The 143,701-nt window shown below is 41.3% G+C and overlaps 5 protein-coding genes and 1 pseudogene across 7 annotated transcripts; 2 read left to right on the top strand and 4 right to left on the bottom strand.

Annotated features, from left to right (window-relative positions):
- Positions 1 to 42,418: 42,418 nt before the first annotated feature.
- PPARA (peroxisome proliferator activated receptor alpha) lies at positions 42,419 to 54,992 on the top strand. 3 transcript variants are annotated; one of them, XM_086610501.1, is made up of 6 exons: positions 42,419 to 42,626; positions 45,267 to 45,427; positions 46,791 to 46,929; positions 49,490 to 49,692; positions 52,577 to 53,024; positions 54,745 to 54,992. In XM_086610501.1, the coding sequence occupies exons 1-6, from the start codon at positions 42,419 to 42,421 to the stop codon at positions 54,990 to 54,992; spliced, it is 1,407 nt and encodes a 468-aa protein (XP_086466627.1). The 3 variants fall into 3 exon arrangements, with proteins under 3 accessions (XP_086466627.1, XP_086466630.1, XP_086466629.1); XM_086610504.1 differs by lacking the exons at positions 49,490 to 49,692; positions 52,577 to 53,024; XM_086610503.1 differs by lacking the exons at positions 42,419 to 42,626; positions 45,267 to 45,427; positions 49,490 to 49,692 and having other exon boundaries at positions 46,828 to 46,929.
- A 10,215-nt stretch (positions 54,993 to 65,207) lies between these two features.
- Positions 65,208 to 85,498, bottom strand: CDPF1 (cysteine rich DPF motif domain containing 1). The gene is made up of 4 exons (XM_086610500.1): positions 85,378 to 85,498; positions 74,897 to 75,020; positions 72,556 to 72,667; positions 65,208 to 66,610 (listed from the first exon to the last, which is right to left on the bottom strand). The coding sequence occupies exons 2-4, from the start codon at positions 75,007 to 75,009 to the stop codon at positions 66,461 to 66,463; spliced, it is 375 nt and encodes a 124-aa protein (XP_086466626.1). The 5' UTR covers positions 75,010 to 75,020; positions 85,378 to 85,498; the 3' UTR covers positions 65,208 to 66,460.
- Positions 85,499 to 88,111: 2,613 nt separating this feature from the next.
- Positions 88,112 to 96,082, bottom strand: LOC147528918 (polycystin family receptor for egg jelly-like). The gene has a single exon (XM_086610762.1). The coding sequence runs from the start codon at positions 96,080 to 96,082 to the stop codon at positions 88,112 to 88,114; it is 7,971 nt and encodes a 2,656-aa protein (XP_086466888.1).
- Positions 96,083 to 96,498: 416 nt separating this feature from the next.
- Positions 96,499 to 119,186, top strand: TTC38 (tetratricopeptide repeat domain 38). The gene is given in 16 exon segments (XM_086610499.1): positions 96,499 to 96,552; positions 99,932 to 100,009; positions 100,462 to 100,543; positions 100,896 to 101,067; positions 102,049 to 102,222; positions 104,413 to 104,488; positions 105,656 to 105,775; positions 110,965 to 111,024; positions 112,154 to 112,192; positions 113,047 to 113,128; positions 114,064 to 114,203; positions 114,205 to 114,230; positions 116,988 to 117,147; positions 117,423 to 117,496; positions 119,092 to 119,134; positions 119,136 to 119,186. Coding segments are annotated over 16 exon segments (1,401 nt in total). The 5' UTR covers positions 96,499 to 96,528.
- Positions 119,187 to 122,822: 3,636 nt separating this feature from the next.
- Positions 122,823 to 126,352, bottom strand: LOC147528916 (protein mono-ADP-ribosyltransferase PARP12-like). The gene is made up of 4 exons (XM_086610761.1): positions 126,318 to 126,352; positions 124,802 to 124,953; positions 124,022 to 124,250; positions 122,823 to 122,901 (listed from the first exon to the last, which is right to left on the bottom strand). Exons 1-4 carry the CDS (start codon positions 126,350 to 126,352, stop codon positions 122,823 to 122,825), a joined length of 495 nt encoding a protein of 164 aa, XP_086466887.1.
- A 1,372-nt stretch (positions 126,353 to 127,724) lies between these two features.
- LOC147528915 (polycystin family receptor for egg jelly-like) lies at positions 127,725 to 135,678 on the bottom strand (annotated as a pseudogene).
- Between the last annotated feature and the right edge of the window lie 8,023 nt (positions 135,679 to 143,701).

Below are 143,701 nucleotides of genomic sequence, written 5' to 3'. Positions count from 1 at the left end.
GAAGAGCTTCTATATTTTTAGCCCAATAGGAATGAAAGCTTTGAAGTACAGAGTGCTGATAGTGAAGTAAGTATTTTCACTGGGGAAATGTTACGTGTCAGTTGAGGAGAAAGAATGAAGTCTAATGAGAATCCTAATGTGCTTGTTGAATAACCGTGTGTGCACGGAGGGGAAACAACCAAAGTGACAAACTTACCAAAAACTTCCTATATGAAGATATAAAACCTGTTAGAATATTGCTGTATTTCTTTTGAAAAAGCTCTTTTTGGAAGACCACGCACAAGCTTCTTAAACACAGTAAAAACTCTGCAGATTCAAGAATAAAAGTTCCGGAAGCAAAAATATTCTGAATTCTAAACTGGGATCTTGATAGACAAGGTAATTAAACAAAAACTAACAAAGCAACTAATGAAAGTTCAGGCTCCACTTCACAATTCCAGCTTACTCCTTAACTATTATTCTTTTTCCCCCCTTGCCAACTCTCTCACTTCTTCCACACCAAGTATGCTTTACAGTTATTCATGAGAAAGCTGCCACTAGAGGTCAGATGTTTATCACTCTCTTTAGTGTCATTAATAACCATTAGCACTGTACGGTTTGAAAATAACATCGCTGCAAACTGCCTGAAATTATTCTCTTTCTTATTTATTTATGTGTAGATATAAGTACAAATTAGAAATCAGAGCAAAGATTAATGGTGAATTTACACTGAGCTTCTGTGTTCTTTAGAAATCAGAACACTTGAAGTTTAGTTAGAATTTCATTTATGAAATTTGCAGGTTTTAGTGTGCTGTGTACTGAGATGAAATTTCCCAACAATCAAAGAAACATTCATTGATTTGAGCTACTGCTGTACCAAAAATAATAGAGACGCTGCAGTCTGCACATTAGTAATGGTGATGAAAATAATTGTTAGATGCAGGATTTGGACTTTTTGAATCATGTACAGCAGTGGTTTTTTACAGTAACTTGTACCAGCCCAAAGCAGATGAATATGCTTCTCATTTGGTGACAGATACTCCTGTCACTTGCATTTAGACTGGGTTCTGGTAGGTAAACAGTGAGATGATGCGGACCAAGGGACGTAGACCCCACAGCCTGACTTAAACCAAAATTGCCAGAGGGATATTAGATTTAAAGAAATCAAGTCCTCTCAAATGATGTAAAAATTGGCAACTGAATAGTCAAAAGCAACACAGATTAGTGTTTGCCTAGCAATGCAGTCTCTTACCACTGCGAAAGTGAGTAGCCAGCTGGGCAGGCAGCACGAGCGTAGGAACAAACCAGCTACTTCGCCCCAAAATGAGGGATGCTGGAGAAGTACCGTTCAGTATAGGGCTGAAAACAGAGGACAAGGAGCTAAAGGAACTAGGGGAGAGGAGGTGACCAGCTGATCCTGGAGAAATCAGGCTTTGTTTGTTTTCTGGCACTCATACAATGTGTGTATATATTTAGAAATAATTCTACTAAAGTAAGTCCTTAATTTTTCCTGCTTGTTCCCAAGCGCTCTGTTAACTATGCAATTGGTAATACTACCTTGTATAAAAATATGAAGAATGTAAAAAGTTTATTGGGTTTGGTCTTTCCCAATGAATGCAGTGAATATTCATACAGACTGACACAAATAGAACAATCATTCCAGGTCCAAATATATAATCTTATCACAGATCATGAATACATATATATTTTTATACAGGATCATAACATAATGATTTGCTGAGCAAGGTTCCAAAGTGCCTAAGGAAAATCAAGAACTTAATTCATTAAAATAAGATATTATTTAAATCAATTAACTAAAACAGTGCAAGGAGGTGACATCATTGCAATTGTATCTTGCTCTGCAGAACTCCACCTATGCTATTGCATTCCCAACACCAGGTTTCCATAGGGATACTCATTAAATGATGCTATGGTGATGCCATTGGTAGGCCAATGGTATGTGATAGCCTGTGCAACAGGTATTTAGTAAGCAGCCTTACAGTCACTTGGAAACACATGCAGACTACATCCAACCGATTAATAGTGTTTCTTAAAGGACCAAAACAGCTCAGCAAAAGGAAGGAAGCTCCTCACTTAATTTTCTGTCATGAAACTATTCTCATGATGGGCCCCTGTTCCACAGATCTAAGCAAGAACAGGTTTTTTTACTTTTTATAGAAGAGATAAAGAACCATCTTTGCTATCTTTACCTTGTTAAACAAAATAGTTGGGTTCAATATTTTGTCAGAAAACGTTCAGTAGTAAAAAAAGAGCTCTAGGCTATCTGAATGTAGCCCTTTGGATGTGTGCTAATCAGCCCCAAGCATCATTGCCATTCCAGCACTCTAAACTTTTGATTTTGCTAGCTTTTCACTGGAGACACTTTTCCCCAGGGAAATCTGGAGAGAACCTAGCTTCTCTTTAAAATGTATTCCACCTGATATGCAGAATATCACATGTAAACTGCACAGAGATGATCTCCAAAGCTTAGGCTTCCCTTCACTGCCTCTTTCAGAATGCAGTAAATTCTCTTACAAAGATGACTGTGAGGGGGAACAGCAATCGTTATACATGTCCTGGAGCACAGCCTTTCATTCATCATCATCACTATGTTTTAAAAATATTTTTCAGGTGTGTTTGAAATACATAACTTAAATCTGTGATTTAATCCATACCTCCACCCAAAATTGCAAGGGACCTTCAGTGCAATGTTTTAGAATCCTGCCAGGTTGAGGGATGATCACTGAAAAACTCAAAGCATGCGGATCTCGAATTTTGGAGAGATTCAACTTTTTTACCCATTAGATAAACACAATAACTGATTAAACACCTGACAGCCAACTTTTAAAGGGCCTTACTCTCTTCTCAAGGCGGTTTCCTCCTTCTCTTTCCTAGACTTTCTCCTAACCTGTGTTCATTTTGATCAATACAGAATCAAGCTCCAGAACAACGAAAGACATAGGCCATAAATTAAAACAAACCTTTAACCATTTTCAAGACCATAATTCCAAAAATTGCACTTTTCTTCTCAGAAATGCAGGCCATTTCAGAATCTATTTGTAAACCCATTACATATATATATATATATATATTTTATTTTTTTAAAAAAACCCTTTGTCACAGCACCTGACTAACCTCAGGGCTGCTCTAGAGCTCAGGAGAGCTCTGTGACAGATCATTCAGATTACCAGCAGTTAAAAGGTAAACCTGTAAACGTGCTGTTAGCTGTCGTGATACAAGGGAAGGTACAGAAGAAGTCCATTTCCCTTGATTGCTCAAGTCTCTTCTAAGTTACTTGATTATATTTTAAAACTTGCTTTTCACTCAGCAAAAGAATTCCTGTAGCTTCATTAGTGTTTTACACAGAGGAAAAAAGGTGTTATAAGAGCATGGCTTTGCAAAAATATAAGGTCCACCGTGCTTATTTGATTGAATATGGCATCTGTAAGAAAGTCTGGCTTTTCTTTTTGAACTTTACATGGAACTACACATTTAAAAGAATTAAAACAGTGAATATTCGGACAGCCTAGATATTCACCAAATCTCTGCAGTGAGCTTTAAAGACAGCTGTGAAATCAACCATATTCACAGCTGAATTGTGAATTTTGTTAGAGATTTTAAGCTTTTTTCATTTTCATGTGGTGCAGTTTTTTTGGTAGTACGACAAAGTCTTTTTGTCCTTGTTCAAAGGAAAAATGGATATTCTTATAAGCAGCAGAATGGAAAAATGGCGCAAGTAGGTTTATGTCCATTTTTTTTCTAGTTTCTCCACCTTGTTTTCAACATGGCTTGATGCAACGTAATCACTGGTACCAAAGTCCACAGTTACTCAATGTCCATTTACTTCATGCAAATATTTTTGTTATGATAGAATCATTATTTTAGAGGATGGCATACTTGTCCTGTTACTATTTTAAACCGCCTGCTGGTAATATGAAACTATTCACAGAGTATGGCAGAATACTACTATGGTTTGCTAAAACTGGATTTAGGGTTTACTTTAGTGGTTTTGATGGCTAAATTGCTCAGATTCTGCTGTCTGTGCCATAAAGCTTTGTCTACTTTTGAGAACGTCCTCAGAAGACAGTCTACAGTGTTTTGATCCTATCAAAGGGTAATTTAAACAGAAAATGTTTCTTTTTTATATTTAAATGATTCCCACAGAAGGTATTCTTTGTTATTTTTGAGACAAAATTTTATTAGGAATAAAAAAACATTAGTTTAAGGGCAATCACCTATTTGTGTTCTTGTAATACTGTAAGAAAAATGCAAGAAGTATTTTTAAATGAGAGAAAACTTATTCTATTAAATCTGAAAGCCATGGTGTGTTTTCCAGCAAATCTGAATATAATTTTGATAGGTAGGCACTCATCTTCATTTCATGCGGATGGTGCTTGCAGAAGAGTCCTGTAAATATGTTTAATGTTAAAAAAATCATTCTCAAATACCACCTGTTATATCAAATTCCCCCTAGTTTGTCATCAGGCCTGAAATCTCTACAGTACATGCTGTGCATGGTTTTAATTTTTTTTAAAAATAGTAAATTTTCCTAGCTTCAGAAGCACCTTGGTATATCCTGAACTGTTACAGCAAGAAATGCTTTTCCTCATGGACAGCTTTTCCATTTGTTCCTTAGCAGTACAAACACTTTCTCTGTATCCAAGTAGAAGAGCAGTACAGAAAAGAAAGTCACTTCTCTTTCTGTACTATGAACTCGGCAAAAAGCCACCTCATTTATGGTGCCAGGCCAAGGAAAACAGTAACAACACAGAGAAGAATATGAAAGAACTGCGGTTGTTACGCCGCAGTTAAACCCAGTCTGTGCCATAGATAAGCGCGACAAATGCAACTGGAAAGAGGCATCCCTAAAAGTTGTCAGCTTCCAAAAAGCAGCAGAAGGTAAAGCCTGGTGAATATCAGGTAAAGAGGAGCATTCATAGCTCCTACGTGTGCAGCTGCTCGGCGCTGTGCACAGTACGCCCGTGTGCTTACAGCAGTATGTCACCAGGCGGTTTTTCGGTGCGCTGTACATTTAATTTCCATTCGTGCTGTAGGGCTGAAAAAGGTGTACATACAGACCCACTCAGGCTCCAGTGTGCACCGGCTCATGTGGGGTCTGAGGATGTGTTTTGCCCAAGGTAAATACAAAAGTTTTTTTTGGCTAATAGGAAGAATAACTTTGTTACCACAAGATGATTCAGCCTGGAGAAGAGAAGGCTTGGGGGTGATCTTATAGCAGCTTTCCAGTACCTAAAGGGGGCCTAGAGGAAAGCTGGAGAGGGACGTGTAGTGATAGGACAAGGGGCAATGGATTTAAACTGAAAGAGGGCAGATTTAGATTAGATATAAGGAAGAAATTTTTTAGATTGAGGGTGGTGAGGCACTGGAACGGGTTGCCCAGAGAAGTTGTAGATGCCCCATCCCTGGAAGTGTTCAAGGCCAGGTTGGATGAGGCTTTGGGCAACCTGGTGTAGTGGAGGATTTCTCTGCCCATGGCAGGGGGGTTGGAACTAGATGATCTTTAAGGTCCCTTCCAACCCTAACTATTCTATGATTCTATGATTGCACTCAGTAAAGTTAAGCCACTACAGATAGTTATCTTTTTTTTTTTTTTTTTTTTTTTTTGTCTGAAAAGCAACGTATTCTCAGCTTCTGCCTTTATCTGTAAGTTCTGGCACAGTTTTTTGGAGGCATGTCAGTAAAAGGTGAATGTATACAAGAAATACATACATTCATATACGTTATCTCTGAGAGAGGAATTACAACTTTGTCGTTGTTAGGCAGTCTGCATGAGGACTGACATCCCATCAGTTGTCTTATAGGCTGTAGTTTTGCTGTGTTGACCACTGATACTTTTTGGTACTGATAACAGAGGAAGATGAGAATGTAATTTTGCTGTTTGTTGGGTGTTTTTTAAATAACTTTCGGGTTTTGTCTCTCTTCCGCACCGGTGAATCTGGCAAGGCAAAAATAATCACAACGCTTTTATCTCACAGAACTGCTGAAGAAAGAGATAAAACCTAGTCATTTTGCCCAAGTGCTCACAGGATATGGGATGGATAGGTTGCACGGTACTAATAGAAACTAAAGGGCAGAAATGTCCATAGCCATCCTGCCTGTAGGCTCCACTGAAAGTTCTTTGCTGTCAACAAAGTACAATTTGAAGGTGTCCGTTTCTTTCTTCCACCATGTCTCTGCATCGGGTGCATCTCAGGAGAACATTATTTTCCTTTTTCTTATACCAGCTTCCCACTCCCGAGCCTCAATCTGAATACCAGCCATAAAAATCAATAACGTATGCTAAGTCCAAAGTGACGTTAACAAAACACACGCACCACGTCAAGCTTTCATCATGACCTTTATTGTGACCTCTGTGTTCTCCCGCTCTTCCTGGGTGTTATTCCCTGCTGTAGCATAAGCTCCTCTGGGAGAAGCTGTCCCTTTATTTGCTGTAAAGCACTCTGCTCTCCCGTGATGAATAAAAAATAACAACGGTGGGTTACAGTATGCACGGCATGAAGGACGTGGCTGCCAAGAATGAAGGCTTGATCCTCGCGTTCCACAAAAAGAACGGCTCAGTGTATTTAGCACATTGCTCCAAGTCATTAATCCAGTGAATAAAGATGGTGTTTCTTTCCTAAGGCACATGAATAATTTTTAAAAGTAATTTTTAATTCTGCTGGAGAAACAAAGCCTTAGAATTGAATAACCTAATTTTTATGAGCCCTATGATGACTCGTGATCAGGAATGGAAAAACAATATAAAATAGTAGACTACTCTATCAAACATATTTGCTCAATAATCTTTTTGGTATCCAGGAGCTTATCAGAAACCTCGTATCTGGTACAGGCTGCTCTGGGCACAGCCTGTTGTTTCTCGCTGGAACGGTATCTAGCTCAGCTATCCAAATTCAGAAAGCTGCAAACAGATGTATATTGTATATATTGTATAGTTTTTCATACGTTTATATTATCAAACTTCTCTTTTAATGTAGAGTTTGTCCCTTCACTATGGAGTAACTCTACCTGGAGGCTATTTAGTGAGCAGCCTAACTGGACTCAGGCCCATTGGACACTATTTAACATTGTTTACAGAAGAGAAAAGCAGGGCCACCTGATAAGCAACCAAATCTAAAAACAATTTCAAAGTACATTCTCCGGTAGTACAATATACATCTTTCAAATGTATGGACATGAGTGGATATCTGAGAAAAACAAGAAATCAACCATAATTTATCCAAAACCAGACTGATTTTCATGAACCACAGGGACAAATAAAATGTGAATACCTTCCAGAAGAAAATATTGTAGCTAGGTCTCAAAGGTAGCTAAAATCTGACTAGATTAATTTAACATCTGTAGGTATACTTCTAAATCAGAGCATCATTAGTGTAATATATATACCAGCTGTTTCTGGAGTGAAAAAAAAAACACAACGTGAGAGCTAGAAACAAAAATAATGAAAATGTTTTTCCAACTGGGCTCTTCTAGTAATTACAGAGGGTTTTTTTTTTAAATCAGCATTGTATTAATATTTTATTTTTAATCAGAGATTAATTGGGTTTGGATTAAGTACATTTTGATTCCAGTATTCCACTCTGATTTTTTAAAAATGTATAGTTCACCTTTATTTATTTAATAATACATATTTTCCTATATATAGTTCGTGAGATTGATAGTGGGATAATGACTGATTCAAGTCTTTGTCTTTTCTCCAAAAGAACAATTGTTAAATTGTGTTAGAACTTCAGCTATGGATGGGCAAAGAGCACTCTACAAAATTAAGTGAAATCATCAAATTTCGCCCCCAAAAACCTGAATACTCAGGTAAATAAGAGCAAGAATTCTAGTGTAATTGTGTTGATAGCAGTCAATGAAGAGCTGACTAATTAAAAAAAAAAAAAGTTTGCAAAAGAAATAGGGCTTTAAGGACTGATATAAAGACGACAGGAAAGGACAGTGGGTGCTTGTTAAGAGGGACATTGCCTCAACCAAGGAGTTTGAAGATAGGGAGGAAGAAAAGTGGAATAGAACTAATACTGGTGCAATGGGAAACCAAACGACGCAATAGTGATTTCAACCACTCCTTGATCTACTTTCAAATATCCAAAGTGAGTGGACTTTACGACCTTCTTCCAAGGTGTGGTTTAACAAACAACTGAACTGATGTAATACCTTACAGCTGCAAGGGGGAAGATCTCATTTCCTCCTCCCCTCTTCTGAGGTTCTCTCCTTGCCCTTGTGCCTGCTCTGGTGTTCAGTGCCTCCCAGCTGAGTTGAGTCAACTCACCTCACCTTACCTCACTAACCTACAGAAAACTATCCAGTCTCTTTGGCAGGTGAGTGAGTAAAATTTTGACTCACTAAGAGGTTTGAAAAATCCTGAAGCCCAAACAAGGCAAATGATGGAGCCCATGTCTGAAAGAAGGGGTGTGTAGAGGGAATGGCATTTTCTGTTTTCAGCAATGCTGAGTGGCTACATAGACGTTAACCCAAAAGACTACTCTGCTGCCAGAACATCATAAAATATAGTTCTGTAGCCTGCGACATCTCAGTTTGGGAATTTCTTCCTGACTCAGTTTCCAGTCCTACAATTAGCCTATGGTATTACCTTGAACAAGAAAAAAAAAAAAAAAAAGATGCTTTTTCACTTTGTGTTGTAATTAGAGCTTTACTGGATCGAAAAAAAAAAAGGCTTGAGGTTGTTTTTACTTGCACTGAAGCACTTGTCTTATATATGTATAACTTATATAATAGTTAATCTAACTGTAAAATCTGAAATAGAGAGACAGCACTTGTAATTCTACCACCAGATAATTAGATGATGTCAGCACACTCACACCCTTGGTTAATCTAGCCTCATTTACCCTGTAATAACATAACAGTGCCTTGCCTTCACCCCATTTGTTCAGTGGCACAAGTAGCTCACTCTATGGATGTTGCATTAAAGGCTTTTTGAGTCTGTGCGCGTGTGTGACTGACGTGTGTCGTCACCTGCCGACATGCAGGAGAGTGACAGGGCACTTTATCTTTTACATAGCTTCAACAGGTAGACTCCCAGAATGTAAACATTTCAAGACGAGATATATAGGATAGGTATACAGACAAGATTTTTTTTCTTCTTTCCAGATTAAATAGAAATAATTGGAGGTATACTGAGCTATAGGATATATTTGAAAATCCCAGTCTGGACATTAACAAACATTTTTGTAATGCTGAACCCCAGGATAAACAGCAAATATTTTGAGTTCTTTAGTAAATATTTGTAGAGTTGCACACAGATGAATTAGGTAATCAAAGAAACTGGAATCAGGTAGCATGACTCAAAATGGATGCAAACCTCTATGATATAGTTGTAATTATAAACACTCTCGTATGATGTTTCTTGTACTTATCTTCTTCTGGAACGATATCAGTGATCCACCTGCTGCCTTTGCCTGTCCTGTTGTCAGCATCTCCCAGGGACCTGGGAACCTTTTGGGTCACCAGCTACGGCTGTAGAACCAGGGAACCCAGACAAGTGTGTGCGAACCCTCAGAAGCGGGCAGCTGGCAGGACACTAGCTTTGAGTATTTGCTGCTTTATGTTCAAACATCATGAATTTTGTCTGCCAGTCTCTAGAGCCAAACGTACCTCAAGCCATAAACAGCAGATAAAAAGGGAGAAAGGGAGAGAGTTATATTAATATACGTAAAAGTTAATAACATTTGTTTTAAAAAATGGAGGAAGCCCTTTAAAATAACTCAGTTAAAAACTAAACATCTGGTGATATTAGTAGGCAGAAAAGCAGACTTCAAAGGCCTGCTGCTTATAGAAGTCCTTGCTGTTGCCTTTTTTAAACCATATATCCAGATTTTTATTCTGGCTCTTGCTGCATTTGGAGTGAGTGAAATGGTCTGAGAAAAGAAGGTTTCTTTGTGTGGTTTCTTTTTTAATTGGCAAGACATTAGCTCAGGGATTATTATGAGGGAAAAAAACCTGTTTGGAAAATACGCTGAATATTGCAAATATTATAGGAAAGCTTTGGAAAACATGCTGGATTTGCATCCAGCTCTGAACGCAACAATTTTTATTATTTCTTGCAGGTTCAGTATCAAATTATTTCCATGAGGTTTCCAGAAGTGAATGGAGGATTTCAGGCACAGTTTCACTAAAGAGAGACAGGGCTAGCTGCACAAGGATCTGTCATGTGCGGTTTTGTTTACTTCTGCCTGTTTGCTAATCTCCAACTTCAGTGAGTCACGGTATTTTTACTACCATGCTATCCATTCCATAGGCTTTAACACACTCCTCCACTTAATTATTAACAAAGTCCAAAGGTATCCACCCCTCTCCCACACAGATCTTCCAGCTAAACACCGCTCTGAAACCTCTCCTTATTTAAAATTGTCCTTTACGGTTTGGATAAATACAGTGGTAGTAGTTGATGCTTTCGTGTTGCTGAAATGACATCCTTCCCCAGTTCTCCAAGCTCAGAAGGCTTCCAGTGATATGGCTCCTGCCACTGCTGACATTCCTCATGTCCAAACAACCATGACTTGCCTGCGCGCCAGTCCTACAGACATCTTCTGGCTTTGCTCCCCACGATCCAGTTGAAAATCACCTCCTTTCCAGGGTTTCCTATTGCCACCTTCTAACTCAAATAAGCCCTCTACTCTCTTTCCTTATCGCCCAGATCACCCGCTACAGCCATCTTCTCTGTGTCTTTGGTCAGGCTTGATGGTGGTTTGATGCCAGGCTGATTTCAGAGGTACTGCAGATGGAAGGAATTCAGCCAGTGCTCCTTCATCACAGCATGCCACCTCTCCAGGACATGGTGCGTGTGCCATGAATTAGATCAGGAAATAATTTTTATTTCCTGCTGCTCTTTTTTATTATTTTTCAGTGGAACAGGTCCCCTGATTTGGTTCACAGCACGGCCCTGCAAAGAGCTGGAGTTGGAAAAGTTGAGGAGTGGTGCAGTATTGCACGAGGACAAAAAAGGTGAAACTGGGTGGTGTTGGGATGTTTCTGAGGCCACAGGATCAGAAAATTGTGGCCTTTCTGCAACCGGCCTGAGATGAGTCCTTCCCTCAATTTCTAGCAAGTAACAAGCTTGTTAATATGTCTTATTGGACAGTAAATCTGCATGTATTTTCAAATCTCACCTGATCTCCCTCTTCTGTTTACTTTCTGTGTTATTTAATGTCTCATTAGCAAATTATTTTATCAAACACTTCCAACAGTTTTCAAAGTACAATCTTGCTTTTAAAAAAATCTATTTAGGACTTAGTTATGAGCAGTTCCTACTCACTCAGCAAGGCTGACCAGTGTGAAGAATAGTGAGAAATACTTGAACGAGAACATGGACAGTCAAAGTGTGAAGGAGAAACTGGTACCTGCAAAGCATCAACATCCAACTATATGTGTGTTGCTTTTGTTTAAAAATCTGACTTCTAGATATGCAATGATTGAGCAAAGAGCCCAGAAATGAAATATATGATTGTTCTTCATACAAAGCAGTTCTAGCATATGCTTAGTATATCAGTTTTGAATGCTGTAAAAGACTGGGTGTAGCACAGTGAGAGTTAGTCATGGCCTGGAAATGGTAGGAAAACAATTTAAACTGAATAGTTACTCAGCTAATTGCTTCGAGTAAGTCTCAGATTTTCACACCCTACAACCCAAACTCAAAATTTTTACTTGATAGTATGAGACAAATACTTGCCCTATCTCCAGGTGGGGAGAAAAATCTTAGGGGATTTCTAAAACTGCATTTGCAGTAGTGCAAGCGAACAGGAAAAGAAACTGCTTGCATTAAGAATTTTGGAGGACTGCAAAACTCTGATTAGATGACCTCTAGAAAATGCACCGGAGTGAATACAAAGTACCAGTCCTGCCTGGTGCATATTCGACCTGCTTGCCATGTGCTACCATGCTGAAAGCAGCAAGCAACTTGTACTTTCCCTTTAAATTGCCTCAGTAAAAAAAAAAAAAAAAAAAGGAAAAAAACCCAACAACAAAAAAACAGCTTAGCTTTAAACTCACCTTCAAAAGCCACGGGACTTTGCACCAAAACAAATACACATGCACGTGATTCACACTGACTCTCCTCCAGGTGCTTTGGCAATAACACAACTTTTAAAATCACTGCATCTGCTTGCTAAATAAACGTGTTACTCCTTTGGTGCATGAGGAACTTGGTCTGAAGTGTACATACTTAGTATGGAAGCAAACATAAGTTCCAACTTCAGTTTTAATTTCTGCACTTGCACTGAATTATTTACAAAGAGATGAGATCATGGCATGCTGACATTTACATGGTAATTCCTTCCTGAAATCTGCATAAAACATGAGCAAAGGCACAGAAACTAATGAAGCTTAGATGAAGGCTACAACTAAAGCCAGACAAGAATAAGTAAGTATTGATCAAAGTATGCTGGGAGAATTCACCAGTTAAAGTGTAAGCTAATCTAGGCATGCAAGGGAGTACATAAGCACTGCAGAAGTATATAGAAGGGCACGTTTTAAAGAAAACCAAGCAGAAGTTGCTAATAATTGCATTAAGAAACACGTTCCACCATACATTCTTTCTTGCTTTTTTTGTGCTAGTATGTCTTGCTAATATACAAGCTTTTCAGGGAATTCAGATTTTCTGCATGATTATTAAAGGACAGGAGGGAGAGCACAGGGTATTACAGGAAAGAAGGGTTGGGAACTGGAAGCAGATGTTAGAGAGGAGTATGGAGTTGATGTAAAGAGACTTGAGCGGGACAGTAAAAGATGGGTTGAGCTGGAGAGGGGGGAAGAAAGGAGGCCAGAAAAGATGTTGCAATAGTCAGCTAATGAATAAGATATGAATCACAGTTCTGGTGGTGATGACAGGGAGAGATTTTAAAGATGTCGCCCAAGAAGAGAATCTCAGTGAGACAGATGAAACACTGAGTGTGAAACTGAGATTGGGGAAAAAGGGGCAACAAAGACTTCATTGAGTCAACAGAGCAAAAGTAGGAAGAAGTGAGAAGCCTGGGTAAGAAAAGAAACTCTTTCTTTGAAACAGAAAACTTTCAAAGAATATTCAGGAGAAACAGTATTTCAGTGAAAACAGTATTTCAATAGAAATATAGGGATGAATAAATTAAAATGCATTAAGCAATTAAATCAAGAAATAAATAAATTAACAGTACATCCATTTCCAAGGATAACAGGGAAAAAAATACATATGGGAGGAAACTTGTTACCCCTTCAGTGACACATCGTGGCACCATGTGCATCACAGGAGGAAGCAAAAAACTCCACTAACAAAATAACAAAACTTCCCTCTAGTTCAAGATGCTGAGCAGTGATTTGTTTTCTAAAATTGTGTAATTTTATTATACTAAGTCTAACTGATTTTTTAGCAGTTCTCAGAGACAGCAAAACCATAAATAATTCTGCTAATCCTGCTGAATCCACTAATACAGTGTCCAGTAAAGAAAGAAATATATAGAAAAGAAATCTTACCCTGGAGGAAGAAACAATTCAGATGAGAAGGTAGAGGGAATTTGGAAAACAACAGCACAGTTGAGTTTTAAGAGTAATTGCTTACTCCCATAAACTGTTCTCAAGTCGATAAGGTCCCCTATGGTTCCTTCACGTCGTGCAGAAGGCTCAAGTGTGGGCTTCCCCTCAGAAAAAGCTTGGGGGCAGGGTACTGTTTTCCCCCTCTTTCAGTTCACCCTTGATGTGTGCACCCTGTATTACTATAAGAAAGGTGCTTGCTCACTGCTAATAGTTCTTCTTTAATGAAGAACTTTTTTATTAAAATAGAGAAATGAAACACTGATATTAATAACGAGGGGAGAGAGAGAACAGTAACACTGAAAAAATGTTAATTCAACAATTGTCAACAGTGCTGCCAATAGTACAGCTATCCATAGCGATGATGACAGCACCAGCATAACAAGACTATTGGTAATTAGAGAAATTCTAAACATTTGATGTTAAGAAAAGTTAATTGATAAGTTTAAAGCACCATCATCTCACATGCAACTGTTACTAGTCTTTTTGACACAGTAAGAGGCCTACGGGCATTGGAAATGTTTGATCTTGACACTGACAAACAATGAATTATTTCACTAGTAAGTAAAGAGTAATGAGCAAAGTCACTTTCAAATATGGACAGAAGATATCTAAATAACCGAGTCCATACCTTAGATTGATAGGATGGCATGGTAAATATCTCTAACCCGTATTAAATATAAGTAACAACTTTAATTGCTTATTTAAAATCCCAGCTTAGATAAAAAACAAACAAATAAACAAAACAAAACAAAACAGACAAAAAAAAACAGCCCAGTGTCTAAATAGTTTTGTAGAACGTTAGACTTGTGTAAACCTGTAACCCGCATCCTGGTTCCATCTAAAACCTGTCATATTAAAATGAGGCAGATGAGCCTCATACAGTTTATCTTAAAACATTTTCATTTATCATCTTTAGTCTTAGAGCTTTGTTCTAACCCAGCAGAGAGACGTGCATCTAAAAACAACCAACCCTCAAAACAAACCTGCCCTAAACCCAACAACAAAGCAAAGTAGCACAGACATTTCCATAACAAGACTGCTGCGCTGGGACAGGGCTTCATAAGGAAAGGTCAGGACAGATAAACCTCACAGGTGTCCTCTGTTTCACCAGTTGTTTGCTTGGTTGTTCCTTTTTTTTAAGGGGGTTGATTTGGTGAGACAGAACTGCTCTTTTAACAACAATTTGCATACTGTGCATGCACGTGACCCACGTATTAAATAAATAATATGTAATCATCTCCTGTTCATTATCACATGAGACTTTTGGCTTCAACTTATTTTGACCAGGCACAAATGGGCAGGATTCAGCATGCACAAAATTATAGGCACAAAGTCTCAAATTACACTCAAATAGTTTTCTGTACTTATGTTAGGTTGCCTCTGTTTGTAGAACTTGTTGCCTTGTGACACTCCAGCCACTTCTATTCTTTTAAGAAGAGTAATTCAATAATATTAAAATAATTTTCATTTAGTACATGTTCAGTAAAACTTCAGTAGTTGCACAAAGAGAAACAGAACCATAAGTATGCTATTTCAGCTTATAAAACGCTGGCTACAATGTTTGGTCTCTTCAGTTCCTAATTCAAATAAATACCTAAATGGGAAGGCTCTATTTTACTTATTATATTGACGTTGTCAGGAAAGTCTTTCACGATGACCCAGCAAAAACGAGGCACATTGTCTGTTAAAATCTCTATCATCACATCAGCAAGAGAAACCACAGCAAATATTTGAGCATGGGGTCAGCCCACTTCCTGCGTTTTACCCGTAGTTGGATGAGGTGGCGAAGGCGCTGCCAATTTTTGCTGGTATAGTCCGTTTCCCAAACTTCTGAATGAGTCTGGCTTGAATCTGCTCATCTGCTTCCACAGAATTGTTACAGGAGACTCGTATCTGGCCTTTAAATAAACTGAAAGGCGTTTTTGTTTTGCAAATGAAAACATTTTGTGACAGAAATGCTGCGCATGACTCTGGAGACCTGACAAAACCAGCTGGCTACTGGAAAGATGGAAAATCAACGACTGCACAAGTCTGGCTGCTTGTTTCACAACCGTTGAGCTGTTAGGCAATAGTAATATGGTTATTGTGTATTAATAGAATATAACTCTAATTAAAGCTTATTCCAGCTAAAAGCCTAGTAAATAATCTAATTTCTGATTTCTAAAAGCTTGCACATTTAAATAGCTAATGGATGTTTATGATATTTAGTGTGTTATTAAGATTCGAACTGCAATACAAATTCATGCAACCCAATCAGTAATCTACACTTAAAAAGCACTTTTAGTACAAAAGGAATCAGTATGGTCTCCTGGGTAAATACTCTAAATGCAGGATACATTCTCCTCCTTCACTACAGATGTCTTCTGCAACACCAGACATTTTATGGACAAAATGTGTGCAACTTCTTTAGAAGAAAACACTTCCAAAATAGGGATTAAGAGAGCTCTTCTCAATGTTTGGGATAACACAGTCCTCTTCGCTGACGACACTGTAGACAGAGGTTGCTACGAGTTTGGTTATCAGTGAGTGTGGGATGGGGAGCCCACAGCTCATAAACAGGAAACAGCCCACAACTCATTTTAAATTCCAATAAATATTTTGTGGTTTTACTGCCTTTGGGACAGCGTTAGTGTGTGAGTCAGGACAAGATGTATGCAACGTCTGTTTGCCCCTCAGAAAAGCTAGCTGAGCTTGACAGCTAGGAGAAAGCCCAGACAGCCTGGCATGTCTCTCACTGGCAGCAGCAAAGCCCTGATATGGTGAATCCCCCAAAATATGTAAATTACCAAGGCCAAAGCCTGCAACCATACCAAGATCTTACTTTTGAGAGTTGTACCATGTCAACACAGAGACCAGCACTACAAGTACGCATGCAAACAGACCTCCTAGATCCAGTCTGAACGTTCAGTATGGCAACTCAAACCCAAGTGGCCTCACTCTCCACAGCTTCCTTGAGAAGCAAGAAGGGAAACAGTTTTAAGAGCTGATCATACACCTGAAGAAAACCAATACATATCTGTAACTGCACAGAAGCTTATTCTGTTCCGGTATATTTCAGGGGGGGGAAAAAGAAAGAAAAGAAAGAAGGAAAGAAGGAAAGAAGGAAGGAAGGAAGGAAGGAAGGAAGGAAGGAAGGAAGGAAGGAAGGAAGGAAGGAAGGAAGGAAGGAAGGAAAGAAAGAAAGAAAGAAAGAAAGAAAGAAAGAAAGAAGAAAGAAAGAAAGAAAGAAAGAAAGAAAGAAAGAAAGAAAGAAAGAAAGAGAAAGAAAGAAAGAAAGAAAGAAAGAAAGAAGAAAACTGAATGAAAAGCTGGTCTGCTCAGATAACATCTTTTATGGAAATAGTCCCTGATCCTTGTTATCAACTGAGCTCTTGTTATGCACAGGCTGTAGGGAAATACGTAGGTGTTAAAATTGGGAATTAACTTTCTAAATCAGCTGATTCTTGCAGCACTGGGTGTTGGCCTGGCTTGGGACAGACCTCGGAGCAGCACTACTGATTGAGAAGTCAGGCTGTGACTGGAACTGGCTTGAAATAGTCTAAAAAAGCCTTAAATTACTTTAAATGCGAGGGCTTTTGCTAGCTTCTGTTTTCTGCTGTTAATACTGCCTTTCATTGGTTCACATTGAGGCATGCTTCCTGGTGGTTTTTCAGCCTCTGCCATTACTTTTGTTCCTGTATAGAGTGCTCTGGTGTCCAGGTCCGTGTGCTTAATTAACCCAAAGGTTGAGAAATGTATGGAGTTCAGCATGGTGCTGACTGCAGTAGGGGCAGAGCCTCCAGGAAAGCGCTCTCCTCCCTTCTCTTCAGGACCTGTGTTTCTATTTTCTGAACTGCCACAAACTATGTTTCCATCGAGTAAAAATAAGCAGAAGCTGCGCGTGTGCTTGTGCTTGGAACGTGTAAAAGAACATCTGAAATAGGTCGCGGTGGTTTCTCTTCCTGGCACCTGTGTTGTTGACTACTCAGGTCAGGCAAAAAGTGCTTCCCCTCCTCCCCCCAACAGAGTGAGAACATGAAAGTGAAAACGCAATTATATGATTTTAAAAAAGCTAGTGATATTTTTTTGTATAGTGATGACCACAATCACGAGGGTCATATAGAAATGTAATATACGTGAAGAAGCCAAAGCGCAGGAATCGAGGCTCGGGGCGGGAAGCTGACCCCCTTTGAAAAGCGCTGTATTTCTGCTTCTGGTTCACTCTCCAAGATTTAAGAGCCTCAGGAAGCCGAAGCCCGTTACAAAGCCTTGTCCAAGGGTTTTCCGGATTTCGCTCAAGCTTTCGGGCTTTGCTTTATAGCCGTGACCCGCGATAACTTTCTGAACACGACGAGGCTTCTCCTTAGCGGGCCGCGCCGGAGGCGCAGCCGTCGGGGCGCGGGCCCGGCCGGCGCCGGGCAGACGAGCGCAGACCGTGCCCCGCAGCCACCGGCGCGCCCCTCCGCCCGGCGGGGCTTTAGCCCGCCAAGTCTCGGCGCCTCCGCCCCGCCCCACTCTCCCCTCCGCGCGCCCCGGCGGATTAACGGCGACGCGCGCGGCGGGACCGCGAGGCGGCAGATGGAGGAGGAGAAGGAGGAGGAGGAGGAGGGGGAGGAGTGCGCTTGCCCCCGCGCGTGCCAATCGCGCGCGGCCATTGCGGGAGGTGTGTGCCACGACCTCATTTCCGGTACCTGTCACTCCGCCGGGCAGAGTCTGTCGGGCTCGGGACAGGGGTACTTCTGCCCTCCTCCTCTTCCTCCTCATCCTCCTCCTTCCCCTCCCCTCCCCTCCCCCCCTCCCCTCCCTCACCGAACCCCCCCGGCCCCGCCGGGGGGCTGTTGCCCGTGGCCGGCGGCCAGAGGGTGCTCGCGCGCAGGCAGCGGCGGTCGGGAGGCGCTGGGCGCGCGGGTGCCAAGAGCCGCGCTCCCCGGGACCGACGGCGGATCGCGGCCGGGAACGCGGCGGTGCCCGCCCGCCCCGACCCCCGCCCGGCCTCAGCCCGCTGCGCCCATGGGCGCTGAGCGGCCGCGGGCGGCCGCGCCTCTCCGCCCGCCCGCGGGCCGGCGGTAGCGCACGGTATTGCCTTAGGGGCGGCCCCGCTCCCCGCGGGGCAGCGGCTGCCCGTATCCCGGCTGGGGCTCCGGCGGCCGAGCGGGGCGCGGGGAGGGGGCGGAGGCGGCAGGAGCTGGGTGTCAAGCTAACGCGGTGACGCTTGTGCTAACGACCTGTCCTTTTTTTCTCTTCCCTCTCTCTCTCTGTTATGTATCTATCTCGTCGCGGCGATGTGAAGCCTCTGCAAGCCCGGCGGTGGCAAAGGGAGCAGAAGGAGGCGGCTGGCCTGGGGAGATGCTTTAACTGTTTCTGCCGCCGCGCTCGCTCGGGCTTCGCGCCAGCTGCCCACCGGGCGGAGACCGCGGCGGGCGGCAGCCCGGGGTCGGGGAGCGGGGGGCTAAGGACGAGCAGGAGGCGGCCCTGGCATAGGCTGGCGTTCGTAGGTAAAGAACGATCTTGGCGACTTGGTGAGGAGGCTTCAGGGGGTGGAGAACAGGGGAGAAGACAATGTCCTGTCATATAAGGTGCTGTTTTGCAACTGCTGTGTCTTTTAAATGCAGCATAATTGAATTGTCCTTAACCTGGTTTGAGAAATGAACTTGGGCACTAGTGAGAAAACGCGTGCTTGGAAGGGAGCCTTTATTGGCTTGGCTTGGTCAGGCGGGTTGTGCTTTTACCAGAGGAGAGTCTGATATCCTTGGAGTGAGGAATGGGTCACTGGGAGCTCCCTCGGTATTTGTTTTTGTGGTGTGATGAGAAAAATATGTTCTTGATTGTCCCTGCAAGGCTGTATACTTGCTCTCTGAAAGGCAAATGAAAAGATAGGATTCAAAAAGTAATGGAAAGGAGCGTCGAAAGGTATTGCCTTGGATTCATATTAAGATTAGCACAGCCTCAGTGACACAAGTGGCTGTTCCTAAGCTCTCTGATGGAAGAAGTATGAGTACACGGTTCGTCAGACAGGATTATCTGAAATAATGATGTTTGGCACTTTGATGGCATTGGATGTCGTAGTAGTACTGCAAGAATAAAGAAGTTGTGTATGTTTTGTTGGAAAGGAAAGTTTCAATGAAAGTGTACTTGTGTTACAGAACATGCATGGACTTTTATTGGCATCTAACACAGATTACTGGGTTGAAATTCACACGGTCTTTGCAGGTGGCAAAACTGATAAGCTATAAAAAGTGTTTCCTTTATAAATTCTGAATCACTGAGTTAATACTGAGGCTACCTGGTCTCATGCTGAAACTGACGACAGTTGTGGTTCATGTGATGTGGTCACAAGTCTACTCAAAGATAAACCAGTATCATAACCTTTTGTTGTTTGGCATGAGCTATCAAGCAGCCATTGGCTCTTGGTTACTTCTAGTGACAACTTTTTGGATTTTAAGTAGCACAATGTAGTGTTTCAGAAGGATGAGAGCGAGCACAGACCTGATCAGAGGTTTGTAGAACTGTGTAGCCAGCACGCTCCTTTTCGTTTCCCATGTTTGGAAGGAACGCTTGGCGTAGTCCAAAAAAGAGTTCTTATCAATCTGCTGATGCCTGTCATTGCGTATTGCCTATTGCATATTGACTGTCATCCTCTGCAGTCAGGTGGCTTAGGGAGTTTTGGCTACCTGTTGCAAACCCGTACGTCCTGAAAACCTGGTGGTCTTCTCACTTGCTTTTCAGTAGTTCTTTAATGCCTTCATTTTCTGTTCATACCCCTCAATACTGTAGTCTTCCTAAAGGGGGTTATGAATTTTAAATCGTGGAGAAAGGGCTGCACTTCAGTTGTGATTTTGTATCATTATGCTTTTAATATTTTATGTGTTGGTTGTTATAAAAATATTAGAGAAGGTAATGTCCTACAGGAGGGTAGGATACATGGCCTAAGATATCCATCTTGTTCTAGAAAATAGACTGTAATGCTCGCTATTGACCCAAAGTAGTCAGGGAGGGCAATGTAAATTTTCTTCGTATTTTTTAGAAGAAGTTCTTGCTTCAGAATTGCAAATAGCACTTTTTTATCTTTGCTTTGCTTTAGCTTATCTGCTGAGATTTGAGTACTGAGTTCTGTTTCTCTTGCACCTAGCATATTTGTTGCAAGGAGAAAAAAGAGAAACCATACTTGTCCTGGAAAGTGAATGAAGTTGAATTCATACTTATTATAAATACAAACATATTTTCTCACAGCATTTTGAAATTTTGACATTTTTAACTTAATCTGACTGCTTTTGCAAAATTTCCTTGAGTCTTTGTTTGTTTTTTAGTTGAGTGGACAGGGGAGTCAATTTAATCAAATAATTTATTTTTATAGCTATGTATGCTTTTTTTTTTGTAATTTTTTTAACAGGCCTTATAAACTATATAAAAGCAAAATCTCTACCTTTGGAGTGTAAATGGTGCCTAAAAGGCCAAGTGCAAAGGCATTTTGTGGAACAAGTGTATGTGTGCACCTCAGAAATCATGACTACTCTGACAGTTTGTCCATATATTTTGTGAGAATGCTCTTTATGAGTAAAAGATATTTATTTATTTATAACAGATAATTAAAATAGCACAAGGCTTTCACTGTAGTGATCTTAGTTGAGTGCTTTTGAATTTTTCTAGTGTGAAGAAAGAAGATCAGAGTGATAATGTGATATACCAGTCATATACCCAGTTAGCTAGATGTCAGTGTAGTTCTGCTGTAAAATGAGGTATTGTATTAAAAGCCTCAGTCATTTAAAAAATACAAAGTGAAATGACAGTGTTTTTTTCTGAAGAAGCATAAAGAAATATTAAAAAGCATTATATTACATGATATCAATATAAAATTAGAATGGTAAACTTTGGGAAATTTTGTTGACTGTTTTATTTTATTTTGTTTTTTAAGAAAGAATGTCAGCAGCTTTTTATTAATGAAGAACCACTTGTTATCACCAATGTGCACTTGAAATGGAAAGGGAACAGGTTCTGAAAAACAACTTCTGTTTCAACCTTGCAAGATGCTGCATGAAGTGGTGAGTACATCTGTGGACTGGGAGCTATCTTGGCATTATTTTTGAACAACTAGAGAAAAAGAACTTTTGAGGTAGAATCTCTGTAAAGAGTAATTAATGTATAGTCAACTGTCAAGGAAAGAAATCTGAGCAAGCGATGCAAACGGTTGATAAATGGAAAGAGTAGTAGCACAATCAGGAGAACAGAGTAAGTAAAATTTCCTTCTGTTCCAGTATCTATTGCTGTGTTAGACTTCTATGTCAAAATTGTATAAAGATGTTATCCAGCAACATTCTCAATTCATTATATTTTAGAAGTAGAATGCTCAGCATTTCACAGGATCAGGTTAAAATACTGAACGACTTCTTGTGAAGCTGAATGCTGAATATTCACTGAATGAAAAAGTACTTAACTCGTAAGGAAGGTTAGGCTCTCAATCGTCACTATCCTCAAAATAAAACTAAGATCTCTCAATCTCAACGAGTATGATATTTGGCATGTTTTAAAAACATTACATTCATAAGAGCAGATTGTTGTGTGACCAGATTGCATATGGCATTGAGATGTTGCCAAACCCGATTCCACTTCCTCATACTAGTTCCAATAATTTCTGCTTATGAAACAATATTTATTTCTAAGTGCATTGCTTGTGTCTTTTAAGTATCTAGGAAGTATAATTTCTGTGTCCAGTGAAGGGCTTCTCGTGCACAGATTAATATAAATTATAAAATACAGTTCATTGGTGTTCTAATGCTGATTTAGGCTTAAGTTGTTACATGATTAGTTTGTGTGGTTGTTTGTTGTGTTTTAAAATGCTATAAGCATAAGCTGTAGAAACTTTTTTTACTTTGTGGATTGAAAGATGAGAGCTACTAAACAGGCACAGTTTGTTCTGTTGTACTATATTCCTCTAAATTTATTAAGTTCAAGTTGTCTCATGCCTGTGGAAACACTAACAGTATGAGATAAATTTGCAAGCATTTGGAAAATTACCTATCCTTTCTAGAAATGCTGATATACTATCATGTTTTTTTTTTTTAAAAATTTATAAACTAAGAGATTATTCACTTAATCTTTCCAAATAGTAAAAGAAACTTGTTGGTAAGCGTGTCTGCCTTGAGGAACTCAGAGTAGTTAGCAGCTGCTGAAATTGTAAGATTCTTTGGCATTTGATTCCAGGTAGCTGAAATACATGTGAAAGCGAGTTAGTTGAATATTTTTTGTATTTTGTGTTTCGTATCTCATTAGTCCATTTTCAGCTGTTGATAAGTACGTAAAAGGAAACCAGAGCTGCTGTTCAATGTGCAAATTAACTGCTGGTTGAGTAACTTCTTACTCATCTATGAGTGTATAAAATCCTGGAGCTGAGGGCATTTATCAATGTGAATAGTTTAGAGTTTGATATGTTTTGCATGGAAAAATGATACCACAATCTGTCCTAATGTAATTTAGATTTAACAACAGAAACAGATCATTTGTAACTATTGTACAGGCTGTGATTAAGGTTTGGAGGCAGGGTTTACTGGCTTCTTGTGTCCATGCATCCAGCACAGTTACGCTGTCTGAGTAGGTTCTATTATCTGCATATAGGCTTGTATTGCCATTCATTTTTTTTGTTACACCAATAAGAGTACTACATGCCTGTTTTGTTTTAAATAATTATTTCCTGGAGCTAGATGATCTTTGAGGTCCCTTCCAACCCTAACCATTCTATGGTTCCATGAAATGACTGATACAACAATTCACAGAAAGCACTGAGTTTAAACCAGAATGTGAGTGTTCAGATGGTAAGAAGAACTTTTGCTATTTCCAAAATATATGTGAAAGTGAAGACTTGAGTTAGTGTAGACGTTTCCTAGCCTTCTGTTAGTGTTACTGCTTCAGCAAGAATGCTATAAAGTACATGGCATTGGAGTTGTGGTGCAGGCTTGTATTAAAAAACCCCAAACCTTCTCACGTCTTTGTTCAACGCTTATGGAAAATGTTCCCTGCAGTAGTAAGGCTGCAAAATATAATATGGAACCATTTGGATTTCAATGGGAGGAGGAGAGAGAAGGTGGGTGTTGTGTCAAGAGACTGCTTTGGAGACTCCTGGATGTATTAGCAGGCACTGCTTGATGGTGTTCTTTACAATAGGGCTGATGAGTGCTCCATTACAATGGTCGATGAATGATGTTAAAATAAAATAAAATAAAATAGATTGCAGCCCGCAGGTTGTAATGAATATTGTTGGCTGTTGGCAATTTTCAGGGGAAGATTACAAGAACTATGCATTGCTAGTATAAAAATTATGTTTCTAATGGAGGTTAGGACTAGATTCTTGATGAAGGTTAGGAGTCCTAAGAATAATTTTAAAAACTAGCCAATGCAGGTGTGCACAAAATATTGGACACTGAAGTTTATGCAGGAAAGTTGAAAATGGTTAAGAGAGGTTTTTCAAATCTTAGTCTGTAGATAAACATTCAGATTGGAGTAAGTGAGGGGGTTTTGGGTGGGGGTTTTGTCAATGTAACATGCTGTATGGATACAGTTTCACTGTAAGAGAGCTGTGTAAACAGGAGAATGTTGGTCTGTGGTCATTTCTGAGGATTTGGTTGTTGGAAGTTTTGCTCTGTAAGTGTGAGGTAGTCTTATGTCGTTATGCTGTATATATGTGAAATTTAAAAACAGTGTAATGTGTTTATTTATACTCCATGTACAAGCTCTTCTCTGTGGGCAGCTAAGAAATTTGAACTTCCTTTTACCTCTGAAATTAGTTCTTATATATATGTAAAATTTATTTATTCTTATCTACCTCAGGACAAAAGACTGCTGTGTGCAGTTAAACAGGCCGGTCTGATTAGAAGCAAATCAGTATATATGTAACTAAGAGACAAGCAGCACAGGATACTGCTTTTGAAAAAAGCAGCAGCTGGACATTTTGTGTACTGTGCTTCCGTAGAGATGTAACTGTACATAAATAGGACAATATTTTCAAACAGCTGTCAAATGTTCAATTCGTATGTATGTTTTGGGCACCTGATTTTCAGCATACTGAGCTACCAGTTCTAACCAAATTTACAAGGAGTTGCATTTTCTCAATTAGAAATCCTGTGGAAATGTAATAGTGATCATCCTTTAAGAATATAGAATTGTTGAGTTTGCAGCTATCATTCATTTTATTTCTCTTCTGTGTGGTATGCATGTATACATGCTTGTGTTTGTATATCCATCTATTTGTATGAACACATAAATATGAACAAAAAAAAAAAGGAGAATAGGATGACTCCTCTCTGTGTTTCTGATAGCCCTGCAAATGTAAGGCTTACAGCGAGAGGTGCGGTCCCACAGCGCAGCCTGATCTGACTTAGCAACTGTTGTTAAAGATCAGTCAGTTCATGCTTCTTTCATGTGTTTCTGTCCTTCCTTTTTGCTGCCCCTTACTGACTCTGTTCAGCTCTCTCTAGCTATTTATGTTTTTCCTGTGTTACCTTTCTACTGCCATAATGAGCTGAATTGTTTCGCTGAGGCTGTGTCTACACTAGGGGATAAAATATGCCAGGGACTGTTCTCTGGACCCGGAGCAAAGTGGCAAAATTGCACGCAGGCTTCCTCCTGAAACAGCATGGTTGCATCCAGACTGCCAGTGGAGAGCAGTTTGCTGTGCTGTATTTGCTGTCCCCTTAACCGTGCCTGGGCATTTGTCTGGGAGAGCGCCAGGTTGGTATGGGCCAAACTGGCGTCAGAGAGGACACTAACAGCATGTCTCGTGCCTGTTCTCTGGCCCTGGTTTATTTACTATTATAGATGTGGCCAGAGAGGTGAGAGCCAGCACAGGCGGGATGGAGCGCTGCGGCTGGAAACGCAGAAGGGAGAGGGAAGGTGTAGGGCTGACAGTGTCAGCTATGGAAGGGGTATCCTTTGATGTCAGGGAGCTGTTACATAAGCTGGCTTGTCTAACTGTACCCTTAACGTAACTTTATTTTGCAACGATGACTTCAGTCTGGCTCTGCAGAGGGCTGTGAGTGCCACATCCCTATAACTCCTTTTTCAAAGTCCGATTCCGTCAGCTAAAACGCTTTACAAAGTGAATTAAAACTTGTATACTCGACTATATGACTTTTTAAACAGGTTTTCCTATCCTGGCTGTTTCAATGCACTGTTGTTTTCCTTCCACCTTTCTGTAATTCGGGTGCTTGCTTAGTGAAAAAAGTGGGGAGGAGAAATGGGGTGCAGGCAGGCAGCAATGGTGATGCTATTGTTAATGTGGGGCTGTTAAGCCAGTAAGTAAGTCACCCTTCATGCCATAATAAGGATGAGCAGAGAGCCCAGATGTCAGGAAAATAATTGGTTGTATTTTGGCATTTTTTTGATTGGGCAGGAGTGCGAGGCTTGTGATCTCTATACCGTAGCAAGTGACCTGATTTAGAACTGTGAAGTCATGTGTCCCAAGTATATCCTCTATCTGACGTGTCAGTAGCTTGGAAGTACAAGTACTTGATGTCCATTTGCCAAAAAATGTAGATTCATTGCATTCATACCTGTTGCCAAGACTCCTGTCAGCAATACCAATTCAGTGTAAACATTTTTTGTGTGTGATACATTTATCACAAAGAATAACTTTTTTAGGTAGGAATTTGTAAATTACCAGTACAAAACTGAGGGCCTTTTTCTTAACAAAAACACTCAACAACAACAACAAGTGAAGGAATTTTGTTTCACATTCCACCCTGAGTACTCTGAGTTGTGGCATGCCATTAAATCAAAGTTAGTTTATTTTTAGCAGTTTTTATTTATTTATTTATGTAAGTGGAATAGCTGAGCAACAGGAGCTTGTAAAAACACTTGAAGGAATGAATAAAATTGTAGTACACTGAACAACAAGTGAACTATGCAACTCCAGGTACTGTTTATAAAAGATACTAGATTTTGTCTACTGGTAGAAAAATATGAAAACTAACCCATTGGGATTACTCAATTAATTTTCGAAAGACACAAGCAGAAGAAGCCTAAATCTGTAATATCTTGTCTGAGGGTCATTCTCTTTTATAGGATATAGATCCTTCTGTTAAGCTGAATTTAGGTTATCAAATATGTCTTGATACTGTGTCTGGGCAAGGGAATAAAGTTTATCAGTGAAATAAAACCGCTGAAAATACACAGTGGTGGTGTTCTCTGCTAAGAAGGCGAATTCAGGCTTCTTGAATCTTTTCCAGAAACAGATGTAAATTCCACTGTAGCTTTCAAATAGTGAATAATCATGGTCTGTTATGTTTGGTGATGAATCATGCAAGGGGCTGCAGATGGTGAGAAGAGTGCAGCTGTGCAGATACTGGAGAGGCGGAGATAGAAGACTAGAGGACCTGAGGAGATGAAGGAGGTGGTTTGAGGATGGGTTGAAATGGCTTATGAAAGAGAGGGATAAGCCAGCTGAAAGAGTATTAAAGCTGAGTGTGCCCGGGTAAAGCCAAAACTGAAACCTGAGATTTGGGGATGGGGGAGAGTGCTGGAGGCTGAAAAGTAGGTATACTTGAGGTGCTTTTTGTTGTTGTTGATCTTTGAAGCAAAAATTGCAGATCGGATGCCAAAGTAACTGGACTTTTGTCCCAAGCCAAAACAAGGAGACCGAGCTTAGATGGAAGTTTAAGGTGTAAGTGAAAAGAGAAGGCTACAAGGCTTCATGTTCCTTTTAAAGGAATGCTGGTCGTAAGTAGGAGAGCTATTGTGGTAACAGATACAGACGCAAAGTTGTGCAGTTTTTTAATTTCAATTGTTCTGAGCAGGACCTGTGTAATGAGATCAGGATGGCAAAATTTGGGAGTTTGCCAGGTGGAAAAGTTGTGACTGACTGGGCGTTCTGAAAAAGGAGAATTGCAAGGCCTAGACTATGTTTGAAGGGCAGGTAACATTCAAGTGAAGCTTTTAATGATCTCGAATCAATATGCTGAGAAGTCCAAACTATCTTTCAACTTATTGCATTAAGTAATTTTAATTTAAGATTCTTTTTCTTTTTTTCCTCTCTTTTTACGTAAAGAGTTATTGCTTTGGAACAATACTTTTAATTCAGGAAGAATATTGCCATTAAGATGTCTAAGAACCAGTATCTTTTGCCCACAGGTCAGAAATCCTCATCCAAAGTGAATATTTAACCTCTATTTCAAGGATAACCAATTATCTTTTTCCTAATAAAGTATGCAATTAGGAGTCAAAGTGAGGGGCCCTGGGAAATTGTAAAATACTTCTAGTACTGCCATAACTTCAGGCACCATTGTACTGTTTGTGTGTTCTACAAACTTTAGTAAATATAGAAAAAACACTGAAAGCGAACTAAAAAAAAAAAAAGGCAGAGGGGGGCAAAAGTCCAGATCTGTCTTGGAAGGGAGTTATGCTCCAAAACTGCTATACCAAAAACTGTTTTCAGGATTGTTTTCTCATCTCTTTCAGTCCAGCTACCTCAGAAAGTCAGGTATATGCAGTGTGGTGTGCTGTCCTCTCCCTTCACCGATAACTTTGGATCTGCAAGTCTTGTCAAATTTGAAAGAGGAGTAGTGGTTGCCAAAGGCATTAAAGTTCTGTAATTTTTCTGAAAGTTGGTAACTGGAAAGAAGAAAGGAAAACACGTTATTGACCCTGCGGAGGAAATGATGCAATATGCATTCAGCAATTATCTGTTCTGTTTGGCCTGTCAATTGCCGATCAGCATAGGAGCACTAGGGAGCCAGTTGCAACACGTAGCTCCGAACCAGCTACAGCATGTTTGCTGTTTACATAGTCAGTAGTTCAGGGACGATGCCTGCGGAGGGGAAGCTGTTAAGAGAAGTGAGAACGGGAAAGAGCAGGAATACATGATAGGACAATGTGAGGTGACAATGGTACGAAAATTTTGTGTCTCTGGGGGCAACTCAATAGAAATTAAAGTTTTTATTTATTTATTCTCCCCAAACTTGCCCTTTTCTGTGTTTTAATGCTGGTAATAGTAAATATCAATATGAATTCTACCCTTCGAATTTGTGTACTGTCACAATTTAATGTTCTCAAGCTTTTATCATGTTGTTTAAACTCACAAAATTATATGCTACTTCAAAAATTTCATTACCAGTCAACAAACTCAAAATTATTTGGTATCTGTAAAATATTAGATTATGTGGCAGAATAATAATATACTATTGTTATATATAACATGTGGCCTTGAATTAGGTTGTATTCAGTTGAAGTATTTGGCTGGGGAGGGACATTTACAAGAGTGTCCACTGATAGGACAAGGGGAAATGGGTTTAAGTTGAAGGAGAACAGATTTAGGTTAGATCTTAGGAAGAAATTCTTCAGTACGAGGGTGGTAAGACTTTGGAATAGATTGCCCAGAGAGGCTGTGGATGTCCCCTCCCTGGAGGTGTTCAAGGCCAGGTTGGACGGAGCCTTGAGTAGCCTGGTCTAGTTGAGAGGCGTCCCTGCCCATGACAGGGAGGATGGATTAGGTGATCTCTAAGGTCCCTCCCAGCCTGTGCCATTCTATGATTCTATGATTTGTGTCATAGGAACATTTCTTTGCTTCTCTGTCAAAGAGTAAGCAAGGTTGAAATCATACAGGAATAATAAATATGCTCACAGAACAGAAGATTATTTAATTATTTCTTATCTTTCATTTTGTTATAAATTTAAACTTAAGGCAGGTATTTTTATTTATAACACAGCAAGGATTCTAAGTTCTAAAGGGTATGTTACTACCAGTCCTGCCAACAAGGGATTATTGACAACGTATACCAAGTGCTATCACACATGAAGGTCTGTGGATATAAAACAAAAGCGATTCTTGTATCTGAAGTTATAAGAACACATTTTAAGGTATCCGTACATATACGTGAATCTTAAAGATTATCAGTTTTAGAAAGTGCATCAAAGTCTTTGCTTGACTCTAAGTTAGTGACAATTGGTTTTTATTACTTTTCATCAATATAGTGTATCTAAAATTTCACATTTGTTAGTAAGAGTTACTAGGCAGGTTTGCTTTTAAAAGTTATTATGTCTTTCTGGATAGAACAGTCATATATGTTGGTTGTTTCATTTGGTTTGTTTTTTTTTTTTAATCAAGCACGTGAGCAAGCAAAACTTCTGAGTTACAGAGGTTTACGTAATAGCACAGTCAATATGTTTATTGGAAAACGGCCAAAAATTTTGCCTGGCACTGCCTCTATGTGTATTGGATTATAATTTTAATTGACAATTTTAGTTGCACATATGTCTTTAATTTGTTACCCTCTGAAGTTTATTTTTACCATATGTAGTGAAAACATACTCTGCAGGAGACTTAGCAAGGGGCTTACATTTTATTTACTTCAAAAATTGATTATATTGGAGATAATCGTTTAGTCATCACACTAAAATGCAATTTGTATTTGCCTTTTACCCTCAGATATCTTTATCCTTCAACAAATGAACTCTCTGTAGAATATCAGTGTATAGTCAGAAAATTGTTGAGAAGCCACTTTGCATAATCTGATATGCCGTAATCACATGTGTAAGGAAACAATTGCAACATTCCAATTTAGTTTTAAGGATCTAGTTTCTAGGGAGCAGCATGTTAGGACAGATGTATAGGCTGTTTGTAAATTCTGTACATGTTGGAATCAACTTTGACTTCACCGCTCAAACTTATTTTTAGATATTATTTTTATAAAAAATATAGATAGTGTTTTAGGACATCTAATACGTGCATGCAGTTCATAAGACGTAGGTTTTGTGGGATTTTTGGTTTGTTCCTTTTTTAAAAATTCTCTTAATTCTGGGCATACCATGCAACCAAATTTAGCTTCAATCTGAGCACTGATTTCTGAAGTTGAGGTATCCCTAACTTAATAAATTCAAAATTTCAGCCTATGTAATTAGCTTGTCACACATTTGTAGAATATTGCAAAACTTAGAAAAAACAGATGACTTCCAAAAAAATGGGTAAGTTGTTTTGGGATGCATGGAGAAAGTAAGAGAACTTGAGTTCATTAACATGGTAATAAAAATATGGCAAATAGTCAGATGACACATTTGTGTAAACATAATCTTGGATCTTGCATCAAATAGCAAATACATAAATGTCATATTTGTCCGAATGTGACCTTGCATTGGTCCAAATATCAATCATAATTCAAATCCTAGTTTGTAATGTACGTGTAAAGAAAACAGCCTCTTAAATAATGCATCAAATCTCTGTTTCTCAGTAGTTGTGGTCTTCACATGTAAGTGTTCAGCAAACACGCAGAGCATCCATGTGCTAAACACTGCCTGTTTTTAGCTTCATTGCCTGCAAGATGTTGTCATGAGTGGTTTAAAATCTGTAAAAGTTTGAAGCACAAATTGCGATGGCTGCTATGATTAATGTGTAATTATGTGAATCTTGCTCAAGTGTGGAGTAATTGTAGTGGAATATTACAGTGACTTGAAGATATTGACATTGAAATGCATTGGATAAAGAGCAAAACCTGGAAATTCTTTGGAGAGAGGAAAATAGGGAGTGTGTTGCAAACATAAAGGTATATATAACAATGTGGTCGGGTTTTTATTAGAAACTGTGGTGAGCTGTGAGTAGTACTTGTGGAACTGTGTTTGAACTTGAAAGAGAGCACATATCAGAGAACAGAGAGTACTCTACAACATAGTGGTTACTAAGATTTTTGCCATGGCTTAGTTTCTCGCAGAAAAAAAATCCTACTGTACTTTTGAATCTCTTGTTAATAAAAAATACTTGCTTCAATGGTCGTGCCTCAAGAATACTGGATATTATTAACTCCAATCTGAATATTTGCTTTACATGCATCAATAACTAACATAGTAAGTTGAATAAACTTCCTTCATAGTGTTGTCCAGGCTAATCATTTTTTTTTTAAATGTTATGTTAATAATAGTATGTTTATTCTATAGATTAGGCTTGTAGTCAATTCTCAACCATGTGTCAGAGCTCATTATTTACTATAAAAGTGGAAACAGAGATAGGATGAACAGAGAAAGAAAGAAAAATTACAAATTGCCCATTTGAGTCTTTGACAGTTCTTGCTTGGTTTAGTGTCAAGAATCATCTAGACATCATAATGTAGTTAAACAAACCAGAACCTCAGAAAAACCAAACCAACTGAAAAAAACCCAACAAAGAAAAGACCCCATCAAAAGCACTTCTTGAAGAAATTAGTAAAGTGAAGGAGAACATTATAGGTCACCAGTAACTGTAAAATAATATTATATGGTTTATTAACTAGTATTACTATTGACTAATACTGAAGTCCTGACTAGTCAGCTCTTCCAAGAATTTAAAGAATTCCGTAGACATAGACTTAAGAGAGATTCGAAAGCTTTATTTTGACATACAGCTACTTCTGACTTTAGTCTCAGTTCAGCTTTCGCTAGAAAGAAAAGTCAGGTCTTCCTATTCTAAATTACAGAAGCCACTAAAGTACTCACTTTTTGGAAAACTCACATTTAGAGGAGAAAAGAATAGATAGATGGAAACTGGAGGTGATAGACCTGTAAGTCTTGTCTCTGGAGCCTGAAGGCAAAGGTTGCAAAACCTTTATGTCGCATTGCTGATTAAGTCAGATGTGGCTCCTGTTGTTCAAAGGATTAGCAGTGGCTAATTTAAAGATGGGCTTCAGATCTCATTGTACTGATAACCTAGAAATGTGGTATTTATATCTTAAGTTGAGCTCTGTCTGCTAGAGGTTGACTAGTCTAATGCTGTGGATCAAATATGATGAAATATGTTTTCTGGTCTAATATAAAGTGAGTGTAAAAGTCATGTATGTAAATCTAAAGTGTTCTCAACTGACTTCCTAGTTACCGAGTTCTTGAGGGACTTGTTGAACTTAAAATTTCCCATTAGAAAGCCATTCGATGCTGAGATGTTGTTTTATTCTTTACCAGCAGCTGAAGTATTTTTTTGAGCTAGATGCTACTCTCTGCTCGAATTTTCAGCCTTGGAATTATTATTTTATTTTACTTATTTATTGGAGCATGTTGTTTCAACTCAGAGTAAACACCTGTATCTTCAGTCTACTGGATTTCTGTGAGAGTTTTACTACTGGAAGTATGATGAATAACTGGGATGTGCATGGTTTCCGCAGCCTATATGACAGTTCCATGGCCCCGTCGAAAGATGATACTGCTTAATCTAATGGAAATGCTGTCTGAGCTGTAGAGCAGTTTTCAGAGATCTCATCAGAGACTTAAGAGGCATGACTGCTTTACTTCAGGCAATGCAACTGCCTGGTTTACAAGTCCAGCCTGTTAATGCAATTTTTGGATTCTTCGGAGAAGATTGAGGCTGCTGTTGGCCATGCAGCAGATGTATCCCTCTCCCCAGATACTTATTTCTGCTCCCTCCATTGAGCCAGCACAAATATTTGTAAGGCTTCGCAGTGAACTCGATGAGGGAAGCGATCTGATCAAAAAGTACCACTTTTTAATTTGTAATCATGTCCTCAAAGATCAGTCATGGCTCTGAAAAGTCCATTGAGTTCCGCTCAACCCAAACATGTAAGTGAGGTGCTTGACATTAGGTGAGATGAATGCCCCTCTTCTGTTTGCTGAAAATTAGTTTCTGCTTTGTGATTTTTTTTTTTTTCTCCATTAGTAATTGCATCTGTTGCATGAAGTGAGAGGGTAGGACAGTGTAGATAAATAGTTTACTTACCTCCTGAATAGTTTTGTTGCTGTCCTGTTATTAGTTGCTTCTTCAACAGTAATCTTGGCAAAACAAAGAATTTTTAGAACTATTTAGAGTATAATGAATGTGTTACGTAACTGAAAGAAAACATTGGAGGAAAACATGAATATATAGAAAGCAGCTGAATAGTTTCAGAGTAGAAACATAGCATTTAAAGGGGGGATGGGTGGCCTTGTTCAGAGACGTTTCTCTTTCTTTAACGTTTTCTAGGCAAGGAGACTCCAGAGAGTCAGGACCCATTAAGTAGCTTCTACCCTGTGCCACTAAATCGTGGAAAGAAGCTACAGGGAGATGCCAACAGGGATTGAAGCTGGCTCAGTAACTGCAAAGTAGTTGAATAGTGACTGTTGGTGATTATGTCATTGTTCTCAGTATTTTTCAGTTTGTGCTCCCCTCCCTTCCTTGCCTGATCATTTGATTTTTTCCTATCTTTTTCTGGCTGTTTCTGTGTAGGGTCTGCCCAAACTTTTGCAGCTGAGCAGCATTAAGCAGTCATTTCAATAAGTGTTTGGGCTTTTTGGTCTTTGTAGGTTATGGTACTGGTGCAAATGCTAATTTTTAACTATGTATATACTGCAGTTATAAGCAATTCAAAGTCCTCTTTCATAAGATATACGATAGCATTTTATCTAGCAATCTAAGATGACTTGGTATGTTTTGCCTTTAACTAAGCATTTTTTATAATCATACAGATTGAGGTTTTAGATTTTTGCTTGAGAGGGACATAAATGTTAAATAGATATTCCTAGAGCCTTAAATTTCTATTAATGCAGATTCTCTGTTATGGCTGCTTTGCACTTGAATAATATGTAAGGAGTCTTTGTGTTTAGTATGGGCTACCTACTTTTTGACAACCCTTGTTTGTTTTCTCTACAGAATTTGTATCTTGATGTTCTGTTTTACTGTTGGTAATACTCTTCTTGCCACGTGACAGGTGTTGCTTGGGTTAGTATCACCTTACATATGTTATTACTTTTAAAAATGGTTTGCGCCAGGAAAAGTGTGGATTTCATAGAATCATAGAATCATAGAATGGTTAGGGCTGGAAGGGACCTTCAAAGGTCATCTAGTCCAACCCCCCTGCAAGGAACAGGGATATCTCCAACTAGATCAGGTTGCTCAGGGCCTTGTCCAACCTGGCCTTGAACGTCTCCAGGAATGGAGCATCCACCACCTCTCTGGGCAACCTGTTCCAGTGTTCTACCACTCTCATAGTAAAAAATTTTTTCCTAATATCCCACCTGAACCTACCTCCCTCTATTTTAAAACCATTACCCCTTGTCCTATCATAACTGGCCCTCCTGAACAGCCTCTCCCCATCTTTCCTGTAGGCCCCCTTGAGGTACTGGAAGACCGCTATAAGGTCACCCCGGAGCCTCCTCTTCTCCAGGCTGAACAGCCCCAACTCTTTCAGCCTGTCCTCATAGGAAAGGTGCTCCAGCCCTCTTATCATCTTCGTGGCCCTCCTCTGGACCCTCTCCAACTGGCCCATGTCCTTCTTATGTTGGGGACTCCAGAACTGGACGCAGTACTGACTTGTAAATTACATTTTATAATTTTATTAAGTAATTTTCTTATTTTTTCAAAGTAAAAATAACTGAAGAACTAACAAAACAGTGACATCCTAAGAACTGAGATTTTGTTAAACTAGTGGGAACCTGTATGCCAAATACCATGTATATTACACGATACAAGAGTTTCTGGCAACGTCATTGTACCTTTCTACATAGCTGGAAAACATCTGTTCTGCATATGCCACAAAGTAAACTTAATTTTAAAATCTCAACACTTTGCCTAAATAAGCCACGTTGGCCTTACCATTACGTTTTCTTCAACTCGTGGTGGGCTAACAGGAGCTGGTGCTGCAACATGGAAGAATCGTATGTGCTCCTGACAGTCTGACAGAGGACATCTAGTTGAAGAATACTTCTGCTTAGTGTAACGTACAAAGTCAGTTGCTCGTGCAGTACCGTTGGCACCTGACCTGTCATTAATCAGCACCGCTCGTGTGCATCTTCTTGCCGCTGTCTTACTTGTACAGCGTGTTAATTCATCTGTTTAGTGCTTGCTTATGGTGTTGGCTAATTACTTGTATGGAAAAGTTGATAAAAATTGTCAATTTTCAGTAAGAAAATCTTGCCTTTCCTCTCTCTTTTTGGATCATGTCTTTTAAAATCCAATGGGACAGAAAATCCTGGGACCAAAGAAACGCTGCTGCCTGGCTCAGTAAGTCCTGCTTGGGTTTCGCTGAGTACTATAAAAACAAATAAATATTCCCATATTGGTTTTAATACTTTTATTATCAGTCAGCAAAATATTTGCAGTGTTTCAAAGCTTTAGCATCTCTTTCTGTGTGAGATTAGACATGTGTTGTATCTGCATCTTCTGATGCAATTAGAAAAATGTGTTTAAGGGAGGAAAGTAAAACTCGTCACGGTCCCGATTTTTGAAGCCAGTGGACTTTCATCTGGGGCCTGTATTCTTCCTTCGAGAAACTCTCTAGTATTCCTCCAGTTCTGCAAGTACTTATGTATCAGAGAAAGGGGATTGTCTTTTCTCCCTTATTTCTTAGAGAAAGAATGTGCTTCCTTTTTGATCAACCAATAAATTAACAGCTTTTTTCCTGCTGCAGACTCATATAGAACAGGTTGCCTTAAAAGCTGTGTAATTCCCCTGCTGTTTAATGCACTGCTCCATTATAAGGAGAGTGACTTGAGGAAAGACAAACATTGTGCAGTATATATGTGCATAAAAAATAAGGTAACATAATCAAGGTTGCATAGCATTTTTTGTTACATAACTTTTAAGAGCTTAACATTGCAATTTTAGTATAATTTTTCAGAATTAAGATATGTGAATTTTGGTTTGTTTTAAAGGCAAAGATGCTTAAAAGTTGCATATGATATTTTGGAGTACAACTGTGTAGAGGGAAAAACTACAGTTCTGTGGGTTTTTTTTTTTGAGGGGTGCAAATGGCAGTCTTGATGAAGAGGTGGCTCATGAAAATGTTTCACCTCATTGTCTTAGGTTCTTAATACTTTTTAAAATATAAAATATTATTAGCATGTAATATTATGAAGTATGAAAACTGAATCAAATATCACAGGATGCATCCTTTCCCAGATAGGAGATTAGACTTCATATTTTAGGTGCCAAATTTTATTTCAGCTATTTTTATTTTCAGTTGTTTTTTATGTGTTGGATCAGGATATTGGAAATGTCCTGTAGCTTACATATTTTGGGCTCTCACTATTCACCTGAGTTTTCTGAAAGTATCTACTGCAGCCACGAGTTTTAAATGTGCTGTGTTCAGCCACAACATTCTCAAAGTGACCTAGAGGTAATGATTGTTTCAACTTTAACCTTGGTATTTGCAAGCAAGCCCTTTACACGATCAATTTGTTTATGCAGTAAATCCAGACTTTGTTACTGCTTTCCAGAGACCTTTGCATCTTAGAGACCTGTTTCCTTACAGGGATTATCCCTAGTGTAGCAAGTATTAAATGTGAAAGGGGCCAGGGGTTTTGTCTTCCACCATCCCTTTCCGAAAATGAAGAAAAAACTTGATTGCTGCATGATACATTTGGGGTTTTTTTGATAATCTGACTGCGATTTCTGTAAGACCTCTTTCAAGTTTATAGGTAAGTTCCTCATTGGGTATTTGCAGTGTGGTGGTGGGATAGGAGGACTTCTGAAAATAGACATATTTCAGAGATAACAGGCTATGAGAGAGAACCCGCAAAACATGTTTATCCTTAAAACCATAATTACATGCAGTTGTGTTCTTATTTTTCTATGTCACATTCTCTTGTTTCATTTTACTTTGTGTGTGTTTGTATGTGGATGTAGGAGAGGAGGTATGGAGACTAAAATATTGTATTGGCAACTGAGAAAATCCTCTGCCAATGCCTCTGTGGCACAGAATTTTTCTGAAGTCTTAAGATTAAGTAAGAAGAAATGTTGATCTATACAGATGCTTGAGTGGACTCATCACTGCAGCTACCACATCTCCTGTACATGTACAGCTTTTTTTGTAAAGCAAAATACTCTCTGTGACTATTACTTAAATGAACTTCACACTCGATGCATATTAAGTGAAACTGCCAATGAAAGCATACGCATGCGTAAACATGCACAAAATACAGAGAAGACAGAAGGCAGTTTTATTTCATGAATACTAGACGTTTTACTTAAAGGTTTTCATGCTTATGAGAAAAAAAATAACCTTTTCAGTAATGAAAATATCAGTATGTTTTGACAGTTTTCAGAAATGGTTATGTAACGGCTGTGCTTGCTAAGGTAGCTAGTTAATCAGTGACAAGAGCCATAATGATTAAGCAGCTGTAATTTACTAGTAGTGTTTCAAAGTACAAAAGGGTATGTAATTTAATAGTTAAAACAATAAGCCCTTCACTTATGTTTCACTAGCTGTTAGGTCATTCTTAGATAAATTTGGCTAAAAAGACTGCTGAGTTTTAACTATTTACTGTAAATGTGGAAATGTATAGTGCCATTTGGGCAATACCAGGCAGGCTGCTGAAAGAGCTGTTGCCATGTTCAGAGTTCAGCGATCAAGCTTTTCCTTTGCTTTCCTGTCAAATAATGCCTATTTTGTTTCAAGGTGGACTTCTCTTAAAAATACTTGTGCTGGACCCAGAAATCGTCCTTGGAGAGATGTACATGATTCAGTAGGGACCTTGAAGTAGCAGTGGGTACGAGGAGCCTAGTGCCTCCTGGAAGCTCCCCAGCTACCTGGGCGCAGAGTACTCGTGCTACATGTCTGCAGAGGGATGTAATGTTTCTGTGCTGTGAACAACTGTGTTAACCTGGGAGAACTTCGTGAAGAGCACACAGGAGGAGCAGTGCCGATCATACGCTCCGCCGTTCTTTTCTTCCTTTTTTGTTGATGGCTCCTTAAGGAGACGAATTTGGTAGTCTCCTTTGGATTGCCAGAGAACAGTTGTTGCTATTCATGGCTATCATTACAAAAAGAGCGTACGTCAAGGTATCTTTACTCTTCCCTCACCACAAAATAGCTGTGTCACAGGGATAGCAATTCAACTTCGTTTTCAGAAATAAAATACGTAAAAGTGATTTCTCATTTCTCAACTGGAGTAAATTATCTTCCAGTTATATCGAGGATATCAGGTGCATAATGTAATGTTTTGGACTCTGTTGGATAACTGACAGCAAACAGCATTTAGTTCCAGGTGTTACTGAGCTGGTTCATGCTGCCTCAACAGAGAAATTGTGCAAAGATATTGAAGATTGAAAATATTGACAGAGAATAACAGATGATGTTAACCAGAAGTGTTTGTAGCTGATTCTTTGTCTTTCATACTTTTTGAGAGTAATATTTTGTGAGGCACTCTGCATCTGCAAAATTACTCTTTATCTAGAGTCTTCATGAGATTGGAAGCATTGTTCTGAATACATGCAGATGGTTAGGAATAAAAATCTTTGTCAGATAATCCTTTGGTGTGTGACCATACATTCCTAAAGCATTAGGCTACTTATTTATTTGTATTTTTTAAGTAGTCTTTTATTTAGAGTTAGTCTTTTATTTATTAATGTAATTTCTGATTTTTATTTTTTCTTCAGTAACTATGGTCATGTGTGTAGCAATCATTTTAATTTCTATTCTATGTTTTCTGAGAGGCTTCTGAGTATCAAATGTAGATATTTCCTAGTATTTTGTCAGGTTTCAAGCCATTAGGATTTATAAGAGAAACGAAAGTGATTCTTGGAGACAGGGCAACTGTTGAGCTTTAAAAGAAAGTGACCATTGGAGTTTATTTTACTAAATAGTTTCAGATTCTAGAAATTCTGTAGGGACTATAACTGATAGCAATTACACTTCAGTCCTCTATGGGAAAGAATTTATTTTGTTTCAGTTTCCAATACAATACTGTTAAATTGTAAAATAATTAGGCATCACAATCAGTGTTGCTTGGATGCTTTTAAAGTAAAAACTGCACCAGCCTTTCAACTGATCCCTTCAGAAAGAAGTTGAGATGTGCATGAAAACACTTGTATTGCTTATAAATATTCTATTACAGTGCTGGCAATCTGGCACAATGTCCTAATGAGTATTTAATATATCAAATTGGGTAACTTAATTTGACAGTTATTTTTAAATACAGCCAAGATGTGCATAGTAATAGAGTATCAATGTGGCACATCCAAGTAAAATCAACAGTAATATACCTGTTGTCTGTAACTGGTATTAGAAATCATGGATAAATTTCCATTCTTATTCTCCTAGATATTCTTATTTGCTACAGCATTTGATATAGAACATGTTTTCCTTTTCTAGTTAAAACTATCCAGTTTCGAAGAAATTGGGCAAACGGATCTTTACTAAGGGTCCTTGTAGCATGAGATGGCAGGTTAATTATAGTGACAGTATCTGGGTTTTTTCTGTACTCAAGAGGGGAGAGTGGAATTCTGTCTCATTTGATTTATAACGTCAGATATTTAGAAATACGATTCTTGTAATTTGTGATTCCTTTCAGCCTTCAGAACTGACAGTTGTATTTGGCTTGGTTTTAATAGTAAAAATACAATGAACCTTGTGAAAACTTTACTATCTCAGTTATGCTGGACAGATCCTGAAATCTTCACTGTTTATTTTCATAAAGAACTCAATTTTAGCATGTGACCTGAGTAAAATGAGTAGAAGCTCTGGATTTTGCTGTGTATTTGTGTCTGCTACTTCTCTAGTTCTATCCTTAGAAACACTACTAGTAAATTACCAAGTATATGGTAAGCTGTTACATTGGGGAAAAAAAAAAATCTGTATCTTTGCTCTACAATGGTATTTGGGTTGGAAAAATTGTGTCACAGCTAAATACCGTAACTATTAGTTTCATGAATTACAGGAAAGTGAATCTAACTAGACACTGTTTAAATAAACTCTTTTTTTTAGCCTCAACATAGTTTATTTCAAAAACAAGGTACAATGATGCACAGAACTGTAATAAATTGCCCAAGGAGAGCTAAAACATTGTTTTGTTTTAATCATTGGAGTTTATGATTACACTACAATGTCAATCTTCCCTTGTACCTGAGGGGTTAACATTTATGTCTATTCATTTGGCTAAAAATGAATAATGGGTACAAAGGATGTACCACTACAGCCATTTGGTATCGCAATTAAAAAATCTAGGTACTCTGAAAATCAAAGAAAAGTTTTTCCAAGTCTTACGTATATACTTCAAATAATATTGATTGGCTGGAAGGATGCAAATTGTGGAATAGAAAGCCTTATGTTATACAGATTTTATTTTTTTTTTAATTGATTGTTTTCCCTTATAGTCATGTAATGAACACATTGGAAAACAAAATATATAGATATATATGCACCATTGGTTTTCCATGAAATAGCACAAAGAAGTACAAGTGTGCAGTCATGAGTGCACCTGAAAAATAAATAGATTTAAAACTATGTGCACATTGCAGGTTGTTGCAAGCATATCTTTCAGTCCTCTTTAGAGTAGGTGATTCTGCCCTAGTTACATCTCTATAATGCCTTGTAAAGTTATGGAAATATAATCGAAGGCAGACTTTTGCCATCAGCCTGGGGATAAAAGGCTTGATTGTTGGTATCTTGCTCCAAAACGTTTTGAAGTTGTTTTTTTATATATAGAATCATAGAATGGTTAGAGTTGGAAGGGACCTCAAAGATCATCTAGTTCCAACCCCCCTGCCATGGACAGGGACACCCTCCGCTACAGCAGGTTGCCCAAAGCCTCATCCAGCCTGGGCTTGAACACTTCCAGGGATATAACTGAGTACAAGTGATGGCTGTCTTTTGTCACTAGTATGTAAAGCAGTAGTAGTCAGCACTTAGTATTACTTTTAAATGTACCCTTTTGGTCGGTGACATAGCTAAAAAATACACGTTTTTTCTCCAGAATAGATGCCTGATTTTCGTAGGATGAATCTGTCATGGATTATGAAAGAAAAGGATTGATTTCTTGAAATAAAATGTTTAGCGTCATAGGAACCAAACTAGTTGGTATTTGAAACTTTAAATAACATCAAGAAAGATTTTTTTTTTTTATTGTAACATAGCACTTTTATTGTAAAATGAGCATTTGTATATCCCCATAGAGCCAGTTATTGGCAGTTTCAGGCTTCACAATAAACTGTAGCGAACACGTGTTCCGTGCAAAGGCCAGCGTTGAGCAGTAACCACAGTAACGGTCCGAGCTTCTCTAAATGCCCGTGCATATTCAGTGCATGGACAAGGCTGCAGCAGTCAGTCTTTGTACACGTACTGAATATCACACAAGTGTTAGTTACTTAGTGTAAAAGAGAATTTTCCTTTTAGCAGAAGTATATCTGTGCAGCAGTAACATTCTGCAGGACATTTACCTGACAAGTCAATAGAAGAAGAACTAAAATCTGTGATGTTTTCTTAGGAATCTGAGCTGTTACTCAAAGTTGATGACATTGGTGGCTAGTTTTGAAGGCAACTTTAAAAACTTATTTCACTACGGGAAATAAAACTCTAGGAATTACAGATGTATTGCATTGTATATACTGGAGCGCTCTTGCTGAAGGTGTTCTTTGACCAAAGTAGGTCAAAAAGTATTAGTTTGGCCCACTTCTACAAAGATTTTAGTATAGAAAAATATTCTGTTCTCTGCAGCGTCGTAACACCTATCGAACAATTTTAAAAGAGGTGAGAACAGAGGACCAAATCAACATATATAAAGCTGGTAGATACGATGAGCAAAGACTGCTCAAACATAATATGTGTGCATATAGATAAATTTTGGTGGGAAGTGCCTAATGCCTGCTATAGAAACAAAATACGTAACTTTTATATGTATATATAACTATATATATATATAAAACAATAATATAACTTTTATCAGCAAAGGAGAGAAAAACAACAATCTACAGATTGATCTTGCCATGACTTTAATTCATATTGAAGGATTTTGGGGACCTGGTGGTTTTTTGTTTGGTTGGTTGTTGTTTTTTTCTTTTCCTCTGTCCTGTGCGTGATTCATGTTGTATAAAGCTTCTGGAGCAACAGAATGTTGTATAATATTTAAGTATTGGATTAGAATTCATGTATTCAGTGTGCTATAACTGATTCAAATATTTTAAAAAAATATTCTGATATTGTTAAGTACAGGATTTTTTTTTAATTATTCTTTCACCAGTGTAAAGAAGTTTAAGTGACCACTCTACTTGATCAAAATGGTGGACACTGAAAACCAGCTCTATCCCCTTACTCCCTTGGAGGAGGATGATATAGGCAGCCCTTTATCTGGAGAGTTCCTACAAGATATGGAGAACATTCAAGACCTCTCTCAGTCTCTAGGTGATGATAGCTCTGGAGCTTTAAGTTTAACAGAGTTCCAGTCACTGGGAAATGGTCCAGGATCTGATGGATCAGTTATAACAGGTAAGAGAGTTTTGGTTTACCATAAAATTTTCTTTTATAAATACATAGTGATAGAAATAAAAAACTTTTTAAATGCAATAATTCTTGTTTATTACTAAGTAACATTAGAAACATATAAGCTGATTATAGTATGGTCTTAAAATATTTAAGGCTAAAGTTAATTTTTTAGACAAATGTCATTGAAAAATTACAGTTTAAATTAGCATTAGTATCAACACTTTTTTCAAAATAACTTTTAAAAATCACTATTACTAGCAAAATTACTATGTATAGTAGTCATTTAGGAAGTTACAGTCTTGCACTAAAGGAATTCCCTATTTTTTCAAGTTTCTTCAAATCACATATATTTGAAAAATATTGCAAGATGTTTGCCAAAAATTTATTATCTAACTCTTAAAAGCTCACCTAGAATTCTCGTATATTTTAGTGTACTGATGTTTTGAACGTGTTTTCTCCACCTTCTCAAGAGTAGCATTGTTCAGCTAATGACTTCTACCCTGGTTAAAGTAACAGTCTCCGAGTGCTGATACATTACACAGTCCTTGGTCAAAAGATCTTTGTGAGAGGCTTGCTTTGAGAAATCAAAACGGAAATAATTGAAGTGGTATGGGACATTGCAATAATGTCAGTACAGTAGTCCTTCTGAAACTATTGTTTTACAAATCTTTTAGCAGTAGAGCCATTTTAAGCAGTTTTATGATCAAGTTTCTACTTGGTTTACATTATGTTTTGTTTCGGGCATTTCTTACTTTAAATCAATTTGCAGGCTGTGATCACTGTTTTCCTTTACAAAAACTGTGCTGATACAACTGAGGTGTGCCTCTGTGCTAAAGGGGTTGAATAGTCTGAGTTGAGAAGGGAGAGCTGTCTCTTGGCACTGTTGCCCAAAGGAATGTTTGTAGAAGTATGATTTAGGTCCCTTTTGGTTGCAGACCCTAGAGAGATACATTCTACTGGAAAAGTTCTTATGTGCTGGGTTTATAATGTAGTCCTTCTGAGACATGATTTTTTTTTAATTATTTGCGTGTATGTGGGTACAAGTCCTACAATAATTTAGATCACCTTCTACTGTCACCTTCTAATTTGAGTATTCAGTGTTCATTGCAAAACATTCTAGTTTTGCTGACAGAGAAGATGGAAAATGTAAAATTTTAAGTCTCAAATTCCATAAGGCAAGTAAAAAGAAATGAGAATCACACTTGAAAAAAAATCCTGGGTTTTAGGCTGTTCTTGATGACTCCGCTGCCTGTGGGCTTTGCAGTGCTGGCAATGCAAACTGAGTCCTATGCCAAGGTTTTTTCCAACATAATACTTGCTGACCTACATTCATGAGTGCTTCTTAATCTTTCTGTTAAAATAACACACCCATTAATTTGTTAAAGTCTTATGGTGCAAGTTGCAAGATGGAAGACAAAAGAAATTCTGGCCTCAGACAATCTTTTCCTCAAATAAGGTGGAAATATTAATTGAAATAATTAAGGTTGGAATGTGTTAGCTTTGTAACATGTTCATCTAGTAGTAAAATGTCTAGAGAGTTTATTTCATTGCACAACAATTCAGAAATGCTTTCCCCATTATAATCAAAAGATAAAATACCTGAGCAAGGCTTCTATTGCTGGATTGTGTTAGAAGCAGACCTTTGTGTTGCCTTCCTCCTTTCAGTGTCTGTTCGGCCTTTCAGTTGAAGGGCAGGGGCATGCTTTCACTTTGAGAAAATTCTTTAGAAAGAGAAGTTGTCTAACTGCTTTTTAGGCCTCAGTTTAGATCATCTAAAACTACGAGCAGCTCTTCAGAAGTCAAGGAGACTTTAAGTGTATCTTAAGTGTAAGTCAGCGTGAGCTACGAAAACGCCTCTCGCCATACCGTAGCAATAGACCTGATGCTCAGCACTACGGCACAAGAGATGGAAGATGCAACAGTAAAATGAGCTGTTAGTAACCTTTCTGGAAAGCACAAGCGATGGGTTGAATGGGTATTGTGATATACGCTTGAAGTCATGGGGGATTCTATTTCATTGTGGGGTGGGGGTTTTTTCTTTTTATATTTTGTACTATTTGTCTTGAGCACTAGATACATGTTGAATACTGCTTTTCAGTTTCAAGTTCATGTTATTTGTGAAGATGGTATATGTGCATTTTTATGGTTAAGAAAATTTCCTTGATTTAAATGCAATATTAATTCAGGAGTTTTTTAGTTACTTATTTTAAGTTGTGGGATAAAAAAATTTCATGTTCATATCAAATCGAGAAACATTAGAAAAATTCAAAGTAAAAAATGGAATGCAGGAAAATCCAAAAAAGCTTGGTTTTCCCTTATTTTGTGTGGTGCATATTCATTGAATCTTCAAGAACCCCTATCACCCTTCTAGTTCTTGTTATCAGTTACTTCAGTAAGTAACTTTTTGTTTGTTGACATTGTATGTCTCATCAAAATTAGCAAGGTACGCCCTGTGTTTTGTGTGTGTTTGCACTGTTAATATAAATACTAATTATTTTTCAAACATTTAGGCCAAATTATTAGTTCACTTAATGACTATTGTGATTATTTTTTAGAATAAACTCATTTTTTGTGTGGTTTTAGTATAGAAATGGTATCAATCTTGATAGTGTAGTATTTATGAAGTGTTCCTTTTTCTTTTAGACACCCTTTCACCAGCATCCAGTCCTTCATCCATTAATTTTGCCACAGCTCCAGGTAGCATAGATGAATCACCCAGTGGAGCATTAAACATTGAATGTAGAATTTGTGGGGATAAAGCCTCAGGCTACCATTACGGAGTACATGCTTGTGAAGGTTGTAAGGTACAGTCATAATTTTCTTTTTAAGAACCTAAATCATGTTGTTTTATTTACAGGGTTATATGAAGAAAAATATTTGTTACATAAATTAATATAATTCTAATGATTAAAATTATTTAAATAAGAAACATACCTGTAATCTTTTTTCTGAAATAAATTGTTCAGATACCATAACTGGATACCGTAACTCAATACCAGACCTTCATCAAGCAGGGGCAATTCACAATGAGAATTTTAATACTGCTTTTGTGGATATAGTTGGTTAAACACTAAAACAACTTGAAACACTAAACTGTGACCAAAAATCAAAGTCTACTTGCTCCACTAGTGTTTTATTTGTGTTGGGAGTACAGCTGTGAGTAGCACGCGAGTTTGCTACGTTTCCATTGTAACAGTAACAAATCCTGAATTTTCATCTCCACCACATTCTTCCTGAATCACTTAGTATCGTACCTCTTGTAGTTCTGGAGCCAGTGCACGTCTCTGGGGCAAATTAATGTTATCATTAATGTATAATTTTGGGGATGATGTGGCCCATGAATTACAAGATTATTTTTTTTTCCTTCTAATGTTTTAGTTTTCGTTTTTTTTCTGAATTATAATGTAAGTTGAGAGAAATAATTGTATATGTGTACATTTTTCTTTCATGCGCAGTGTCAGAATATAATTCAAATATAAATCTTACAGAATAATGCTAGAACATCTATTAGAGGTGAGGAGCCAGTTCATAGTTGTGTCTCACAGTCCACATGGCATGTTGTTATGTTATGCGAAGCAAAATGTCGGAATGTTTCTAGACTTGCTAACCCTCCAGTTTCATAGTAGGAGCCTAACCTTACAGTGCAGTATCAAGACATCATGGTAAGATCTGATGAGTTATAGGCTTTTCTCTAATGCTCGTTTTTGTGTCCTTGGCTTTTTCTATACACCGTACTGTGTTGTCATACCTCTCATGTTTGCTGGATGAAGAAAAGATGTGTTAAATCTGTGTGTTTCTGTGACTTACGCATATGAAAGATGAAGGTTATTTCTGATAAAGGACGCTGAGAGACTGCATACAAAGGCAACATGTGACTGTTTCACTTAATCCTTAAGAGCAAATCTGCTTGGGTAATCTGGGCTCTTGATCCTCTCCCAAGAAAGACAGCTAAGAGCTACTCCCTCCTTTCATGTTTTCCAATCTGTACATGCCTTCATACACACCACTTCACTGCATAGATTCTTACCTTTGGACAGGTTATACCTTGCATATCGTTTTGCTAGTGACATCAATAAACAATAAAAGAAAAAAAAATTACCTGCATGATTGAACTTTAGTAGTCAACATTCTTTAACGTTACATATTGTTTTCTTGCACTTTCTATAGGGTTTTTTTAGAAGAACAATTCGTTTAAAACTCATCTATGATAAATGTGATCGCAACTGCAAAATTCAGAAAAAAAATCGTAATAAGTGCCAATACTGTCGTTTTCAAAAGTGCCTTTCAGTTGGAATGTCACATAATGGTAGGTAAGAATGCCCTTCATAATTTGTTTGTTCCTACCCAGAGCCTGCTTCTGGAAGCAGGCACTTGGATAGCATTTTTACTTACACATGTGAGTTGAACCTCAGACTTTTTAAAGTATAGATCGTGGTGTGGGACACCAGTTTCCCTAGTGAGTAGTTAATGTAGTTGATACACAGCTACCAAATGTACTGTTACGAGCTTTACACAATTGTGCTGGATGTCTGTTTGTCCATATGAATGTTCATTTAGTTGCTTGCTTCACCCAGAACTTTGGCACCATTACTCCCATTGAAACAAATTTCAATACTGGAAGAATTCTGATCAAGGGCATTGTAGAGGAGTAGGAGGAGAACAACTAGCTCTTTGTGGGAGGGAATGACGTAGGATAAAAAGCTGTAGGAAACCAGACTTCATTATTTTTCAGGTTATAGTGAAACAGCTCTTGGGCAGATGGTTCAGGGAGTGTGGGGGAAGGGCGAAGATCTGTGCTGACTGTAGAACAGGAATCTGGTAGGTTGCTTGTTAAATGGAATGGTAAAAATTCAGAGCGTTTAGATATCCAGTTTAAAAAAATATGTTATTGTTTGTGTTAATGATTTAAGATAAGGCTGGTAAACCTGTGGCTTACAGGCCAATTTCAACCCATAAGGAAGTTTTATGTACAGTATGTAGTTTGCAATGCAGCTTTGGTAAAGAGGGAGAGGCCAAGCCATGAGAAAGCACATTTTGGTTGTCCACATGACAGTAGTTTGCTTTCCCTACATAGGTCTGATAGCGTCAAGGCTGAACTTGGGAGCAGGTGCAATTTGGGAGTAGGTGAAAAGTAGGTGAAAATGCTGGGCTGGGTAAAAATCTGTGGGTTAGGAGAAGAACTTCCTAAGGAAACTATGCTGTCAAGATAGCTGCGATGGGGACGTGGTTGGGGTGGCTGCCTTTGACGTTGTAGTCTAGAGTCCTAGCAAGAGACATTGGGAGAGTTGACTTTCTGGTTCTGTGGAAGTCTGGCTGTCTTATGGTGAGCCTTGTCTGCGATTAAGGTCCATTGGGAGAGGGCTACAAGTCTCTGCAAGACTGGTGATAAGCTTCCTGAAGCACCAAACTTGGGAAGAGTGTGACAGCCAACAATGTAACATCTCAGGGGCAGGAGTTGAACAGGGAGCTGTGCTAGTTGGCAGGAATTAACATTCAGTTGAAGCTGTTTCATCCTCCTAAAATGCTATGGGCACCTGTGCTCCAGCTGAAGGGAGTAGTAGCAGTTTTACGGCAGCAAACACACAGGAGGCAGTGGGGGAAGGAGATAACTGCTAACTTGGAGGTGATACTTCTTAGAAAAAGAGCTAGAACTAGATTTACAGCCATGACCTTAAAATTGTAAGTTTCAGTTTAAAGCAGTTAACCTTCCACTATTCTGATAGACCCATGGTCAGATTCCAAACAGGCCTTCCATGTTGTACTTCCATTGAAGTCCAAAGCTGTATTTCAGATCATGCCTAGGGGCATCTCCTTATGTCATGAGAAAATTCCTTGGGCATGTTGAAGGGCTAATTCTGCACATGCTCTGAATTGCTCAGTCTAAGCAGTGAGGTTGTGTCCTCTCACTGGTTAGATGCTGAAATGCTGTAAGAGTAACCAGCTATATTAACCATCTCAAAACCTTGCACGTTATCAGAGGCTAAGACCCCTTTTAAAATGGAGCTGTTTTAGTTTTAAACTGAAACTGAAGAAGGATGTGGACATGCCTATTTTATTGCTAAATGGGAAGACCACTTGCCCAAGAACTGGGAGACTTCCATACCCAGTGGTGTTTCAAACTCACATCTCCTGCCTCTCAAAAGAATATCCTGATAACTAGATTGGATACTCAAACTCTGTTCTCATCCTCTCCAGTCTTGAAGGGCTAATCTGTTGAAAAAAAGAAGCAGAAAATGCTGGGTCTAGGAGGAGGTTTTGTTGACTATAGCCTTTGAGCATAGATCCAAGTTTCTGGTCTGTTTTGTTCTCACTAGACAGTACAGAGGTGTGGAACTGAATATTCCGCACATAAAGAACTGAATGCCCCAGCAGGTTCAGAATCAGCAATGGGATTCAGGCCCAACCCCGTTGCAGCATTCGCTGCAGAGTGAGTCCCCAGGCAGCTCTTCAGCTGGCGTTTGTGCTCTTTGCCAAGCCCCTGATATGAGTTTACTCAGATTTTTTGAATTCCCAAGGGAGACTTTGCGTTTCACGTTGGGAGTTGTAGAACACTATAAAGGAGAAAACAAAATACAACTACTTAAGTAATGTAGAAGGAAAAAGGCATGCGTTCTAGCTCATTGTAGATACCAGTTTGTGTTTTGAAACATCTGATTACCTTCAGTTCAGCATGTTGTCTTGATAATTAGTCACTGACTATGTTGGAAAGGATGTGATTTTTTTCACTCATGAATTTATCATGATAAAGATACTACCTCTACCTCAGGTTTTCTAGACAGAAAGTCTTACTGCTCTAATCAGCAACGGTAAAAGGCGTAGGTTTTTGTATAACTTATATTTGTTTTACAATTATGTCTTCCCATCAGCAATACGTTTTGGACGAATGCCAAGGTCTGAGAAGGCCAAGTTGAAAGCAGAACTTCTAACAGGTGAAAATTATGTAGAAGATTCAGAAATGGCAGATCTTAAGTCACTTGCCAAAAGAATTCATGATGCTTACCTGAAAAACTTCAATATGAACAAGGTTAAAGCCAGAATCATCCTTGCAGGGAAAACTAATAACAATCCAGTAAGTACTTTTGCTGTAACTTTAAAGTAAAGCTGGCAAGTGCATAAAGCGATTATAATAATTTGTTAAACTCTTAAGCAAATCTTTTAGAAAATAAGTATCATGCTAATACAGACAGGAAATATGCAAAAAGAATACCTGTAGTAAATATGGTTGCTTTTAGCCACTATCAGAATAATAGGAAGCTTTAGGAAAATCAGCTGATTAACTTGTAAATGAAAGCTCATAACCTTAAATTATAGTAGACACACAAGGGAAAGAAAATTAGTTCTTAATCAAAAGAAAAAAGTAACGTTTGAATGTGAATGCCTGTTAGTATGGGTGGGGGAAATGGTTCAAAATTAATTTGTTATTATGACAGTGGAAAAAAAAATAATTACAATGTTTTTCTGCCACAAATGCCAGGATAAATACTGATGTCTTTTAGGGCGTACAGAAGCTCTGCATGACTTTTGTTGTAATCACAACAATGTTAATGGCAGGAGGAGAAAGAAAACTTGAGTTTGTAATTCTTCGTTTACAGTTCTGGCCATTTCCTCACCCGGCCTTCTTGGTCTTTACTGTATGGTTACTTTGAAAGGGAGATGCAAGCCAGCTTGGGAAGACACATGTGCTGTGGAGGTTATTTTTCTTCCAGGGTAATCTAGCCAAGGTCTACCTAATGCTATCAACTGCTTTTTGTTTTGTAGCACACGAGATTGTATTACCATTGTAAGGACTGACCTGTTTCACTTCATGCATTTTTTGTTTTAAATTTGATTGTGATTTATGTTAATTATATGTAGAAGATAAGTATCTGAGTTTACTAACAATTTAAATTTCAGTAAAAGTTTGCAAGCAAGAGGTTTTGCATGTGCCATAATAAAAACCATGTAACTGCGAGGATGAGTGTTATAAAAATTGGAAGCAAGCTGTCTTCTAAATTATGGAATTTGGCATATTATAGTCTAGTCTAGCTAAAAGGCAGATGTGAATAATCTCAGTCTTTTTTCATTTGATTAGAGATGCTTAAAATTAAGCACAGGCTTAAACTTTTTTGGGTGTACAAGCTGATACAAGCCTACAGTAAATATCATGCTTTAACACCTTACCAAGTAGGTATCTGCATGAAGTCCTTCTCAAGCTTGTTACCACGTGTCAGAATCGTTAAGTTACCATATGTATCATACCTGCAGGGATTCTAGATCACTGCATCCTAATTTTTGTGTTTGTATTTGTGCAATCAAGGCTCTCAGATTATAGTCACCTGACAAGATAATGGTTTGCAGGAGGAATCAGTAGTATATTATAAACGGGCTGCTTCCTCATTCTTTGATATGCAGGGAAGAGGAGAGGTTTTTTAAGCTATTTCATCATCTCTTGGGAAAACAGATATTTTAATTTTATTTTGACTTTTTAACAGAAAAATAATTTTTAAAAAAAGGAAGGGGTTGGTTTTGGTAATTAGTAATCCGTCTGTTTCTGAACAGTGCACACTAACAGCTGATTTCAGTGAATCCTAATTCTTCGCACCACTGTAATTCATTTTGGAATGAACTAGCATTTTTCTTGATGATAAAGTATCATTTTTAAATTTAGCTCCTAAGTCTTGGCCATACCTATTTTCTGCATAGTGAAATGATGATAAAGTCTAAAAAGACTTACAGGATAGTCTACACCATTGGAGGCTTTAGAAATGTGGTGGTTTATTGCTTTGCCACTTTCTGCTCATATCCACATGCACATAGGAAGTTCTGTGCTGTATAACCACATCCTGAAATGAGATGGAATGTGTAGTTGCCATAGGCATTTAAAAAGTGGACGACTGTGGGGAAACTACCATGTTTGACCGTTTTCTAAGAGAAATAAGTGAATTCTATGAGTTTATAACAGAACACAAAGTCTTGCTCATCATATTTAATCCGAGACGAGCAAAACTGCACAGGGAAGGTACTTTGCTCGGCATTTATGGAACTAGATTTGTGTTCAAGGTCAATTGCCATGACTTTGGTAGGCTGGGAAGCGTCAGGTTTTGTTGGTTTTCTTTAGTGAATTGTCTGTTTCAATTACTGCTCTTCAGATATATATATATAAATATTTTTGGGTTCTTAATGTTCTTAAGAAAGCACGAATGCTTTTTTTTTTATATGATGTTTTAAGAGACTGGCTCATCAGTTTGTAATGCACGTACCTTTTTAAACCAAGGGGGTTATGGAAAAGACCATGATCAAGACGGAAATCTTGTGTTGTCTGACATTCTAGTGGGATTCTGGGTTTAGAGATGGCTTAGCACTAACTGCAGCTAGAAAGATGAGCTGAATATCTGTGGAAGATCAGCTTGGACATAGACTATGAAAATCTGATAGTAAAACACAAGAGTAGTACAGGGTTCATTTTCTTGTGCAAATATGCTGTCCTATATTTAAATGACTGTCTGTATTCCCCCTAGGATACTTCAGGAAAGCATCAGGATGTGCATCAAGTGTAGTTAGTTTAGGAATCGATAGGAGTGTAGGCAGAATAACCTGGACTTCTGGAGAAGGTAATACAAGTCTTTTGTGAACCTTCTGGGACTTGCTCAGAGATGGATATATGCATACTAAGCACAGTACTTCTGCATCTTCACTGTAACTACTACGTAAAACTAGACTAAAGTTATGTCATACATATTTACATTTTACTATGTGCATTGTTGTTTGCAGACCAGACTTGTTCTTAGATATTGCAGTTGGTAGTTCTGTAATACATGGTTTCTCTTTATGCAGAACTATGAAAACTCATGGTTTATTGATAGTTGAAGACTGATTAGCATGAAAGTTGAAGTTATAAAAATGCCTATTCTTTAGGAAACCAATGGTTAATAACCATTATTTTTTAACTGAATTAGTACTTTTTTTCTCTGTAGCCGTTTGTTATACATGACATGGATACCTTGTGTATGGCAGAGAAGACCCTGGTGGCAAAATTGGTAGCCAATGGAATTCAGAACAAGGAAGCAGAAGTTCGGATCTTCCACTGCTGCCAGTGTACGTCTGTAGAGACTGTCACAGAACTTACTGAATTTGCCAAATCTATCCCTGGCTTCTCCAATCTTGACTTGAATGATCAAGTGACACTGTTAAAATACGGAGTTTATGAAGCCATATTTGCCATGTTAGCATCTGTGATGAACAAGGACGGGATGCTGGTAGCCTATGGAAATGGTTTTATAACCCGGGAGTTCCTGAAAAGCCTGAGAAAGCCATTCTGCGATATAATGGAGCCAAAATTTGATTTTGCAATGAAATTCAATGCACTGGAACTGGATGATAGTGATATATCCCTTTTTGTTGCTGCCATCATTTGCTGTGGAGGTAAGCACTACATATTTGTTCTTTAAGATAGTAAATTTTAACATTTTCTTCACATGAATTTAAAATTTTAATGGAAAAGCTTATATATTTCTTGAAGATTCAATTCTACAACAAACAATGTAATTTTCCCTTTTAGCATGTCTCATGGAAGATGCTCTGTAACTGTTAACAGTCTTGATCTTGTGTTTTGCTTTGCAGAACTGTAGACATGCTTGGAATTACTGTTTAGCCTCATTCAGAGAGGGATCTAGTTACCCTCTGTTTTTAAAAGTGGGATGTGAAGTGTTGGTGGTTTTTTGTTTGGGGGTTGGAGGATTTTAAATGTTTAAGGCTGGGTTGGAAACAGTATTTGTACCTGCCAAATGGACAGAAGAATAGTATGTAATGAGACTGGAGGCAGGTGCAGATTATAGCTCTGCTCATCTTTGACACTGGCTGATTGCATCATGTAATGAGTTCTGCACAAATGCACAGGTCTGGTGTGCTGTCTTCTGATTTTAGTATCACAGGCTATTTAAAAAAAAAAACAGCTTACTTAGCTAATTCAAAAAAAAATTAGCTGATGGTATTTTTAAAAATTATTTCATCGTACCTAAGGATACGGGGTTTGGTTTGTTTGGGGTTTTTTAAATGCCTGTTGTTTGAACTCTTCGTGAGTAATGTATCCTTTCTTTCCTCCAGAAAGTAAGGGTGTTCATAGTTAAGGTTAAATTCAAAACTATGCATTTTGAAAAAGGGAAATAAAAGATCAAGAAAGTTCCAACTGCTCCCACCTGCCTTTCCCGCATTCTGCAAAACTCACAGGATGTTTCACTGCCCGGTTGCATCCTCAGCAATTACAAGAAGAGAGATACAAACTGTAGACTTTCAAAGTTTCATGTGCTAGTTTAGGCAGCAAGCTCCCATCAAATCTCCAATTACTTTTGAACAATACATTGGTATTTTGATGTTTTCAAAAGTCAAGAGAGTTCTTTGCAGGAAAAATGTTGGGGTTTGGGTTTAAGGTTTTTTTCCCTTTATCCTTCTTCCTTGGAACTAGCTTAAGTTTTCAAGAAACATATTTAGTCTGTTGCCCCAGACTTCTTGCAGAGAAGTTTTCACAGACTGAAAGTATTACAGAACTGTAAGTAGCTGAAAATGAGATCATATACTAGAAAGAGTGGAACATCCTTAACAGGTGCTTCTCTACATCCTTTCAATAACTTGTGCTACAGCAATATACATATGGGAACCAAGAGTGAAAGCCTTGGTCTTGCTATATTGCTACCAAACTTCAAGAACTCTCTAGAAAGAGCCACGTGCTTTTTTCTTCATCCATACTATTTGAATTCTGCTATCAGGACATACAGAATATAGAACTGCATTCCTAGGCTGGATACTTCTGCTGGTTTTTGGGGTGAGAGGGTGGTATGAGTTTTTTTTCTTTTGTAGCACGGGATGTATTGAATAGTATGAAATCTCTCCTCAAATGAGTGTGGACATTGAAAAAACTTTGGCCAAAGGGAAAAGGAAGACTACTTCCCTCCTGCCCACCCTCCCCCCCCCCCCCGGGTCCCTCTCTCTTTCCTTTTCAAAAAAGAGATTCATTTTGACTTTCATTGCCCTCAGTGTATAATGTCAATATACACAGTAGCCTACAATATAGAATCTATAAAGTAACCTACTTTAAAGAACAATTATAAAATTATGACACGTATTCTTTCGTTTGTTTTGAGAACAGATCGTCCTGGTCTTGTAAACGTAGGATACATTGAAAAAATGCAGGAGATCATTGTGCATGTACTGAAACTTCACTTGCAAACCAACCACCCTGATGACATCTTCCTCTTCCCGAAACTTCTCCAAAAAATGGCTGACCTTCGACAACTTGTCACAGAGCATGCTCAACTTGTTCAGATAATTAAGAAGACTGAATCTGATGCACATTTACACCCTTTACTACAAGAAATCTACAGCGACATGTATTAAGGATTTTTAGTACTTTTTTTCCACAATATTTAAAGACAAGAGCAATACTAATAACAGATGGGAGCAAAACTACTTGCACAGTTATCTGCTGTTCACTCAGTCCAGAGCATGAAAAATCTAAAAGCTGGGTAACTGGAGTGTTACACTTCTTTTGGTTTGGGATCTTTTGTCTTCTTTTGAAAGAGTTCTGCAGAAAAATACTAATCATAATGCTCATGAAGTGTCTTACAATGGTTCTTTTATTTGGAAATTCAAAGATTGGTAAGGAATACATATTTGTATAATAAATCAGAATGTTAAGTAACTGAAATTAACAAAATTGTATTTCCTCTTGGCTTAGTCTAATTAGAATATAACAAATTCAGGAAATTATCTCCAGGTATATGCACAATCATAAAGATTATGCACTTTTGGCTAATGGTAATTACTGAGTACCAGCTAACACTTTTTCTTACAGCAGTCAGTCTAGGTATGTCAAATGGTTGGATATTACTGTACATACACTTATAAAAAATTTGAAAGACTTTCAATCCACTGCTGCTTTAATTCCATGAAATGCAGTACAGCTTCATATAGTATTACATTGGTATACCTTAGGATTAGCATGTTTAAAAGATGATTCTTTTATGAAATGAAATATAATCCGAAGAGTTATCTAAAACACAGCAGAGATGCTCCGTTCAGGTGTGTCTTGAAGAGTAAATGTGATAAAGCAATGGAACCCTTTTTTCAAAAGTGTTTTACGGAAATTTGAGAACGTCCCTGAGGAAAAATATATCATACCATGGGTATTTTGGAGAACTTGTAATAGCATAAGATGTGGTTTTGAATTAAAAATACAAGAGTTTTGGAGAGACTGAAAAATCTGATCCTAGACCAGAAAAAATAATTGCAACTGCGTGGCATTCTAGTGCAGTGATAGCTTACTCTGAAGAAATGATTGTATAGGAAAGACACCTTCCTTCTTGACAAGTATCTTGGCAGTATAGAGTTGTTTGGACCTGTTTACTTTTCTGATGAGTACACCATTTTGGGTTTTTCCAATTATCCGGTCGGATATGTTTCTTTCTGTTCCTGCTTAGGGCTTGTCGATAGAAAGATTAGATTATTTCACCAAGTTTTGTCCTTGTCCAGACAGCCGTAGTAGATAAGGCGACAACATTACCAAGAACAGTGCTTGTAAGTGTCAATTGCCTAATATTATGCAAGGTGAGCACAACTGAGAGTAAGTTTATCATGTTGGTGAGAATAAACTCTGATTTTACAATAGTACTTACTCCTGATACAAAACAAGCCATAAGGAAACTGCTTGACTTCGCCATTTTACAGGATCTTTTATCAGAGAGTACTACACAAACGTGCTAGTTGCACACAAGACACTCTGCTATTTGGTTTTTGTTTCTGTTTTTTAATACGGTAACTTCACGTTTTTATTTCCTTAGTGCACTATTTGTTTCTAACACAAAGATCTCAGGAGCCAATCTTGGCATTTTCACAATAGTTAAGTTTTCAGCGGCACAGGAGGACACTTCGTACTTGTTTTATTGTGGCACTTTTGAAGACTTCAGAATCTTAAACTTTCACTGCAAGAATTAAGATTAATAAAGTGAGAACATCACACTATGATTCTTATTTTAGTCACAACATTTGTTTCTTCACAGGCTTGCTGGCATGGCTAGACACTGGATAAATTACAGATTTAAGAGCAAATTGGTATTTATCCAGGCGATGGTCATTAGCAGAGGTTTTAGTGTCAAATATATTTAGTGTAAAATGCTGATGCATAGGCCTCAACTTTGGTGACCACCTGGGGCAGGATAGAAGCAATAAATGCAGGTGCACAAAACTCTCTCCCCTTCCCTGTGACCAGTTGGCAACAGGAACAATAGGCCTTACGTTACAGCTGCTTCCAACACTTCCTTAGGATAAGACTGTTGGCCTTACCAGGAAACAGCAGATGAGTAATGGGTTGTCTCGTGTCCTACAGTAGGATGTAGTATGCCCTCAGAAATAACCAGAGGATTGTAGCAGTGATACTGCTTTATTCCAGTCTGCCATGTTTCACTGAGGAACCGTGGGGTTTAGGCAAAAGACACCGAGCATTGAAATAATTGATATGCAATATTGCTTAACTCAAAAAATTGTCAAAATATCAGCCATTCTACTGAAACTTTAATAGCCAACTGTTTTAAGTATCTTCTAAAAAAAGTATAAGCTGATTTTTTTTTTATTCCATACCCCCTCAAAGCTCAGATCTTTGCGAAGGGCAAATTTCAAAGTTGTGTTCCATAGTTTGGGTGTACTGAAGTTTCTCAGGCAAATCAGGCATGGGCAGTGTAGACAAAAACTATTTTTCCTGCGCTTGTTCTCAACAGTGGCTAAAACACTTTACTGAAACTTTTTTAAAATATGGAAAATTTAATAATAAATATGTAAATTTTCAGCAAAACTATAAAGAATTAAAAGAGCATCGAGTGGAAGGCATGACATTTAGCTATATTAGCGGCTGCTTGTAACAGGTTCCTATCTCTGGCTTTAGGAAAGCGCGTGATTTGCATTATTCCTGTTCCAGATCCATTTTGTTTTGTTATTTGAAAACCAGCAAGCATTTTTTGACTAGTTCCTTGGAAACTGAAGTTTGATTTCTGTTTTAAATTAAATTGCAAACCTTTAATGAAAAAAAAAAAAAAGGAAAGCACGCATCTCTGAATTACAGAAATATGAGCAAGATGTTAACATAGCCTAAAATTCTGGAGATATTCCACTGCCCACACTGCTGCTCTGTGCGCATACCCCCAGTCTCTTCAAAGAATCATACAGGGCAGACAATTCACTCCCAAGTGCTAATAGGCAAAAGAAGTTCTAAATTTCTACATTACACTTTTAACGAAGTACATTAGCTACTTCTGTAGGTGACAGCAGAAGGCTTTTGGCCAATTAGGTTTCAAAATGACTAAATTTGTGCTTGTTTTTTTGAAGTTTGGAATATGAATGAGTTTGAGATGTATTACTGAGGAGCCTTTACCATCTCCACTTTGTACAGATCATCTAATATTTTAAAAGACCCATTCTATGGCGGGAAATGAAGTGATCAGATTTTTAGGATAAAAAATTTATTAAAGATTTACTGGCTCGTTAGGTATAGTTTTGATCTGATTCTTATCAACATAACTTATTTTACTATCATAGCATTGAAGAACTCTGGTTAGCAATCAGGTACTCGCAAACAGCTTAAGACAAGAGACAACAGATGGATAGAGAAAAATCCTGGGAAACAATGGTACGACTTAAGTTTTTGACAAACCTACAGCTTACTCAGTTTTGAGGGTTGTTCAGGGTTTTTTTTATTTATTTAGTGGGATGCCCTAGGTACATTCACAAAGAGGAAAGAAAAGGAAAAAAAAAAAAAAAAAAAGGAATGTTTTGTGTCAAGTGTTAGGGAAATCTGATGTTCATTTTTATCTCCTTCTTAAAAGTTTTCTTGAAATGCGTACTGTCTTCAGTGTAACAGCATACAAATGCCATCTAAAAAAAAAAATCAGTTACATTGTGCCTTTTTAAATTTCAGGATGCCACTTTTATTTTAAATACAAATTGACAGATAATAGAGAGGAATGTTTTCCATTTACAGAAATTGACTCTTTCTTCACATTTAAAGAATATATTATTTTTTTATTTAATTGTCATTTCCTTGGGCCTTTGTGCTTTGGTTCTAGCCAGCTGCTAGAAAGCTGAAGTGTTGCCAAAGAGCGTATTCTTGCATTATTTCTGGCCCACACAGATTTAGGAAATACCAGCAGTTGCACTAAGTCCATTCTCATGAGAGAGCTAGCACAAGTTTGCAAATCGAAGAGCTTATAATAAGCATCTAAACATTTGTTTGTTTATTCAAAGTGCTAAAACTTTGGAGGTTTATTCATCATGAGAGCTGAGTCACGTACGATTAAATTTGCATGTCCCCCTTATTTCTAATGGAAAGCCTGGACAACTCATGCACCATGGCAGACAAAGCAGTTGAAGATTATACCGTAGCTGCCTGTACTGTGTCTGAAGAGGAACAGTTTCAGCTCTGTCTCTCTCCTTAAAGGCATCCCTGTTACTTAGTTGAAAATCTGCAACTACATTTAACAAATGCATTTGCAGCTGTTTCAATATTGCTTGAGTGTAAGGTCTTACAAATCATGGTCCTTCCCTGAAAACCCTAATCCTTCAGTTAAGTGTCGAAATGTAAGGTGTACTGTGGTACCTGGTGCTTGCTTATATCTCAAGTGCTTTCTTGATAATCAGTTGCATACATTTTTTTTTTTATCTAGGTTTAATCAGCTTTATTATCCATCTTTTACTGGAGATTTAAATTGTGGGTTTGATCTGAGATGACTGATATTGTTATGTATTGTGGGATTTTTTTAATTTAATGTAATACCATTTCTTCATGTTGCAATTTGTAAAATACAAGAATATAATTGCAAGATATAAACTTTCACTAAATTATATTACAGAGGTGCTTTAAGAAAAATATGTAAATTATTTAATTTAAATATTTGTTCCATACTTTATCTTGTGAACCCTTTTGTATAGTGAAGAAAGATTTACTTTTATGGGTAAGGATGATGGGCTAGAAGTCAAAGACAAACTGCTATTTATAACTGTCTTTATTACTGTATCATTTGTGAAGCAGCATCACAAAATCTGCAACTTATCAGTGTTTCATGTTGACAACTGTAACCAAATTTTAAAATATATTTTCACATAGAACATAGACTTCCTTTTATTTAATTTTAGTAAAAGTAAGTCTAGGTGAAGAAGACCAGTACTTCCAAAATCGAGTTAATGTTTTTAATGTTTTAACTCAAGTTTACCAATATGAAAGATAGATAGTTTATAGAACTAAGTTCATCTTTGCTTTACTGCACGGCAGTTCGTTTTCCTTAAAAGTCTGAAAAGAGAGTTAAAAAGAGCTAGATTCTGTCAGTACTCCATTACTGGTATTTTCCGAGGAACCAATTTGTGGCTTACAAGAAATAACAATGTGTATTCAGGATTATTTCCTGCTACCTGCACTGAGGTTGATCTGCAGTTTTCATAGATGTATTTTAAAATATGTAACAAAACATTGAAATGCCATTATTGGCTTTTCTAAAGAAGTGTTCCCTTAATGACTTTAAGTAGAGACGAATTCAGAATTTGTTCATAGGGATTCTGTGTCCTGTGATTCAGGTGTGACAATCTGTGCCTACAGCATTCCTGCTAATGACTCCTGATATAGGAACAAAGTTACCTTTTTAAGGTGTACCTTTTATTTTGCTGTAGTCAGAATATAGTACCTAGTGCAAGCACAGTATATTACAAATGTTCCAGCAATGATTTATACTTACTGCATTTTATTTGTAATAGATAGAATTCTATTTCCCCAAATCGCTGCAATTTCAAAGTTTCACTTGATCAGTGTCACCATTGTCTACTAAGATGTTTGTGTCATATTTGTAAAAGCTCTGCTGGACTTTCTTGTGGTAACCTACTGCTACTTCTTTTCTCAATTTCATAGGTGGCAATGAAAAAAAACCTGTAAAAGGTACTAGCAGATGTATCACTTTACACTGTAAATATGCGATACAAATTCATTGTTAACTAAACCCATCCTTGGGCGAGGGTATTTCCTTTTTTGTTTTCTCTAATGTGCTTACAGGTTTTTAAAATCTGTTTCAGTTCTGAAGCGGGTTTGGTTTGGTTTTTCTCCTTGAACTCCTTTTTTGCGTTAGTCGATCTTGTCAGATTCCACTGGAAGCATGTTTCAAAACAGAATTCCTATTACAAGGAATCAATTCCAGATGAGTTGCCTCTGCTCAGGGGATAGGCTGCATGCACAAAAGAGATTAATCTGATTGCAGGCTGGGCCTTAAATTCGGCATAAGGTACTTAAAGTTGGTTTTAAGTATTTTGGTGTGTTTTCTCAGGTTTGATATGCAGGTATAGTAATCTGTTGTGGAAAAGACACCACCAGCCTTATGATCAGTGCAAGAAGTTTCATGGCATTCTTTACATTCGAAAGAAAATAAAATAAATTGGTAGTATGGGAAAATATTACCTAACCAAAATATTGGCAACGTGCAAGAACTGTACTGCGTAGGAGTACAGTATAATCATTCAAAATCTGTTTGTGATGTGCAAGAGGAGCTGTAAGAAGGTTAGCAAATCTTCTGCTGGATGATTCATATGCAAATAACCACAGAGTGCTGTTCAAACCCACGCTTGGTTACCTCTGGCTCATTCAGATACTCCAGGTGTATTTTGCCACACGGTACCCTTGGGTTGCCTTCATGGAGACACAGTGCCTTTGCCCTCCTGTTAGAAACAGAGCGGTCCGCAGTGCCATGTGTATGTTCGGACAGGTATCGACGGGCTCTCACCCGCAGCGCCGTTCGGCAGACGCTTACTGGGCAGGCTGCTGGTGGGTGTTCTGCCGGTGGCATGTTGTCCAGGTAGTGGGAGGGAGCTGCTTCTGATCAAACCACTCATCCCTCTCCCCTGGGAAATGAATCTTAGCGGACAGGTGGATATGTGAAGCCATGGCTCCATCCCAGTAGCTATGAATACTTTCCTCTGGATTCAAAAGTGGAAGAACATTTATGGCTTTAGGTGTTTCTTTAGTAATAACAAATCTAATCAAAGTTTCAGTATTATGGATTTTAACAAGAACCACCCCTCTTAACTGTCTGGCAAAGTCTGGTTTATCAGCTTCTCAGATAAGCTACGTTTCATATTGCTCCTGCTATTTCATGGCTTTTACAAACAATTGCTTTGAATTGTCCTTAGGATTGTAACACAAGAGTTTAATGACATCATGATGATTTTTTAACATCATGAAGGGTTTTCCCTTTATCACGTCTTAAATTGTCTGTTATCTGATATGACACAAAAAGCACCTTTTGTTAACGTTGCCAAACCCTAATCACTAGAGCTAACAAGTGTTTAATTAAATCAAGATATCAATATTAAAGAAAGAGGAAAAAAAGAACCAACCCAGATCATTGCTTCCAGTCACCTATGTTTTTAGGAGTTTTGGGGTACATTTTATTACAGTGAATATGGAACTTAGGAAGAACAGACATTTCTTGCAAAGAGTAGTCAAACCTAATTCTCATGGAATGCTTCTTTCCCAGTAAAATACCACTAATTCAAGCCAAGTTCCCAAGTTTCTTTCTGTCAGAACAATGCAAATGACATGTTCAAGAAAGAATGGAAGCCCTGGTCTCGCAGGGATTTATAGGAAGGAAAGTCTCTTGCACTTGTGAATGTAAAAATTACATATAGCTAAATATGATGATGGATTCTCAAATGTTACCAGCCTACTGATCTAGGATGAAAATACTTGAACTAAACATTTTTCTTCTTTTTTACATTCTGATTTTTTTCTGTCTCTAAAAATAAGAGGTTGAATCCATAGTGTTTGTATAGACACTGGTAGGAACCTATGTGCTTTAAAAAAAAAAAGTCATCCTTTAAGATTGAATGTAAACACAGTTAATTTGAACTCTGGTTCTGCCTTAATGGTTTTTAAAAAATAAAGTATTTTTAAAAGTGAATTTAATGATTTGTGCTGATCTTTTATTTCCAGGAAAGTGATTCACTGTAATGTCATGGTTTTGAGACAAACATACTTGTCAGCCTCTGCTGGCTGCCTCTTGTACGTTATCCGAGCAGCTGCCAAGTCTTAAATCGAGTCCCACATTCAGTGACCACGCACACGTGAATAACTTTTATGTACGCGAAAGTAGTTCTGTTCTGCCCTCTTGTACAACTACTTACGATCTCAACCGATGGCTTGTGTCAATGTTTGCAGAAGCAGGATCTGGGCACTGCAGGGTGGTGGTGGTGCGTCTGGAAGCGGCGAAGCCTGTTGCTCCCTCTGCGATAGTACCAGTGCCATGAGCGTCTGTTTTGTGCTGCTCTAACGTAATTAAGAGCTTGAGTGATTTTGCCTTAACCTGATTGCTGTAATTTGGCATACAAGGTCCTGCTTCAGAAAACACTTAGCTGCTTAACTTTATACCAGGGAGTAATCACGCTGATTTTAGTAGTGAACAGAGTGGATAAGCAACCTTGGTGGGACTGATGCCCAGATTTTTTGGGTTAGCATCAAATATCTGTTAACAAATCGTATTAAGTATGTTTACTACGTAGTAAGATGTGTTTATTGCAAGGATCCTTTAAAGGCAGAATGATATCTGAAACATCTTTCAAGGGCTGATGCTTACAGATCAACTGTTAGACACACCTTTTAAATTAGGAATGTGAGTGTAACATACTTATATACATTGCATTTATATTTTTTGAGATATAGATGTATTTCCTCAAGTTTATCTGCTGACCCACTGTCCTGCTGTGTCCTTCCATTCTCACTGACTGTATGACCAGCTTGAGATGTTTGTTGAATTCAAGAAGCATTGAATGCACTTCCACATGAAGCATAGAGTGCTAATTTGATGAGCATGGTTTCGATTAAATCAGCTGGGAGGATATGTCACAGATAATTGTCTTCCTTCAAGAACCTGGGGATTTATTAAGCTGGTAAAGAGTGCTGAAGAAAAATTACAGCAAAAGGGTAAAGAACTAGATTTCTTCGTCACGTGTGCTTAGGAGCACTGAAGGCCTGATTTTGAGTACTTGGGGAAACCAAGGAAACGAAACTGTAAGAGCTCTGAGTATCTTCAAGTGTGGGCCTCCTGGCTGGTAAGTTTGGGCATGAATTGCATTTGGTCTGTGAAATCACATCTATATCAAAACATTATGATACAGAGACCATAATGCCCATGTTCAATGGGTGTATGAGAATGTGTAATATGTAAGTTTCAACAGCTGGGGATAGATAATAATCCTCCCTCGTTCCAGGAAGTACCAAGCTGCATGTAGGTCAGCCTTCTCTGCCTAAAGCGTGGACACATCTGATGACCCTGGGCTACTGAGCCATTTCATGGGACTTGCTGGAAACATGCTTTCCTTCACCTAAAAGGCATACATAACCAGGTAACCGTGATGCATAGGTATCTTTAACTGGGCTTTTTCTGTGGTACTTGACATAAATAAATGAGCGGTACTGGTCCAAATTAAAAAATCCTGTAGTTACAGATTCTGCTCCCTCTTCATACTGAGTCTGCTCCCCCTCCAGTTCAGCTTAATACTTAAAAGGTAGGGTCCTTTCTGAGGGCTTTAAATGATTTGTCTGGCATCAAGATGGCAAAGATAATGACTACAAGTGAATGAATTAACTGCGTTTTTCTTAAAGGGCATGGAGGAGGATGAAGAGGAGGGAAAACACCTCAGAGACACTCTATCACACTATATCCTTCCCAGCACATTAGTGGGTGCATCTCCCAGTCCCAAGATAGGCTGGTGTGTCATAAAACTCAAAGGCAGTCTCACAGGAACTACACTAGCCAGGCTTCTAAAACCTACTTTCAAGCTACACGTTAAGATACAACCTGTTGCAAAGATTTTGAAATACAGGAAATAAAATGTTTTAGAAATACAGGAAATAAAATGTTTTAGAAATACATTTGCTGATATAGAATGTGATCTCACAGAATGATATTGCTTTTTGTCAGCTTGCTTATAAGGACTGCAATTTTAAGATGGAAAAGCACTGTGATTCTCTTTCTAGCATCTCTCACTCTTGTTACAGGTCTGGTTTTTAGCACGTGATATGTCTCTGTTATTTGTACAGAGCAGACAAACTACAGCTTTTGAAGTGTGTATGTGTGCGGAGTTTAACATGAAACTGAAATCTAAATACCACCCACTCACTCTAAGTGAGTATAATATCAATTTCTTCTTTCTTGTTACTGCAAAAAGGAATCTGAAATGTTGACTTCTAATGTGTTTTTTTTTCCCACAATTATAGATGTATATGTATTTTATGTCTTAAAGCATTTAGAGCTTAATATCAATTTCTTTGAAAGCATAATTTCTTGTTACTGCAAAAAGGAATCTGAAATGTTGACTTCTAACGTGGGTTTTTTTTCCACAATTAAAGATGTATATGTATTTCATGTCTTAAAGCATTTAGAGCTTGAAAAGGGTGCTAGTAGGCCCATTATTGCTTCTCTAGTAACTGCAAGAAATTCCAGTCGCCAACAGAGGACACCAATATAGTGAGAAATATAGATTTATATTTTATTTTTAGATTTATAGTGAAATAAAGATTTCAGGATGCTCCAGCGTCCTAAAGAACTAAAAAAACTCATTGAAATCATGTTGATTTCTTTTAACAGCCACAAGGTTCATTCTGCTAAAGGAACCAAGTTTAGATGTTGAAGAATGACACGGATGGAAGAGCTGAAAAAAGAGATGTTACCCAAGGCATTAACAGGTTCTGAATCAATGACCAACAAAAGCTTGAGTAATAACATGATCGGGCGATTAGGGAACATTCTACACATATCTTTAAGGTGTATGACTAAGTAGTTTTATAAAAACACCACCTAAATCTTCCCTATAATTAAGACAAAGTCAACACAGATAATGGTGAAGCTAATTCTTGAGCTAAGCAAACTGTTGTTTCCCTAACAATTTTTTACCCTTCTTTTGACTGAAACCCTGTGAAATCCCTATTCTAGCTGCAGTTTAATTGCCCAGTTCGGGAAAGAATTGAGCTTATTAACTGAACTCTTCTGTTTCCAGATTAACTGATGTGAAAGTGAAAAGGAAGTCATCTTTACTTGTAAAGCACAAACTACAGGTATTATGGGTCCTCTCCTATTGCTGCATTGACATGGACTGGAAGATTGAGTGGACAGTGCAAGTGACTTGTAAGGATCATTTTTTTTTTACTTTAATTTTTTTTTATTATATTGGTATTTTATTATAAGAGCACCTACCTTCAGAAGTCTTAACACTGTAATAGTATTGAGATTACAGTCTTGAAGAATCTAGGTGTTTCTATGAGTATCTCTGACATTTTCTCTTAACAGTTTTATTTTAGACCTAAAAATAAAGCTTTGAATTCCTTGCCTACTGTAATCTTATAAGGACAGCACTGTCAGGTTAACAAGTGGTCTATACTGACTTCCTCAGATGTATACTGAATTAAGCCAGATAAATCTGTCTTGGATTTTCGTAACGCTGCAGGAGTGTCAAGAACAACACAAAACATCAAAATAACAAATATGAAAATTTGGACATGCTTCCTATGCTATATGCTGTTTAGTTTTTTACTACATGGGTTTTACGTGGTGACAACAGGCTTGTCTGCCTTTCTTTCTGGCTCTTCAACACCTTAAGGCCATACTGCTGACACTGCAACCGCTGTGTGATGACGGCTGAAGCCAAGCCAATTGTAAGGAAATGTGTCACTGTGTTCCGTAGTAGTGAGCCGATGAAGGTCACTTCTTTAAAAGGAGCAACATGATAGTCTCCAAAAGGAGAGAGGAGAAACCCCAGCCAAAGAACTGTCTCTCTTGGTCCTTTAGTATTTATGTTCTTGTATCTCTTTTTTTACCAGGGAAGGATTTTGGTTGAGGCTTCCTTTTATCCATATCTTCTTGTATTTCCAAAGGAAAGGCCTTTAGGTTTTCATTCACACAGGGGAGGCAGAACCTTTTGGAATAGAACAGACTACATTCCTGTAAAGAAAATAACAGTATTAGCAGGATACACAAAATGGAACAGCTTAAGTTCCAGTCTCATTAAACCACATTTATATTTAGAACTCTTCTAAATTAAATTCTTCTAGGTTGAAATATTCCAGCAATTTTGCTTCTTCCTATTCAATAATTCTAACATCTGGTTAGAGTTAACTGGGTGAAAAATAAAAACCAGGTCTGTAACAGTTGCTAACCAAATCAACTACCATTTTGAAGTAAAGAAGTCACTTTCATCAGCTCACTGCTACAGAGAACAGTAACGCATTTCCTTACCATTGGCTTGTCCTTCAAGCATCATTCATGGTTCTCCTGGTGTAATCACTAAATTCCAAACAGGATTTAATGGGTAAACTGGAGCTGGTGCTGCTGATAGACTATTCTTGGAGAGTTAAACATGAATAAAGGCATCAGCATGGATGGATCAGGACATCTTTCCGAGTGTAATAGATTCCATGGGTTTTACCTAAATAGCAAAGTTTTCCTCTAAAGCTAAATCTTCATTTAGCTTACGAAGATTTCTCCCTCTTGGGAGGATCTTCCAAGTTCCTGCACTGGCATGTGAGACTTGAAGTCTCAGAATGTTCTTCTTCACCAATCTCCACAAAAATGGCCTGAAGGCCAACAGGAACACAAAGAACGAAGGCCAGGGTCTGTAGGCGCTCACAGACTGTAGCTGCATCTTTTTCCACAACTCACCAAAAAACTGCTCTTCTTTCTATTAATCTGTGCACTTGAAGTATCAATATTATATCAATATCATAGAGTTGTCCCATAACCAGAATGGCTAAAAGAATTTAATTCAACTGAGATTTCATCCATTTAACGACCCACCTTGAATAAATGTACTCGCTGATTAAAAACTAAAAACATATACGTTACTAAAGGTTGAGCCGATGACTCTTCTCTGCGTTCTCGATGGTGAAGTATAAAAGCTGTTGTGCACAAAGAAGGTATTTCCCCTGCCCTGGGAATGTAATGACGCTATGATCTGACATGTTTCATTCCCAGTTGATTTGGTTAGCAAGTGTAACAGACCCAATATTTATTTTTCACCCAGTTAGCTCTAACCAGATGTTAGTTATTGACTAGGAGGAAGCAAAACCGATGGAATATTTTAATCTATTTGCAGTATAGAGTTCGGACAACTGGTAGAGAAGCTTATTAATTTATTATTCCTTTGCCCTGCAGCGAGACTGAAGCCCATGGTTGTCCTGGCATGCTGATCACTAAATTCCAAATAGGATTTAATGGGTAAGCTGGAGCTGCTGTTGCTGATGGATTATTCTTGGGGATTTAAGCATGAATAAAGACATCAGTTCAGATGGATCAGGACATCTTTTTGGGAGTAATGGATTCGATGCGTTTTACCTAAATAGCAAAGTTTTCCTCTTGCCATGGTCATTTGTGGCTGGCCTGTCTCTGGGGGCTTGGCTTGGATATTTCTGTGTTTCTGTTCTTGCTTTTGTTTCCCATGTCACTATCTGGACTTCAGCAGTAGATTCAGCAGACGATTATATCAAAATCACCATCAGCCTGCCTCTGTGTGACTTTCAAGCCCAAGGAAAAACTTCTCTTCATCCATTGTCCTCTTCCACACTGATGGCCAGGCCCCTTCACGCTCAGAGCTAAGTGTGAAGCCTTGGTCTCTGAAAGGCCCTGAGACTGGATTTCAGTTGCACAACCTCCAGAGCCTATTGTTTTTTGTCTCTTGGTATCCTTAATACTTTAAGCTGCCAATTAAAATATACAAGATTAGAGTTTTAGTTTGCCCTGCTGTTCTTGTTCGTATTGCAAAATGGCACACAGCTCCCCCCGCCGCCAGGTCCCGCCACGGCTCCCGGCAATGGGCACTGCACCACCAGTTGCTACGGGGCGATGGCAAAGGAGGGGAGAGGCTTTTCCCCCGCTCTGCAGATGGGGAACTCTGATGTTCAGATGCAGCTCCTTACAGATATACAGGTGCTCAACTTGCATTCTTTCAGCTGAAATGAGTTGCCAATTTTTGCTGATTTTGGCCAAGAGAACTTAGGCAAATCATGAGTATGAACCATCAGACGTACCCTTAGTCCTACTCTCTGTCATAGGATTATTCGGCCTAGCTGTTGTTTTAAAGCCCTAAGAATTACACTTATATAAGTGTAATTATTAATAAGAATTACACTATATATAGTCAAGCCCTTCTTTGACCATCATCCTGACATGGTTCTGGGTCTAATCAGGTAATTCTTTAACACGTTCTGCCCCTTCCATGACCAAGACAGGAGGGGGGACAGTTCAATTTTTAAATTAATAGTCCAGTTCAGGCAAAACTGAGCTGCCAAAGCATATGGCCAGAGTTTATTTCTGTTTTCACACGGATCATGTCTGAAAGTAATACATACAGGGATATTATCTTTATCACACTTGTAAAGGAAGCTCTATGTAAAGGAAACTTTCTGCCGAACCGTGTCCAGGATTGACCTCGCGTGACTGAAAGTTGAGTGGAAAGTAGCTGTAGTATTACATTTATCAATTAATACCGACAACCATGTTCAAGGTCAGTGTTGAGCCACCTTCTGCTGAGGTCAGCAATAAGGCATGAAACTTGCTCCATTTCCTCCTTTCCTCTCCAAAAGCCAGGTCTTTTCTCCTCCTATGTTTCATGAGTGTTGCAATAAAAAAGAAATCACTGTTTGAAATTACTAATAGGGTCAGATTATATCATTTCCTCTCCTCTTTTCTGAAAGGAAAAAAGGAAGAAGGGCACTCGACCTTCCAAAGGATTTTTAAAAGCATTTTTATTATCTTCCTTTTTGTGGGGTTTTGACATGTTTTAAGATGTTACAGATGATAATCATTAGAATTATTTCCAGTTGGACTGCAAATAATGGCACTGACCAATACACTGTGCTAAAGATTGGTTCAGTAGGGTGACTGGAGTAAATTAACTGAGTGAAGCTTAAGAGAATATTTGAAGAAGTGCATTTATGAGAATTTTACTGAACAGTTGCTAAGTCTTGACTTTCATTGGTACAGCAACTGTAACAAAAGACACTTTAGCTACCATGGGCTGTCTCATGAAAAGCCTAAAAGCTGATCTGTATCTAAGCCTCCTTAGATACAAAAGCTAGCAAATAAAATCCAATCCCTTTGCCAAATCTAAGGTCTGAAAAGTCTTAATTTTGACACAGGTTAGTCTAGTACTGTTTTGACTTAACATAAAACGAAAGCAGCCTGCCACTGAAAACTTTCCATCACATTGGTCCAGCTTCTTTGCCAAAGAGACCCAAGAAAGCATGATTTGCTTCCTCTTAAGTTCTTACATTGTACCATTACAAAAACACTCAGTGTAAGGCTAAGTTGATCTACTTGGGTAAATAACCCAAAATTTTGGTTATCTACTTTGGAAGATAACCAAAACCGATCCACAGGGATATTCTCCTAACTTTGGCTCTCTTTACTGCCTTGGATAAATTTTTACTTCTCTGGACTTCTGATTTCCCTACATGAAAGAGGAATAATATATGTTTACCTGCTCTGTGGTGTGGGTGTTTAAAGCACTATCATTTCTGCAGATCTCTTTCAATGTTACTTAAGCAGTATTGCTAAATACATTTTGAAACCATAGTCATCTGTGTGATTCACTATCTGACCTGGCCAGTTTGGTAAGAAATTTATTCTCAATTATTTACAGGTTTTGCTTTGAGCGATACCATCAGAGGAACCTTGAAGACTCAGATAACAACAAGTAAATGATTGACATATTTCTACAATAGCCAAAATAGGCAGGAATGTAAAAAAGATTAGAAGAGGCTTCTGTTAGCTCACTGCTAATATCCTCTTACATTGTTATGCTTTAGATTAACTGAAACAATTATTAAATCTTTTAAAAGAAAAAGCCCCACCTTCATTCAGAAACGCACACTGTGTGGAAAGATACTGTGAGGCTGAAACCCTGTATTTCTGACAGCTTTATCTGCCAGACTTGGAAATACCTGTTGAATCCTTCACAAATTCAAGACACTTCATTGGGGAATTAAAATAGCTAAATGTGCTCAAGGTTGCCCAAAACGTGTCTGAGTTGCTAATCCTCTGCTGTTATAAAGCAGAGATAAACCAGATGTGTCAGGGCAGGAATCAAGCTCATAAGCCCAAATTATCTGACTTGCTGCACTTGCCTCTTCCTCTGGCTGTGTGTGGGAGTGAGTCAACTACCAGCCAAGACAGGGACGTTGTCACTAGGGAGATCTTGCTCACATGTGAGTTTTGCCTCCACACAACTGCCTTGAGCTACTTGGCTCTAGAAACTTGATCCCAGCTATCAAAGACATAACGAGAGAGCACTAGCACTTCATCTGACTCCCACGTGGTACTCAGGTAGCTCCAGAAAGGGGGGAAAAAAAAAAAAAATCTCAGTTGCAATCTCTCTGTCTGACCTTTTGGTGATTTTCATTCATTTAAGTGACAGAAGATACTTCAGAAATAGGAAACGTAATCAGGAGAAAGGTGTTATTGCACGCTCCTCTTAGGACAGTGGACCGAGTCCATCCTTGGTGCTAACTTCCTGCAAGTCAGAATAGCAGCTAAACTTGCCCAAATGTGCCAATTTCCTTTTGGCTGTGTCTGTCCAACCCTCTAGATTTCGTCAATGTCATTTGACCCTTTGTTTTGCTCAAGAGAATTTCCTCAAGTCCCCACACAGGAACTGTCTGGTATTGGCATATGAGCTGTCTCAGTTGCCCAGATTGTATCAGCTCGTGCTCTGAGGAGGCCAGAGGTGTTACTTTGTCCCACCAGAACTATAACTTGCCACCAAACATAATAAAAAAAAAATCTGCCATCTGCCCGTCTGTTTTAAAACTCATGCTGCTAGCTATTTTCAGTAAGAATCATGTCATGGGAGCTGGCCCCTAACCACTGCCATTAGAGAATGGGCTGAAAAGGTTGAATTTGAAAACTCCTAAAGATGACACTTAAGACCAAGGCGTGCTCTTATGCTTTTATCTGCACTCTAGATTGAAGCACGTTACGCTAAGATAGCAAAGGACCACTTTGAAAGAGAACGCTGGGATCTGCCTGCTATTAGGCCAGTGGTGTCTGGTAAAACAACTAACACGCCGTTGTCCATGTAAACAATCGGGTGACGTCTCCTCATGGGTTGAGTCATGCATGAGTCCTGACTACCGCATGAGTCCCAAGTCTCCTTCAACCACAGAACTGGCTTGCTGAGGGAAACAAGTGGAACCTAAGTTTTCTCAATTCTTTGTGCTGTCTCAAAGAAGCACAGTACAGCCTCCAGACACTGGTAATTGTATAATAACTTGTCTTCTTTTTTGCTTTGAACTCACAGCAACCAAAGGGACTAGTTCTGCACTGAGGAGGAGGAATTAAGACAACTGTAATTTTACACCACCTTTCTGAACCACACTCAGATTTCATAGCTTTAAGGTGGCCTACCAGCTGCTACTCAAATTCATCTTTCTTCAGAGAGCTAAGATAGCACTGCACAACTCCTCTCCCTGCTCGCTTTCTACATTAGCTTTTACAAATATAGGACGGCAGCCCTGTGCTGTGGATGCAAACCTAACAATCCATGGACGTTTATATTCCTTTTACAGGAAAAAAAAAAATCTACTGCTGGTATAGTATGATCTACTGAACCTTAAAGGTCTTGAAGTGATTCTCCCTTGCATTTTCTTGTGCTGACAACAAGCATTTTTCATTGTGTTTGTGAGGCTGGACTGTGCTCATCTGTAAATAGAACACTTAAAGTTGCTGATCATTTAATACAAAGAGCTTTATCTGGGGGAATCAACAAGAACATACAACTAGCTTGCCTTAAAAACAGGCTATTTGGGTTTTTGATGTTTGGTCTTTCTCTAACAAGTAACCAGCACTGGAACAAAAAGACATGATTGAAGAAGCTTGTTTTGCTTGTTACTTACCGTACCAACGCACACTGATTTGCTACACAAACTGCAGTGAGACCCAAGGATGAGGAATTTATCCTTGTCAGGGGTGAAAGGATCCTTCATGACATAGCTTTCTTCCAAAACCCTGTAAGATAATAATTTCAGGCTTTTAAGGGCAGATTTCACAGTATGGGAGAGTTGAAATGGGGAAATTGTGGATGCTGAAAAGGTATCAGCCCTTTCTACTTGATTTGCTTGGCCTGGTGTTGCACATGAGGCAATGTAGCAGCTATGCAGCTCCCTTCCTCTTCAAAACCAACATTGTGGCTGCCTTTACTCCTGTACTGCACTATTTCCCAAAATTAGGGCAATTGGTGATCATCTCAACATTGTCTTACTAGGTTTTTCTCAGTGCTCTACTTTAAAGTATTTTTTATCTTCTATTTTTGTGACAGGCATTCCTTCACATGGCCAACTCCAGTACCTTGTCAAGTTATCTTTTCAATTGTTCAGCTTTTAATTAGAAGTTCTCTTCCAAAGCTGTGTGCATGTGTGTATAAAATCAAAAAGTTTTACTGCTCTTAGTTACGTCACTGCTATAAAGCTAAGGCTCCCACCTCTTGCAAGCAAGAGCTACAAGCATAGAACATTACAATGACCTGTAAAGTGCTTACTTTATGTCAGAGACTGTATTGTTTGCTTCAGGATATTAAAGGAGTGCATTTATTAATAATTTTGCAACCTGCTTGGGAAAGACTAAGGCCTTATTCTTCCTGGGAGCTCCAGGCAAAATATTACAGAAGTCAGTTGGGTGTCTGTCTGCACAGGGCACCCTGCAAGGCCAGCTTATTCTTAGACTTAAATCAAACTTGGGATTCTGTAGCAATATGGAGTACAACACACATTTAAAAGTTACTCTGTTAACTCATACTGCCTTCTCCTTGTCTTCATACATACATACACACACAAACACATATGTGTGCTTCTGTGAGTGTGTTCTTTTTTCCTTTTCCTCTCTACTCAAAACAAAAAAATGGTATGGCTCAAGCCTTCCACTGTTAGGAAGGATCAGGCATCTTAACATAGCAGATCATCTTGTCAACAAGTCTCTTAGTGTACACAGACTGGATCACACTTGCAAAGCTCCCCTTGCAAGATTCACAGTCTTAATGTAGTCATCATCAGTGCAGAGACCTGGCCATTGTACAAGCCTTCATGTCTGGCATATGTTTCCTGCAGCATTGCATTTAGGACGTGTGAGTAGACCTGAAAGTAAGCCAATGAAGATAGTGTGCAAAGCTATTTCTTATATGCATGTACAGAAGTGTTATGCTTCAGCATTCTTCTTTTGCTTTTTAAATCTCAGCAATCCAAATAAAGCTGAGATGTTAACACTGAGCTTGGATAATCTAAAGTTAAAATTCATGTTCAGCTTTGATTCAAACTCTTTACTAAAGGACCTGATTAAAGGTGAGCCATTCCTCTGCTGAGTAGAAGAGGAAAAACCAGTAGCACGACAGGATTTTCAATGATAAAAATACAGCTGCCTAAGGAAAACAGATCTGATCTCAGCCCAAGCAGGTGATGATCAACAGCTGTTTCCATTATATAAGAAACCTTATATAAGTGAGGTGAAATGCTGACTACATGTCTGACTTTCAGTTCCAGTGAGTTCTGACCACGTTTGCCTGATGGGTTCCCTGACCGGGACAGCCTCAACCAGAGCCACTCGTACATTTAAAGCTAAGTGCTGTGTTTTATGGGGAGTTTAATGTCTGCAGACAAAAGTCGTAACAGCATAGTTTCTGGTCAAACTACGCCTACTTGGCAGAGATGGAAAAGGCTTCAGTCTCCTAAAATATAAATACGTACTAAATTTCCACACACTTTAATTCATACAATCTGTCAAAGAATTGTCTAATTCATGCAAAAAAGCACTGCTGTTCAAAATTCCACAGCTCTTAAAAAGTGTTTTTACCATACGTATTTCATTCATGCTGTGTTTACGTGTTGCCCAGCTAGCACAGCTGTGAGGAAAGGACTGTTCCCAAAAATGCTAGGCTGACAGTCAACAGTATTCTAGTAAAAAAAAATATGGTATAGGTCAATAGTGGGGTTAGGAAATAGGTTAAACAAAAATCTTTGCATGGTATTGAAGCAGGACAGGAAAGTTGATTTTTGTCTTTGCTATTAATGCTGACAAATTTTAACATTTCTTCCCTTTGGAAAAAGAAGGTCACTTTGAGTACCAAGCCTCATATTCAGGGGCAATGTGGCATGTTATTAGGTTCACGCAGTGCACATCGTTCCACAGCACGCGGCTTCTAAAGCTCAGAGCATAAATGAAGTCTGCGATATGAGAGACTGTACTTACACAATAGAGCGTGTGTTTGGTGGCTTCTGCCCGTAGTACGTATATGGAGCTGTTAAGCCACACAGCTCACATTTGAACTCTCCTGTAGGCAGAACTTCTTTGGGAGCATCCATTTTTAAGCTACCTAGAAGAAACACAAAAGTCTTTTAGCGCCAAAATGCAGTACTGGGAACACGCCTGCGAGAAGATTAAACTGATGTGGGATATCTGGCTATGGAAATTAGAATCCAATGGAAAACAGACTATTGCAAACCGTGATTAGTAAATCTTTTCTCCCAAATCAGGTTGGTTTCCCATGGCACAGTTAAATTTCAAAATTCCTTAGACAGGTTTAGAAATTGCAGCCTAGGAGCCTAACTATAAAAGTTCATCTATTCATTTAGAACTTGATCCATAAAAGAATTTATGTAACAAAGTATATGGCTGTGACTGGAAAAACCTTTTGCTCAACCAAGGCCTACACTCCCTAAGCGCTCCCCAGGAAACGACTCCCTATCTGCTGTGCAGAACCCCAATCCAGTTCTGCAACGCCTGTCTCCTCCCACACACTGCAAACAGAGCTGTGAAAGAGTCTGGGACCCCGCTCAGGAGGCAGGTACCAGAAAGTTCGGTGTTGCAATGATTTACTACGTCTTTTTCTCTCCTTGTAGTTCACCTTCAAATAGAGTTTTGGGAGCTTGACCCTGGCTCCATGTTCTTATCTGGCTTCCTATGGAAATAAGGCTGATGTAATCACTCTGTGCCTAGATAAGAGTGTTGGCCCATTCAAGCCACACAGGACAGAGGAGGAGGTACCTTCAAAAAAGTTTAGGTCCTATAACTTTTATGAAAATAGGCAGAAAAGGGAGACTCTGCTTTATCTTCATGGAGGATACCCATGTGTTTCTACAAATCGGAGAATCTGCACATAGGAAAGCCACTGTCCATCTGTCTGACAGATTTCAGACACCCGTTACAAAGCTGTAGCTTTCAGTCACGAGATATAAAATGCAGGAAGCTGACCTTTGTCAGCTTTGGTGCTTACAAGATGACTTGTTTAAAATCTTGGCCATTGATTTACATTTGGGAGCTTCTCCTTCACTGATCCCACTTTAGTAGAGGGTCGCACTCTGCATTTTTCAAAAAGCATGGTGTGGCTAGTACGCTTCTAGGACTGATTTTGGTAATGTATGTGTGATCAGATGAAACACAGCTCACCACGTGCATGCCCAAAATTGCACCAATCACTTGTTTGCCAATTGCATTATCTTGGCTCACCTGCACCATTTTTCTTGAAAAGACACATTCACCTAGCAGTTAGCAAGAAAATTCAAGCTTTTAGTTAAGAGCCCTCACGCTTTTTCCTGGCATGCAGTTTTCTGCTGCACACCTGTTAGCTGTTTTAAGTGAAATGGATCTGGCATCGAGCTGTGAGGGAGGTGAGCAGCAGGAACTCGGATTTGGGCAGCATCTCAGCAGGTAGGTTGTGTGTGCTCACGGCTGAGCAGACACACAGCCTGCCGAAGGACAGCAGACCGTTCCCAGTCCTCCAGCTTTGCAGCCATACCCTTCCCCTGCAGAGCTGATTCAGTTCACTAAGGCCATGTCTCTATTTATGTTTTAGCTCAGCTCAGGAGTTGTCTCTGGCAACAAATCCCACTTGGTTTGCCCTTGTGGGGCAGCCTTAAAGCACACAAACCGGACGGTTTCAGGTGAAACTAAACTGAAAGATGTGGTCCAGAGCGCACCTAATGCACTCCAACCTGAACGCCCAACGAATGGCCATTCAGTCTACAGGCTAGGACCAGAGGTAGTCTGAAACATCTTGAAACACAGAGAGTGGGCAGCTGGTATCCAACATCAAACACCTTGGTCTACAGTTTTACCATTCCTGCATCACACTAGTTACTAATGTGGTAAAAAATAACAGAGCTATCTTTTTTTTCTTTCTTTCTTCCAACACCTTTTTTTCTCTTGTTTTAGGGAACTAAATTGGCTTGCAGAGGAATCCAACAACTGCTAACAGCAGTACAAAGTAAGAGGCAAAACTGCACAGCCAGGAGATGAGGGATCTGTATTTCCCTTTTTCAATGACAGTAAGCTGCTATTTCTGCTCACTCTATGAGGTGAAACTGAATCCTTAGAGACATATGCTGCTAAGGTGAATTAGGGGCAAGGTGATGTAGAGCTGTGACTACTTGTCATCGAATGTTCCAGAAGAACAGAGAGCCCCAAGATCCTCAGAGTTTACAGAGGCTTCATAATAGACACCCAGTTCAGAAAGCCCTAGCCTGTTAAATCCTGAAACTTAATGTCGGGAATAATCTCCCTTACTCCATCATTCATTCAGCACCAGCCTTTCCATTGCCATTCCTGGCATTTCAGTAGTACAGAGAGTTCTTAAAATGTAACACAAATGGGGCTGTGCACTGGTTTAATAAATAAATCTAACTCATGAATACCTTAGGCAACGACATTTTTTTTGAAAGTGATGTAACCCTTGGATATCATGTATTTTCCCTACCTCACAGGGATGCTTAAGAGAATTTAATTAACTAAAGTGCTTTCAGATTTTTCAATTAGATAGAAGGCATCTACATGCTATCTGTTTCTCCCTGTATATTAGAACTGGGATTCTTCAAACTATACACGAACTCAACTAAGAAGTCTGCTTTTTGAATCCTGTATTTTAGATTTACCAGGTAAGTCCCCCAAACTTACTTAAATTTACCTTTTCTGTAGGTAGTCAGTAGCAGTACCAAGATACCCACCTGTCTGAATGAGATTCAGTCCCAAACATTGGATGCAATTTTTTGTAATCAATCTTTTTTAAAATGGGGAAATAATAAACCCCACAAAGTTAGAGTATGGAAAGTTACTTGAATCTAATACAGGAAACCATCATGGTGATCTTTTCTTTAAAATGAAGCAAAACACTAAGAACAACGACAAAAAAAAGAGTATTTTTGGCAGCGAGGATCATAGACTTTGGAATGAATGTGTCCTGATTCCAAGTCAAAATAACAGTCCTGGGTTCAGAGCTGAAGTACGTTAGATATAGAAACACCTGCTCTCTTATAGACCACTGGCATGTAGAACAGAATCTGTTCAGTGACTACCACTGGGAAGGAATGGTATCTATGTACAAACAGATTTTTGGCTATGCCAGTTGAAAAGCATATGATCCTGCCTGCAAGGCACAAATGAATTTATGATGCTTTCCATTTTATGCCCAGCTTACAAGTCACTGATATCAGCTGTACCAAGTTTTATTTCACTGGGAACATCATTTGTCCTGACAGCTTGTCTACACAGCAGACTTGGGAAAGTTAAGGTCACTAACTCAAGGTGTGAACTTAATACACATGCAGATTTCAGGGTGAATCCTCCCATTCAGAAGTAAAGCTTGCTATATAACAAAATAAAGCCATTTTCCTTCTGAAGAAAGAAATTTAATGGCAGATGTAATAAAATTTTAGTTTACACATGTGCTTCACACCTTTAGTCTAAACCACCAAGCAGACAAGTCCTAAGATGCACTCTCTCACCAAGCCTCTAGTGTTTCCTCATCTGCAATTAAAGAATCGTATCTTTATGTCAGATAGCAAATGCACAGAAGCAATTCTGGGATAAAACCACCGTCGAGACAGACTTTGGTTTATCACAAAGTAAGCTCAATCGTTTGGCCCCATACACCAGCTTAGCAAGATGCCTGATATGACAACTACGACAAGGTGTCTGCCTCCCCTCCAAGCAGACATATGAAGCATGAGTGAGAACTCATTTCTCCCTAGCATACCAACAACAGAATGAAGGATCTCTTGAGAGGATAAAAGTCTAGGGCACTAATCCCTTCATAATCATGACAGGTAAATTTGTGACCTCAAGTGACTCAAATCATCACCAGTGCTAACACTGGCTTTTTCTCTTTCCTTGAAAATTTTTGAAGCAGCACCATGTCCTAGTAACATGTCAATATCTGGCTGGCTAGTACAAACTGAAGAAGTCTTTTGGAACAGCTTGTTTACAACTGAATTCTGCCCAAGCGTTTGCCATTTTGGCTGGAAGCTGCAAGGTACTTACACACATACTGACTTTAAGCACATGCATAGCTCTTCTGAAAAGAACACAGCTACCCACACATGCTTGATTACGAAGCAAACACTGAACTAGCATGCTCAGCAGAAACCTGCCAAGTCAAGCCCAGAATGCTGCAGGACGTGCGTGAGGTTGGCCCACGTGTCATGGTGAAAGGCAAAGCACGCAGATCTGAATGCCACACTAAGGAAATAATCACAGTAAAAGGTGCAGGTGATAGCACCGCTGTAAGAGCGTTTCGCCGTGCTGCAACTGATACACGATATGGATGTGGCGAAATGGCTCTCAGTGCAGTTCTCTAGGGACTCCTAAAAACTTCAGGGCAGTTCTGCTTGGAGCATTCCGCTAACAGGCCTGGAAGGCATGCCAGAAATAATAAATCACCATTAAATTGTCAGGGTCAGTGGCAAAGCAGTGGCACAGATAAGTAATCTGATTTTCTTTGCTTCAAACCTCATTAGCACAAGTCTTTACAATGCATAGGTTAAGCCCCTCTTAATACTCCACAGGAGACCCATGTATTTCTGAGTCACTGATAAACCAGAGAAACTAAACAAGAAACAAACTGCCTACAAACAGATGCAGACTTTGATTTGAAAGGGTGTCAGATAAACTCAACATTGACACACCTTTAATCCTCTCCAATTAAACCCTTGTTTCTCTCTCCTGCCAAGATTTTCCTGCAGTATCCATGGCTGATGATGATGACCTATTAAAATATTCACAGCTTGATTCTCTATGGGAAGGAGCACTCTCTAATAGAAGGGTAGGAGCCGCTGAGTTCATAGCCTGGTAAATGCCAAGTTATTTTGCAGCGTTTGGTGCAATGGAAATTTATATACACTTCAGCACCAGGAAAGCACTCGCCTCCTTCAGAAAAAATCATAGAATCATAGAATGGTTAGGGTTGGAAGGGACCTCAAAGATCATCTAGTTCCATCCCCTCTGCCATGGGCAGGGAAACCCTCCACTACACCAAATGATCTGTTGCTTAATTGCTCAGGTAATAGACAAAACAGCAGAACCTTCTTAATTGCTAGTTAATCCCCAGGTGAACAACTCTGTCCCTCCAGTTCCTTCATGTTATTGCCCTGAAGGCATGTTCAGGACACCTGTTGGCTGCCTCCCTGCATTTCCTTTGAGGTGACTTACCTTGGGGGTTCAGCGTAACCAATTAGCCCAGCAATGACATTTCACCAAGCGTGGCCATTTGGAATTTTTGCCCTTATTACCTCTTGCAAAGGTCACTTGATTGAATGAAATCTTGACTTGTTGCAGCAACTTCTACCTCCAGGCCAGGGGGATTGGGCTGGTATGGCCGTGCTCTCTCTGCTCTGAAGGAACCGAGATGTCTGCAGCACACAGGCTCCCCTCTAGGAACGGGTTGTATAGCAGACCCCAAGCCCTGCTTTTTAACGAGAGCTTGTGTGGACTCCGTGGCTGTAGGTGATCATAGGTGTGAAAGCGAGCGTGTTTCCTGAACAGTTGTAGGGAGCGTTTGAACAGGGTGTCGGCAGAAAGAGAGGAGACAAGCAAATCAAACCCCTTCCTTAGGTAAAAAAGGCTTTACCAAGACAAGGTGCATCTCAAAAAGGCATCTACTGATGCATGGTTTAACAAAGCTGAGAAACCAACACCTAAAAAAAAATCCAGCCCTAGTACTCCTTACTTGAATACAGTAGGCAGCCAGCTCTGAATTAGACAGCGTTTAATAAAGAAGAATCTCAAATTAGGTGAGAATTCAACAGCTGCACGCAGGAAGGCGACAACACGGCAGTGACTAACCCGCATATACCGCTGTCCTCTAGTGGACACACGGGCACCGCACAGACCCGGCGACCACTGCGCCACTGCTACCACCTGCGGGGGATTCTCCTTCCAGCACCTCGGCTCTTCAGCGACTCAGCTGTACACGCCCAGCGAAGTGAATCAAGCAGTAAGATGAATGATAGAACAGAATAAAATAAAAGCAAGCTGCCCAAGCATTCGTGGAAGAGGCCATCTCCATCTCTGGTTGCAGAGGCACAGCAAATAGCGGGTCTCTTTGCCGTGTAACAGAACAAACAGTCCTGACAGAGGCAGGAGAACTACAGCGTCCGAAGTTCTTCTTTTCCTTCCCCCTCAAAGTTAATCTATGGCCATATCTGGTTTTTGGCTCAGTCCCCCTCGTTGCTGTTTCTTCTCCTTCTCTTCCAACAGGCTTTCCTAAGCCGAGTACAAAGCTTATCACATCACCATCCATGACACCAGTCTAACATTCTGTATGTAAAATGGCCCAGAAATTAAAGGAAGGCAAAGCAAGCTTCTTGCTCTCCTCACAGCACAGTTATAGGTACTTACTAGGGAGAAGGTGACACAGGAAATGCAAACACAGACATGTTCACTGAAGTGAACATCAGTTCTGGGTTACAGTTATTCCTTGCTAAAAGAGAGAAACCAGGCCTGTGGTCTGATTTCATTAAATCTCCCTTCTGGTATAGCCACAATAAATAAGCATGCTATGGCCATAGGTTACCCCCTGCCCTGAACTGGTTTTGTCTTCCTTCCAAGCTGTAGCTCCCTATTACAGCTTTGTTAGATTAACATCCATAGTGAGGAAGAACAAGATGGTAAGGTTCTATTAATACACAAGTGATGACGATTCCTTTTAAGTTGTCCTTTAAGAAAAGTTATGGAGGGCCACACATGTACCATTGAAAGTATCAGCTTGGTTAAGCACAATCTAAACTTAGTGTAACACTTTCCAACAGAACCTAAAAATAGGAACACCAAGATTTTGTGGAAATACACGAGGAGAGGCTAACGCAGTGTTTCGGGAAACAAGACACTGCAACTTGACATAATCCTGAAAGAAATAAATATAGCTTCAGTGATTTATCTCCCTACAGAAAGCAAAGTTGGTACTGTAAGGAAACACTCAGCCCCCACCATGTGGGGCTGCCATGTTACGATGTGCTGGCTGTGACAGCCAGTGCCCACTTTCCCCTGTGACCAGCAAGATGTTCAGCGTTAATATACTTGGGCAAGAGAATTCTTTCCAGTAAAACGTGACTGAGGCTCTCGGTTTGTTAGGACTGAGCTCGAGCTGGGGACTGCATAATGAAGTAAAGTAAAACCTCAAAAAAAAACCCACGAAAACACAGAACTACTGGAGGGGTATTTCTTTCAGCTTCAAGAAAGCCTGAGAATCAAAACCTCTACCTACTATACATAGACTTTCTCATGCACATAGCCCCACAAACCTTCTCACAGGCATGCCCATTTCCTCTGAAAGACGTGTTCCTCAAGTTCTGTTACCCCAGCTATTGCGAACACTGAGCACGAGAAAACACCAGAGAGGTTATTTCCAGCATGTTTGATAAAGCAAAGAAGTTCACTGTCGCTCAGCCTTTGGAAAGTCTTCTTTTCCAGAAAAAAAAAAAAAACACAAAAACAACTTGCTGGGAGTTCTGTCACAAGAATTTACAAATAGGTGTCTTGTTTTACACCTTCGCATGGAGGTCGTTTCGGTTTTGCCCCTTTGATTACAGTTTATAGTGGAAATTAGTTGTTCAGTCAGGGGCTGGCGACTTCAAGACTTCCTGACTTACACACATGATAAATTTCTGTTTTCTAGCCATGGAGCAATAGAAAATACGCTACGTGAGTTCAGCCAGGCATAAACATCGTGAATTTTTAGCATATTTTCAGGTTAGTCTGTATGCTCCTCTCAGAAACACTTTGCGTCCCAACCAGTGCTTGGATTACTTTGCCTAAAAACCATGCAGGTACTAAGGCTGCACGCGCTTCTTTCAACACCTGATACTCTCAACAAATAGGTATCAAGGCACATATACCAGAACTGCTTCCATAACTTTCTGTAGTACACAGAGAAATGATACTTGTTCTTAGTCAGACATGCTTTACCATAGACAGCCAGGCCCTTACTTTTGTGCACGCCCTGTAGTCTGCACAGCCTGTTCTCCAGACCGTGTTTCTGCTCTTCCCCTTCAGAAGTCCTTTTGGACAAATTTACTGCTCTGTTCATCACAGATAAAACAGGAGGAAGGCGAGTTTTTCACAGGTAACAAATTTCATCACGGATGGAGATGTGTGGATCCTAGAACTCACTGTAACCAGAGTGGACTGCTCCTACTGGGTCATACGCTAGGAGGACCGGCATGCAAAACCTTTGCAGTTCTGTCTTTTTGCCTAAGAAGCTCAAAATCCGGTGAGAATTAGCAGCATCCTTAATGTGTCACAGATATTTAAGTAACTTTCCTTTGGCTTCAGATCTCCGTCTGTTCAGCAAGCGTAGATAGGTCTGACTAAGATTTCACTGAGGTCCAGGAGCAAAGTGTGGACTGCGGAGTGGAGCTAATTAAGCAGCAGAGTTGATGGGGTCTTGATAGAAGTTTTATATGCTGTATGTTTACGTTAAGTTTTTAAAAGTACTGGCTATAGCTACAGATTGGTAGATAAGGCATAAGAACGCTGTGATGTTTGTTACAGATTTAAATGCATGTCTCCTTTTTGCACATATGCATACCTCTAAGTGTGGTTATTAGTAATAACTTTACTCAGCGTTAGGAAAGTTATGACAAAATAAATGAACAGGTGGGGAAGAAGGCTCAGTGGAAAATTACTGTATGTAGTTAAAAGGAGACTTGATAGGAGGCAGCATAGTTTATGGCCAGTAAAAAAAGAGAAAGTGAAAAATGCTTTCACCAGGTATTGAGAAAAGGAACATAACAAAACGCTCACTGACTCTCTCTTGCTTTATCCTGGCCTAGAGCAAAAAATTCCAAACTGTTGCAATCACAGATAACTAATTTCTTTCTTAATCCAAATCTCAGGTTTGTGCTTTTCTATTGGGAGTTTTGAGGCTCTTCACAGCTTTTTTTGTTTACTGATTTTGAGCCAGTAAAAGGACTGCTTTAGTTAACAGGCCAGTGCAAAGGTAATGTACAGGCTAGGGAGCAAATCCCCATTCCAAGGCAGGTTAACAGCAGAATCCAAATCTTTTCCTACCATTATCATCAAACAAAACTGTTCCTTGGTCAGAACACCTCCAAGCAGCCTGCACCTGTGCAGAGTAAAACTTTCAGTGGATCCTCCACTGTTCTTGATGCAACCTTGTCGTATTTGTAGATGCACATCTTGACTCTATTTCAGGTGAGACATAAAGTGAGGCAAAACATAAAGTAATGCTCTTGTTATAACCACTGCTTTGCCTGGCAAACTTCTCTCTTTACGTGGTAAATTAAGGCACGAGGAAAACAACGTTTTTGACATAGGCTCCCAGAGCATGAAGATCTTAAATTTTGTCTATATAAAACACACCATTAGTTATGCTGACAAACAGGGGTTCATATCAATAGAACTTTTAAACTATATCAATGAAAGGAAATTAATCAGCATATGGTATCTTTGCCCTAGTATGCTTTTAGTGGTCCCTTCAGGTGGTATGTTGGTAATATTACAGCAAGGGAAAAATCTTAATTGAAAAAAGAAAATTAACCAATGCACAAATCAGAAAGTACTGGTATAACTAACATAAATAAATACATGAATCCAATTCTTTGACTCAACAGATGTCTAGAGATGGAAGACAGCTCAAGAGATTATTTAGTGCACCACGCCCAAAGCACAACTGACTTTATTTTGACGGCATTTTGCAGTGTTTATAAAGACTCTCCTACCAGACCAAGTGCCTCAGAGACAAGTAACAGGTCAGCAAGCAAGTCTGGATTAAGTGTGAAGGAAGGCCACATGATTAACCTCTCTCCTTAAGCGGACAGACCATTTCTAGCGTCACTGAGATGTGGAAATATTTATTTGGGTTCTCACAGCAGACTCAGAAGGAAACTGTGGTACCCCATCTCTCATACATCTTGCAAACTCCCTACCTCCCCCTCATTTTCAAGGCGAATTGAGTACCTGATGTTTCTACGGCTCTGCGGGCCTCTTAGCCCAAAGCTGTGATCCCAAAACCACCTTGCTCAGGCACAACCTCATACTGGAAAAGCCTACATATCACAGGAAATCAGAGTTTCACCTAAGCTCCTTCTTTGTGTGTGTCCAAAAGCAGTGCTCTCACACAGCTCTGAACTTTGCTGGAATCCTCTTCACAGTCCCCCTCAAGGCTGCCTCCTGTAGCTCCAATTCCCAAAGTTCCTCATAAAGAGCAACCTGCAGCCACTCCACTCGATTAAACAAAGAATATACACTAAAACTCTTGTGTAGGGGAGGAAAAAAATGATTAAAAATAATAATCAGAATGAAGCTTTAGATCTGGATGCAGAAGGAGTGCCTCCTGTTGAGCAGCCACCCTTGTCACCAGCCTGCTCTCTCTCGACCGAGCCTCTTCCCACGCTCGCCGCCGCGGTTTGGAGGGGACAGTCCCTCCGCTCCGCCTAACTTACGCACTCGGGAGCCGGGCGCTCTGGAGGCGGGAAGCGCAGACGTGAAACCTTTCCGGCTCCAAGCACGGCAGGGCTTGGAGAGCGGCTCTCCCACCTCTGCAGCAAGGCTTCGGCTACTCGCTGTCCGCCGCTCCGGGCCCTGTCCTGAGCGGGGCTGCGGCCGCCCGCCCGCCAGAGCGGGATCCCGCCTGGGAAGGAGGAAAGAAAAGCCTTTCTCAGATCCGAAGAGAGACTGGAGATTCACTCGCGCCCACACCCCTTTATTACCAATATTATATAATATGTACTATTATATAGTACGCGTTACTATATAATATCAGTAATTCACCCCTTTATTACTAATATCATTATCCACTAGCGGGAACCGCTCCCGGGGAGCTCGGGCTTCCCGCGCCGTCCCTACACTGGAGCCCGGCTGCCAAAAGGGCGCGGCCCTCCGCCCCCCTCCTCGCATTTCCGAGCGGGGGCCGGGGGAGCCCAGCCCGGTTCAGCCAGAGCCACCCGACTGCCGCCCGCCCAACACCCACCGGCGCCGCCGCCAGCCGCTCGGGGCGACAAGCCGGTGGCCACCGGGTCACTTCCGGGTTTGCCGCGCGGCCGCTGCGGCGTCAGGGCCCGGCGCCGCTTCTCCTTAAAGGGCCAGCGCCGCGGGACGCGGAGGACTGGGGGCTGCGCGGCGCGCGGGCGGCAGGTGGCGCTGTGCGCCTGCGCAGAGACCCGCCGCCGCCGCGGGGGTAAGGGGAGGCGTCGGGCGGCGCCGGTCACCGGCCCTCGCGGGGGGGTGGCGGGGGAGAGACGGGCCGATGCCGAACGCCGCTGGAGTTGGCGGGGGAGGGGGTTGGAAGGCGTTTTGGCTGTGGAAACGGCGGGTCGTGCCTGGGCGCGCCCAGTGCAGCCAGGAGCGAGTGGGTGGGTGGGTGAGTGAGGGCCATGGGTGACGCCGTCCCGTTATCCGTGACGCTCCCCGTAAACTCACTGCGTTGCGAAGAGCGTGCGAGGTTACAGAAAAAAAAAAAAATAATAAAAAGCTCCTGCGTTTTGTTTGTATTCAGAGTGAACGGCCTGGACAATGACTGCAGCTTTATGAAAAAGACACAGGGGTTTTGACCAAGTTGACCAGTCTTCCCAGTTGATGTGGATAGAGGTCACGTAGTGGCCAGCGTGCAAGGCCAGCTTTACGATACAGCAGTCTGCGAACCCCCATCAGGCTGTATGATGGGATTTTGCAGTCCGTGGTTAACGGCTTCCAGAGTGCTACTAACAAAGTTTTCTGCATACAAATGCAATGCAGTGTTGTGAAGGTTTGTTTTTAATTGCTGGCTCACCCTCTGCTACTCATCCTGTTTTATTTTAGTCCTTGTGCTCTGAATAGTAAGGATTTTTGGTGGAGAATGGATTGAGAGCGGCCCTAAGGAAAAGGACTTGGGGGTGCTGGTGGATGAGAAGCTCAACATGAGCTGGCAATGTGCGCTGGCAGCCCAGAAAGCCAACCGTATCCTTCGCTGCATCAAAAGAAGCGTGGCCAGCAGGTCGAGGGAGGTGATTCTGCCCCTCTACTCTGCTCTTGTGAGACCCCACTTACAGTGCTGTGTTCAGCTCTGGGGCTCCCAACATAAGAAGGACATGGAGCTGTTGGAGTGGGTCCAGAGGAGGGCCATGAAGGTGATCCAAGGTCTGGAGCACCTCTCCTGTGAAGACAGGCTGAGAGAGGTGGGGTTGTTCAGCCCGGAGAAGGCTCTGGGGAGACCTACGAGCAGCCTTCCAGTACCTAAAGAGGCCTACAAGAAAGCTGGAGAGGGACTTTTTACAAGGGCATGTAGTGATAGGACAAGGGGCAATGGCTTTAAACTGAAAGAGGGGAGATTTAGATTGGATATAAGAAAGAAATTTTTTACGAAGAAGGTGGTGAAACATTGGAACAGGTTACCCAGAGGAGTTGTGGATGCCCCATCACAGGAAGTGTTTAAGTGTTGGATGGGGCTTTGAGCAACTTGGTCTAGTGGAAGGTGTCCCTGCCCATGGCGGAGGGGTTGGAACTAGATGGTCTTTGAGGTCTCTTCCAACCCAAACCATTCTATGATTTATCAACATTTTCAGATCTCAGGCTGTTTTTGCTCTTGTGTTAGCCTGTCCTCAGCCAGAGGCAAGAGTCCCGCTCAGACTCTTGACCTAACTCCTTATGCATCACCTCTGTGAAATGGGCACCAGTTCCCACATGTGCTGGCTCTGCCTGGCATGGAGTTAGTAATGCCATGAGATGTAACGTCATGCTTAGCAAGAAATGTGGAGTGATGGAAGTTTTTTTGAAAGTAACTTTTACTCAGAGATTGGCTGGGCATCAGTCTGCAGGTGGTGAGTGACTGACTGCTTTTGCATCACTTGTGTTGTGTCTTTTCCCCCTTCACTTCTTAAAACAGTTCTTATCTCAACCCACAAGTTGTTTTTTTTTTCACTTTTGGCCTTCAATTCTCTCCCCATGCTGCCAGGAGGGAGTGAGTGAGTGAGCAGCAGGGCAGGGGCTTACCCGCCAGCCAGCGTCAACCCGCCACACCATGACAACCAAGTGCCACTGATTGATGCAAAATAGTCTGGAGAAAATCTAAGCACAATCACTAGTAAGGGGTTAAATGTTAAAACTTTGTTTAAAATAATTTATTTATTGCTTTGTGAGCTTGTATTTGAAATGCAGGTATTACAAAGTAAAGGTGATCTTGAATACAGAATCTTTCCTTGCTCAGATGACAAGATAGAACATTTTTTTCCCATGTATTTTTCTCTTCTTGAGCCCTAAATGTTGCCGATGTCTTGTCTCAGGCTGCCCATAGAGTACAGTGTGACAAAGATGGGGCTCACTGGTTTTGGATGTTTTGCAGATCAGACGATAAAATATCTTCCTGAGCCTTTGCAATACAAAAGTAACAACTTGTGCTTCATCAGATGGTTCTTCATATACAGGTTGTTTCATATCTCCGTAGGCAGACATAATAACAGCTTGGAAGAGATTCATCAGGACGCAGATCATCACCAACACGAAAGAGGCTAGGAAAAGACCACCCAGCAACCTGTTGGATGAAAACGCAGTGTCTCTGAAAGCTGAGACACAGTAAGAGAACACGGTCTGGGCTGAGCGAATCATATTATTGTAATTCCATTCGTGCTGCCCAAACACAAGGTAGCCAAAAGCCATACATATGAAGAAGTACACCATTATGACGAGGGCCATTGAGGACATTCCGGGAAGGGCTGCCAAGATCGATCTTTGTGCCAGGCGCACGTTATAAAAGAATTGGGAATATTTTAGAGTTTTCAAAACTGCAAGAAAGGCTAAAAAGCCCATAGTAATCCTTAAAATCTGATCTAAATGAGAAACGGCGTGAAAATGAATGAAATCATTCGGATGAAGTAAGTAAAAGTTCACTATATCTGCTCCCACCTTAAACTTTACGGCCTTTAAAAAAACAAAAAGGAGGAGTGCTGATTTTAAGCCCAAGTTGATGATATTGGAAATGTTTTTCATATAACGTTTTTTTTCTTGGCCTATGGTGTGGAGCTCATCTGCAACGTAGAAGAACAGAAAGGCAAGAACAATTCCGAACACAAACATTTGAGCTTTAGTTTGCCAATGAAAAACGGGGAGTGCAAAAGAGTGTACTGACAAACTCGGTTTTATGATGCCAAAGTGAGACATTTCAAATATGACCGAGATTGTGCAGAAGAGACCTGCATCCGAGTTAAATGTAGTTAGTTCAATGATCACAGCCCATGTCTTTTCATCAAGCCAGTTGTTCTGTTGTAGAGCATCCAGCCTTGTTGTCGAATTGAGTCTTTCTTCTTCAGGAAAAAAATAAAATGTGTATCCCGCTGGTCCATATGTGTGCAAATCTCCGTACGAATAATACGTCCACGGAGTCCTGTTTCGCTGGTAAGTGAACCCTCCATAACTGCTGGCATCCTTGGAAACAGACTGGTTGGCAACCTTTGTCCAAGTGTCAGCGTAGTCACCTCTCTCTGGGATGTCGCTGCCATATTTGTGAAGACAGTGGCTTTCACTGATCACGAAGTTATTTACAAAGCTGTGAGGATGGAAACATTTTTTCTCAGTACTTTTAGCCCGCACTTGCCTCATCCTCGGCAAACCAATGATTTTGGACTGGCTCTCGGGAAGAAAGGTTGGCTCAATGTCATTGTGGATCAAAGGCAAGAACGAGTCTTTCACCCACACGTGGATATGTTCCAGCTTATCTACGCTGGAGAGTCGTGGAGAGAATTGGTTATGGATGAATCGGTTGTAGTGGAAACTGTCGGCGGTCTCCATGGAATAGGCAAAATTTAATAGCAGTATTAAAAAGACAAGGTGAGTGATGAAATCTTTTGTGAAAATAAATGCCTTGACTTTAATTTTTGCGCTTTTCAGCATGTTTGCAATTTCGTCGGCTTCTAAAGGTTTGTACTGCTTGGTGCTTCTGACTTCAGCAAGTTTCAAGCTCACCTCTCTCATCTCATCAGCACTCATCGTTTCTTTAGCCGACTCAATCTCAGAATACTTTTCCTGAGGTAACCACTTGAGGTTTTCGCAGTATTTTGGACGAATTGTACTCACAGCTGAGAAAATGACGATTTTTATAATTGAAAGGAAAAACACGTTCTCAATAAAGGAGATTGCAGATGCTACAAGCCACTCTAGTGAAGTCTGATAGCCATAAGACAAACCGTATAACACAATGAAAAATGATGATAGCCCAGCGACAGCTATCACTAGCGCCCATGCAAGATAGAGGCACCACCGCAAAAAACCTACGCGTGGTCCCTTGCGAAAGGGCATGGAGGTCGTGCTTAGTGGTTTCCTTTCTTTCTGAAAGCTGCCCCCTTCTTCTGCGCAATTGTTATTAAAATTGGAATTTGGTGGTGGCCTTCTCTGGCAGGCCTTAGCCATCGGAGGGGAGTTCGCCGTTATCATCTGCTCCTCTGTTTCAATGACGTTTGCATCTCTTTCAGAAACTGTGCAATTACTCCAGTTTTGGGAAGCTCTCTTGCTTTTTGTCTTGCTGGAACATGGTGGGCTCTGTGACCTGCTGGGACCAGGAACGTTCTGCGATGGACTAATATTCCTCGGTTGTGCTGAAGTTTCCGAAAGGCACAATTTTTGCAAACGTTCTTTACAGTTCTTAAGATTTCCAGACAGGAGGGGTGAAGTTACCTTTGGGTCTGTCTGAGCCACACCACCAGGAGAAGGTTCCTTCTGGGAATACTTAAATAAGGCAATTATAGTCATTTCCATAGGTATGGTAAGCAAAGCACATTGAAATCCTAATGTTAGTGATCTCAAATACCTCAAGTGTGTTGGAAATTGTTTGTTCTCGTGAGCGTTAAAGAACATAATGTTAACAAGCAAGTTTAGTAATAGGATTGCTAAACATGAGGACAACCTTTGGAGCCTGCTGAAAGTGCCAGTGAGAACGTGAGCAAAAACGGAGAGCCACAGATGGCGCTCTGTCAGGCTGTATGCAAGATTGATCAAAAAATAGTCGATTCTGAGCAGAGGTGTCTTGGGGTCTGTGACGGAAAATGTCCTTTCTAGTAAGCCATCGCCCTTCTCAAGAGAAAGCCATTTCCTGCACATAAAGAACCAGGTCTTCCTGGTGGACATATTCTCAACTTTGGCTCTGCTTAAGAACCAGCTCGGAGATGAGCCCTTGTTATTGTGCCAGACTCTGAGGGAACAAATGTCTCCCAAGTCTTTCTTAGTAGCTAAGAGAAAGCAATCAGTGCTTCCTTGTTGGAAAGGCAGAAAATGTGGGTGCCGTAAACAATGGACGGCACTTGTGCCGTTCTTGCCAATGAGCTGGAGAAAGACATCTGCTTTGGTTCCAGCTTGCCAGCGGCTGCCTGTGTATAAAGTGACCAGAAAATTCACTTTATCAAAGGGGTCATTGTCTGGCAGAACTATAATCTTGTTTTTGCTGTCTCTCTCGGCCCTGTCTTTTCTCATGGCCCAGAGGGACAAAAGAAAGTAGGCAGCAAAAATAAAGAGCACCGTTAAGAGGGTCACTGGGTTTTTAGGTATGTCTGCTATCAGGGCTTTTCCCAGATCTATTGTGTTGGGCATAACTATTACTTTGGCTGCCAGGAACCTGATGTCAAACATGGGTGCATTTGACGCGGTGTGGACTGACGGACTTCTGCCGCTCTGCTTCACGTTGCAGATGCAGTGTACCCTCTGCCAGTTGGTCAAGGAGCCAAGCCTGCACGTGTCTTCTCTCCACAGGCTTCGATCCCCATCCAGAAATAAGCACTGATCACTAAAAATGTGTATGTTTACCAGTCTCTGGGTTTGATACCTTACGACGTAGGGTGTCCGCAAGACAATGGAGATGTTACAAGTGTCCATACCACTTGCTTGAGCTGTGGCTGTCAGCAATGACTCTGGGAGACAGATAATATAGGGAGCCTTCACATTACAGTCAGCACTAGCTGTCTCATTCTCGCTTGCAGCTGTTGGCATGTTGTGAAAAGCAACAAACGAGGCTATGGGATGAGCATGAGTGACATTGGTGCCTGTAAATACTAGCACCTCAAAAATAACTTCTAATTTTGTCAGGATCTGGATGTATATGCTCTTGGTATTTGTGTTGACTTCAAAACTAAATCCTCCAATTGTGTAATCTTGCGTTTTGTCGGGTCCCATTGCTAATGGAAAGGTCGAAGGTTTCGTATCTTTCCTAGCAACGGTAACTTCTGCTTCTTCAGGCACGATTCCCAGTAGATCCCCGTTGGCCCTGGTCTCTGCCATTTTGAACCCTAAGACTGTTGTTGCGATTTCTGATGTGTAACCTAACCAAGGGAAGGGGTTCTCATCAAACTCAAAAAGGGCAGTGGAAATCACAGCATCATGGGGCAATTCTGAATAATTCCCCTTTTTCATTGATGGATAAAAGCAATTCCTGCAGGTGTTTCTGGTAGAGAAAGCATTTGCGATGTTCCAGCTTTCATCTTTCTTCAGAGTGATATTCCAGTGTTTTGTTTCCATTAGAGTTTCCGTTTCTTCAGGGACTTTGCCCTGGAATACTATCTCCGTTAAATTTTCCATGATGGAAAAGATTCGTTTAACTCCACTTACATTGACATTCCTGCGCTGCAGAAGAGCAGCTCTCAGGATGTTGGACAAGCATCTTAGTATTCCACTGGTCTGGATTTCTGCTTCCTCAGACCAATGGCTTTCATTCCTCTGTATCTTCAGCGCTCCCGTTGCTTCTGTCAGTTTCGTAATGGCAAGGTCTTGTGATCTAACATTCACTTCTTCAGCTTGCTCTGTGACTTCAGAAAGAGAAGCAACTATTTGGTTGATTTCAATTGTATTCTCAACTGAAATATTCACGGCTGCTTTAATCAGACTTTCCCGAAAGTGAGCCTTAGGGAGCTGGAGAGTTGGTGTGTCTTTAATATAGTTTAAGACTGAGGATGCCAGATAACCCAAATAACCTGCGCTAAAATAATCTCCAGTCTGGAGATAAGTTGTCATTGGTGCGCTTACACCACTCACTGAGGCCAGCAGTTCATGAAACACAACAGCCAGTGGTCGACTGTTCACTGGGTTCTGTACGCGGACGTGCAAACTCACTTGGGTGAACGCCCCGAGGGAATTGCGGACTTGAACATAAAGTGTCAAGATGTACTTCTGAGAGGGCACTCCAACTGGGAGAAAGGATGGCGGCGTTTTAGGCTGATAACCGAAGTACAGAATTGTGCCGAATGTATTTTCCTCCACCGAAGTTATTTTGGTAGTTTTGGGTACGTTGGAAGCTACTATCACTTTATATGTCAGAGGTAAATTGCTATCAGAAAATCCACTGCATTGAACAACAAATTTTGTCAGAAAGGCTGTACCCCTATGTGGGTTGATGGTACACTTGCCAGGCCTAGGAGGAGAATTTACTTTAAATGCATATCTGTAGATGGAGGACCTACCATCCCAGGTAGTTACTTTTAACAGAAGTATGTAGGATCGATGTACAGTCTTTGTAAAAGTCAGAGCATGTATAGACAGGTAAGCCCCAGACCTGCCCGTTGAGGTTCTGGAAGACCAGTCAAAGTTAATTTCTGTAGAGTTTTCTGAAAAAAGGGACCAGTAGTAGGCTGGCTGGGTGTCTGTTCTACAGTTCAGGCATTTTCCAGACAAGCTAAATCTTTCTGTTGGAATTAGAATGCTACCACAGTTTTCAAGGCATGTTACACCCAGAAGGAGTGGGGAGCCGGGCTGCACATCTACAGTTTGGTCGGCATAACTCCTCCTTCTGTCCTTTTGAACCACTAGACGGAAGTAGTATATGGCGTTTCCTGGGAGGGATTCTGGTGGCATTGCTTGAACTGGACCTGAGGATGTTAACCATTTCAAATCCTTCTGGGCCGGATGGCATGTCTTTCCCGGGCTGACTTTCATCGTCTTATAGTCTGACACCTCTTTAGTGCAGTACCAAGTAAATGTGATTCCCTTTAGTCCTTCCTTTGAATCAGGATCGTAGGATGCAGAGCCATCGAGAGTCCAATTATCAGCAAAACCCACCGTGCGGAATGTGCCTCCCGCGATGTTTGCCACTAGATCAGTGCCGTCAATCTGAACATAAACTTTGTCTGAGCCCCTGAGAACTGTCGTGGTCCCAATCGGGGTTATCTCGACAGTGAAGTAAAACAGATACAATCCATAATCTAAAGTGAAACTGGGAACAGTTAAGCGTATCATGTCTACACCATACATCAAAGAAGAGTTTATCGGTTTTGTCCAGTCCGGAATAGTCACTGTGTCTGGAACGGGATAGATTCGCCACAAGGGCTTGACAGATATACCGACGTTGCAGTCTACTAGCAGTCTGACAAAGAGGTAAAAAGATGTCCCCCTTTTCTGGTGCAGGACAGAGGTGCGAAGAATAGGTTTCTGAATCCGCACGGTGTCTATGTAACAGGCTTCTCTCTGGCAAGACACCGGTGCTTCTATGGTTTTTGCAGCATAGTTGTTGACTCTGACTCCTAAAAGGGCCGGTGTACGTGCACTTCTGGTACAGTCCACTTTTGCCACAAACCCCGTGTATTTCTCTGGATCAAAGGGTAAAGCAGAGCGACGGACTAAACGTGTGGCGTTTCTTACGTGATCGTTGTATGTGTACGTGCTATTCTGGAGAAGGTGGTCTTTTTGTGTTCCAAAAAGCTGCAGATGGAAGGTCCACTCGCACTGTAGCATTGGGTGTTGTGCAGGGATAAACCACACTAAGTAAGTAAAGCTCTGCCGAAAAGAAGGACGGCTGCTGCTGAAAACATGGACTTCAAGGTCTCTTTCTGCCAGAGACCTAAACAAAGCCCTCTTTTGGTTCATGTAAAGGTGCATATTGAACTTGTACCACTGGAAGGCCACAAACTCTATGGAGAGTAGGTAGGAGAGCTCCTCGTGCTGGTAGAACACAGTGTGTGTGTTAGGGCCATCAGTGGAAATAAGGCTGTTGTTTTCTTTGGTCGTGTGAAACGTTCCGTCGTTGTACCTGAAAGTGTAAGTGCCCCTGTTGGTCTTTCCCGGGTGCAGGTTGACATGGGTGGGAGTTCCTCTGCCGGCACTTAGGCTCAGGGTACCATTGAGGAGATGTAGTTCTCCCTTCAATTCCTTGAACCTCTTTCCATCAACAGGAAAATAAATGCTAGCCACCACCACCTCACCCGGGCTCTGTGGTGTGGCAACGGCACAGAAGTTGCTCTGCAGAGTAAAGGAGCTGTAGGAGCGGAGCCAACCTCCTATAGCCTGCGTGTCCACCAATCTGTAGGCCAGCATCCTCGGCGTAAGGGGCTGAAGCCTCCAGGAGAGGCTGAGGGGCTGTTGAACACTAAGGAGCTTGGAGCCAACACTGAGGACATGCAGCAGGTCTGGCTCTACCTTGAGAGAGAGGCTGAGGTTTATCTGAGGCATCTGCTCGATGCTGACTGAAGCAACGTGGAGCCCAAGGTGCCTGTAGCGCACAGTCAAGCGGTAGCTATAGTAGGTGGCACAGGTCTGCTGCAACTCGGCTGTTGGGTAGGCAGCAGGTGGTAGCGTGTCCTGGTACTCACTGCTGGGAAGCAGAAGGGTAGAGGGGCTGCCCCGCTGGCTGCTGAAGCGGTACTGCCAGCTGGCACTCTTGAGGCGCGCGCACCAGCCCAGCTCTACCGGCTGCCACGCGCGGATCAGGTGCGTCTGCGGCCAGAGCACGAACAGTCGCATGTCCTGCCTGGACATCTCGATGCTCACGTTGTGGTGAAAGCACGGGGGTGCAGCGCATGAAGCAGACGAGCATTGCACTGTGAGGAGGCTGGAGGCCAGAGGTGGAGGAGCGCTTCCTGGTAGGAGGCTCATCTGCAGCACGACCTGGCCTGCCCAGCGTGAGGTGTTCCTCACCAGAGCCGAGTTCAGGTACCAGAAACAGCGTGGTGGGGGCAGTGGCCGCCTCTGTGTCCTCTCTGGCTTCAGCCTTGCTCCTGGGGCGGGCTGGTAACGCAGGATCACGGTGCTGTTCCACAGACATGAGCCGCGGTGAGCGTTGTCCTGCCGTTGGGAGACTTGCCCGTGAGGGCCCCGGCAGGTGACCAGCAGGGGTGGCGGCTGGAGGCGGGGCGAGGCGGTCCCCGAGTGGCGGGGCGAGCGGCCCAGCAGCTGCAGGAGGGAAAGGAGGAGGAGGAGGAGCACCGTCATTGCGGTTAAGAGGTCCGGAGACGAGTGGGCTCAGCCGTGGCAGTGCGCGTTGGCACAGCCGTGGCAGTGGGCGTTGGCGCACTGTGACGTTGGGGAGTTCCAACTTCAGGAGGTTTCCATGGAGACTGGAGCCTGCTCCCCACCCCCCCTCCCCGGCGCACCTGGTAAGACAGGTAAAGAAACTTTATAAACAGCAGATCGCGTGTGGTTATACCCGATGCCCCAAGAAACAAGTAATTCGGGGCAAGTAATCTACACAGAACACACCCGCCGGCAGCATGGCTGCCCCCCCGCGCTGACCCGGGGGCTCGGGAGGCGGCCGCTCGCCGGCGGCCCCGCCCGCTGCTGGCCCGGCCCCGCCGCTGGCCCGGCCCCGGCTCCTCCTCCTGCGGGGGTGGGAGGTGTGGAGTCGCCGGACGAAGGCAGCGGAGCAGCGCTTGTGGGTCATGGCGCCGCTGAGGGACTGCAAGGTGAGGGCGGGTCTGAGCGGGGCGGCGAGGCGCCTTGTCTGCCCCCGCAGCAGCGACCGAGCGCGGCTCCTGCTCCCGCCGGGCGCAGAGGCACGGCGGGGGTTCGTCCTTCGGGCGGGGCGGTGTCCTCCTGTGTGGGTCCTGGGAAAGCCCCACAGAGAGCCGGGCTGGGAGGGGGCTGCCGGCGGGCGGGGAGCCGAGGCGAGCCGGCTGCGGCTGACGGGAGGGCGCAGAGAGGCAGCCCGGGTGTGGGGGGGCCGCTGTGGGAGCTCATCTCCCTTCACCCCCCAGCAATCGTACACTGCGGGTGGGTTTCAGGTGGGGTGAGGCTGCTGTTGAGATCTGAAAACGGGGACGAGTCGCTGCACTCGTGTCTGAGCATCTCTGGGTCTTGTCCGTAGTGCCCGCTGGTCCCACAGGCACTCACCTGCCCTGTCTGTGGGCCTCAGAAGGGGGTCAGGCCTTCTTCTAACTCTAAACCAGCCTCAAGGCCAAGGGTTCGACATCTGTCTGCAGGAGCTAGTTACTGATTAGTCATTTGTATGGGTTTTTTTTTCCCCGATGGAGTTCTTTCTCTCTGTTGCTCCAGTTCTTCTTGTTTTTCCGTTAATCAGGCAGAGAGAGGTAAAAACAAAGAAGTCTTGACGATCTTCTGAGAGTGTCGTAGGTTCATGAGCGCCAGAGTGCTGAAGAGCTGCCACATGAGTAATAGAGGATGTGCTAACAGCAGCCCACGAAGAGCAGAGGTTCCTCAGAGCCAGCTGAGATTCTAGAAGGGACAAAAATACAAATAAACACTCAGCAGATCCTTAAAGCAGGAGAAAGGGCAAGGCTTTGGCCTCTGGAAGAATCAGTAAGAAGAGCCGACGCCATGGCACTCTCCTCCAAGAGACATCGCAGAGAAGAGTCTCTTCTGGAGTTAGAGAGGAAGGTTGTGGGAAATCAGCATAACAGAACTCAAAGGCAGCCTATGTGGGAAGGGAAGGTGCTAATTGTTTTGCAGGCTCTCCAGGCTGATTTTCACCTACTTGTGCTCCCTCCCTCGCAGATTTCCTCAGTCACAGTCTGATACCCGAGTACAGACAAGCCCCAAGTCGTGAGTGTCCCAAGTAGTCTGGGCTGGACCACTGGTGTACAACCCAGAGAACAAGGGGTGCTGACTCTTCTGTCCTCTCAGTGGCTATTTGGTTCTTGTTTGACACCAACAGATTAGGTTTGCAGCAGATCTTTTATGTCTCTTAAGAGACAGCAGCTGTTACGGGGTGGTTCTTCCCTGCAGCCCATTGTCCTGGTGCACTAACAGGAAGAGTAGTGGCAAACGTGATGCAATGCAGCCTTGCTGCCATCCTCCTCCTGTTGCCAGAGTAGGAGTCTTCCAGTGAGGAGTGAGTTACGTGGTCTGTAGCGTTGGCAGAGCAGAGGCTTTCTAGAGTGGGTAGTAATAGCATGTACCTCAGCTAGATCGGCAGTGTCCTTAGCGATGCATGCAGGCCTTTTTGTGCTCACCCCACTTCTGCTGTTTTTTCTGATGCTTACACACAGACGTTTTCATTCCTATGAATCTTAGCATTAAGAAATCTCAAAATGGGATGACATTGCCCCAACCCTGGAAGTGTTCAAGGCCAGGTTGGATGAGGCTTTGGGCAACCTGGTGTAGTGGAGGGTTTCCCTGCCCATAGCAGGGGGTTTGGAACTAGATGATCTTTGAGGTCCCTTCCAACCCTAACCATTCTGTGATTCTATGACATTTTCTACTCGGCGAGTACCTTGATCTGTTGTGCAAAATGGGCAGTGGCAGAGAGCTGCTTCAAATGGTGCTTGTTTTTGATGACTGGTGGTGGAAGTGGTTGGTGCCTGGCCTATTTTGCAGGGTGCTTGAAAGGTAGCCTGTAAGTAACAGGCCTAACCTTGCTGCCCTGTTTGACTTTTTTCTTTATGCTGTTTCTGGATATAGTGTGAACGATAAAGAAAATTTTTAATTTTCTATTCAGATCTAGTCTTTCAGGCTTGTAATTTGAACACTCAAGTGCTTGAGCTGCTGGAATGTGAGCCTTTAATCCAATCAGAGTGGAAAAGCTTTAGGATATAATAACAAAGATGTCTTTGCCTGGTTACTTAAAATTTTTGACGGTTGGGTCATTAGAACCAGGAAATACATTAAAGTGTAAAATGAGACGAGCTGAATTCTTGCAGCATCCACAAGGACTAATCCCCTGTTAGGAGGAGTCTGAATTGGCTTGCCCCGGGTCTTTTTGTATGTCTATGCTGTATGTTCAGTGTACTGGAATAAAAGTGATGCTGAAGTGATTGGGGCAGCTCCTCAGATGTGTGTGTACTTGAAAAGGAATGTATACGGTGTGGTGAACCTTACGGTCTTAGAGACAATGATGGGTGCAGTATAGGAACGCTGAATGGAGAGTAATTAGTAGAAATAAACCCAAACATTATTAAAATCTGAATAGATTGCCAAGGGAAGCACCTCAGCTTGTGAGATGACAGGCTTTGTGGTTGTGTGGCCATTCTGTGTGGTGGAAGAGGCCTACAAGCAACTAGAGATTACATGCCTGTTTGCCTGTAGACACCCACATGAATAAGTTAAGCGTTTTGAAATAGGCACTGGATTTTCCATTTTGTTGCCTAAGTTACTTAAGAGAGCAGTCATGGAGACAACCATGAACCAGGATGCTGTAGCTGCTGCAGCTTAATTCCACCATTGAGTAAACTGCGCATCTGCCTAATGAACTCTTTTCGTTCTCCAGCAGCTAGCCAGGAGATGTAGCACCTCAGTAAGTGTTGCATAGCTTGTTAAGAAACTGTGGCAGCCTGATCCTGTTTTGCATTTCAGCTTTATCAAATGTTCCTATGTTCTTCCTTTTTGTAAGGCTTCTGTACAAGTCTGTGGTCCGAGTCCTGTGTTGACTTGACTCCAGTGACTTGGTGGATTTGCTCTGCCAGGTTGTTTAGCCTGCAAGTTACTTAAGGTGTTGATTTCAGTTACAAAAAAACAGGGTTTAATTTTACCATGTCTCTGCTTCACATGAGGTGTGTCTGCAGCAGAGGGTCTAGCCAAAAGTTTAGTTGTAATGAGTCTCTTGTTACGAGATGCGTAACCCATCAAGATCTTCTATTACACTTCATAATTTTCTGCTTCTTTATTCCCACTGCTAACCCCAACTAATTGAATCTTCAGATGTAGCTACAACTGCACAAAAGGTTTGCCTGCTTACATTGTCCCTCCTGCTTTTCTTCTTTTTTTTTTTTTTAAAAAAAAAAGCATAGTTGATGAAAATATCAGAACACCATCAGTTTGAAAATCTGTTGGCATAGTCTGGAAAATGAACGTGTAAAATGAGTGCATTTGTGTTTCTTTGTTGTGCAGGCCTGGCAGGATGCTGGACTTGTCCTGTCCACGACTAGCAATGAAGCCTGTAAACTATTTGATGCTGTGCTGACCCAGGTATGACCGAAAAGTGTAAGAAAATGATTTGAAGGGACTCATGCATGAAGGATTCTTTGCTGTAGTTGATGTTTAAATTTCTTACCAGCTGGGAGAGTCTCTCAATCAGGAGTTGGGCCATTAGCAGGCAGCAGAAAACACTTGCAGCAGAGGGCTATGCTGGATGCCACAGCTGTGGGGAAAACCTCAGCCAGTGTGCTCATCCTGCTTGACACTGGAGAATCAACCGATTCACATAAACAACCTAGAAATGTACAGTTATTAGTTCTGCTGTTGGCCAAACTACCTTAAAGAAAACAGTTTTTCGCTTTTCCTACTCCGCTAACCCTATCTGAATGCAGTTTCTTTTAGTCATTTGCCTTGCTTACTTCTGAATTTTAAACACCTGGGAGAAGGAAAAGAAGCCCAATATCATGGAGGATTCCTCGACCCTCTCTCTGTGTCTCTTACAGTACGCAACCTGGACCAATAATGAGAGCCTCGGAGGTATTGAGGGGTGCCTCTCAAAGTTAAAAGCAGCAGATCCAAATTTTAGTAAGTATAACCTTTAAATCTTAGCACGGAAAGTGCTGGATGATACCTGGTGTCTTCGTGTTTAATTTACTTTGTTTAGGCAGTGGGTTATAGAATCTGTAAAACTTCTTCAGAATCTAGAGCAGGCTGGGATGGTTTTGTGTGTTTTTTTTTTTTTTCTTTTTGATTCAAGTCTTTTTAAATGGCTGTCATGAAAAGCCTATAAAAACTTTAGGTTTACGAGACTTCTTGGACCCCATGTGTATAAGTCAGTCTCATTTAAATCAAACAACCAGCCCCTCCTTGTGTTTATGTAGAGAGGAATTACCTGCAATGCCGTACAGCTCAGGTTGTAATGTGCTATTTTCCGTAGCAATGGGACATGTCATTGCTAATGGTTTGGAGTTGATTGGCACCGGAAGTTCAGCGCGGCTCAACAAAGAGCTGGACAGCGCGATGAGAACAATGATGGCGCTTTCAGAATCACAGCAGCTGACCGAGCGGGAGAAGCTTCATGTATCAGCGCTGGACATGTTCGCTAGTGGGTAAGTCCACTGTCATCCTATTGAAAGGACCGTGAGGAGTTTTGGTCACCGCAAGTGGACGAGATGGTTGGTAGCAGTGTTGCCTGACATCTAGCAAAGGATCAGGGTGAGATGTCAGTGATTGTTCTTGAATTTATCTCTCCAAACTGTAAGCACCATGAGTAGTCAGTGAGCATCACGGTCAGAGGGGAGATGCTCTCTTGCCAGTGCTTCATATCATGAAGTGCTCCGTGTTTTAAACCTGTCAGAAATCCATCAGTGGAATATATGGTTTAGAACTAGGAAACTCAATCTTTAACTACGGTAACGTCCAATATAATATAGCACAGGCTTGGATCCAGAGAAGCAAAGCTACAAACACACTTTTCTTTCCTCTGTTGTCTTACTGTGTCAAAAACTATTTCCTCTGTAACGGAGATAGCAGAGTGCCAGAAGTGCTGTAGAGACTCGCTGTTTCATTCAGTATGATGAATTTATGTGCACTGCAGAAAGTGTGGGCTAATGATTCACTTCCATTATTCCTTGGTCAAACAAACAGGTGAGCATGGATTCACCTCTCATACTTCTTAGAAAAGGTGAAGAGAAGGCTACTGAAGGCCTGTTACTGTGGGTTTGATTCCCACTAGAGAGGGAATTGCACATGTGAAGTTAGATTAATGATGGTAGTTCTCAGTAAAAGCTATTCAACCCTGTAGGAGAATCTTTAGATTTATGGTTTAAGCTTGTTTGATTTTCCTTGTGTATTACAATGACTTGTTTTAACCCAAGGACCTTTCTTTCAAAAGATTTCCCAGAAGGTGCTCAGTGAAGATAATGCCATTATTACTTTAAAAAGGACTAAGAAATACCTTCAAGAAAAAAAAAAAGTACTTTGATGTTGAATTTTCTATTTTTCAGAATAGCATGAGTTTAGAACTACAGTAGAGGCAGGTATGTGTGCCTTCTCTCAGCAATCAAAATATTTTTTTTATTTATTTCTAGCCAGCTTCCAAAAGCTTGTGATCTATGGGAACAGATTCTGCAGAACCACCCAACTGACCTTCTAGCCCTCAAATTTTCCCAGGACGCTTATTTCTACTTGGGATATCATATACAGATGCGAGATTCTGTTGCCCGGGTTTACCCTTTCTGGACACCTGATATTCCGTTAAGCAGGTGGGTCATGCTTCATTTTGAAAATTGTTCTACATCTGGTGTGCACGTACTTTGCGCGTTTTAAGTTCAGACACATCTAAATAACAGGATCTGGTGGAAACAGACATGTAGGCAAAATCAAAAACGTAAAAGTGAATCAAACCTGACCACAGCTAGAACATCTCTGCTGTATCCCTGTTGACACTGTTGGTTGAAGGTTTTTTCTTAAGGGAGCTGTGGCTCAATTAGTAAACTTTGCTGACAAATGTAGCACATGGCATGTAACACACAGTATAAAGTCAAGTCCTCACTGAGAGCAGTGGCCAAACTCCTTCAGGCTGTTAGAGGTCTGGTTTTTCACTTGGGGCTCACATTGTGGGTGAGAGAGCACATCAGCGGAAGGAAGAAAGGAGTTGTAACGTGGAATACCAGTGTAGCTCTGAAACAAAACTTTGGGATATACTATAACAGCTAGTACAGCAGTCTGACAAGAAGGTGGATTTTTAAAAAATGTCTCCAGTTCAGTCCTGAAAGTTTGTTTCCCAAAGTTAATTCAAGATAATCTGAATCTGTTGGCTTAAAAATAATTTTAAAATGGCATGTTAAATTATTTGAAAGCTTTTAACTTTATGTAAAAATTAACATTAAATTGTAAGTCAATACATACATTTAACATTTAGAGACAGATGAATCCATAGGCAACCATACCTTTCTGAATATTTCATGAATGTTGCTGTACACCAATGCACTGCACTTCCATATCCAGCACAATTTTGTCTCCCTTTTTCCTTCCACAAACAATGCAGAGAATACAGACTCAGTGCTAACATAATAGTGAAGCTATTGATTCAGTACCTCAAGTGGCTGCGGTGCCCGCAATCTCATGGAACAGAGGGCAGTGTCAGGAGTCTCATTTTTCCAGCTGTGTTACCTCAACTCAGAAAAATCTAAACCGCTTAGTTGCTTTTAACTACAATATACCGGTTTCATTTGTTGGGACAATAAGACGACTTAGCAGTTTTGACCGCTCTTTTATAACTTTTCTAGACACGATGCTACGAAAGTGCAAGTTGTTGTCCACTTAATTGTAAAGCAACAGGAAACATCCATATGCCAAGCACTTCTTGAAGTATAAAACCTGGCAAGTACTCCTTGTCCTTAAACTTACAGGCATGTAGAGTTACACATGCATTGATAAGTTGGCCAAAAAAAAAATAAAATCAACTTTTATTCATCTTGATCCACGAAATAAATCAGTTGCAACATAACCCACAGGTTTTAGTAGTTCTTTTTCCTCAGGAGTTTAAAACCAAAGCCCCAACAGATGCTTTGAGAAGCAGAAACATATCCTGTGGTATTTTGCAATCTACGAATCTGCAAATAGAAGAGCAGTTGAATCGTAGACTTGTTTAGGTTGGAAAAGACCTTGACGATCATTAAGCATAACCTAACACTGCCAGTCCGCCACTAAACCATGTTCCTAAGCACCACATCTACAGGTCTTTTAAATACCTCCAGGGATGGTGGCTCAACCACTTCCCTGGGCAGCTCGTTCCTGTGTTTGACAACCCTTTCGATAAAGAAATTTTTCCTAATACCCAATCTAAACCTCCCCTGGCACAACTTGAGGCTGTTTCCTCTGTCCTGTTGCTTATTAAGTGTTTCTTAAAGTGACTGCCTCAGGTATATGTGTAAGAGCATATAACGTCCCGAATTTTCCTTTACGTTGCGCTTTTATGATTAACGGGGCTGCTTTACAACCAGTTTTAGAGGACCACTTCACATGACAGTGCTTGCCTGTAGTTCTGTGGGCACTGGAGCAAGTGCAGAAGGCTATGCTGGTGTGTCTGTTCTCAGATGTTGAGGTAGCTTTTGTGACAGCATTGTCTTGCTTCTAGCCTTCCAGTTCTGCATCTTGCAGCTGTTACGGAGATTAGCAGATTGTTCTGTGCAACTCTTAGTTCTAGTTTATCTAAAGACATAAATGTCAGTTCTCAAAACACTGGTGATGTGCATCTTTGCTGGTGTCTCTGGGCCTCTCATTTCCTCTGAGAACTAGCTAGTTGTTCCGTATTCTGCAAGCTTGAACCCTCATTGTAACTTTCGTTGTAAGGGCTGTTTTGAGTTAAGTACTATTTCTAATAGGTTTTTCAGTCCCAGCTTAAATCTACTTCTAAATGGATGATGTACTGTTTTTGCCCTTTTAATTAGCTACGTGAAGGGCTACTACTCTTTTGGGCTCATGGAAACGAACTTCTTCGATCGTGCTGAGGAGCTTGCCCATGAGGTAAACTGCTTGTTACTGATGCTGAAAGGTTTGAGAATTCTTAAACCTCGTCCTTATGTCTGGGTGGTGGTTTGCGTAAATGCCATGAACTGACTCTCTCCGTCATCCCAGTGGTTAGTAGAAGGAGCAAAGAGATAAAGCTCAGCATGGAAATGCTCACAGAGACAACTGATAACTAAGAGACTACTGATAACTTTTCCTTAGAAAGATTCCCACATCTGTGCCATAGCATGGCAGTTTCATCTTGACTATATTTCCTCCGCTTGCTTATGAGCGTGCCTTGTCAGATATTGTCAGAACATCCTACAAAATCCATATATTATCTCATCTGCTGTTTCCCCTGTGTATAATTGGCTGTTTACTCCTATTAAAGAACATTGGATTGGTTTGGTGTAATCTGCTCTTGACAATCCATCCTGTTTGGGTTTCCCCCTCCTTTTTTCCCAGATGCTTGTTCCTGGATTATTGAAAAATTAACTGTACAATGTTTATGGGGATCGATGTTAGCCAGCCTGTTTGCTTTTTTATGAAGATAGTAATTGTACTTGACTTTCTCCTGTCCTTAGGATTATCCCTGTCGTCCAGGAGTCTCAGATACAATTCATCTCTAATGGGTGCTTTGCTAAATTTCTGTTACATCAAATTGCTGAAAGTGACAACAAAGACTAAAAGTTAACATTTAACACTTACTAGGTTTAATGGCTGGCCTCACAAAATGCCTAAAACCTAGTAGGAGTTGTTGGAGCAAGAAAGAGGAATTTGCTGAATACTCAGAGCTGGCCATGTTCTTGAAGAAGAAATGACTACCTGCAAAGCACTATGTCATGGAATATATTGTGCCTGTGCGTGCAGTTCTTTCATGGCTGATGCTGATGCATGGCTGTGAAATAAAATGTCATTTGATAATCTTCATCAAAGCCTACATTTTGAAGTGTTTTGCAGGTGTTCATCTCTATGCAGTAGAAGCTGGGAAGTGAAGTCAGCCAACAAACGTTTTCTTTCTTTTCTGTCCAAATCAGACTTCCTGGCTGTGGTTAGTTGGAATGATGCAGGGATGTACTTAACACGCAGCAAGACAAAAATAGTCTCGTTTCTATATCAGCGGTGGTAACTATTGTTACTTGCAAGTTTGTAAGCTGCTTCACGTTTTCTCCTTTTCACTCCTAGGCTTTGGCTATAAATCAGACAGATGCATGGTCCGTTCATACTATAGCTCACGTAAATGAAATGAAAGCAGAGGTGAAGAAAGGATTAGAATTTATGAAGGAAACAGAAACCAACTGGAAGGTAAAACCTTCTTGTAGTATCTCTGAAAAAGCTCCTTCTAGGTGTCTTTATCTCCTCCAGCCAAGCTCTTGATTCCTCTGCGTGCAGTTCCTTCCTATATGCAGGTGCGTTACACGCCATGCAAAGTTTACGTGTTGGAAGAAACTACTACTTGAGGTGCTGTTACTCTCCATGCTGCTTCTGAAGCAAGAGGCAGGAAAAAGTGGCATATTATGAGGGACACTTAAGTTGTCGTTACTACAGCTGCTGAGATGACAAAAACGGCAAACACGTCAGGAAGCCAGGATTCACACAGAGTCTGTCCTCTCCCACTGCCTTGCTTTAGCTAAGAATATTGTCATAAATCTGCTTCTCACAAGCGTGTGGTGGTGTACGTGTGTGTGTAGCTTCTTTTTCCTGCTGGAGCTGATTAGGTATTTTACATCTCATAAAGGCCTGGCCGTTGCGGACAGGTGAAACATCAGGTGTGAAAATGGTGATTTATTGACATGTGATTTATATATGTGTGATTTATTGTGCAGCAATAAAAGTACAATGACCACTGACATTTTCACCAGCTTCTTGCTTAGATTGAGATGAGCACTGAGAGTCAGTTGAGGAGCTGGATAAATCTCTTCACAGGAACCTAAGATGAGATGTGAAATAACACAGTCAAATCAAATGTTTTAGAAGACATAAAATATTTGTTTACTTCTGGATGGGGAAGAATTTCTAAAGGTCAACGTGAAGAAAAGCGAAACCATGGTTTTGTCTCTTTTCTAATGTATGGAAGTTACTTTAAATATCCAATGTATTTGAATATCTCTCGGAGTATTGAACAGGTTAATTAGTCTGTAATATGGTCCTTTGCTGTAAATGAAGCTTAATTTTGATTTGTATTGGACAGCAGGTGTTTTCCAATGATTAAGTATGCTATATTCAGAACAGAAGGCTGTGAGGTTTGAATTTGTAAGAACCTGCAAGAGTCTATTTTAGAGTCATCTGTGCTGAGTGTTCCACCTCACCCAAAGAGCAGGGCTGGATAATGAGACTAGAAGGACTGTTTATTTTGCACTTTTTTTTTTTTTTAAGTTAAGCATTGAGATAGCAAGCCTGGAAGTGCAGACAGAAACCCTTGCTTGAGGTTCATATCTGTTGTTTCCAGAAAAGCATTTTGTCCTTAATATATCAGTTTTAATGAAACAGTGATGCAGGGGACTGACAGTTTGGGTGATGCTTAAAAAACCCCAATCAGTGACTTCGAATCGATTTTTTAACTCAGTTTCTTAAAATAGTTGCATACCTTTGTGATTTATATCCTTTATCCATTGTTTAATATTTGCAAAGGAATATACTTTTCCTGGTTCTCTAATTGAAATCATTGCTTAATAAGCTAATTGGTTGTGACAACTGCAATACTTCTCCCAGAAACCCTTGCTGTAATGCCGTATTTGAAAAAGGACCTTGACCCATCAGCATTTGTGCTTGACGCCATATAGAGGATCCTCCCTGCTGCCGAGGTCATGCAGCTTCACGTTCACGTAGTTGTTGCAGGCCCTGGAAAACAAAATCTGCTGAGAAGGGGACAAAAGAATATTAGTAACTTGTTGAGAATCATGTGGTATCAGCACATCTGCTGTGAAAATAAATTGCAACAGTTGTTGAGTATAACTCGATTGAAGCCCATATTGCGATACCGCAGAACGCGCCTCTTCTAAAATTTCCAGTCAAAAGGTTCCCATTTTCTATTTCCCCCATGGTCTGTGATAATGGGAAGGCAGATGGTAGAAATTTCCTCAATTAAGGCTTCCCGAGTAACTCCCTTCCATCTTTTGCTTCTCTCTTGTTCATCGGGTGGCACAAAGGATGGTGGGGCAGTTGGCACTGGCGGTGATAATGGCGTAGCAAAGGATTAGGTGTATTGCAGAGATTTTTCTTCTCGTCGGCATCTGTCGCTTTTAACTCCGATAATTTGTCCATAACTTGCTGCAAGACTTCTTCAGATAGTTCCTTTTTCTGTTGTTCTCCCAGAGAAATCGGTGCGGACAAAGGTTCCTCCCACTGTGTGGAGCTCTCGGCGGGGTGGTGGGAGGTCAGGGTAGAGGCGGGGACTTAGGCCGGCATGACCGTCCACCTGTTTCCACGCCCCTTGTAGTATCTTCCGCCTTCTCTTCCGAGTCCCTTTTTTCTGCCAACGTGCTGCCGCCATCTTGGCGCATGCTGTCGCCATTTGGCTGCCGCCATTTCGGCGCAGTTCTAAGCACGTGGTCCCTGAATTCGCGGTTTGTACTTTGATAGCAGAAGGCAATGGTGGTGTTACAGGCACAGAAATTCGCGTAGAAAAGACAGAGGAAGTGTTTGGTAAAGAATCAATAGGAGAGGGGGTAAAGGCAGCAAAAGCAGCAGCAGCGACAGTTTGTTCAACTTCCATGGTACGCAACGTTTCTTTAATTAACTTCCACAGGGTAGCATATTTATTCGCCTCCTTCGCACTCGCTCCCCCCGAAATGATATCATCCCATAGCTCTCTGCCTATGGCTTCCCACGTAGCGAGTTCAAAAACGACTCCTACTGAGGGGATTAATTCTTTGTTCCATGCCCACATTAACAGCCCTTTAAGAGCCGAGGATTCATATTTAAGTCCTCTCACAGAGAGCATGTGTGGCGCAGATTCAGGAGAGCCTCTTGTTGCTTATCCAACCCATCTGTCTCCCCGACTGCTCACCTCTTCTAGGTGAGATTCCAGCGTCGATCTAGCGACTAAACAGGTGCACCTTTTTCCACTTAGTGACTGGGCAGGTCACTGCTCATTCCGCTGGGGCAGCAGATCATTCGGTCGGCCTTCCACCCTCTTCCTCGCCAAGTCTCGCAACTTGCCGTCAGGATTCTGAGGGTCCCTGTTCGGGCGCCATTTGCGGGAGATGAGTGAGGACACCTGACACGACCAATGTGATCAAAGAAGTGAACCTTTATTTGCATACACTCAGCGTGCTTTATAGCTTTCTAAACAAGACTTGGCAATCTATGATTGTTACAATTCAAACAATAGCCCACCCCTTAGTATGATTGGTTGCATCCCGTAAGCAACGTCATCGTGGTGTCAAATTCCCTTTCTGCATCCAGGCATGTGCTCCCAAGAAAGGCTGGATTGTTCACATGTCTGTTGCTTCCCAGGTATCCTTCCACAGAGTTATATTCCTGTTTGTCAGTTCTCAACACGCTCACAAAAATGAACTGCAACGACATTGTCTTGAAGCGCAGGCTAGGGAAGAGTATTTGAAGTTCTGGTGCCAGCTGAAAAGGACAGTGCAAAGCTGGTACAGAAAACCCTTGCTTGAGGTTCATATCTGTTGTTTCCCAGAAAGCATTTTGTCCTTTAATATATCAGTTTTAATGAAACAGTGATGCAGGGGACTGACGGTTTGGGTGATGCCTTAAAAAACCCCAATCAGTGACTTTTGAATCGATTTTAGAACTCAGTTTCTTAAAATAGTTGCATACCTTTGTGATTTGTATCCTTTATCCAAACAAAATAAAGTGCAAGATCAGTAAGTAGAATTGTCTAACATACCTTCTTGCCTGACCCACTGTTGTTAAGATTTGTAACAGCTGGCATTGTCATAATGATAATGTGTATAATCACTTCTTCTGTGCAATATTGGTCATCCTAAACATCATGAACACAGAGTGTTAAACTGTAAGCACAGGAAAAGAACAGACCTCTCTAAGGGCTTTATTACAGCTGCTTGTATCTGGCCTGGTGATTTGAAATTTTGATTTATTTTCTTTTGATGACCAGGATCCATACTGCCACAGTATTCATACTCCTGTTGCATCTTCCTCCTTCTCAGTAAGAGGGGCAAAGATTTTGCACAGGTTTTCTTTACAGAGTACTTTATTTTGGTTGTTCTTTCACCACCACCACCCTCCTCCCAAAAAGCAAATGCCATTTGTTTTTTATGTCCGTTTTAGCACAAAATCAAAAGGGCAAATTATCTCACCACAGGGGACCTCTCTGCCAGTGCTGTTTATTAATAAATGGCAATGTTTTTTCTCCTGAGCTGTTGTGGTGAGTTCCCACAGCCTGCTTTTATTTATTTATGTTAGTTACCTGCAAGCCTACTTCTTCTTTAGCAATTTAATCTCATTCAGAACTCAAAATCAGCAGTAGTAAAAAGGTGGTGGGGTTTTTTTTTGTGTAGTGAGGTAATCCCATGATCTTGTTTGTATGACGTTTGGAATGGTAGTATGATATTATCAGGTTATGCAAAGCACTTAACTACCTCAGGTGCTCAGGTTTGTTTTGTGGTTTAATATTAAACGCATAAAGATTAGCAGAATGTTTATCTTAGCACCATAAAGCGCTGACATTCACTGGGTACTTTTATGCTTCCTGAAAGTGGGTGTTACAGTTGTCACTGTGAAAATGAAGATGCTTTTTCCGCTTAGGAGAACATTTCAGTTTAAACTACAGCACTGGGAGAGCACGAGAGGAGAGAGAAGAACCTTTCTGGTGTTTTATTTTTCTCCAAAGGATTATGGAGTTATATTCCTGTTTGTCAGTTCTGAACACGCTCACAAAAATGAACTGCAACGACGTTGTCTTGAAGCGCAGGCTAGGGAAGAGTATTTGAAGTTCTGGTGCCAGCTGAAAAGGACAGTGCAAAGCTGGTACAGTCCAGCAAATAACTCATCTCATCCGATGAACTCCCAGCGTGTTTGGTATCTAGCACAGCTTCTGTAGTCTGTAGTAAAACATGTTCAAGAAGCGATTCCTCTCTGTCTGAGATAGGTGTCTAGATGGGTAAGATCAACAGCCCTCGAAGGTGAGTATCTCTGTCCAGGATCTATTCAGGTCACTTCAGACAAGATGCCTAAATTTTAGATGAGACAGATCTCGCTCGTTATAGGTGTGGGGTGTTTGCCTAACAAAAGAAAAGGTTTTACAGAAGGATGAGTTCTGAGGCATCCAAGTAAAATTCTCTCTGGAAAATGACGTGGGAGAAACCTTGGTTTTGAGGGGTCTTCCTGAGTAGCTGCAAGGACGAATGTGTCAAATGAGAAGGTATCCTGGCCAGCTGATTTAAAGTTCTTGTCAATTCTGTCTCATGACATACTCAGTATATCTGACTAGATGTGTTTAAATGGGAAGTTACTTTGTAAATAATATTTTCTCTTCTTTCTTTTTTTTTTTTTCTTTTTCTCCCCAGAACAGTGATATGCTTGCTTGCCATAATTACTGGCACTGGGCTTTGTACTTTATTGAAAAGGTATGAGATATTTTCATATAGGTGTTTTATGGTCTAGATAGGTCATTCATCTCATGTTATTTAAAAGGCAGACCTAACATTTATAGTTGTTGTTTTTATTTTTCAACTATTTAAAGGAATGTTTTCATAAGATAGCACAAGGCCATTTTTACAAGCTAGCCCTTTATTACAATTATTTTTAGAAGTTCTAATTACATCAATCAAAGTTCCAGGTTCTTTGTTAGAATGTTGAAAAATTGCTGTGAGATTATTGTAGGTTTGAAGATCAAATAGTGTCACTGATCACACTTGGCACAGTTGTTTGATAGAAAGATGAACTTGGTTCTCTAATTTCAGACAAAAATTAGACAAATTCTCTTCAAATTCAATACTAGTTTGCTGCCCCCAAAATTGGCTGACTATGAGAGATGCAGTAAGCTCTAAATTTGGTCACCAGTGTTATTAATGTTACTAATTCTTATTACTGAAACCCTTTAAAAATTGTTGCAATTTTACCCAGCCTGTCAGGTTGCAATGAAGAATTTCCTTGGATTTAATAATGCCTAGCAGTTGTGGGGTTCAGTTCAACAGGGAGACAAATGTGACATCGTTGAGAAGGCAGTGTACTTTGGTCAGAAAATGAGTAACTTGCTTGTATTCAGCATTATTAACACAGAAGGAGCGTAATTCTCAATAGTAGCCTAATAGCTTGTTTATTTTGCCACCTTCTATCTATGCGACTTTTTTGTAGCCTGCTTAAAATTCTTTTTCTTCCTACCTCTTTTCATACACCATGGGATGCACTAATTTTTTGCAAAAATCCCTGAAATGAATGTTAGATTGAGAGGTAATACCTTCTCTTTCTCCTTCACGTGTAACTTATACCAGTATTGGTGTATATATATAATAATTTAATATATCTTATTAAATTAAGCCTAAACATACTGATTATTTTGCCTGTAGTAAATCCTAGACTCCATTCATTCTTTCAGTACCTCAAGGCTTCTTTGACTTGGATTGTTCTGCTTGTCATGAGGCAGCTGTGAAGTAATATGATGACATCTATTAATTATATGTCTTTGGCTACTACCAGTCACTTTGGGTTACCATCTCTGAGTGTTAATCACACCGTCCTTGTTTGCTTTTACAGGGTGAATATGAGGCTGCTTTGACAATTTATGACAATCATGTGAGTAGGGGCCTTTTATCTTTACTAGTAGAGAGTGTGCTTAAGACCATGATGTGTGCTTTCTGCCTTCTGTATGAGAGTGAAACGTGTCACGGTGTGCCATATATGTGTACGTAGTATTTACATCTGTTGTTTTTGAAGTTTTTGAAGGAAACTGTTTCCCAAGGGTTTTGGGTAAAATGCCCAAAAGACTCGCGTGTTACGCAGTGCAAGTGTTTCTTACACTTCCTGCTTGAAAGAGCTACAACGGCACTGTTGGTAGTGTTTTCCATTCTGTCTATATTTCTTATTCACGCTTTTTAAAAGGGTGTAAAATAATTTTCCTACAAAGTCAAGCTACCTTTAGATAGAACTGATTTTACATGTTAGGTACTAAGTCAACAGAAGCGTGTCTTTTCGTCTTAGTTAACTTACTATAGTTCTTTACTATCTGGATTTCAAACAATCTTTGTAAATAAGCAATATCCAATTGGATAGGGTACCTATCTTTGTAAGGATTATAAAAATAACACAAGCATTAAGAAGGCTGCTGGGCAGACTTCTGTCTACTAACCTTGGCAAAGTGAAGTAGTATTGATGGCACCGTTTTGGAAAATATAAAAGACCTTGGTGATTCTCCATACTTACCGAGTTTAACTTCATAACAGGAAGAACAACACACATGAAGCAATGTAAGTGTTTATCATTGCAAATTGCTGTATTCAGGAAAGATGCAATTAGAACTATTGCAAAACGGTATTTTCGAATGAGTAAAAAGATAAAATTAGTTCTGCACTATGGAAGTAAGTGTGATTATCTGAATAAGTTCCCACTAGCACATCAGTTGGGCATCTCATGCATACCTGTGATTACAGATTGCTCCCCGGTGTCTGTCAAGTGGAAGCATGTTGGATGTAGTAGATAACTGTTCGATGCTGTACAGGCTTCACCTGGAAGGTAAGGTATCCACCTGCCATTCTTTCTTAAAACTGTAAGGGAAATAGTTTTCATTTTGCTTCCCCCCTTTCCCTTGCATGTTGGAGAAGTATTCAAATATACTTGCAGAGCAGGCTTGGTCAGTGTTACAGAAGAAATCTTCTGTTACAAAAGAAAATTCTGCTCTTGAGAAAAGCCTCAATGTGAAATTGTACTAATGTCCATACCTTTTAGTCTTCCCAAGAGCTTTTTTTTTAATTTCCCGTGCCAGTATGGTGTTTCATTCAGCTCAAGCTAGCATCGGTCGTATATTCCTTTTTGTCAAATTCACATTCTGTTGTCCCTGGAGTTTTGAGACTGAATCAAGTACAGAAGCCTCTAAACAGCTGTAGCACTTCCTCAAAGTAAATTTCAAGTTAGATACTTAACTTTCTATTTTGATACTGATTGAAATAGCTAGGACATGTATATTAGCCGCTGGCTTTTGTGTGCTTTCCTTACTCAGTGGCATTTCTCCTGAACTTTTTTAAGCTAGTGTTTGTACACTAGGGTTCATGAAGGGAAGGGTGACAGACATACATTATTTTCACAGTACGCTGCTAAAACACTAATGATGCATTGGTTTGTTTATGAAATCTGTCTTATCACTCTGGTTTTTGATTGCTAGACAGTTCGCTGTGAGCATCGTCTCCAAGAAGACCTGAGCAATCTCATAATAAAGCCAGAACCTCACATACTGCAATTAAAACATTGGTGATAATTACTGACAGTCGATAAACTCTTTGCCAAATACGGCAAGCTGCAGCTGAGCATTATTGCGTAAGTTTTGGCCACATCAAGGGAATGTTTTCTAGAGTTTAGCAGGAGTGCTGTTTATGCTGGGTGACTGAGTATGTTGCAAAGACATGCTTTTGCATGTGCTATTTTTATTGAGAAAACTGTTTTTTTACTCTTAGGTGTGAAGCTTGGAGACAGGTGGAACAATGTTCTGAAGCTTACAAAGAAGCACACCAAAGATCACGTTCTCCTGTTCAATGATGTACACATCTTGATGTCCTCACTTGGAGCCAAAGACCACAAAACTACTGATGAGCTTTTTAACAACTCTTCAGGAACTTGCCAAGTAAGCAAGTGAATTGAAGTATTGTATTTCAGAAATATTTTGTCCTCTGACCTTCAGAGGATAATGTCTCTGGCTTTCCAAAGCACTACAAAATACTCTTCCTCTGCTTTAGTATGTCACTGGGACGTGTCTGGTTTCAGTAGTGCAATCTTCAGTTAGGAGATCCCTGTAATTATTTATTTTTTTGAGTTAATGCCTAGAGGAGCTTCTGATCTGTTAAGCAGAAGTCTCTTGCATTGAGGCTGTGGGCACTAACTGAACAGTTGCTGTATGTTTCCTTTCAGTGGGTTCACGCTAAGCTGGTTACATGCAAGAATAAAGGATATCATCTCTGTATTAGCGAGGGCCTTCTACAGTGTACGTCAGCTATCTGGTAGGTGGTTCCTCTTTGCTCCGGTTTAAAAGGTTCTTTAGTAACAGAACATTAGTTGGTAGTGATATTCTAATAGCTGCTGTGTGATGTGTTGTGAAGTACAACTGCAGGAAACTGATTTTCAAGTACTGCTAAAGTAATAAACAGAGAATATTTTGCTTTTCAAATTAATTATTTAAAAATTTGAATATTTAGGTATTTAATCTAAACAATGTTTTGTCGTGTTCCCTTCTGTATTAAATAACTATAAATTGCCTTGGTTTTTTTGAGGGGTCGATATATAGATGCTGTAAATGCAATTTCTTCCCCCCTACGCCTTGTTTTTCCTCTGTTTCAGCATCTATTGCTTCTCTTGCCTTAAAAAAGAAGGAAGGAGAACCTGAAATTGTCACTCTTTGTTCCCAACTATAAAACCCATCAATCAAAAATAATAAAAAAGAAATGTAATTTTTAAGGATTACTTATGAAAACAAGTAACTGTCAAATCAAGCCTAAGCATGTCTGATTTGACTAAAGCAGGAAATGGCAAATATCCTTTATATAAACATATGTGAGTATATGTAAAGTATATCAAACTGCACAAGCATGCCACTTCAGGGAAGCTTTAATGAACACATGCTACTTATCCTTTCACCCAGTGCTTCCTTTTGCCTATGCGTCCCAGCCTTTTGTAGGAATACAGCTCCACGTTTTTAGCCGTAGTTTGAAGTATTAGAAAGCTTAATTTTATTATTTGAGAAAACAGGCTGTGACATGAAAGGTTTATATTAAGGATTGGCTTAATGGGTTAATTTATGTGTATCATGAATATGTAATAGCTACATGATACCTAAGGTACGTTTTGTATTTGTCGAAAAAGCAGCCACAAAACTTTGGCATGAGCAACAGTCTTTCTTGGCTTTTCATTACTATTTTTCCTGAGCCTTTGCAATTTAAAGTTGACAATATTTTTTTGTAAAGTATTCCACGGCGCGCTCTGGCGGTTGGTATCACATACTTATTTTCATGGGCGGAAATGTTAGTTAATGCAGGGAGTATGTTGTGCTTCATGAATCAATACTTCAGATCAGTTGCAAGAGAATGATTTTTATTTTTTTTTTAAATCAATCTTCCATCTCTGTGCATCTTTTCAGAGAGCTGGAACAAATGTTTAAATGAAGAACTGTTTCATCATTTCCATCCTTAACTATCTCAAACTGCTTAAATGCACATCTGTTGAGCACGTCTAACTTTCCAGGATGTCATAATTTGTTAAAGGAACGATAAACACTGCATGCTGAAAAATCAACATTGACCTAGTGGAAGAAATGGGAAGTTTGTAGTGCCTGACTCAAGAAGGAAAGCACAGAGCATGCTCTTTGTTTGGCAAATTTAAGTTACTAGTGTGGGAATGTGACTCTCAGCTGTCATTGTAAGCACTCTACACAGAAGCCAGTGACTAAGGTTCCTCAATGTTAAGATTTAACCGGAAAATTTACAGAAAATTCTGTTTTAAACAGGGGATGGAATTTATAGCATTGAACTGTGTGCATTCTCCAGAATAATTGATATTGCTTGGGTTAGAAAGTCCTCCTCTCCTCATATTGCCAACAAACCCTTTGGTACTGAAATGGTGCTACCTCCAAGACCTGATCACCGTCAACTCCTTCTGTTGCAGTGGAAAAACACAGTTCCACATTGTCCCGTGTAGATATTGCCTATAGATCAAAGAGTTTGATTACTTGTAATTTCACTTTTTAAAAAAATATTGGCAAGGATGCCTGCTAAAATGTACAGTTTCTTCTGCAGGCATATTGCCATGCTGCATGCCTCTTCAACTCTTAGATGGGTTAGAATACAAGCACTAAAAAAGAAAAACAAAACAAAAACTCTTAAGAGCTAGTTAAAATCCATTGCTGTTTGTGGGCCTAGAAGCAGTCTGACATAGAATAAAAGAGCAGGCTTTGAGAACCGTCCCTGGAAATACAGCTTATAATACAAAGAGGGTGAGGCACTTGTGCCATGTGCAAGGGACTGATTGCCACTTTTGGCAGAGATGAGGACAGTCAAAGAACTAGCAGTAGGATGTTCTGGTGAGATCATCAGAAGAGAAACTTAGGCAGTTTTCTGACTTTTTCTAGCCAAAACTCTTTATTGCAAAGACAGGAGGGGTTTGGGCTTGTGCCTTTTGCGGATATATTCAGAAGAATGAAAACTGATTGAGTAACAAAAAGGTGGGAGTAACATAATCACACCAAAAGATATTATTTAAATAAAGCACTTGAAACATCAGGCTTTGTATGGTAAAAAAAAAAAATTCTGTCTGCAGGCAGTGACAGGCTGGCACTGAAATACACATATTGATAACTTGACTTAGAGGAGTTAACCACTTTCTCATTCTACAGAGCACCTTGTGAAGACCATGAACTTTCCCTGGCTCCTAGTTTGGGGTTGCCACTGTGCCAGGCTTTCGTAGAGTTTGAAAATGGAAATTGTGACAAAGCTGTAGACCTGCTGTACCCAATCCGTTATCAGCTAATCCAACTAGGAGGCAGTAATGCTCAGGTAAAGGAGATCAGTAAAAGATTTTTTGATGCAACATAATCCTCTTTCAGTAGCCTCTATGAGGCACTTGAATTATTAGTAACACCTGTTCTTAGATAGCTCCCCTGTGCTTGTGACTGAACCCTGTTTGCAAACGCTTATTAGCAGTGTTAGCTATTTAATTTTTAATGTTGATATGTTTCCTTCCTCAGTGGATTTAATAATTTGGTAAACAAGACATTGTAACCAGCAATAGTTACTTACTACTTTGTATTTTTGCTGACCTCTTTTTTCAGAGAGATGTTTTCAGCCAGTTGCTGATTCATGCTGCTTTAAATTCTAAATCACAAGCCAAACAAAACCTTGCAAGGTGAGTATTTTCCTGATAAACATCTGTGGAAGTAGTACTCTTACTAAAAGTAAGAAGTAAAGTAAGCGAACCTCTTGAAGTTCAGCAGGCCAAGTGCAAGGTCCTGCACGTGGGGTTGGGGGGGCAATCCCAAACACAAGTACAGGCTGGGTGGAGGAACGCGTTGAGAGCAGCCATGAGAGAGGACGTGGGGGGTGTGGTGGATGAGAAGCTCAACATGACTGGAAATGTGCACTTGCAGCCCAGAAAGCCACCATATCCTGTGCTGCATCCAAGAGAAGCACGTCCAGAAGGTCAAGGGAGGTGAATCTGCCCCTCTACTCTGCTCGCATGAGACCCCACCTGGAATACTGCGTTCAGCTCTGGGGCCCCCAACATAGGAAGGACATGGAGCTGTTGGAGCAGGTCCAGAGGAGGGCCATGAAGATGAACCGAGGGCTGGAGCATCTCTCCTATGCAGTCAGACTGAGAGAGTTGGGGTTGTTCAGCCGGGAGAAGAGAAGGCTCCAGACAGATCTCATAGCAGCCTTCCTGTACCTAAAGGGGGCTCCAAGGAAAGCTGGAGAGGGACTTTTGACAAGGATGTGTAGTGATAGGTAAAGAGGCAATGGCTTTAAACTGAAAAAAGGGAGATTTCTATTAGATGTAAGGAAGAAATTTTTTACAATGAAGGTGGTGAAACACTGGAACAGGTTGCCCAGAGAAGCTGTGCCTGTCCCATCCCTGGAGGTGTTCAAGGCCAGGTCAGATGGGGCTTTGAGCAACTTGATCTAGTGGAAGGTGGCTCTGCCCATTGCAAGGGGGCTGGAGCTAGATAATCTTCAAGGTCCCTTCTAACCCAAACCTTTCTATAAGTAGGAAGTATACTTAAACCACTAAATTAAGGCTAAAATTATGTGTGAGACATTTGTTAAATTTAGCAACATTTAACTAGGATAAAAAGTAAAGAGCTTCCATTTCCAAATGTACACTCTTAGTGGTCTGGATTGAATGATCTGTGTTTGTTCAAGTGCAGTTGATTTTCAAATGGTTCTGTCTTAAAACGTGGCCTCTTCCTCTTCCCTGTCGACCACTGTACTTAAATGTTAAATGTCTGTGAACTGCTGAAAATCAAACCTGTCCTAGTGATGCCATCTGCTTTAATTGGGGAATTAACATTTACAGAGTTTACCTTACTACAAATCGCAAGAGCCTTGTTTGGTAGAAATGTAAACGTTGCTCAGTGACCCATATCGAGTTCTGCTGAATGGTATGGACTGGGTCTGCCTGCGCGTTTAAAGCACGGATCCTTGGGACAATATGAAACCTTGCCTGTTCACCTCCCAAGGCCTCTTTGAAATAGATAAAAATCAAGGTACAATACAGATCACTCGGATCTCTGGGTGCTCATTTTCAGTCTCTGTCAGTGCTGAAAAGAATGCTGTTCTGCCTTAATGTGCTGCCAAGGGCCAGATAAGGAAATGTGCACCTCAAGAGCAGGTCTTTAGGTACTGTTTTCCTCCGCTTACAAGAATACTGCTGGCGATCTTAGGGGAAGACTGACGATGTCTCATGACCTTCTTCCCGCTTCTCTCCTACCTCTCCTCCTTTCTCAGGTGCCTCCTGAGAGAACGTGACACGATGAGACCAAATTCACCAAATGACGGAGCGACTTATTAGGAAGGCAGCAGCTGTTCACTCAGTGGCATAGGTCTTTCCTCTGTGCTTCAGCTGAAATAGCATAAGCTTAGCAATCAAAAGCTGGGTGCAGGGAGCGGAGGGGATGCTGTGCCGTAACCCATGCTAGAGATTATCAGTAGGTAGAGTACCCTGTGTGTTAGAGATCTGATGATGATTTCCTTGAAAAATACACAGCTGTCCATTTCAGGAGGTTATATCTTAGATGATTCCACAAGGAAAGGAGAAGATAACCTGCTGAATAATGCGCAGCTTTCTGAAGCATCCCAGGACACTGCTTTTCTGGTATATTTTTCTGAAGTTCCTTCTGAGACTGATTATATATAGTACAGTAACAGTGCCTGGATTTCAGTAATGATTGGCCCAATTTGGTTCTTCCTTAATATGACAAATAATCAGTAAAACTGCTCAGTAATTCAAATGGACCTTTTTAAAACACAGCCATAGGAGAGTATGGGGCCAGAGCCAATACAGGCGCAAACTGAATTCCAGATCCAGCTCCCAGACCATTCAGGCATGAGTTGCAGATTCTGGCATTACAGATCTGTCTACATTCAGGATCAGGTGCATATTTTACACTCCCTCCCATAAAATACTAAACTTTTTCCTTTCACTGTGGCACCTCGGAGCTTTCTGTAATTACTATGTGACTGAAGCCAGACAAGGGATAAGAGCTGACTGCAACTATTCTAACATGGGTATATTCCCTTGGCACTTTTAAATCTCTCAGAAAAAAAAAAAGAAAAGCCTATATTTTAGCTAAAACAGAAACATTTCTGAATGGTAGTTTGGACTGCTGTCTTTGTGCTTACCTCAGCTTTTGGAAAGTCAGGCCTTTCTATCTAATATCATGAGTCCTTGAGTGTTAGCAAAGTAGAGTTTAAAAACTAATATTAAAGCACACGGTTTTATGGAGGCATCTCAGAGCAGGTGAAGACTGGAAGGGAGCTCCCCCATAGAGAGCTATGGGGAACTGACACAAAGCTTTGTCCCGGCACAAGTGCTGGAAATGTGGCACGATATGAGCCATGTACCTCTAGGAAGTTCTGGTTTCTCCGAATTCCTGCAGCATAGCAGAGGGTAACAGATTGCCTTGCAACAGTAATCCAGAAATCCTTAATGAAGGGAAAGATGATACTTCAAACCAAAACTCAACTAATGCCGCCTCTTCTTCTTCCCAAATGGAAATACCACACTCTTCAGCTGCCCAAGCTCTGGCTTTGGTATCATATTTACAAGCTCTCCTGGACACAGGCATGCCTGCTTCCTCCTTCCTGTCCAGCTCAGGCTCTTTCCCCATGTCCCACAGCAGCACCCTCCCACATGTAGTTTCCATCTGACCTAAAAAAGCACGTTCATAGCTGGCGCTGTGCTGCCCTGGGAGTTCCTGCATAGAGGAATAAGACATGGAAGTGCTTTGCAGCCACTCTTATTTTCCCCCAGCCCTCACTTGAGGAAAAAATAGTTTATTTTTAAATCAATGATAATTTGTGTGAAACCAGGTAAGGGTGTTGCATCCTGCCTGCAGCCTTTTGAATCCTGCAGTCGTTCCCTGTTCTTCATCGCTGATTTATCTGTCCAGCCATGGCTGTGATTGGCTCATTCTGTGCTAAATTATACTAGATTTTTACTGTTATTTTTAATCAGTGCATTTCAAGCAATGACTTTAGACAGGTAACTTTTTACTCAAGGAATAGAAGAAATCTTATTAAGGAACAAAGCCTGAGATATCTGCTGGCTGTTTATGAAGTGTGGAGTTTATATGATCCATTGCTACACAAGCTTCAGAATGACATTTGTAGTACTTTTAATAGAATGTGATTTAGAGTTTTGTCTGCTTTACATCAATAAATTCAAAGATGTGCTCAGTTATGCAGGAAGTATATGACTTCTTTGCATGCATGAATGAAGCGTTTGAATTGGTTATTCAGCTTAAATTCGTAAACCTGTACAGTATGCATCCTTTTTGCTTCCCTGAATGGGACTAGAAGCTTGTTCATTCAGCTAGTACTACACGTTTTGCTATAAACGAGAACTTCTGTTTTTCTGCCTTATCTTCCCCTTTTTATCTAAAATGCTCAAACCATTCTTTCCTCTTCAGTTTGTCTTCCTTTACTAGGCTATGCTGAATCATTTTCAATTCTATACGGAAAATAATTAACAAGAAGTTTGTGAAATAATAATTAACAAAGCAGGTTCTTGAGCGAGAAGAACAATAGGAGAGGAAGAACAAGCAGAGGAAGAACTTCACCAAGGACCATGCTGACTCCCTAAAAGCTCCACTTCTTATATCTAAGCAGAGCTGCTGAAAAGCAGTTGACACAAACGTTTTATCTGCTACTTACTGAAGAGGTACTAGTTTTGCACGGTTTGCGCACACTTGCTTTTGCCCTATCTTGGTGGACAAGAAGCTCAATATGAGCCGGCAATGTGCTCTTGCGGCCCAGAAGGCCAACCGCGTCCTGGGCTGCATCAAGAGGAGCGTGGCCAGCAGGTCGAGGGAGGTGATTCTCCCCCTCTACTCTGCCCTCGTGAGACCTCACTTGGAGTATTGCGTCCAGTTCTGGAGTCTCCAACATAAGAAGGACATGGACCAGTTGGAGAGGGTCCAGAGGAGGGCCACGAAGATGATAAGAGGGCTGGAGCACCTTTCCTATGAGGACAGGCTGAAGGAGTTGGGGCTGTTCAGCCTGGAGAAGAGGAGGCTCCAGGGTGACCTTTAGCGGTCTGCCAGTACCTCAAGGGGGCCTACAAGAAAGATGGGGAGAGGCTGTTCAGGAGGGCCAGTTGTGATAGGACAAGGGGTAATGGTTTTAAAATAGAGGGAGGTAGATTCAGGTTGGATATTAGGAAAAATTTTTTACCATGAGAGTTGTAGAACACTGGAACAGGTTGCCCAGAGAGGTGGTGGATGCTTCATCCCTGGAGACGTTCAAGGCCAGGTTGGACGAGGCCCTGAGCAACCTGATCTAGTTGGAGATATCCCTGTTCCTTGCAGGGGGGTTGGACTAGATGACCTTTGAAGGTCCCTTCCAGCCCTAACGATTCTATGATTCTATCTTTGCCACTCCCTTTAAAGGTAGCAGGCCGCCTGCCCCAGCCTCCATGGCACTTCTTTTTCTGGGTTAAGAGTGGCAGAGGTGATAGTCCTGTGGGCTGTGCATCAGAATTTGAGCATGGGCAGTAACCTTCCTGCCAACATTAGATCAGGAAACATCTGCTTTTAACTTTGATGGTTTTTCATGATCCCCAGTGTGGCTGCAGAGGCAATAGCCCCCACTCTACACGCCTATTGTGAACTGCTTTCTTAATCCTCTGTGCTGAGACCATGTACACACATCAACTCTGTTACCGCTACAGCTTCTTCAGCGTTAGCTTTTAGTGTACTCAGTGCAATAAAACAGGGAGCTGGTGATGTTCTGTTGGACTTCACTACTGTCAGCGCTGCTACTGCAGTATTTGCAACAATTCAACTAACATCAAGCAAGATGAACCAAAAGGTTATTTAGAACGTCTTTGCTACAGTGGGTCTAGGGTTTAGGACCTGTTAAAAGAATTGTTGAAGACCTGTCTGGTTTAGACTATGAATGCTGTTAGGCTATACTAGAACATACCGTAGGTATAGGAGACTGCTGTGGAAGCACAGCTGTCACCCATCATTGAAGGCCTCTCCTAGCCTCCTGCCACTCAGCCCCAAAGCCCTCCAGTACTTCAGCTTCATGGCTTTGCTGGGGAAGAAAATTATCACGGCATCAGTGGTGTCATGACCAACTATCATAGCAGGTACATTGGTTTTGAGTCTTTCTTTTTTGTTTGCAAATCAAGACCAGATTGAGTAACCCAAGGTGAAGCGTGGGTTTTTTAAGCAAATTTTCAACCTGTGTTTTCCTGATCTAGGCAGACATACAATCTTCTCTAATGCAAAATAAGGCCTCAGTCAGCTGCAAGAACCTCTGCAGGTGATAGTTTCTTTAACCTCTTTGCGTGCATAGCTACTGACCAAGACCTTTAGAGAGGACATCGTGCCTACCTGTATACAGCCACCGTGCAGTCTCAAAGGCCATCGCACCACTCAGCAGCAGTGAACGGATTGTTTCAAGGCCTCAAGTCTTTTTCCAGAAAACGGCATTGCGTTTGTCTTGCAGGCTCCCACTTGCGGCTGCCTCGTCTTTGAGATGTAAGAACCCAAAGAGCAGCTGTGCCACAGGGCTGCACCTTCACAGCATCCACGTCTCCAGAGCTGCCGCCAATGTAGCATCTTTTTTTGCAGCAGCTTGGGTGTGCCAGGAAGCAAATCAAACCCCAGAGCCTTGCAGGCGCTAGGAAATTGTGCTCACAACCCCATTCCATTTCATGGATACCTGAAAACACACCCTGTCTTCAGTATTTGTAGTGGTTTAGGTGGGGTGGAGGGAGGAGACACAACTAACAGAGCTGCTGCCCACCTGACTGCTAGGATTGCATCTGGCCCACGCGTCATTGTAAGCAAGTTAGCTGGCTGGCAGTCCAGGCTGACAGGGAGAAACTGAAAAAAATTAGATTCAGAGGTAAAATGCAACAAACTTGCTAATATTTTTTTTTTCAAATATTTACGAAGGTGCTACTCCTAACACATTCTGTGATACTGTTCTGTAAACCATGTCTTGAAAAATGAGAAGTAGATTTTTTCTCAGTTTACAGTATGAGAACACCTGCAATACGGAAAATAAGGTGAGGGATACAAACAGCTCTGATCCCTCTAAGATACGATACATTTTTTTCCTTCCTCCTTGTACTGTGCTACATTTTTTTTCCTCCTTATACTGTATTACATATTTTTTTTCTTCCTTCTGATACTGTATTATATACTCTGGGTAAATCTGGTGTTTTTCAAAGACAGCAAAAACGGAAGGATCTAACTCATCCACACAGCTGTCGTAAAACCGAAGCCCATCAACAGACTTGGACAGGACGAACGTAGCTGCATCACCTTTAACATAATCTCCAACCAATACACGAGCCAGGAACATGCTGTTTGTTTTCACCACAGGCTCACAGTATACATGGGAATAGGAAGCATCTCTAGCAAAGTAATTTCCTAGAAAATGATACAAAAACATGGTTATAAGGAATATGTGTAAAGTGACAGTGAAAACTGAGCATCCCCTTGTTTTTCAGAAGATATTTGACCAACTTTCATGTCTCTTCTTACTCAGTTTACATAGAAATTTTTACAAGAGGAAGAGTTTCACCACAGAATTTCCATTCAGAATTTGCTATTTGATGAATAATTTTTTAAAGAGCAAAACATGTAAAAACACTGCAGGTATATATGTTATGATGAGGGACCCTTCTTGCTCCCTGCCATGAAGACTAGCGGCCATTTCTCTGGCAAGTTCAAATTCTGACCTGGAGCCTTCGGAAGATCCCACCTACAGCAAGAGAGGCTTTTTCAAATTCCTACATTAACACCTTATGAAAAGATATATCCCCACATAAAGCAAATTCTTGTCCTCCCACAGGGAAGGAAGATTGTAATACCAATTCCTACCTCTTTTTTCACCCTATAGTTAAGACTTCAGAACTTTGATTGCTCTAGTATCAGGGGAATCTAAGTAGACATCTAACACACGGTCACGTCCTACATACCCTTTCCATAGTTAGTTCCATTGCTTCCACAAATTCTCCAGTCAAAGTTGTGACCACAGATGGTTTCCGTGAAGTAGGTACTGGTTGCGTGGAACAGGAGCCTTTCATTCACTTCCTTTCCTCCATTGTTCTTTTTCATCTGCTCCTTTTGCCTAACAGAAGAATGCAGAGGAGGAGAGTGTCAGCCGTGGAAGAAAAGGAAGAAAGAGTTTTTTTTTAAAAAAAAAGTCTATAATGTACATGTAAATATCAGCTGGATAAGATTTCCAGTCTGCTTTCTCCTCTCTCAGCTTGGAAGATGAGGCAGACTAGCAGTATGATGAGCAATTACAACACGAGCAATACATTGATACCACTGCACAGCAATTCTAGATAATTCTGGCTTTGTTCAGTGAATTTAAGTAAGCATTGACACCGTTACAGTCCCCACTGTACTAAGATTTTGCATTGGTTAACTCTGAATTACTGTTGCATCCTCTGTGCAGTAGGCAATAGAGTGAACCTTGCCATCACGTTAAGTCTCACTTTTACAACATCCTACTGCACTAAAACTGCTACCTTTGGTAGTCGTTCTTTAAACGGTCTAAAATCTTCCCCACGACAAACTGGCATAGTCGGCAGATTCTAAATGCTCTGTGGCACCGGGGTTAAATCACGATGCAAGTATAATTCTCTAATGTACAAAACAATGTAAAGCATGAGGGTATGCTGACGAGACGCCTTCCGTTTAAGCTGCCTACTGAAATCAAGGCCCACCATTGCCAGAGCCACTATATCCATCATCTCTCCCTACGTACTTTTCCACGTCCCTGGATCACCTTTGTGTTCTGCCATTTGGGCAGCTATACTGTAAACTGGATGGGGAAAACTCATCTGCCTTGGGGGAAGGAGAGACTCCTTATTTATTTATTTTCCTGCATTTTTCAGATAGATCACTCTCTCATCAAAAAGGATTTGGTGACCCAAGGGAAATAGTAACATTTGATCTGAGAGAGCAGACAATCCTTGCATGTCCCAAGGAAGGACAATGCTTAGAAGAGAGGCAAGACTACTTCCTGAATAATTTAAAAGGCAATCTATGTCAAGTACAGTGTATACACGTTAAATCTGCGTAAAAGCCACGGACAACTCCAAAAGGCAATCTGATGAGAGAGTCCACATATATCATCAAAAACAGCCTGATCAACACAAGCTGAAAAAAAGGAATTTTGCTTTCCCGCATTTGTCAAGAAGGTCTTTGTCAAAAGTAGTTTTAACAAACCATCCAGACACAAAGAAAGACAGTAGTTCATACTGAACCTCACTGCAAGGAGATAGGCGTGCTCCCTCCCCTCCAGCCTGTCATCCTTTTATCACATCTGTTATGAACATCTGCAGCTTCACTGCCTTACTTGACATCATAAAATTCCAGCACAAGTATTTACTTAATTAACCTTGCTGAGCAAAGAGGAGTAGGGGGGAAAGATGCTCCGCACGTTTCTTCAGTAGTGATTCAAAGCACAGGATGTGCGCTCACCTGTTCTCCATATTCAATCCACTGGCCTTGGTCATTCTTCCAATACCAAATCCACTGCGTGGTCAATGCAAATGTGGGTTTTGTAACTGATGACGGTGAGAGGTGTCGAAATGAAGAAGAGCAGCAGGTCATTGTCTGCAAATCGATGTTCTTATCTGCTATGCTGCAAGGACAAATTCAGGTTTATTATAGATAACAGTACATATGTTATCCTCTAAGCCCCACTTTAAGTCAGTGCAATTTTCTTTCATGCAATGTGACTGCCTGAACTAATTCTTCACATTCACATTTCATACATTTCATTCTTCACATTCACATTCCATACAATGTGACAGCCTGAACTAATTCTTATTACTGAAACCCTTTAAAAATTGTTGCAATTTTACCCAGCCTGTCAGGTTGCAATGAAGAATTTCCTTGGATTTAATAATGCCTAGCAGTTGTGGGGTTCAGTTCAACAGGGAGACAAATGTGACATCGTTGAGAAGGCAGTGTACTTTGGTCAGAAAATGAGTAACTTGCTTGTATTCAGCATTATTAACACAGAAGGAGCGTAATTCTCAATAGTAGCCTAATAGCTTGTTTATTTTGCCACCTTCTATCTATGCGACTTTTTTGTAGCCTGCTTAAAATTCTTTTTCTTCCTACCTCTTTTCATACACCATGGGATGCACTAATTTTTTGCAAAAATCCCTGAAATGAATGTTAGATTGAGAGGTAATACCTTCTCTTTCTCCTTCACGTGTAACTTATACCAGTATTGGTGTATATATATAATAATTTAATATATCTTATTAAATTAAGCCTAAACATACTGATTATTTTGCCTATAGTAAATCCTAGACTCCATTCATTCTTTCAATACCTCAAGGCTTCTTTGACTTGGATTGTTCTGCTTGTCATGAGGCAGCTGTGAAGTAATATGATGACATCTATTAATTATATGTCTTTGGCTACTACCAGTCACTTTGGGTTACCATCTCTGAGTGTTAATCACACCGTCCTTGTTTGCTTTTACAGGGTGAATATGAGGCTGCTTTGACAATTTATGACAATCATGTGAGTAGGGGCCTTTTTATCTTTACTAGTAGAGAGTGTGCTTAAGACCATGATGTGTGCTTTCTGCCTTCTGTATGAGAGTGAAACGTGTCACGGTGTGCCATATATGTGTACGTAGTATTTACATCTGTTGTTTTTGAAGTTTTTGAAGGAAACTGTTTCCCAAGGGTTTTGGGTAAAATGCCCAAAAGACTCGCGTGTTACACAAAAGTCTGGAGAAAATCTAAGCACAATCACTAGTAAGGGGTTAAATGTTAAAACTTTATTTAAAATAATTATTTATTGCTTTGTGAGCTTGTATTTGAAATACAAAGTAAAGGTGATCTTGAATACAGAATCTTTCCTTGCTCAGATGACAAGATAGAACATTTTTTTCCCATGTATTTTTCTCTTCTTGAGCCCTAAATGTTGCCGATGTCTTGTCTCAGGCTCCCCATAGAGTACAGTGTGAAAAATGGGCTCACTGGTTTTGGATGTTTTGCAGATCAGATAAAAATATCTTCCTGAGCCTTTGCAATACAAAAGTAAAGACTTGTGCTTCATCAGATAGTTCTTCACATACAGGTTGTTTCATATCTCCGTAGGCAGACATAACAGCTTGGAAGAGATTCATCAGGACGCAGATCATCACCAACACGAAAGAGGCTAGGAAAAGACCACCCAGCAACCTGTTGGATGAAAACGCAGTGTCTCTGAAAGCTGAGACACAGTAAGAGAACACGGTCTGGGCCGAGCGAATCATATTACTGTAATTCCATTCGTGCTGCCCAAACACAAGGTAGCCAAAAGCCATAATATAAAGAAGTACACCACTACGACGAGGCCATTGAGGACATTCCGGGAAGGGCTGCCAAGATCGATCTCTGTGCCAGGCGCACGTTATAAAAGAATTGGGAATATTTTAGAGTTTTCAAAACTGCAAGAAAGGCTAAAAAGCCCATAGTAATCCTTAAAATCTGATCTAAATGAGAAACGGCGTGAAAATGAATGAAATCATTCGGATGAAGTAAGTAAAAGTTCACTATATCTGCTCCCACCTTAAACTTTACGGCCTTTAAAAAAACAAAAAGGAGGAGTGCTGATTTTAAGCCCAAGTTGATGATATTGGAAATGTTTTTCATATAATGTTTTTTTTCTTGGCCTATGGTGTGGAGCTCATCTGCAACGTAGAAGAACAGAAAGGCAAGAACAATTCCGAACACAAACATTTGAGCTTTAGTTTGCCGATGAAAAACGGGGAGTGCAAAAGAGTGTACTGACAAACTCGGTTTTATGATGCCAAAGTGAGACATTTCAAATATGACCGAGATTGTGCAGAAGAGACCTGCATCCGAGTTAAATGTAGTTAGTTCAATGATCACAGCCCATGTCTTTTCATCAAGCCAGTTGTTCTGTTGTAGAGCATCCAGCCTTGTTGTCGAATTGGGTCTTTCTTCTTCAGGAAAAAAATAAAACGTGTATCCTGCTGGCCCATATGTGTGCAAATCTCCGTACGAATAATACGTCCACGGAGTCCTGTTTCGCTGGTAAGTGAACCCTCCATAACTGCTGGCATCCTTGGAAACAGACTGGTTGGCAACCTTTGTCCAAGTGTCAGCGTAGTCACCTCTCTCCGGGATGTCGCTGCCATATTTGTGAAGACAGTGGCTTTCACTGATCACGAAGTTATTTACAAAGCTGTGAGGATGGAAACACTTTTTCTCAGTACTTTTAGCCCGCACTTGCCTCATCCTCGGCAAACCAATGATTTTGGACTGGCTCTCGGGAAGAAAGGTTGGCTCAATGTCATTGTGGATCAAAGGCAAGAACGAGTCTTTCACCCACACGTGGATATGTTCCAGCTTATCTACGCTGGAGAGTCGTGGAGAGAATTGGTTATGGATGAATCGGTTGTAGTGGAAACTGTCGGCGGTCTCCATGGAATAGGCAAAATTTAATAGCAGTATTAAAAAGACAAGGTGAGTGATGAAATCTTTTATGAAAATAAATGCCTTGACTTTAATTTTTGCGCTTTTCAGCATGTTTGCAATTTCGTCGGCTTCTAAAGGTTTGTACTGCTTGGTGCTTCTGACTTCAGCAAGTTTCAAGCTCACCTCTCTCATCTCATCAGCACTCATCGTTTCTTTAGCCGACTCAATCTCAGAATACTTTTCCTGAGGTAACCACTTGAGGTTTTCGCAGTATTTTGGACGAATTGTACTCACAGCTGAGAAAATGATGATTTTTATAATTGAAAGGAAAAACACGTTCTCAATAAAGGAGATTGCAGATGCTACAAGCCACTCTAGTGAAGTCTGATAGCCATAAGACAAACCGTATAACACAATGAAAAATGATGATAGCCCAGCGACAGCTATCACTAGCGCCCATGCAAGATAGACGCACCACCGCAAAAAACCTACGCGTGGTCCCTTGCGAAAGGGCATGGAGGTCGTGCTTAGTGGTTTCCTTTCTTTCTGAAAGCTGCCCCCTTCTTCTGCGCAATTATTATTAAAATTGGAATTTGGTGGTGGCCTTCTCTGGCAGGCCTCAGCCATCGGAGGGGAACTCGCCGTTATCATCTGCTCCTCTGTTTCAATGACGTTTGCATCTCTTTCAGAAACTGTGCAATTACTCCAGTTTTGGGAAGCTCTCTTGCTTTTTGTCTTGCTGGAACATGGTGGGCTCTGTGACCTGCTGGGACCAGGAACGTTCTGCGATGGACTAATATTCCTCGGTTGTGCTGAAGTTTCCGAAAGGCACAATTTTTGCAAACGTTCTTTACAGTTCTTAAGATTTCCAGACAGGAGGGTGAAGTTACCTTTGGGTCTGTCTGAGCCACACCACCAGGAGAAGGTTCCTTCTGGGAATACTTAAATAAGGCAATTATAGTCATTTCCATAGGTATGGTAAGCAAAGCACATTGAAATCCTAATGTTAGTGATCTCAAATACCTCAAGTGTGTTGGAAATTGTTTGTTCTCGTGAGCGTTAAAGAACATAATGTTAACAAGCAAGTTTAGTAATAGGATTGCTAAACATGAGGACAACCTTTGGAGCCTGCTGAAAGTGCCAGTGAGAACGTGAGCAAAAACGGAGAGCCACAGATGGCGCTCTGTCAGGCTGTATGCAAGATTGATCAAAAAATAGTCGATTCTGAGCAGAGGTGTCTTGGGGTCTGTGACGGAAAATGTCCTTTCTAGTAAGCCATCGCCCTTCTCAAGAGAAAGCCATTTCCTGCACATAAAGAACCAGGTCTTCCTGGTGGACATATTCTCAACTTTGGCTCTGCTTAAGAACCAGCTCGGAGATGAGCCCTTGTTATTGTGCCAGACTCTGAGGGAACAAATGTCTCCCAAGTCTTTCTTAGTAGCTAAGAGAAAGCAATCAGTGCTTCCTTGTTGGAAAGACGGAAAATGTGGGTGCCGTAAACAATGGACGGCACTTGTGCCATTCTTGCCAATGAGCTGGAGAAAGACATCTGCTTTGGTTCCAGCTTGCCAGCGGCTGCCTGTGTATAAAGTGACCAGAAAATTCACTTTATCAAAGGGGTCATTGTCTGGCAGAACTATAATCTTGTTTTTGCTGTCTCTCTCGGCCCTGTCTTTTCTCATGGCCCAGAGGGACAAAAGAAAGTAGGCAGCAAAAATAAAGAGCACCGTTAAGAGGGTCACTGGGTTTTTAGGTACGTCTGCTATCAGGGCTTTTCCCAGATCTATTATGTTGGGCATAACTATTACTTTGGCTGCCAGGAACCTGATGTCAAACATGGGTGCATTTGACACGGTGTGGACTGACGGACTTCTGCCGCTCTGCTTCACGTTGCAGATGCAGTGTACCCTCTGCCAGTTGGTCAAGGAGCCAAGCCTGCACGTGTCTTCTCTCCACAGGCTTCGATCCCCATCCAGAAATAAGCACTGATCACTAAAAATGTGTATGTTTACCAGTCTCTGGGTTTGATACCTTACGACGTAGGGTGTCCGCAAGACAATGGAGATGTTACAAGTGTCCATACCACTTGCTTGAGCTGTGGCTGTCAGCAATGACTCTGGGAGACAGATAATATAGGGAGCCTTCACATTACAGTCAGCACTAGCTGTCTCATTCTCGCTTGCAGCTGTTGGCATGTTGTGAAAAGCAACAAAGAGGCTATGGGATGAGCATGAGTGACATTGGTGCCTGTAAATACTAGCACCTCAAAAATAACTTCTAATTTTGTCAGGATCTGGAGTATATGCTCTTGGTATTTGTGTTGACTTCAAAACTAAATCCTCCAATTGTGTAATCTTGCGTTTTGTCGGGTCCCATTGCTAATGGAAAAGTCGAAGGTTTCGTATCTTTCCTAGCAACGGTAACTTCTGCTTCTTCAGGCACGATTCCCAGTAGATCCCCGTTGGCCCTGGTCTCTGCCATTTTGAACCCTAAGACCGTTGTTGCGATTTCTGATGTGTAACCTAACCAAGGGAAGGGGTTCTCATCAAACTCAAAAAGGGCAGTGGAAATCACAGCATCATGGGGCAATTCTGAATAATTCCCCTTTTTCATTGATGGATAAAAGCAATTCCTGCAGGTGTTTCTGGTAGAGAAAGCATTTGCGATGTTCCAGCTTTCATCTTTCTTCAGAGTGATATTCCAGTGTTTTGTTTCCATTAGAGTTTCTGTTTCTTCAGGGACTTTGCCCTGGAATACTATCTCCGTTAAATTTTCCATGATGGAGAAGATTCGTTTAACTCCACTTACATTGACATTCCTGCGCTGCAGAAGAGCAGCTCTCAGGATGTTGGACAAGCATCTTAGTATTCCACTGGTCTGGATTTCTGCTTCCTCAGACCAATGGCTTTCATTCCTCTGTATCTTCAGCGCTCCCGTTGCTTCTGTCAGTTTCGTAATGGCAAGGTCTTGTGATCTAACATTCACTTCTTCAGCTTGCTCTGTGACTTCAGAAAGAGAAGCAACTATTTGGTTGATTTCAATTGTATTCTCAACTGAAATATTCACGGCTGCTTTAATCAGACTTTCCCGAAAGTGAGCCTTAGGGAGCTGGAGAGTTGGTGTGTCTTTAATATAGTTTAAGACTGAGGATGCCAGATAACCCAAATAACCTGCGCTAAAATAATCTCCAGTCTGGAGATAAGTTGTCATTGGTGCGCTTACACCACTCACTGAGGCCAGCAGTTCATGAAACACAACAGCCAGTGGTCGACTGTTCACTGGGTTCTGTACGCGGACGTGCAAACTCACTTGGGTGAACGCCCCGAGGGAATTGCGGACTTGAACATAAAGTGTCAAGATGTACTTCTGAGAGGGCACTCCAACTGGGAGAAAGGATGGCGGCGTTTTAGGCTGATAACCGAAGTACAGAATTGTGCCGAACGTATTTTCCTCCACCGAAGTTATTTTGGTAGTTTTGCGTACGTTGGAAGCTACTATCACTTTATATGTCAGAGGTAAATTGCTGTCAGAAAATCCACTGCATTGAACAACAAATTTTGTCAGAAAGGCTGTACCCCTATGTGGGTTGATGGTACACTTGCCAGGCCTAGGAGGAGAATTTACCTTAAATGCATATCTGTAGATGGAGGACCTACCATCCCAGGTAGTTACTTTTAACAGAAGTATGTAGGATCGATGTACAGTCTTTGTAAAAGTCAGAGCATGTATAGACAGGTAAGCCCCAGACCTGCCCGTTGAGGTTCTGGAAGACCAGTCAAAGTTAATTTCTGTAGAGTTTTCTGAAAAAAGGGACCAGTAGTAGGCTGGCTGGGTGTCTGTTCTACAGTTCAGGCATTTTCCAGACAAGCTAAATCTTTCTGTTGGAATTAGAATGCTACCACAGTTTTCAAGGCATGTTACACCCAGAAGGAGTGGGGAGCCGGGCTGCACATCTACAGTTTGGTCGGCATAACTCCTCCTTCTGTCCTTTTGAACCACTAGACGGAAGTAGTATATGGCGTTTCCTGGGAGGGATTCTGGTGGCATTGCTTGAACTGGACCTGAGGATGTTAACCATTTCAAATCCTTCTGGGCCGGATGGCATGTCTTTCCCGGGCTGACTTTCATCGTCTTATAGTCTGACACCTCTTTAGTGCAGTACCAAGTAAATGTGATTCCCTTTAGTCCTTCCTTTGAATCAGGATCGTAGGATGCAGAGCCATCGAGAGTCCAATTATCAGCAAAACCCACCGTGCGGAATGTGCCTCCCGCGATGTTTGCCACTAGATCAGTGCCGTCAATCTGAACATAAACTTCGTCTGAGCCCCTGAGAACTGTCGTGGTCCCAATCGGGGTTATCTCGACAGTGAAGTAAAACAGATACAATCCATAATCTAAAGTGAAACTGGGAACAGTTAAGTGTATCATGTCTACACCATACATCAAAGAAGAGTTTATCGGTTTTGTCCAGTCCGGAATAGTCACTGTGTCTGGAACGGGATAGATTCGCCACAAGGGCTTGACAGATATACCGACGTTGCAGTCTACTAGCAGTCTGACAAAGAGGTAAAAAGATGTCCCCCTTTTCTGGTGCAGGACAGAGGTGCGAAGAACAGGTTTCTGAATCCACACGGTGTCTATGTAACAGGCTCTTTCTGGCAAGACACCGGTGCTTCTATGGTTTTTGCAGCATAGTTGTTGACTCTGACTCCTAAAAGGGCCGGTGTACGTGCACTTCTGGTACAGTCCACTTTTGCCACAAACCCCGTGTATTTCTCTGGATCAAAGGGTAAAGCAGAGCGACGGACTAAACGTGTGGCGTTTCTTACGTGATCGTTGTATGTGTACGTGCTATTCTGGAGAAGGTGGTCTTTTTGTGTTCCAAAAAGCTGCAGATGGAAGGTCCACTCGCACTGTAGCATTGGGTGTTGTGCAGGGATAAACCACACTAAGTAAGTAAAGCTCTGCCGAAAAGAAGGACGGCTGCTGCTGAAAACATGGACTTCAAGGTCTCTTTCTGCCAGAGACCTAAACAAAGCCCTCTTTTGATTCATGTAAAGGTGCATATTGAACTTGTACCACTGGAAGGCCACAAACTCTATGGAGAGTAGGTAGGAGAGCTCCTCGTGCTGGTAGAACACAGTGTGTGTGTTAGGGCCATCAGTGGAAATAAGGCTGTTGTTTTCTTTGGTCGTGTGAAACGTTCCGTCGTTGTACCTGAAAGTGTAAGTGCCCCTGTTGGTCTTTCCCGGGTGCAGGTTGACATGGGTGGGAGTTCCTCTGCCGGCACTTAGGCTCAGGGTACCATTGAGGAGATGTAGTTCTCCCTTCAATTCCTTGAACCTCTTTCCATCAACAGGAAAATAAATGCTAGCCACCACCACCTCACCCGGGCTCTGTGGTGTGGCAACGGCACAGAAGTTGCTCTGCAGAGTAAAGGAGCTGTAGGAGCGGAGCCAACCTCCTATAGCCTGCGTGTCCACCAATCTGTAGGCCAGCATCCTCGGCGTAAGGGGCTGAAGCCTCCAGGAGAGGCTGAGGGGCTGTTGAACACTAAGGAGCTTGGAGCCAACACTGAGGACATGCAGCAGGTCTGGCTCTACCTTGAGAGAGAGGCTGAGGTTTATCTGAGGCATCTGCTCGATGCTGACTGAAGCAACGTGGAGCCCAAGGTGCCTGTAGCGCACAGTCAAGCGGTAGCTATAGTAGGTGGCACAGGTCTGCTGCAACTCGGCTGTTGGGTAGGCAGCAGGTGGTAGCGTGTCCTGGTACTCACTGCTGGGAAGCAGAAGGGTAGAGGGGCTGCCCCGCTGGCTGCTGAAGCGGTACTGCCAGCTGGCACTCTTGAGGCGCGCGCACCAGCCCAGCTCTACCGGCTGCCACGCGCGGATCAGGTGCGTCTGCGGCCAGAGCACGAACAGTCGCATGTCCTGCCTGGACATCTCGATGCTCACGTTGTGGTGAAAGCACGGGGGTGCAGCGCATGAAGCAGACGAGCATTGCACTGTGAGGAGGCTGGAGGCCAGAGGTGGAGGAGCGCTTCCTGGTAGGAGGCTCATCTGCAGCACGACCTGGCCTGCCCAGCGTGAGGTGTTCCTCACCAGAGCCGAGTTCAGGTACCAGAAACAGCGTGGTGGGGGCAGTGGCCGCCTCTGTGTCCTCTCTGGCTTCAGCCTTGCTCCTGGGGCGGGCTGGTAACGCAGGATCACGGTGCTGTTCCACAGACATGAGCCGCGGTGAGCGTTGTCCTGCCGTTGGGAGACTTGCCCGTGAGGGCCCCGGCAGGTGACCAGCAGGGGTGGCGGCTGGAGGCGGGGCGAGGCGGTCCCCGAGTGGCGGGGCGAGCGGCCCAGCAGCTGCAGGAGGGAAAGGAGGAGGAGGAGCACCGTCATTGCGGTTAAGAGGTTCGGAGACGAGTGGGCACAGCCGTGGCAGTGCGCGTTGGCACAGCCGTGGCAGTGGGCGTTGGCGCATTGTGACATTGGGGAGTTCCAATTTCTTCAGGAGGTTTCCATGGAGACTGGAGCCTGCTCCCCACCCCCCTTCCCGGCGCACCTGGTAAGATAGGTGAAGAAACTTTAGAAACAGCAGATCGTGTGTTAGACCTGTGTGGAGGAGTTCCTCTCCGAGACTGGCCATATATTCTCTCGGGTATGGACAATCCCTGCTTGGGCCCCAGAGCACAAGGTTACCAACAAGATTACTTTTGTCCTTCAAGTTAACTTAATGGCCTTAAAAGGAAATGTAGATTGATTGCCTGCCAAGATGCACACCTCCTGGATGCCTCTCCGATGACCGCAATGAGGAGACTAAAGAGATGAGCTTATTACCTGTGGTCTGCTAGCGCTGCCCTATCACTATAACCCACGAGAGTGTGTTTACGCTAAGCAAGCCAATTGTAGAATGTAGTCGTGTCACGCCATATTCTGCTATATAACCTGTGTGTTGTTTGTAATAAACGAGCATGATTTCTAACCGTATTGGTGTATGGTCATGACTCTGGGCCGTCCACAGAAGGGATCCTGCAACAGACCTGACCCTTTACATAGGGAGGTCTGCTCCCTTCCTGGGGCAGCAATTAGGGATGTGATAAAAAAACTCCCGTCTATAGTCAGGCCCACAGATTACTACCCTCTTCTTATTTTCCAAGTGGTATTGACTTTAGGAGAAGAAACATCTGGACTATTAAGAAGGATCTCAGGGTTTTGGGAAGAATGTTGAAGGGATCGGGGCCCAAGTAATATTCTCTTCTATCGTACCGACTTTGGGACATGACACAGGATGGAAAACAAAGATCGAGGATTTAAATAATTGGCTACATAAGTGGTGTGAGGAACACAACGTAGGGTTCTTTAACCACGAGCTGACCTTAATGCCAGACCTTCTATCCAGGGATGGGGCGGCTTTGTCTCATGGGGGAAAAGGCTTCTTGCTACAGAACTAGCTGGGATCGTCAATAGGGCTTTAAACTAGATGTGAAGGGGGTGGGGGGTATTGTCAGACTTAGAGGATAACAGCCAAGGACGGCCCTCCAGTTGTCTGATGAAAGGAGTGTAGGCAGGTGCCTTCGGCCTGCCGCCTCAGTGATAGTAGGGGGTGATATGTGTAGTCAGGAGCAACACACAAGTTGCCCTAGGTAAAAGAAAATCCCAAAAATAACAGCTCAGGAAATAAAGCTTCCCCCCTAGGGTGGCAGTGGGGTCGAAAGCCCAACTTACGTGCTTCTATACGAATGCACGCAGTATGGGCAATAAACAAGAGGAACTGGAAGCCCTTGTTATCCTGGGGAAACTATGACATAGTTGCCATCACTGAAACATGGTGAGATGACTCGTATAATTGGAGCGCTACCATGGATGGCTACAAGCTCTTCAGGAGGGATAGGAGAGGTAGGAGGGGTGGCGGGGTTGCCCTGTATGTAAGGGAAGGTCTAAACTGCTTAGAGTTAAATGTTGGGGATGACTTGGTAGAATGTCTGTGGGTGAAAATCAAAGGGGAGCCTATGAAGGCGGATATTGTAGTGGGAATCTGCTACAGGCCACCCTATCAGGACAGTGAGGCTGATGAACTATTCTTTAAACAACTGGGGGAAGTCTCGCGCTCACTAGCCCTTGTCCTTATGGGTGACTTTAACCTACCTGATGTCTGTTGGAAGTATAACATGGCAGTCAGGAAACAGTCTAGGCGATTCCTGCAGAGTGTGGAGGACAACTTCCTATCACAACTGGTCAGTGAACCGACTAGAGAAGGTGCTCCCCTAGACCTCATGTTTGTGAACAGAGAAGGTCTCGTGGGAGATGTGAAGGTTGGAGGACGCCTGGGGCATAGTGACCACGAGATAATAGAATTCTCAATTCTAGGGGCAGTTAGGAGGGGGAACACTAAAACGGCCAAGCTGGACTTTGGGAGAGCTGACTTTGGGCTGTTTAGAAGTCTGGTTAATAAAGTCCAATGGGAGACAGCTCTCAAGGGTAAGGGGGCGCAGGAGGGATGGTTACTACTCAAAAAGGAAATTCTGGAGGCACAGGAGCGAGCTGTCCTTGTGTGCCGGAAATCGAGCCGCCGGGGTAGAAAACCAGCTTGGATGACCAAGGAGATTTGGGAACATCTCAAAAGAAAAAGGGATGTCTATAAGTCTTGGAAGAATGGGCAGGCATCCAGGAATCAATACAGGGAGGAAGTTAGGACATGTGGGGAGATAATCAGGGGGGCAAAAGCCCATTTGGAACTTAGACTAGCCTGCTCCGTAAGGGACAACAAAAAGTCCTTCTATAAATACATTAATAACAAAAGGAGGGCTAAAGATCACCTCCAGCCCCTACTGGACACAGGGGGTATGTTAGTCACTAGGGATGAGGACAAGGCTGAGGTCCTTAATGCCTTCTTTGCCTCAGTCTTTAATAATAAGGTTAGTAGTTCCCAGGTGAGCTGGCCTATGGTGTCTGAGTGCAGGGAGGGAGAGCAAATCGAAGCTCCTGTGATCCAAGAGGAACGGGTCAAGGATCTGCTTCTTCGGCTGGATGCCCACAAGTCTATGGGGCCTGATGGTATCCACCCGAGAGTCCTGAGAGAGCTGGCGGATGTCATTGCCAAACCCCTGTCCATTATCTTTGGGCAGTCTTGGCTCACTGGGGAAGTTCCGCTGGACTGGAGGCTGGCGGATGTTACCCCCATTTACAAAAAAGGGCGGAAGGAGGATCCGGGGAATTACAGGCCTGTCAGTCTGACCTCGGTGACGGGCAAAGTCATGGAACAGGTTATCTTGAGTGCTATTAATGAGCACATACAGGTTAACGGGTGATCAGGCCCAGTCAACATGGGTTTATGAAAGGCAGGTCTTGCCAATCAAACCTGATCACCTTCTATGACAGGGTGACCCGCCTGGTTGACGAGGGAAGGGCTGTGGATGTAGTTTTCCTGACCTCAGTAAAGCCTTTGATACAGTTTCTCATAGTGTTCTGGTTGAGAAACTGATAACTGCTGGCCTGGATAGGCACACCCTCCTTTGGGTTAAAAACTGGCTGGATGGCCGGGCCCAAAGAGTGGTGGTAAATGGGGCTAAATCCGGCTGGAGGCCGGTCACCAGTGGGGTTCCCCAGGGCTCAGTGCTGGGTCCAGTTCTGTTTAACATCTTTATCAATGACCTGGATGAGGGGATTGAATGCACCCTCAGTAAATTTGCGGACAACACCAAGTTGGGAGGCTGTGTCGAATCTGCTCGAGGGTAGGGAGGCCCTTCAGAGGATTTGAACAGACTGGATCGTTGGGCTGAGGCCAATGGCATGAGCTTTAATAAGGCCAAGTGCAGAGTCCTTCACTTGGGGTATAAAAACCCCAAGCATCGCTATAGGCTCAGGGAAGAGTGGCTGGAGAGCTGCCTGGCGGAGAAGGACCTGGGGGTGTTGGTTGACTACCGGCTTGATATGAGTCAGCAGTGTGCCCAGGTGGCCAAGAAGGCCAATGGGATACTGGCGTGTATCAAGAATAGTGTAACCAGCAGGAGCAGGGAAGTGATCCTGCCCCTGTACTCGACACTGGTGAGGCCTGCACCCTGGAATATTGTGTCCAGTTTTGGGCCCCTCGCTTTAAGAGAGATATTGAGCTCCTGGAGCAAGTCCAAAGAAGGGCGACTAAACTGGTCAAGGGGCTGGAAAATAAAACTTACGAGGAGCTGTCCTAATTTTAGCTGGGACAGAGTTTTTAACAGCCAGAAGAGCTCCGTGTTTTGGTTTTACTCAGAGGCTCACTCTGAGAAGAATGTTGATAGCAAGCTGATGTTTGTGGTTGGAAGTGAAACTCCAAGGACTTTTCAGTGTGCCGGAGTGCAGAAGCACGGCGGGATAAGGGGGGAGAATAGCTGGGACAAGGGGACGCGATTCCCCTTGTGATTTGTGGTGGAACTTAAGACTGAGGGCCAAACCTGGCCAATTAGTATTCCATATCATGCAGTGTCATTGCCCAGTATAAAAGTGAGGGTCAGCCGGGAAGGAGGGCTTTTGCAGCTTTGGCTCTTTTGCGCTTGCTGCGCTGTTGCTCTGTTGTTTTTTCTTTCTTTTTTTTTCTCTCTCTCCCAGTACTCCCACTCTCAGAGTACTATCTCTCCCTCTCTGCCCCTCTCTATTTCGGGGCCTCGATGTTCGTCGGGATTGCAGCTTTGGGACGAGAACGGGCTTCGCATACGAGGGGGTGGTGAGCACCTACACTGTATTAAATCATCTGTATTAAATCATTCTTATCTCAACCCACGGGTTTCCCGTTTATCCTTTAATTCTCTCCCTCATGCTGGGGGGGGGGAGGGGGAGTGACCGGCCTGTTTGGGGGGGGGCGGTTCAACCTAACCCACGACCAGTCTTAATTGGTGCCCAACGTGGGCCCGAAGGGGTTGAGATAACGATGTTGATGGCTGGAATGCTGTTTGTTAGGCTTGCATACATGTTACTGGACATTCATAATTACTGCCTTATTTACCCTATATGATGTTAGGCGGAATGTTTATGCGGTTTTCTGGCTCTGGGTGTTGGACAGGCATGAAAAGTATGTTATCGGTAATTACGGGCTTTGCATATACTGTACGGTGTAACTCTGATAAGATCATCGGTGCTGGGGACCGGCTCAGTCTTTGTATTCGGCAGTGCAGAGGGGGAAGGTGATGTGGAGCCGTTATAGTTTTTGAGATCACCTGGCAGATATCATCGCCAATTATACCGGTGACTTTCATTCACAAAAGCTTACGTTGATTTTGATAATGCCGAACATCGTTGGAATGATTAACGGTTTGATTGTCCTGCAAGGTCTCCTGAATATATGTTTAATTATCTATATATTCAAAGTCAATCGGCCATTTAGGGGTGTATAATCAATTTATTTCTCGGGTTATTGTGCTTGCCATCTCGACTCCCCTGACAAGCACTATAGCTACTCAGACTACAATGGTATTCAGTTGCCCCCGTAAGGAAAAGAAAATGTATACAAAAGTTAGAAGATGAAGAAGAGCAATGAGGGCCATCACAAACAACCAAATGAGGAAGAGCAATCAGGGGCCATCAGAGCAACCAGACAAAGAAGAGCAAACCAGGGCCATCACAACGATTTGAGGAAGCGCCAACCGAGGGAAATGTGTGCGAAAGTCAGAACGCAGAGGAGAGGATGATGATGATGAAGAGCGGACCAGGGCCATCACGAGAAATGAAGTGGAGCGTTCTGTTTCGCCCAGAGAAAATCTTAATGGAGGAGAAGTGACATTCATAGATGAGACGAATAACCACCAGATCTCTAAAAAGTGAGCAAGCTGCGAGATATTCGAAAGATTATGGCGTCTTAGAGGTGAGCCCATTGTCTCTTGGTTGGCTCAGATTCTGGGACATGGAGCCAATAGTCTGGAGTTAGATGGTAATGAAGCAGGCAGCTAGGAGCCCTTGCCATGGATTGGAGGCATTGATAAAGCAATTGGAAGGCAGACACAAGTCCGCAGCCTCTGGAGACGACTTTCTGTGCAGCTATAAAGGAAAGGTTACCCCCTACAAGGATGACGTGCCATGTAATGTAAGCAAGTGGACCAACATAGAAAAAGCTATTCAGTATCTGAGAGAACTGGCTGTGCGAGAGTTGATTATCTTGACTCGAGAAGCGGACCAAGACTCGAAGATCCAGATGACGTCGGTGCACACGACCAATGTGGCAGAAGATTATACGGAGTGCCGCCAGCAGCATATTCCACCTCATTGGCAATAATGGACTTCGGGGACTGTTGCAGGATCCCTTCTGTGGACGGACCCGAGTCATGACCATACACCAATATGGTTAGAAATCATGCTCGTTTATTACAAACAACACACAGGTTATATAGCAGAATATGGCGTGACACGACTACATTCTACAATTGGCTTGCTTAGCGTAAACACACTCTCGTGGGTTATAGTGATAGGGCAGCGCTAGCAGACCACAGGTAATAAGCTCATCCCTTTAGTCTCCTCATTGCGGTCATCGGAGAGGCATCCAGGAGGCGTGCATCTTGGCAGGCAATCAATCTACATTTCCTTTTAAGGCCATTAAGTTAACTTGAAGGACAAAAGTAATCTAGTTGGTAACCTTGCGCTCTGGGGCCCAAGCAGGGATTGTCCATACCCGAGAGAATATTATGGCCAGTCTCGGAGAGGAACTCCTCCACACTTCCCCCTTTTTGTTTTTTGAACAATCCATAGTCCTGGCAGTTGCTTTAAGGAGGACCCGAGAGGCGCATCTCAGGACACACCCTGCTAAGAGAATCATAAACAGCAATGCAACTAATATCGTTATGCCTTGTATGATTAATCCTTTTATCCAACCTGGTATGTTCCAACTACTGAACCAGTTTGAGAATGGGTCATCTTGTGTCATGATATGATGCATGTTACTTTGGAGGTTTGCAAGTTGCTTATGAATGCTTTGAGAGTGGTCAGATAGGTCCATACAGCACATGCCTTCAAAGTCAGTACAACCATGGCCTTGAGCTAACAATAAAAATCAATAGCAGCGGCAATTTTGCAATACAGCATGCTGGATATCATCTACATCAAGCAATAGAGAAGTGAGAATACTAGAGGTAAGATTAAATTTCTTCAATGCCCAACAAGCAAGCTTAGTCAACTGATTATTAGCATTGCCGGCAGAGGCTCCTGGAAGGAAGACAGATAGTGCTGCTATTTCAGCTGGCTCAGCAGCTGCACGTTGTCATTACAAGTGCTGTCAAACTCTTTCAGGCTCCTCTTACCCCGGCTTGTTCGGGTTGTTCGTTCAGCTAGAAAATCATGAATGCTAGGGGCAAAGAGAGTTAGGCGACCCAAATAGCAAGGACCACCGATAGCTCCTTGTGGAATTCCGGGGCCAGGCACTGATCTCCACAGATCAGAAAAATTCCGGGGGGCAGGAGCGTATCAGTGTGTAAATACTTTCCCAATGAGTGCTCCAGTTTTTACATCTCCCCACATCGATGTGCCGGACACATTGCAAACGCGGTTTGTCTTGGAAGAAAAAACTGCGTCCTAATTTAGCCTGATAGGCTTGCTTCAGCGTTTGGAACCAAACCACTCCAGAGCCATTTACAAGTTGCATAGGAGGGCGAATGATTTTACATATGCACGTCGTGACTCATCGACTGGTTCCATAAACCAGAAACATTTTCCATGTTCCGGATAACAGGCTACCTAAGAGATCAAGTTCTTGCAGTCCTGCGGGGAATAGGTCACATTGAGTGATCTAATCAAGGCGGCTTGGACTTCCGATCCTACATCGAAAGGCCAATCCCACCCACTGCAGGTCTGTCTCATGCCACTGGGTTGTTGGTATGAGAGGGCAGAGGTATTGACAAATCTTTGAACTCTGTTATGTTAGTGCTATTATTTGGCCAAAGTATTGGCACACCAATAAGGCACGTGCGAAATGGGTCAGAGGCACTTTGCATAGATAAACAGAACTGCGAGACGTTGGTTTTGTTAGTCCAAGTGACCCAACTTATTCAGTGTAGTTAACGCCTGTGCCACTCCAACTCCTGGTGCAAATATTGAAGCTGTAATGATTTTAGCTGGATTCCCAAAATTCTGCTCTGGAATCGCACTAGCTATCATAAGCATGCGTGCTGTGCCTATTCCAGGGTGTAGCTATGACTTAGGTCATGGTGGTATGAGGTAAATACATTCCTAAAGTCCCTATAGTACATAGATCTCCCCTTATATGCGAAGAATACCCTAAGCTCTACTATAGCCCTGCAGAAGCAGTTACTAGCATTTTGTTTTGGTACAGCCTTGCAGAAGCAGTTACTAGCATATTTTTCCCCTTTCTGGGAGTCTTACTATTTCGACTATGCCCAAGATTCCGCTGAGCAGGAGGGTGTCAATCAACAGGGTCATCATGGAGAAGGGAGGCAGGCACAGCAACTTC

Source organism: Tauraco erythrolophus, chromosome 4 (assembly GCF_009769465.1).
Source record: "Tauraco erythrolophus isolate bTauEry1 chromosome 4, bTauEry1.pri, whole genome shotgun sequence".
Lineage (NCBI taxonomy): Eukaryota > Metazoa > Chordata > Aves > Musophagiformes > Musophagidae > Tauraco > Tauraco erythrolophus.
Note: the sequence above shows the minus strand (reverse complement) of the source record. Positions and strands in the feature narration are given on the sequence as shown.

What these genes read in the sequence shown, in the direction of transcription:
- PPARA (XM_086610501.1), top strand. Translation starts at nt 42,419, where the DNA reads ATGGTGGACACTGAAAACCAGCTCTATCCCCTTACTCCCTTGGAGGAG. An exon ending in TGATGGATCAGTTATAACAG is followed by an intron (nt 42,627 to 45,266) that starts GTAAGAGAGTTT and finishes TTTTTCTTTTAG; the next exon opens with ACACCCTTTCACCAGCATCC. An exon ending in ATGCTTGTGAAGGTTGTAAG is followed by an intron (nt 45,428 to 46,790) that starts GTACAGTCATAA and finishes CACTTTCTATAG; the next exon opens with GGTTTTTTTAGAAGAACAAT.
- CDPF1 (XM_086610500.1), bottom strand. Translation starts at nt 75,009, where the DNA reads ATGGATGCTCCCAAAGAAGTTCTGCCTACAGGAGAGTTCAAATGTGAG. An exon ending in CCAAACACACGCTCTATTGT is followed by an intron (nt 72,668 to 74,896) that starts GTAAGTACAGTC and finishes ATTATCTTACAG; the next exon opens with GGTTTTGGAAGAAAGCTATG. An exon ending in AATCAGTGTGCGTTGGTACG is followed by an intron (nt 66,611 to 72,555) that starts GTAAGTAACAAG and finishes TTTTCTTTACAG; the next exon opens with GAATGTAGTCTGTTCTATTC.
- LOC147528918 (XM_086610762.1), bottom strand. Translation starts at nt 96,082, where the DNA reads ATGACGGTGCTCCTCCTCCTCCTCCTTTCCCTCCTGCAGCTGCTGGGC.
- LOC147528916 (XM_086610761.1), bottom strand. Translation starts at nt 126,352, where the DNA reads ATGACCAAGGCCAGTGGATTGAATATGGAGAACAG. An exon ending in TGGAACTAACTATGGAAAGG is followed by an intron (nt 124,251 to 124,801) that starts GTATGTAGGACG and finishes ATCATTTTCTAG; the next exon opens with GAAATTACTTTGCTAGAGAT. An exon ending in AAACACCAGATTTACCCAGA is followed by an intron (nt 122,902 to 124,021) that starts GTATATAATACA and finishes TTTCTTCCCCAG; the next exon opens with CAAAGCCATGAAGCTGAAGT.